The 144,179-nt window shown below is 32.5% G+C and overlaps 1 protein-coding gene and 1 long non-coding RNA gene across 2 annotated transcripts; one reads left to right on the top strand and one right to left on the bottom strand.

Annotated features, from left to right (window-relative positions):
• The first annotated feature begins 22,587 nt into the window (after positions 1-22,587).
• On the top strand, positions 22,588-124,326 carry LOC105837382 (ATP-binding cassette sub-family D member). Its single transcript, XM_012682127.3, has 9 exons — positions 22,588-24,061; positions 37,392-37,630; positions 65,118-65,495; positions 66,417-66,511; positions 66,646-66,835; positions 82,930-83,027; positions 111,251-111,477; positions 113,891-114,341; positions 123,954-124,326. The coding sequence occupies exons 1-9, from the start codon at positions 23,493-23,495 to the stop codon at positions 123,999-124,001; spliced, it is 2,295 nt and encodes a 764-aa protein (XP_012537581.1). The 5' UTR covers positions 22,588-23,492; the 3' UTR covers positions 124,002-124,326.
• Positions 124,327-124,658: 332 nt separating this feature from the next.
• LOC118645071 lies at positions 124,659-129,317 on the bottom strand. Its single transcript, XR_004962829.1, has 4 exons — positions 128,356-129,317; positions 127,865-128,062; positions 127,316-127,455; positions 124,659-126,604 (listed from the first exon to the last, which is right to left on the bottom strand). It is a non-coding gene; the product is annotated as an uncharacterized LOC118645071 (long non-coding RNA).
• Between the last annotated feature and the right edge of the window lie 14,862 nt (positions 129,318-144,179).

The raw sequence follows: 144,179 nt of genomic DNA, 5'->3' as shown, positions 1-144,179 counted from the left end.
CCACCTTACTCACTCGCTCTTTCACACGCCACACACACACCTGTCACTCTCTATGACACCGGAAACGGAAGTCAATCACACAAATGTAATTACATTACAATAGTGTAATTTAATTACTTTGGACATCCATTACAAATGCTCAAAATAATGAGTAATTAAATGGAACTTAATTACAAATACTGAAAATAATGGATAATTAAATGGATTTCAATTACAAATTATAAAAGTAATATGTAATTGAATGTGTAATTTGGAGACAAAAGTATTTGCTGCCACCCATCTCTGATGTTATCTAACCGTTACACAACAGTTACAAAGAAAAATAAAATAAAATAAAAATTTCATTTTTTTTTAAATTATTTTTATCAACAGCACATACTAAATTTAGAATAAATTTTTATTAATTAATTAAATTTAAATTATGTTATTTTTTATTTTATTCTTACTTGCCGCTACTAGGTTTAAACCCGCCCAGTGAACACATTTTATAGCGGCAATATAACATGGAAGTTACTTGTAATTTAACATTGTTATTCTTGTGATATGTAGGTGCTATATGACATGGAAATAACCTGTAATATTTGTTATAGGCAAGTGATCTAGCTGTTATACATCGTTTTGGCGTTACAGTTATGTTAAAACTTCATGTCTGCGATGAGCTCCGGTAAACGCATGCGGTGAACAATCAGCAACCAGGCATAGGTCGGGTTCCGGCAAGTCACAGCAAGCGCTTGAATTCTGATTGGTCACCGCATGCGTTTGCCGGAGCTCACCGCATACATGAAGTTTTAGCATTATTCAACAAAAATTGTATAATCGTAACATAACACGTTCGTATCAATGTTATTACGGAACGATGCGTCGTAGTTGACTCAGAAATCAAACATTATAACATCCTGAATGACAGATCTATTTGACAATAAAAAAAATTATTATAAAGATAATGTTTTCAAAAATAACGGTTTGTCTACAATTACTGCGCACAAAAAATGCACAAAATCTAAATTCATCATGTGCTGAACAAAAACAGAATAATAAATGTATACTATTCAATTTTTCTTAGAATTATGATCTATATAGTTAACCATTTAATTAATCATTTGAACGCTTCAAAGATTAGTGCTAAATAGATCGCAATTTCCATCAAATTATTAAGGTTATGGAAAAAGATAAATTTAACAATGAAATTAATAAGTAAATAAATTAATGCTATTTATTTTTAATATGTTTTGCAAAATTTAATTACTTTTATAAAAAATAATATAGTCGCGTCAGTTTACATATAGGTATATGTAGACAATAACAAGTACCCATATCGATGAGTCAAATTGGCGTAGCAGGTAGAGTACAAGGTTCGTCATCCTAAGGTCCCGGGTTCAAACATAGCAGCGGCAAGTAAGAATAAAATAAAAAATAACATAATTTAAATTTAATTAATTAATAAAAATTTATCCTAAATTTAGTATGTGCTGTTGATAAAAATAATTTAAAAAAAATGAAATTTTTATTTTATTTTATTTTTCTTTGTAACTGTTGTGTGACGGTTAGATAACATGTAATTATAACATGTTATATTGCTGAGTCGGAAATTGTAACTTACATGTAAGTTACGTGTAATTTCAGAGTAACGTAACCTGTTATATTCGGTTACATTGCTGTTACACTGCTACTATATTACTGTGTTTACTGGGCGGGACCTTAGAATGACGAACCTTGTACTCTACCTGCTACGCCAATTTGACTCATCGATATGGGTACTTGTTATTGTCTACATATACCTATATGTTATAAACTAACGCAACTATATTATTTTTTATAAAAGCAATTAAATTTTGCAAAACATTAAAAATAAATAGCATTAATTTATTTATTTATTAATTTCATTGTTAAATTTATCTTTTTCCATAACCTTAATAATTTGATGGAAATTGCGATCTATTTAGCACTAATCTTTGAAGCGTTCAAATGATTAATTAGATGGTTAACTATATAGATCATAATTCTAAGAAAAATTGAATAGTATACATTTATTATTCTGTTTTTGTTCAGCACATGATGAATTTAGATTTTGTGCATTTTTTGTGTGCAGTAATTGTAGACAAACCGTTATTTTTGAAAACATTATCTTTATAATAATTTTTTTTATTATCAAATAGATCTGTCATTCAGGATGTTATAATGTTGTCTGATTTCTGAGTCAACTACGATGCATCGTTCCGTAATAACATTGATACGAATGTGTTATGTTACGATTATACAATTTTTGTTGAATAACTGTAACGCCAAAACGATGTATAATAGCTATATCACTTACGTATAACAAATATTACGTAACAGGTTATTTCCATGTCATAGCACCTACATATCACAAGAATAACAATGTTAAATTACATGTAACTTCCATGTTATATTGCCGCTATAAAATGTGTTCACTGGACAGTGTGGAAATTGCCACTTTTCTTTAAAATCTTCTGCGATAGTCAACCACTGTTTTCTTTTCAATTCCGCTGGCATACATAACGGCTGCAATTTCTTCCATAAAACAACACATGTTTCATTAATAATATTGCTTGCTGTTGTTACGCCAATTAAGTACTGGTAATGCATTGATGTTATTGAATCTCCAGAGGCCAAAAATCTGAGACAAAAACATGTAACTGACACATTAACTTAATACAAAAAATTAATTTGTATAGCAATTTAATATCATTCATTTACATTTAAACAACATTTGACATATACTAATGTACATACCTCAAAGTTAAAGCTAATCTTTGTGCAGGTGGTATAGGTTTTCTAATGCAGTTCTGTTTCGCTAAATTTTCTCTAACTAAAGTTAGCAATTTTCCATTTTTGTTGGTCATCCTAAAGTAATTATAAAATCCTAGATGTTCTAATTGAAGTGATGGTAGTATTGCCTCAAAAAAGCCATATTGTTCTCGTTGAGAGCATATTGGTAACACCCAAAAGCGTTTCTTTGAGTAATTTCTTTTCTTTTTTTTTAAATGTATTCTGGTACGTGAGCTAATTTTTGTTTGTGTGCATTGTTATATTGTTGCGCAATTATTTGAGCACATTCAAACTGATAATTTAAGTAATATGTGTACCATTGAAAGTGTTTGCTCCAAGCAACATACTCATCTGACATGTTTCTTTTAAACAATTGTGCGCTAACACAAAATGCAATTGATTTTACACATTCACAATTAAAAAACAAAACGGAGCAATTAACAGATGTCGACGGTTTATTTCACGGTATTCACATATACCAACATACGCTGAACAAGCTGTCATTCGTCATTCGTAACTGCTCGCTACTGTCGCTTGTCACTGGTCGCTTGTCGCTCGTCGCTTGTCGCTACTATGAAAAGGTACCTTAAGAGGATGCTAAACTGCCCATCGAACTTGATTGAGGTCGATAATGCAGAGTCATTATTTATTCTTGTTCATGAAAAAATTTGCTTTAAAATACAAGTTATGTAGCTTATACTTACAAATAAATGGTGTCTCGCAGTGTTGAATAGAAGGAATAAGACTATATTTGTCAAATTACATTTACAAGCCGTAAAAAAACATATTTATGTGATCAAAAATTTTATTCATTTAAGCGCTTCTATTTTTAAAATATCTTTTTTGTACGGCTTGTAATCGTAATTTGACAATTATAATCTTATTCCTCAATCTATTCCGAACCCGGGAACACCATTTATTTGTACGTATAAGCTACATAACTTGTATTTTGAAGCAAATATTTTTATGAACAAATAAACTTTAAAAAATTTTTTGCATTTTTGGTCTTTATCTAATCGTCCCCGGGTTCATTTGTGTACGTACTTTAAAAGTGTAAAAGGATTATCAATTCTGTAAATTCAATTCGAAATTAAGTGATAAATACAGAATGTCGGTAAAACACACGGCTTTAGCATCCTCTTAAGAGCGAGGAAATGATAACGCGACAATTTTTATATGAGAACGAGCGAGAAAGTAATGAAAGCGAGCGAGATGATTACAAAAGCCAGGAGATCGAGCGAAACAGTAATAGGAAGGAGCGAGATGAGAATAACAGTATGGAAAGAAGACTTCGAGGCTCGGGCGGCCCGAGCTCGAGCCAGCTCGAGCCTTTTTCCCCCCTCTTTGTATTGTTATTCTCATCTAGCTTATTCCTATTATTGTCTCGCTCGCTCTCATTACCTTCTCACTCACTCTCATATAGCCATCGCTTCGTATACATAGCACGGAACGCAACCAGAATTGTGCACATATGAGTTACCCGCTCGCCCAAATGTGGACACGTAGTTCATGTCCATTATATTTAAAGGGCCCAGATGGCACTACGCGTTCGCGGATCACCTAAAAAGCGGCCGTGTCATCTCTGGTCGATATATTGCAATTTTGCTGCGATATTACTGTAATATTTCGTGTTATGTGGGAAAGCAGTCCGTGCAGTAAAAACATAATTTTAAATTTAAATAAATGAATTTTGTTATTCTAGAAAGTTTTCTTTATTTCTTAATTTTCTTTTCTTTATTGAAACCTTGAAAGTAAAGTAATAAAATTTTTACATCAAAATTAGTCTTTGTCATTTAAGATTAGACATTGCTCGTTATTGTTGCTATTCTGGTAATTATATGTTATTATTCTATACTGTCATTTTAGCATTTATTGACTCATATATTTTTTTATACGTCGAGACGTGATGATATTATTGCATTATTTGCGAACTGATTTTATGATATCGTCATATACTATAAATAGTATCAAAGAGTTTTTGTTCTAAGCAATAGTAAATAGATAGAAAGAAATAATATAATAATTATTAATAAATAACATATATAGGAATGTTTAATGATTGATTATACATCGAGAAGGATAACATAAAATTTATTTGTTTTATAATAATAAAATATTTTATTCTGAAATTTTACAGAGATTTATTAATCAGCGATGAAATATGTCTACGTTATATATTAGTAATAAATGTATATATTACGATATAATATATTATATTAAATATATTATTAATTTAATAGGATATACATTATTAAGAAATTCGTAAAGTTGTTTGTGATAATAAAGTAATAAACGTTTGAAATACAACTAAATTACGTAACGCATCAAATATTCTTTCAGAGATTAATCTAAAAATCACTTACAGTAGGTATTTTTAATCCTTTTTCCAAAAAATCTGTGTTCCAAAAATAAATTTTACTTTAAGATTTTGGAGATTTTATTATTTTTACGATCTCTAAGAAAAAATGTTTCTACTAAACATGTAAATAAAAAGAAAAGATTGAATTTCAATTAATTACGCAACTGTTTTAGATTAGTTTTATTATTCCTGCAGACTGATGGTTTGAAGAAGAAACAAAGCCGAATTTTTGTTATTCTTCACAATAAAATTTATTTCACATAGCTATTTGAAAAGAAATAATAGAATGACAAAAATGAATGATGCATCTTATTTTCAAAATTGTACACATTATAATTAAATACTTTGCTAACGTTTTGTGTATTTATTTATTATTTATAAATATAAAATGTTTGAAATCTCTGATATCTTATCTACAGTGATCGTTTAAATTAAACTCAGAAAGGAAAGAGATTGTAATAAGAGATGCTGTGGCAGATCTCGAGATCAGAAAAAAACATCGGGGAAAGCGGAAGCGAGAAAGTTAGAGCCGTAGGCTGATTTCTTTGACCATCACTTTCGTTCTCCGTTGGCAACCAGTGTTTGGAATCGAAGCCTGTTCAAGTCTGTTTATTACATTTTTTGAATTAAAGGAAAAGAACAAGCTGCTTACTTCATCGAAGATGAATAGCATGTTTATCACTACCGATGGCCTTTGAGCAATCTTGAAGTAGATAATCAACTTTTTGCTCGCTTTGAGTCGCGGATAACATCGTCTGAGTCGTTGATAAACATTTAAATATACATAAATTATCCCAATCTCTTGAAATAAATGCATTAAGTTAATTTAATTAGAAATATGAACGTGTACTTCACAGAAAAAAATACTTTCAAAATAACTATCAATATTATTAAAAATATTTGTCAGATATTTCTAAACACATTAGAACAATATTTAAACATATTTAATAAATATGTTGAAAGATACCGATATTATGCTTTGATATTTTTGTACAGAAAAAAATTAATTTAAAAAATCTATCAAAACAATTATATTATATTAAATATATTAAACCTATTATATGTTATAAGAATATATATAACAATAATAATGATACATTAAAAATATTTCCAATATCCTAAAATTTTCGATGTGTTCATAAAATTGTTAAAATTTTGAAGAAATTGAAAATTTTACATTCCAACTTTTACATTTCTTTATGACTAATATGCACATCAAAGAAATTGTATTTAATATTAAATAAATTCGTATATAATGCGAATGTATTAAAAAATAACTATAAATATATTATAAAATAATTTAATATATTATAATTAAATATTTTATTACATTAAAACTAAAAGAAATAGCTGTTTATGCATTGTTAGATGTGTAAAATATATCAATATAAGATTTTTTCACATTTTCAACATATATTTATTAAATATTTATATTAAAATAAAATGATAATATCTTTTTTTGTGTGCAAAATTCATGAAATCTTGTCTGTGATATTCTATGAACGACTTTTGAGCAAAGAACTGTTTGATTTTTTATATGACATTTGCTAAGTATTGTACAAATTTAATTAATTTATATTTAGTTTTTAATTAATCAACGGTATTAAATTACAATTAACATGTATAATTTATTAATAAAAGATATAATATAATAAAAGAATAATCATAAATGTTAATATATTAAATATTAACAGAAATAATAGAAATTTAATAAATAGAAATTAACTCTATAAAAGAGTATTATTGAAGAGAATTACGTACACAATTATACATGATAATGTAAAATAACATTTCATATTTTGAGATTTGTATTCTTTTAATTAATTCTCTGAATATTGTATGAATAACGACTAACAAAATATAAACTTAAATACAGTTTCTTTATTACTACTATTTATATTATTGTTTTAGAACATTTTCTTCTTTAATTTCTTCTCTTTAATATTTATGTTATACATTTTTTCCTGTTGCATACTATTTTTATGAAAATTGTTTTGTAATGCAAATTACCTTACATAAACATAGTTCTTTGTTTTCTTTTTTCGCGAGGAAATGGTAGGGAAATTTGAAAAAAGTTGTTTTCTTTCTTTTGCTTAAAAGTGCAAGTAATGTTTGCGACAATAATCGTACAATGTGCAATAATGTATATAAAAATATAACTATTTAAGGAATGCCACGTGATACTCTTACCTGCTTTTTTACATTATGTTTTTATCTAAAGTGCAGTTCATCAATAAATATAATTCTTGTCAATTTAGGAGAATAACATATATTATATACAAATAGGTATGTATTTTATATTATATATGAATATATTATATATATCATTTCATATAAAATAAGATCATATTTTAACAATGGAACAAAAATTCTATCATATGTATTATTATTAAATTTATTGGTATATATATTAATATATATAATACATTAATATATTTATCAATAGAAAAATTATTAAGAAATTTACATTTTAATAATTACTCTGTTGCCTTTTTCATTGGAGCGTAGAATAAGATGGAAAAAGAGAATAAGATAAATCTCTTATTTAATTGTTATTTGTTATTATTTGTATCACTTTTTGAAAGAAATTACGATTTAATTTATAAGATTACATGTTTAACATATTGAAATATTTGAATTGGTGCTATGATTAATAAAGCAGAAACTTTTATTTGTTGCATTATAACATTGTTCGTGTTATAAAACAATAAATAAAAGTTTCTGCTTTATTGATTATATAGCAATTCTATAATTTTGTAAAATTTAAAGTGATCTAATCAGTATAATATTATATATTTATGGCTATTATTCAGTAGTTAAAAGACAAGAGAATAATCTTGAAATATACATGTGAGGCAAAATGTTTTTTGCCTCACATGTATATGCAAAAGGGTTTTTGATAAAAAGGCAAGATAGAATAATAGTCGTTATGACATTATTTTTTTAATATTAAAAAATGTATTTTTAAATGACACTTAGCTAGGCTTAAAAATTTTATTAGTATTTTTTAAAAGTGTACTAGTAAATTTAGATAAAAAATATTTATTAAAAAATTTAATTTTGATTTATATGTATTTTTTATAAATTTTTATAAATTTTGTACTGTTTTAAAATAGAAAGTTTTAATGTATTTAATATTTTTGTTATAATATGTAATCAGTGCACTCAAGAAAATATTTATTCTACTGCCTAGAAAAGTTATTTACTTTTTTATTTGTAATAAGTAACAGTTATTGTCAATAAAAAATATTTTCTTGATAACAGTCTTAAAATATACAATACTTATTACAAATTATAGAAAAACTCATTATCATATATTTGAAAAAAGAATTTATACTTTCTTGAAGAATTATAAAATTATAAATTGAAAAAAAGTCAAAGTAATAAGTGAATCAAATTTTTATTTTAACTTAATATTCTTAATTAAAGTATCAAATTACTAGGATTCAAGATATATTTTGAATAATTTTGTGAAACTTATGATGAGCTTATCATGGATTTGCGGATATATAAGCTTATTATTTAAATATGATATTTATTTAATTTAAGAGGGTCATAAACAGCCAAAAAAAGCATTTTTTAAGGAATTTTTTAAAATAAAAAAATATTACACCAAATGTTTTGAAACTATACAGTATTATTATTCGAAATTTATAATGTATAAAAGATGTTTTTTGTTGAAAAATAATTAATGTGTACATATATATGTGTGTGTGTGTGTGTGTGTGTGTGTGTGTGTGTGTGTGTGTGTGTGTGTGTGTGTGTGTGTGTGTGTGTGTGTGTGTGTGTGTGTGTGTGTGTGTGTGTGTGTGTGTGCGTGTGTGTGTGTGTGTGTACATACACTAATACATATTATAGAATCTCTTTTTTATTGGTTCAAAACGGTGTGCAGCTTAACGTCCCTCAAAGTGATCTGAACAAATAAACAAAAATTTTTTTTTATCTACATGACCATAGTTTCTGGATAAATCTAAAAAAATATAAAGAATAAATATTAACAAAATGGCGACTAAAAGTTTTTTCTATTTTGGTTAAAAATTTTTGCTGTATTTGCTTAAAAAAAGATGAAAATTGATTTTTTTTAACTTTTACATTCATCTAGAAAAGAATATTATAAAGTAAATTTATGCGAAAGATCAGGCTGATTAATTAGTTCTTGAGCCACGCACAGTTATAAAAATGCTGTTTTGAGAAAAACGCATTTAAATTTAAAAATAATAGAAAATTGTAGTTTTTTTTATTTACTACTGACAAAAACTAATCTATTATTCCAGTACCATATAACAAGCCTTCTGCTTTTTCATAGCACTTATTTTGTTGCATTTGCATCAATTACAGGGAATGACCCCCTTAAGTATACATTTTTCTATGTGTACACAGAAGTATATTTTAAGTAAATCTTACTTCAAATAAATAATGAATGTATTTTAAAACTCTTCATCAAGGAGATATTGTTTGTAAAGATAACTGTTATTTAAAAAAAGAAAACTAAAAAATAAGAAACGGGTTTTGTTTGTATAAGAATAAATTTTTCTGTGTGTGGTCGATACAATTTGCAACTTTCGGTCAGATTCCCAAGTCAGAGCCCATTGCCCCACTCTTTGCCCCACTCCTTGTTCACATAGTAGTAACGGTTTTCTCATCGCGTGTAACTACGCATTGGATTCAGATTGCAAATCATTGAATGTGGACTCTTCGCTCACACTATGAATTCGCAGTATACAATCTATAAATTCTTCTATATTTACTGTTTGTTGTATATAACCGTGTCCATAGCAAATTATTATTATGAACAATTAATTTTAATATTTAGATTTATAAATAATTAACGACATAATAAAATTAATAATTTTTATATAATTTTAAAATATAATTTCTGTAAAAAACTTTTCATGTTAGAACATATATAAATATACATAATTATATACGAAATATATCTATATATGCACTGAGAAAATTATCCATTGATATCTAATCAAATAAGCTAATGTTAAAGTAACAAACAGATATATCCGATGAAAGTTATATGTCCAATGAGAAATCAGATCGGACATGTTCGTCTTTCATTGGATGATATATTTACTAATTAAGTTCTATCGGTAATAAAATTAACAATCGGATACACTTTAATCTGTAAATCCGTTGGAAATTTGTTTTACAACCAATGTGTTTAGTTCCTTTCTTTGTAAAATTTCTGTTCGATATAAAAAACAATAGTCATGTTTAAAAAACAAAAACTTAATTAAAATATATTATAATTTTTGCATTGTTTTTTTTTACACAAAATTAAGAATGAAAAAATTTCTCTTGCCTAATAATATCTTGGTCTGTATTCAGAACGCACTTCTAAAGATGTTAGCGTCATTCTATCCTTGTTTTATGTGTAATAAATAATAAAAAATGATAAAAAGACGCGCAATATCTTTATAAGCACGTTCTGGACATGAACCTTTCATAAACATATATTGTTTGAATTATAAATATATATAATTAAACTTGAGCAATTTTTTTCTTATTTCTTCATACTTAATTCCTTGTAAAAGAAATAATATGAAAATTATCCTTCTAATCAATTTTTATTTTTTTACGTATTATTTTTATATGATTGTTATTTTTTATATCAAACAGAAATTTTATGAAGAAACTAATATAAACATATAAGGACATATTTCGTATATAATACAGCTCAACAAAAATATTTTTGTGGTGCTGAAATAGTAAGAACTGATTTTGAATATTTTTCATGTTCTGATCCCAAACATACCTCGTTCTTTTTATAACAGCTCTAGTTTTTGTGACACACCATGAAAAATTATTTATTTAATTAATTTGTTCTTCACCAATGGTCTCCAGGGTCTACATCAGGGTTCCACATTTCAGATTAGTACTAAGTGTTCATAGGTGCATTTTTGCTATTTTTTTTCTTTTTCGTAAATTGTCAGTATAAGTCAGTATAATCAAATAAAAAGCACGGTCGGGCTTGCGCTGCGCGTTTACTTGGCGCGAGCCACTACCGTGTCTCTTGATAATAAAATGTTAAATGAAAACTATAACTTCCAGTACTTTAATAAAGTATATATACCGTATCTTAAAAAGATCTAATGGATCAATTCTGGTATGGTAATGGTAATGGAAGGTATTTTTGGATTCTGCACCTCCAATTACCTACGAACATTTAAGAAATCAGAGGCAACAAAATGTCTGTTGACTAGTGTATTATATATATATTTATATTCGTTCTTATGTTATAAATTTTTACCGGATTAAATTTATTAACTAGTTATTTGTATAAATTTTTACCGGATTAAATTTATTAACTAGTTATTTGTAACATATGTTTATGTTGACAACTTTTCTCAAGGTTAAATAACTTAATTACATCTTAAATCTCAAAAAATTATTTAATAAAATGTATCCAAATATAAATATGAAGTTTGTGTTTAACAAACTTTTACTTTTTTAAATTAAAAAAAACATGTTTGGTTTTCATCCTATATAAAAGGGTTACACTTAACAAATTAAACCTTCACCTAGGGATTTTTAAAATAGAATCTTTGCCTTTTAATTAAAAAAAATAGTTTATGTAATTTGGATGATTTTTCGCAAAGATACATTACTTTGAGAATTGTCTAAAAATTCGGTCAAAATTTGTATCCCATTTTTTTGCGCCAGTGTATATTCAAGCCCTTCTAATTATATTAATGTTAAAAACCCGACATATTTCTCAAAATGAGATAAATAATAGACATCTAGAACTTTCAATTACTTGCAATACTGAAATGCAGCTTTTATGGTGACGAAACAAACACTAATAATCAGTGGCTATGTTATAACGTTTAAACAGTATGTAAAGAAGTAATTCGGACAGTTTAGCCCCAGAACTCAAGTACATGGGATATCATAAATTCCACAACCTAACATCTAGTCTATAACCGCTTTCTCTTATCTAATGATATTCAATACACTTTTACACCTATTTGAAGTACAGATAATTACAATTATATATCAAATATGTTTTTTTTATAATTATGCAAATTATATATAATTACATATATTGTAAAAGAAATTTAAAATTTACGTTGCTTTTTCAAACAGTCTATGTTCACAATATATTGCTTAATTTCTGCGATTACTTTGCAAGCACCAAAATCATACACTTATATCTAGCATTACTTAACTTTTGCGATCAGAAAAATCATACACTTACATCTAACATTACTTATGCGTTCACCCATCTAATCGTTAGCCGTCATCGATGTTGCTTAATTTCGAAAATCATACAGGAATTAACATCGGCTTAGAGCATGAACTGTACCATCGAAAACCCATGTGGAATTGTGGATCTTGTCATCGACTGTAAGCACCGAGGAGTGTAGAGTGGATGTCGCTTCACGTGGAAAATTTATGAAATATACCCTAGTGAAAATGTAAAATCGGAGCGTAAGTCGAATGTAAAGGGAGAGTAATAGAAGCGTTAACAAACCTTCTACGAAGCGTAAATTGAAACAATGTTTCAATTTACGCTTTGTAGAAGATTTGTTAACGCTTCTATTACTCTCCCTTTACATTCGACTTACGCTCTAATTTTACATTTTCACCAGGGTATCGAAAAAAAGGCAAAAATGTTTTTACTATTAAAGCAGAGTATAAATAAAAGCGCAACTCTCTGTCGACATCTTTAATGTAAATGAAAACCAAAAATAGAATACACATGCGCGAAGTCAGCGAGTATTCACTATCGCCATTTGAAATTTTTTCTTACTCGTTCTCATTAGCTTCATTTTTTCTTTTTTTATTTAACCGAAGATCCGATTACACCATTATTTTAACTTTAAACAAAACTTAAATGTACATGTCTGTTATTAGTTATTAAAAATTTTATTATTATTATTTTAAAAATTACTAAAAAAAGGATAAAGATAGACATAGATATATAAATCTCGTTTAAAATTAAAATAATGTTGGTAAACTGGGGTCTACAATCAAATAATTAAATGTATTATTCTCTATAAATAACGCCTTTCACTTTTTTTCTTATCACTACTGCATTTTACTTTCACTGTATATCACTGTATTTTCTATTACACTTTACTTTCACGTATGCTTTATGTATTACTTGTTTTAACTAATTTTACTACAGAATTGTAACAGTTTTGCCGAAAAAAATGCGAATGTTTAAATATTGAGAGGGAGAAGTACCGAGGGGGGGGGAGTGATAGAGAGAAAGAGAGAAGAGAGAGAGAGAGAAAAAGAAAGACGAGAATAGAGAGAGAGAGAGAGAGAGGAAGAGAGAGAGAGGAGAGAGAGAGAGAGAAGAGAGAGAGAGAGAGAGAGAGAGAGAGAGAGAGGAGAGAGAGAGAGAGATAACACATACATGAATGTATATATTCTGCATATAAGCATACACACATACGTAGGCATTGTTATACAATGTTATTACCTAATTTGTTGTTATCTAATATTTGTTATTACTTAATATTTCTCTTTCTTCTTTTTTCCTTCTTTTACTTTTCATTCTATTCTTCTTACTTTTCATTCTATTCTTCTTCCCTCTTTCTCTCTCCCTTCTCCCCCCCCCCCTCTCTCTTTCTCTCTCTTTCTTCTTATATGTATTTGTGCGCGTGTGTATGAACGTACAAATATCAGAATCACAGATTCATTATTCTATCGTATTCTGTAGTGATAGTGATTGTTGACAAAAGTTTTGTTGCACAGTTTATAAGCTAGAAATATTAAATCAAAGAACTTTTATTCGAGTTGAAGATTAAGATCCGCTGCAGACCGAATTATAGGCAATCTTATTTTTATCTTTACATTTAAAACATTTATCTGTCAAATAATTAATTTAATATTGAATATTTAACTTATTATTTATTATTATTTATTATTGTATATTTTTTACTTAAAATTAGACCAATACCTATAGGCTTCCTAAAATGGCATTTCTTTAATTTTTGGAAATCAAACAGTGCATTGTATTAATATACAGAAAAAGGTAATTGATCCAATATAATGCGTAGTTGCGGGCTGCTAAGAAAAGATATACTTAATATAATAATATTTGCTATTAATGCAAGTACAATGCAACGGTCTCAATTGAATTATGATATGTTGATATATTGCAATAGCAAATTTTATAGTATTGAGTATATCTTTTGTTGACAGCCCTTAACTACACATTTTATGAAATCAATTACTTTTTTCTGTGTTCTCATGATTTATTTAAATAATTAAAAAAATAAAAACCTTATATTTTAACCCATGACTTCGATATAATTCCATAAAAGCTATTGAAAACAAATTAAATTTAATCTAACCTTTATATATAACCGCGTTACATGTTACGTCTTAAGGAACAGCATAATTCGTATTCGTCTAATTAACAAAAAAAAATTTTATATAAAAGTAAAAGGTTTTTTTAGAAATTTTTATATGTATTAACTTGGAAATCTTTTGTACAAATGATGAAAAAAGCAATAGAACAATGGAGACTACTACGCTAATTTTAGGGCCCAATTTTTTAAGCGTTTATTTTTTGTTTATGTTAAAAAACATTAATTATTATAAAAAATAAGACAGCATTATAAAAATTGCTATATCATCTGATAGAAAACATTTTCTACGTTTCAAAGTTATACTTTTGAGCTATTGTTTAACGAATATTATCCAAATGCAAAGTGTGTGTCGTTCTAGACAGTATTGTTAATCTATTTATTATTACTGTTTAGTGCATTTTTAATAATGGCAAATTAATTTTTTAATCGATAAATGTTTTAAACATATTGAACATATTGTATCGCTTCCCACGACGCGCACTCTCACTCGCTAGCACTACACATGCTTGCACACTCCCGAGCATTCGGCCGCGCGCAAAATAAGACAGCACGTTTCTTACAAAGAATAGAATTTATATTAATCAAAAGCACACGAATACACGTTCTTTTGGCTTGACAGCTCGAGAATTAACATTAACAACAAACAACGCTTTGCCCGAAGCAACGGGGCAATCGAAAATACCGATCCGCTGGACCAACTGACTCGCGCGGTTGAGCATCATAACGGGCGACGCGTCAATACACGTGCAACAATATCAATAATGTTTAGCTGCCTATACGGTCTGCAGCAAATCTTAATGCTGAATATAATTTTTTATACATATTAATTTAATAATTTATATGCATCGATATTTAGCTTTGTAACTGTGTTTCAAGACGGACAAAATTGTCGACGCGCAATTTATATGAACTAAGAATATTAAATTAGTATAAAAAATTAGTGTGCTTGTTTATTTTTTTATATCAAATCACGTTTTTGTTAACAAGGTTTATTGGTACATCATATATTAACCTAATAAACAAAAAATATTTGACCAACATTTTTAAAAGATTAATGTTATATAATATTATAATGTTATATGATAACTTTTTAAACATTTTTTTATAATTTAATGTTTTATAAACATTTTTAGAATATTACTTAATAATATTACCTTATAACATTACTTTAAGAACATTTTAAAAATATTTTAAAAACATTTATTAAAACGTTTCTTAAATATTATATATATCAAACGTTATGACATAATAGTAAATAAACATTTTTTAAATATTACTTAACATTGCTTGTCAAACATTTTTAAGGTATTTTGAAAACATCAGTAAAATGTTTTTTTTAATTTTGTTGAACATTATATAATGTATTATTTTATAAAAATTTTTAAATTATTATTTAATAACATTATTATCCAAATGATTTTACAAAATTTTTTACATACTGATTTTTTACACATAAATAAAAATATCTTATCATATTATTAACCCTTTAACGTCAAACCAGCACTGTTTCGTATCGTTCATTTCAATCATTTAGCAGGTTTTTTGGTTTTAATTCGAAATTTTGATCATGATACACTTTTGATATTTGGTCGGAATCTTTTTAAATCGTGCAATTTTTGTTTGAACTTAAAAATTATGTACTTAGTTAAATAAATTTTACTATGATACAATATGGCGGTCGAAACGTCGGAAAGTACCAAAATTTTGCTTTTCTTATATTTATAGTTAATAATTGATCTCAAATATGCATAAAACCGTTCTAATTGATGTAATATAATCACAAAATAATACTAACAACAAACAAATATGACAATCCAAAATGGCTCTTCGAAATATTGAATATATCGTAAAAATTAAGGATTTTCACGAATTTTTTTGCACTTTTTTCGAAAAAATCGTATAAAATTTCAAAATTTACATCCGTCGGATATTGGAAAATTCCAAAATATAAATAATATTATGTTTATTCAACTGTATATAATAATATGTGCACAATCAAGTACATACTAACATAACTTTTGTTTGAATGCTAGAGTTGTGGCCAATTATTATTACATGCATAAATATGCAAATATGTATATACGCATGTAAAGTAAGAACTAATAAATGTTGTAAAAATTGTAATTTATACTTATGCAAGATATGCTTCTTAAAATCACATATGTGAATAATAAACATAGAAAAAAGACTATATATAATATAAAAAATATAAAAATAATATATAAAATATAAATTATTAAATCTAAAAATAATTAAAAACATCGAAAATGACAAAAAAATTTTTTAAATAAAAAATTAAAAAAACAAAGATTCTCCATAAGATTCTACCTTCTCTCGGTGAGAATCGGGCAATATTGATTACATCAGTGGCAAAAGATGTTGAGAAAAAGCGTACGCGTGCACACAGACGCGCTCATGCGTAGATAAATGCGTATATACATATTTGCATATATATTATGCATGTAATAATAATTGGCCACAACTCCAGCATTCAAACAAAAGTTATGTTAGTATGTACTTGATTGTGTGCACATATTATTATATACAGTTAAATAAACATAATATTATTTATATTTTGGAATTTTCCAATACCCGACGGATGTAAATTTTGAAATTTTATACGATTTTTTCGAAAAAAGTGCAAAAAAATTCGTGAAAATCCTTAATTTTTACGATATATTCAATATTTCGAGGCGTCATTTTCGATTCTGCCATATTTGTTTGTTGTTAGTATTATTTTGTGATTATATTACATCAATCGGAATGGTTTTATGCATATTTGAGATCAATTATTAATGATAAATATGAGAAAAAAGCGAAATTTTGATATTTTCCGACGTTTTGACCGCCATATTGCATCCGCCATGGTGAAATTCATTTAACTAAGTACATAATTTGTAAGTTCAAACAAAAATTGCACGGTTTAAAAAGGTTTTGACCAAATATTAAATGTATATCATGATCAAAATTTCGAATTAAAACCTGTAAAAAATAGATTCTTTTTTTTTAATTTTAAAAATCATCAAGAATTTGGAATTTTTTCGAATTTTGAAGATCAGAATCGGAAAGAGCATACTCGAAAATACTCGGATATACATTTCTTATGGATATTTTCGTCATTTTCACTGAGTGCTAAATGATTGAAGTGAACGATACGAAACAGTGCTGGTTTGAATTTAAAAGGTTAATATGTTTATTAAAAAATAAAAACAATGTCAAGCAATATTTATTCTTAACTAAAAATTTACACACTTGCAATTTTCTTGCATCTTATAAATAATTTAAATATCTCAGAAAAAAATGGTAAAGAAGTTTTCAAACGTGCACTATGAAAAACAAAAATGTAACTTAAATTACCTTTATTTTGTTCCTAAATTACATAAAATTAAAAATTGGTATATGTTCCAACATACTTATTTTACTAAGCTCAGTAGCCATAAATAAAACATTATTGAATCTATAAATAAAACATTATTGGACAAGATTTAATATAAAAGTAACAATTTTAAGATTAATTTTTTTAATTTTAAAATATTTTTTAAAAATAATTGATACAATTTTTCGTAATAACATTAAATATTTTGTATAAAAGCTCTTTATTTTAAAATGTTTTTATCTTTTGCCTGATAATGGAAATCAATTTTCAATATTTAAACTGCTATAACTCTTCTGATTTTATGGCCTGATAATCATTGAAACTTTGATTAGTGAGTCAAAACTTAAATTATATAAAAATTTCAACTAATTTAATCGAGACCCTATTTTTATGATAACTATTCTTTATTTAAAAATTTTTAAAGATTTTTTAAATTTAATTTTTTATATAATACAAAAATTTGCAAACGTTTTCAAACTTTTAGTTGGGCATGTATAATACATAATTTCTTTGTGTGTATTCATAATTCATTAATAATTATAATTCGTGTACATAAAAACATATGTCAATTATATGCCTAATCTTAAATAATTAGAAACATATATAATATTTTTTTGTTTCAAAAATGCTAACAATTTTTTAAATTTTTTAACAGTATATTATATGTAATAATAAATAAAATAATAATTAACATACATTATTATAATGTTCATACAATTATATTACATTAACTTTGTTTTATTATTAATTTAATGTTGATTTAGAAAAATTATTATAATCAGGGTTGGGTAGTAACTAATTAAACAATTGAAAGTTTATTATAAAATTATAAAGTTAAAATCTTTTAACTTTTAATGTAGTTAATTTTCAATAATTTAATTTTTAATTTTAACTAGTTATTTTTGGAACTAATAAACTTTAACTTATTAACTTTTTTCCTAAGTTAAAACTTTTATCAAAAAAGTAGTTAAAAAAATATGTACCTGCATAAAAAACAATATTTTGTTATGTAATGTAAATTTAATTTACAAATAAAACATTAAATATATTTGATGATCAATATTATAATTGTGTTAGTAGTTTAATTTAAATAAATAATATAGCTTTTTAATTTAATATAAATAATGCTTCTCAAAAATAACTTTTACTATCTTGAGTTAATTTTAATGTAACTTTAACTGAGTTAATTTTTTGTTGATGTAATTTTTAACCTAACTAAATTATTTTATAATCCATTAAATTAAATTAAATTTAATTAAACAATACAATAACTTACCCTACCCTAAGTTATAATGTTAAAAAGTGTAAATGCAATATTATTTACAACAACATTGCATATGTTATTTTAAGATTATCGAAACCTCTAGATCTATGCCAAAATATATTCATAATGTGGCATAGATTTATACATACATATATATATATATATATATATATATATATATTTATTCATATATATATATATAATACTATATATAGGTATATAATACTATTAATATTACATACACATTAAAAACTGCATGCTTGAAAATGTTACTGTTAATGAATGTCATTATCATAACGTTGCAGCAATAATTTTTCGCTTACTGGGAATAGTGTAAAACAGTAATGTGTTAATGGATCTTGATGACAGATTATTTTATTCCCGATATGAAGGTCAAAGTCCGTCAGATAATGTAGATTATTCAGTAATTGCTCAATCATCGCAGAAATTATCAGCAAATATTTCCGTTAATAATATCTATAAAAGATATTTCATATGTTTTGCCCACAATATTAAAAAGATATAGGCATTCATATAAAAAAACACATTTGTAAATAGGATAATAATGTAGTAAATATTTCTATAATATTTTGTAGTTCATTTCATATTTTTTTCACCATAAATACATAAAATTTCTTTCACTTTATAATGAATTAAAAATTAAAAAATTAATAAATCCTACACAAACACACACACACATACACACTTTTATGATATGTGGGTATACTAATTTCAAATTTTTTAATTGAAAAAAATGTCAGACTTTTTATTATATTTTCTTTGCAGCATTCTGTTACACAGAATTAATTGTGTTACTATAATCAATTTAATATAGCATAATAATGACTTTAAACTAGTATAATATTTTTAAAAAGAGAAGATGTGCGAAACATTGACTTTATGTAGCATGTTGCGAGTGATCATTATTCTAGACAAAATATCAATTGCTTTCAAATGCAAAAAATAATTAAATCTCCTTGAATTGCAACATTCTCCGAAAAATCCGCATTTCTATTTATTTTTCATTCGTTTTATCTCAAAAATAGAAAAACAAAAGGCGATTAAAAAGTAGATTAAATAGAATAAAATAAATTTCGTCTATTTTTTTATACTGATTTTTTATTAAAATTTTATACATTCAGATAATGTTACAAATTAAAAAATAAGAAATAAAAACAATTTATTGATAATGATATTAAAAATAAATAACAGAATGTATGTGTTATTTTTATCTTATATTTTTATTTTACACGGAAAGAAAAATTTTACTGTGTAACATCTAAACATTTAATACAATACATAAATACAAATCAGATAATTTATTAATGTTATGTATTGTTAAAATAATTATGTAAAACGCTCAGACATAATAATACAGCAAAAAGTTTTAATATTTTAGCAGTCAACTTAAGAGAACTAGTAAGGTTTAAGATATCGAAAATTAGCTTGCGTTTAATTATTAAAACAAAACCGCGGATGAATATAGAACTTTTTTATTTAACTTTACAGTATTAACTGCAACATTATCGAGTAAAAAATCTATTCAGAATTATTTCAGCGTGAATAATTTTGATGTTTCCATGTAAAATATAAAATATGTTGTATTTGCGGTTTTATCATGATTTTGGTTGAATGGATAAAGATTTTAAGAAATCGCAAAAATATTTCCTCTTTTTTGGTTTCTAAAAGTTACATCAGAAAAATTAAAGATAAAAATAAAATTAACAAAATGGCATAATGTATAGCGTAAATGTATTTTTTTGTTTTTTAGACATCATTTTGCTGATTTTATTTTTATCTTTAATTTTTCAAGTGTAACCTCTAAAGGAAAGCCAAAAAGAAAGAAACGTTTATAAGATTTCTTAAAATCTTTTTCCATTTTATCGGAATCGTAATAAAACCGCAAATACAAAAGTTGATATTGGAATATCGAATTTATTATATTGGAATATCGAAATTATTAAATCTGGAATGATTCTGAGTGGATTTTTTTACTTTATAATGTTGTAGTTAATACTGTAAAAAATAAAAAAGTTCTATTCATCCACGGTTTTGTTATTAACAATTAAACGCAAGCTAATTTTTAACATTTTAAATTTCACGAATTCCTTTAAACATTCAATACAATTTTATAAGTGGTTCAATATTATTAGTTTTGTATTTTAATACAATTGTTTTTCCATGTGAAGTGTATTCCAGAATTTTTGATGCCAAACGAAGCAACTTTTGTCTCTATCCAAATTTAAACTAAATTAATTTAAATTTAATTTAATTTATCTATAATAATTAGTGCACAAGTTCGGCCGCGAGCTAGAAGCGGTACGCTGCGTGCGCGCCTCGATATGAAATATTACGTATATCAAATAGTTAATTTTTTTTATCTCACTAAAGATTTTATTACGTAACAATAAGTTAAATTAGAATAAATCATTATCTTAAATAAAACTGTTATGTTATGAAAGACATTTTTTTCAATGTCATTGAAAGAAAGGTACGGTACACCGCGCCGTTTTTTTTAGTAGTATAAAAAATGGTCCATTCAAGATAAAAATTAAAAAAAATGTCTTACGAAATATACAATTCTTATTAATGTATTAAAATTATACCGTGACATAATAAAAATTCGAAACTATTTTTATGTTTAGACATTATTTTGATTCAGCAAATTATTATTATTGGTAAACTAAAATTATGTCTGGATGTATAAATAGTTTCGAATTTTTATTATGTCACGATATAATTGTAATGGATTAATAAGAATCATATTTTGTAAGATAATTTTTCAAATTTTTATATTAAAAGCGGATCATTTTTTACACTATTAAAAAGTAAAACGGCGTACAATACCTTTCTTTCAATGACATCGATAAAATGTCTTTCGTAACATAATAGTTACTTTTCTAAATATATTAATAATCTTTTTATTAGGTATATCTCGGAAATTATAATTACAAATTGTATTAATCTGATTGCAAATACTAGATAAAAACGTACTAAAGTACATTAAAAACATTTATATGTGTATTTTATTTATTTTTTACGTAATTTTTAACTGAGTTGCATTTATACAATTTTTAATATAACTAAATTAATTTTAGAAGTTATAAACTTTAATGTAATTTAACAAGTATATTAACTTTTTAATATTCCAATCTTTTAAATATAACAATTATAATTATCATTTTTTAATTCCCTAAATTTATTAAAAAATAAAATTAAAGTGCTTCAAAAATAATGTTTAAATTTTCAGAGAATTACGATTAGCAATATTTCAGTCACTTCAATAATTTTTTAGTAATATTTTTAAAAGGTTGCAGTTTTTTTTTTTCAATAATCTTTCAGTAACTTTTTTATAAGGTTTCACGTATAAGAATCATGGCCATTATTCCAGAATTGTTTTAAAAATGTTGCAGATATATTGTGTAACATTGATAAAATATTTTACTTTTTAGTTGAAATATTTCTGAGATAACTCTAATGCTAGCGCTACACTATGCGCGTATTCGCGATTCGTACGATTCGTAATTCGTAATTCGCGATTTATCTGACATTCATGAATAGTGTGGTGAGAAAATTCGTTGATTCATCGTGCGCGATTCGTCATTCGCATTGATTCGCTGGTCGAGTGGTCAGATAAATCGCGGATTATGAATTACGAATCGCGAATACGCGCATAGTGTGGCGCTAGCATTAAGAATTTCTGTGCTGTATAACACTAACATTTCAGAATTACTAGAATTTAAATATAACTTTAATTCATCTGGATAATATTATTCTTTAAAATTTTAAAAACTGTTTCTGGATATTCCATAAATGTCTTGAAAATTTGAACAAATCTATTAGTGAATTTATATAAAACTTAATAATCTTCTAATCATTGGCTTGTTTGTCAGTGTTAATTCACTTGTTATTATTCAAATTTGAATAATTTATTTCGTGTCATTGAGCGAATAGAAGAGTTCAGCTCACTTACTAACACATAAAACGTTAATACTGAAATAAGAACTGGAGGCAGTCGTGTCGTGGCCACGCGCGAGAACGAAGCTAGCCGCGGGGATATGACGTGGGTTCTCCATTGCGACGTATCACGCGAGAGTAAGCGAAGCAGCAGTTGCCAGCTGATGGCCGGTCCGTGTGGTCACGCGTGCGCGCGTTCGTGTAACCGCATGTGCAGAATCGAACAGGCGCTCTCGCTTGTATCTAAAGTAGTATCGTGACTCGCAACGAAGCGCAGCGAAGCAGAGTTAAGTCGAAGTAGATGCGTCGTTATTGCCATCGTTATCCTGATTTTCGTAGTAGCGTAGGATGTGCATTATTAAAATTTGTTAACTCGCCAATTCTCGTCCGAGGAGGACACGAAGGCGAAGAATGTCGTCTGTGTTCTCGAAGCTGATCGACAGCGCGTCCGCGCGCTACGGCGTGCAACAGGAGACACTGACGTGCGGCGTCGCCGGCGCGGCTACAGCATTCTATCTCCTTAAACTCATTTACCCACACATCGTCACTCGCCTTAAAGAACCTATCCAGGAGAAGAGCCGTCAATCTTACACCAAGCACAATAGACACAATACCGTTATTGTCCGAGATAATTCTTCAGATAACAATTCTACCGGAAATGGCGGAAGAAAACAAAGATTATCATTCGGATTGGATCGCGATTTTTTCCGACAGTTGATAAAGTTATTGAAGATTATGGTGCCGGGATGGCGTAGCCGAGAAATGGGTTTATTGGCATGCGCAACATTGACGTTATTGGCGAGAACCTTTCTGTCGGTATACGTAGCCGAACTGGAAGGCCAAATCGTAAAGAGGATAGTTTTACGTGATATACACGGCTTCAGTTTAATGCTTGCACGATGGTTCGTCATCGCCTTGCCCGCCACCTTTGTCAACTCCGCGATCAGATATCTTGAGGGTCGGCTGGCGCTTAGCTTTAGGTACGCTCCTGTTACTCTCAATGATTTTTTTATATGGATGAGTGAACATTGTGATGAACATAAGTTCTCTCCTTTTTTTAAAATAATGATTTCCTCTTTCCATGCTACGGATTCGAGATTCTAATTTGTGCTGTACACTTAGCTGCTTCTTTTCAGTTCCTCAATTATTTGTTTTTAAATAGTGAAATGTATTCATACTGTACTTAATGCACCAAAATTTTTTTAGAGGTATATCTTAAAAATATTTTCTCTGAAAAATAAAACATTTCATAAAAAGCTAAAAAATATGTTTGTACCATTTTTAATACAATACATTATGGAGTAAAATATTCACGATTCCTGCACTTAATATCTTATAAAAAAGTTGAAAGGTGAGACTGAAACATTCTGAAACTAAAAAAATTTGCAACCACTCTGAAATATAATAAAGTGGGGTAATAACTAATTGAAAAATTAAAAATTAAATAATAAATAATAATTAAAAATTAATAACTTTAACTTATCTTAGTTAATATTAAATAAGTTAATTTTTTACTTTAACTAGTTATTTTTGCAACACATAAATTATAACATACCCACTTTTTTCTAAAAATTTATGTGTGCAAGAAATTATATTCTAAAATTCTAATTTAATATAAATAATACTTTTCAAAATTAACTTTTAAATTAACTTAATCTTAACGTAATTTTTAACTAAATTACACTTAGACAATTTTTAAAGTAACTTAGTTTAAATTTAAAGTAAATTAATTTTATAAGTTGTAAACTTTAACGTAATTTAATTTAAAAAGTATATTAACTTACACAATCATAATTACCTCAAAAATTTACTAAAATGACTAAAATCTTTTTGAAATAATACTGACCGTAATTTGTATTATAAATTTGAATGAAATTTAAAATGTAGATATTTATTTATATATATTTATATTTATTTAGAGAATTGCAGATAAGTACTAGCAAGTTACAATAAAAATTATATATAAAACATTTAATAATTAATATTTAATATTTTAAATGTATGTTTTTATTTAATATTTACAACTTGATTTAACACAAAAAGTATAATTTTTAAAATATGTTTAAAAAAAGAAATGCATTTATATATAAAAGATCTTTACTGATATAATACTGGCATAATACTGTATTGAAAAATATTTCTCAAACAAAAACTAAAAGTGAAACCTTCGAAACAAATGTAAACTAAAAAGTGTTTTCTATCAGAAGCGTATTTTATATTAGTTTGTATAATATCTGTTATATATAATATTTGTTATGTATATTGTTTCACATTTTACAATATTTGATATTTGCATAATATAACCAAAAAATGAATATTTAAAAAATTTAGCCTTAAAACCGGCATAGTAAGCTATTTTCCTTTTCTTTAACATAAATAACTTGTACAAAATACTTATTAAAGTTAATATATATGAAAATTATTAGAAATCTTTTACTTTGACGTAAAACACTTTCATACATAAATTTTATGTTGTTCCGAAAGATGCAATGTGTAGCGTAACTTATATTATGTATAAAAGGATTAGATTAGGTTAGATTAGATTAGGTTCGTTTTTAATAGATTTTATATAAAAAAGCTATAAATGTATGAAGTATAAGGATTTTTATTTTTTTAATTGTCTAAGCAAATCATGTTTTTGTTAGTATTAATACAGTGCAATGTTTGGTTTCCGAAATAAGTACGGCAGTATATATAAGGAACTCTATGCCACTATTCACAATCTATATGTGTGTAATACTAAAGATATACACATTAGTGATTAAAGTTATAATTAATATTACACAAATATAATATATAATATCAATAATATACAGTATATTTTAGTAAAATTATTGCAATTTCCTATTTACAGTTGTAATATTTTTTTTTGCTATGGGTTACCAAGTTGCCAACTTTTTTTATATACCCATACACGAATAGAACAGAACAGAGTGATACAATACAGATGAAATTTGTTCGTGTCACAACATATTCCTATTCGCGCACATATAACATTTTAAGATAAAACATTATACATACTTATACTTTGTATTGTCTTTTCATCCATACAACACAACATCTTTCAAAAAGCTTTCTGAAAGATGTGTGCTGTGTGGGTTAATTAAAAAGTATAAGATTAAGTAATATTGAATTTGTATAAAGGAGTGCATTGGGACGAAAATAGAAGACTCCAAATAATCAAGCGATGATGTAGCATTCTATACAAACTAATATATTATCTGTGTTATATATTTGCTACACATTTGTTGACATCAAAATAAAATATTATAAATTTATTAACTACTTATACATGTAATTAGTTAAGAACATTTATAAAAAAAACGGTCAACAATATTGGTACATCATATTGTTATATCGAAATAACAGCAACGAATGATTGATAACAAATTGATGTCGACGTTGCTATCCATTTGCCGTTGTTAAAAAATAGAATTTATATCAGTCAACAGCCCAATAAGCACACTATATCTTTTTAATGATTTTTAAATATTTATTTTTAATTATTTTTACATTATTAGCGTTTATTGTACAAATAATATTTATTTAATATATATTAAACATTTGTTTTATATTAATTGTTTATTTCAGATAATGAAATAGAAAAATAATTTATTAAACGTTTATTAAACGTTTACTATTTATTAATCATTCATTTTTCGTAAAAAATAATGATTTAAGAAAATTATTTAAGTAATATTTATTTAATATTTATGTAATATTTATTTTACATTTAAAAAATCGTTAAAAATAATACTTTAAAAATCTTGATTTAATATTGATTTAATATTTACCCCAGTAAACATTGATATTTTGTCTATAGAAATCGAAAAGACATCTTATTCAAGATGTCTTCAAGACATTTGTAAAAGATATCTAAAAGATATCTAAAAAGATTTTGTCGAAGATATCTTCATAGAATTTCTAAAAAATATATAAAAGACATCTAAAAGACATCTTAAAAGATGTCTTCAAAATTTTCGAATTAGACAGGCCAAAGATATCTAAATGAAAGATCTATACAAGATATCTTAACTTCTTCCTGGCCAGAAGCCTAATATTATACGGGATGTTTGCCTACGTTCCCGATTGCCTACTGCTTCGTTTGCACACAAATTTTGCAAAAATTTACAAATGCCGATATTCCCGATTGCCCACATCCCGATTGCCTACTGTTTCGTTTGCACACACAAAAATAATCAAGGTACAAAATACACATTGCACACGTAATGCTATTGCACACGTGCACATTGCACACGTTATATTATTACATTCATACACATTGCACACGTGACGCTATTGCACACGTGCACATTGCACATGTGATATAATTACGCAAATACACATTGCACACGTGAAATTATTGCGCACGTACACATAGCACACATGACAATTACCACATGGGTTTGCGACTTTCCATGCATCCCTACTGACGGGGTGGGTGCGGGAGGGGGGAGAGCGAAGCCCCTTCTTGCAATCCCCCCGCGCGCGCGCGCGCGCGCGCGCGTCCACGCTTCGTACTGTTCCACATGGGTTGTGCAATAGCGTCACGTGTGCAATGTGTTTGCGCGTAATTATACAGTGGAACCCCGCGTTAGCGGACTGTTCGGGGCTTTGGTCCGCTAACGCGGGGTTATCTCCTATTGCTTGGTTTCACTCCCACTCCGTGAAATTCAGGGACGTAACGGTATTGCCATGTAACCAGTTAATGTTTACGCTTAAGACTAAATGTATTCGATCATAAAATTGCAAGCAGAGCGTCTCAGATTAAGTCAATCGTATCTATAGCCGTCCGAAAAACTCACATCTCGTACCTCTAAATTATATTCCCGAATATTTTATATTCCCTACACTTCTAATTTATTATTATTTTCTAACATATAATTTATAAATAAAATATTATCAAATTAGAAATCCAGCTTTGATTGCAATCGGTGTTCCTTTTTTTATGTGATTATATTTAAACAATTTATTTTAAATTAGTGTTGGCTATTTTATTTACATGTGCGTGAATTTTTTAAATAAAAATTTATATAAAAATATATTTTTATTTATATTACACGAATAATATTTTGAAACAATTTTTTGAGACAATTTTTAATGACTATGTAGACAAAATAATAAATTCTTAAATTTAAAAAAATATTAGCCATTTCTTAGTTTTAAATGAATTAATTACACATTAAAATCTTGCACAAATCTTTAAGAATACGTCGTAACTGCTTACATACTACGTGACTGCATTGCTATCCCCACACACGCTACTCATGTGGGCCGAGTGCATATGGAGGGGATAGTTTCCGCTAACGCGGAGTACGCTAACGCGGGGTTCCACTGTATCACGTGTGCAATAGTGTCACGTGTGCAATGTGTATAAGCGTAATAATATAACGTGTGCAATGTGCACGTGTGCAATAGCGTCACGTGTGCAATGTGTATGAGCGTAATAATATAACGTGTGCAATGTGCACGTGTGCAATAGCGTCACGTGTGCAATGTGTATGAGCGTAATAATATAACGTGTGCAATGTGCACGTGTGCAATAGCGTCACGTGTGCAATGTGTATGAGCGTAAAAAATAACGTGTGCAATATGCACGTGTGCAATAGCGTCACGTGTGCAATGTGTATTTTGTACCTTGAATATTTTCGTGTGTGCAAACGAAGCAGTAGACAATCGGGACGTGGGCAATCGGGAATGTCGGCAATCGGAAATTTCCGCATTATTTATGTGCAAACGAAGCAGTAGACAATCGGGAACGTAGGTAAACGGAACCTTCTCATATTAGACTTATTATTAACTTTACCGAAAACACCATATATTTATTGAGCTAAAATTACTTTTTTTAACATAATATATGCATTTATTTCGAAATAATTTGATATGTTATTTTAATGATGCTTTATATACTGTCTCATACTTCATAAAGTGCAACATAATAACATTTTTATACATATTTTTCAACATTTTTATTGCAAATAACACTAAACAATCATTTTAACAATAAATAATAATATATAGTTCAAATACAACAAAAAAAATAATCACTTTTTCGAATTAAAAGCGTAATAATATTAGGCGTTAGAGTGATGTTATCTTCTTTCTAGTTCATTTCACTGACAAAAACAAAAATGTTTTAGTATTTAAAAAATCGGCCAAAAAAGGATTGATTTAAAGATGTCTTTTATACATATACTTTGAAGACCAATTCTAGAATTGCTTTAATATATCTATAAACGTCTTTATATATTTATTACTCAAAATTTAAAAAAAGACATTTTAAATCATAATTTAGTAGTTTATGTGGCGGTGAAGCATCCGCCACAATACAATGTGCACACGCGTGCAGCATCCGCAGTCGCGATGTAGTTCGCGGAATCGCCGTTATAGGCGACGACGCGATGCTGCCTTTCTTGTGAAGTAATTAACATTCTGAGAGCTATATAAGATACGGTGACGGATATCTACGGTGACGGATTAACCTACAATAGGAATCGTAGTAAGCTCTCAATCCTCTTCAGACCTACGTAATAGATTTTTTGTATCCTGATGGAGAGAATTCCACGAGTCTTCGCACCTCTTCTCGGAGAAAGTTCTCTGAGGCTCCGCATAAATGTATAAACCTTTGTAAATGTCTAGAAAAGGTCTTCAAGACGTATAAAAGACATCTTTTAGATGTCTCATGTAGATTTTTTGGATTTCTAAAAGACATCTTTTAGATATTTTCTAGATTTTCAAGATGTTTTTTAGACATCGCCACATATCTAAAAGATATCTCAAACTGTTGCATAAGACATCTTTTAGATTGCGAAAAGATATCTTTTCGTAAAAAAATGCGTGATATTGCAAGAAATCGCAAGATGTCTTTTAGAAATCTAAAAGACATTTTTTTGTCTGTATGGGATGTTACAATAACACAGGCACACACAAAAAAAATGGTTAGGTCGGTCGGACCAGACTAGTCAATCTTTATGTACTTTGACCCGCTAAATCCGAATCTAAGGTCAGAATTGCAAAGTTAGCTCATATTTCCTAACCTTAAAAAAAAATTTTATTTAATGTTGGTCCGGCGGAATAGACTAATTTAACCTTATGTATTTTGACTCGCTGAATCTAAATATAAGGTCAGAATTGTTGAATTGGCTCATTTTTTCCTAACCTCAAAAAATTCTTTTTAAATGTGGTCCGGCGAACCAGACTAATCTATTTTTATGTATTTCAACCCACTGAATCCGAATTCAAGGTCAGAATTGCTGAATTGGCTCATTTTTTAACCTCAAAAAAACACCTTGTAAAAGCAGTTTGGGTCACAAATGTATAATCCAGATCGTGCAGGCTTGCGTAACCACATTACGCGGGAAAATTCAATACGTATGACAAGTCGAAGCTTCTGTGAATGAATAGCGTAAAAAATTTACTTTTTTTTTCTATTGTATCTAACTCTTCTATTTTCAAAAGTTCTGTGCAATGGCTTTTCCTGCTCAAAAAATCCGATAGGATCAGATAAGAAAAAGTTCTATCTAATTGAATTGTGTTTTTGGTTCGTAAATATTAGATCGGTTATCTGAAATGTACAATAGGCTTTCTATATTTTTGTATCGTATTTTTCGTATAGATTACCTATCGTTTTTAATCAACTTCTATCTAGTCATGTTTTATATAAATTAATCGTATTCTATCATGTTTTTGGTTCGTAAATATTAGATTGCTCATCTGAAACTTATGATAGACTTTCTATCTTTCTGTATCGTATTTTTCGTATAGATTACCTATCGTAAATCTAATTCAAAAAATGTAAACGTTTTACTTTTCTTGTACAGAATCGTTTACTCAATTAAAATGAGTAAATTATAAAAATAATATGTGCCAGTCATCTTCCACATCGTCTTCTCGTAGCGAAAGAAACTGATTATTGTTTGTCTTAATCGTGTTGCGGTTGTTTTTTATATAGCAGGTCGGCTGCATCTGACTCCCGAGAGAGCTTAATCGCCTATCAGCCTATCGGCGGCGCCGCGTACTAACTAAAAAATTGGATAGAAAATGATAGAAACATATAGAAATTTGATAGAAAAGTTATAAAATTTTATTGTTTTTTATCGTATCTCAATTAAACGATTAAAACTTTATCTGAATATGGATACTTTCCTATATGATCTTATCTAATTATCTTACTGAATAGGAAAATTACGATTTAAAGAGTATACAAATTAATCTCAAATTGTCCCTATATGTTTCTATCAAATACATGTTATGGAACAATAATTGTTTTTTATCGTTGTCTTTATAATAGGAAATATTTCAAGGAGGAACAATTATCACAAGAACACAAAAAAAAGTGGTTGATCCGGCGGACCAGATTAGTCAATCCTTATGTATTTTGACCCGCTGAATCCGAATCCAAGGTCAGAATTGCAAAGTTAGCTCGCATTTTCTAACCTCAAAAAAAAAAATTTTTTTTTATGTTAGTCCGGCGGACCAGACTAGTCTATCCTTATGTATTTTGACCCGCTGAATCCAACTTCAAGGTCAGAATTGCTGAATTAGCTCATTTTTTCCTAACCTCAAAAAAACACCTTGTGAAATCAGTTTGGATCTTAAATGTATAATTCGGAGCGTGCATGCTTGCGTAACCACATTATCCGGGGAAAATTCAATACAAATGACAAGTCTGAGCTTCTGTGAATGAATAGCGTGGAAAATTCGCTCTTTTTCTATTATATTTAACTCTTTTATTCTGACCTTGGATTTGAATTCAGCGGGTCAAAATACATAAGGGTTGACTGACTAGTCTGGTCCGCGAAACATAAAAAAAAAAATTTTTTTTGAGGTTAGGAAATGCGAGCTAACTTTGCAATTTTTACCTTGGATTCGGATTCAGCGGGTCAAAATACATAAGGATTGATTAGTTTAGTCCGCCGGATCAACCACTTTTTTTGTGTGTCTGTGTTATTTTATAATTTCGTTGGACAGAACATTCTGTTCTTTATGGTATCCTAACGAGCGCCCGTCTTTTCCGCGATCTTATTAACGTAACGACAATTTGTGATTTAGTGTAAACAGAGTGGTACGCTTAACGTACCTGGCGCCCAACCGAATATTTGTGTAGAAAACTTTGCTAGAAAAGGTCGTCTCGAGCGGCTAAGGGCCGCGACCAGGGACGGAGGCGAAGTTGGCCGTCGCTAGCAAGCACGGTTACAAATTTGGAATATTCGAATTAAACGATTAAAACTTTATCTGAACATGGGTACTTTCCTATATTATCTTATCTAATTATCTTACTGAATAAAAAAAATTACGATTTAAAGTCTATATAAATTTTTCAAATAATTCTACATTCAGATAAAGTTTTAATCGTTTGATTCAGACAATTATATAAACAATGATAGAAAACTATTATAGTATATAACATATTTTTAATAAAAACGTATAGGGACAATTTCAAATTAATTTATATAGACTTTACATCATAATTTTTATATTTAGTAAGATAGCCAGATAAAATCGTATAGGAAAGTACTCATATTCAGATAGAGATTTAATCGTTTAATTTAGATATGATAAAGAATGATAGAACTTTATGTCTGCCGAAATGGTAATATATTTGATAGAAACGTGTAGGAACAATTTCAGATTAATTCATATAGAGCCTTATAGACCTTGAATCCTCATTTCCGCCACTCTTTGTCTGTAATCTTGACTTTTGTGGTTTCCTAGAAAATTTTCTGTGACACCTTTGAAACTCAACCATGCTGATCTTTCGTTTTCCTTCATTTTGGTGACAAAATTGTCGTCTTTCAACATTTTACGTATTTGAAGTCCATCGAAAATTCCTTCCCGCAATTTTGCATCAGAGACGTTGGAAAATTTTTCTTGTAAATACTGATAGCATTCACCTTTTTTATTTAGAGCTTTCATTATTTTATGAGTTCTAATTTGATATGAAGAGGTGGAAGAAGAACATTTGAAGGCTCAACTAACGGTTTATTTATGGTATTTTTAGACCCAGGTTGCAAAGACGTCTTTGTTGGCTATCCTTTTCTTATGTAATAGTTCGTTTGATCTCTACTATTCCATTCACATAGAAAGCACGTCATCTGATTGTTGACCCAATAATATAGTGAGAATTTTCAAATCCCCATAAATTTATTATCTATGTTCTGTGTATTTAATTTTTTCAAGAACTGTTTTCAGATTTGTGTACTCTTCTTTTATCACTACCGAGTGCGCTACAGAAATGAAGGTATATACATTAGTATTGTGCAGCAACACTGCTTTCAAGCTTCTCTTAGAAGAATCGATGAATAGTCCCCACTCATCAGACTTGTAACATCCAGGTTTCAGTTTGTTCATTAGTCCAAACCTTCAAGAATAAGAGTTATATATAATAGAAAAAGAGAGTGAATTTTCTACGCTATTCATTCACAGAAGCTCAGACTTGTGTCATACATATTGAATTTTCCCCGGGTAATGTGGTTACGCAAGCTTGCACGCTATGAATTATGCATTTGTGACCCAAACTGCTTTTACAAGGTGTTTTTTTTTTAGGTTAGAAAAAATGAACCAATTCAGCAATTCTGACCTTGAATTTCGATTCAGCGGGTCAAAATACATGAAAATAGACTAGTCTGGTCCTCCGGACCAACATTAAAAAAAAACTTTTTTTGAGGTAAGGAAAAATAACCCAATTCAGCAATTCTGATTGACTTTGGTTTAAATTCAGCAAGTCAAAATACATAAGGATTGTCTAGTCTGATCCGCTGGACCAACATTTAAAAAAAAATTTTTTTTGAGGTTAGGTTAGGTTAGGAAATATGAGTTAACTTTGCAATTCTGACCTCGGATTTGGATTCAACCGGTCAAAATACATAAGGATTGACTAGTCTGGTCCGCCGAACCCACTTCCTTTTTTTTGTGTGCCTGTGTAATTATTTATTTAGACTAATGATATATTTTTATATAATATTTAATTAATGTTTTTATAATATTAACTTAACATTTTAATAAATTGTTTAAAATAATATTTACGTAACATTTACCCTAAAAAATCTATTCTTGTACAAAATAATTTTAATTTGGCACTACAAATGTATGAAATTTTAATAAAATAATCTTTTCCCCAAAAAGAACAAAGAATATATTTTCTCTACAAAAGTAATGATATAAAAAAAATGGTATTTTTCCCGTTGTACCGGCCGGAATAGTTAGGAAAACAATATCTGTTGCAGAATCTGGTTTAGTGTTTGTTGTGAATCTGGTATAGTTTTTGAAATTATGTTAAGACAATGTGTGTTCACTCCACGAATCTAACAACAATACTGATTCCGACATTCGGAAAAAGTACTTCCTTTAGCCAAGTTTTTACACAATTTGTTAGATTTTGAAGCCCTAACAAAGATCTTAGGCGCGTTGAATAATGTTTCTTGTATTCTTGGACCAAATGTTCCTGTAATTTCTTTTAATACTATAAAAAGAGGTGATAATAATTTGCCATCAGACGAAATAGTCGACTGAATTGTATAGCTATGCGTGATTGCTAATATAGACTATACTACAAATTCGATGTTTTTAATACCTTTTTGAGCTAAAGTACGACCAGAATGAGGCTTTGGCCCCCCTCCCGCACCCACCCCGTTCAAGTCGCAAACCCATGTACAGTAGTGACGTGGCCAATAATGACGCATGGCCAATATAGACGCGTGGCCAATAATGACGCGTGGGCAATAATGACACGTGGCCAATAATGACGCGTGGCCAATATTGATGCGTGGGTCAATATTGACATTGCCAATATTAACACGTGGCCAATAATGACGTGGTTAATAATGACGCGCATGGTCAATATTGACGTGGCCATTACTGACGTGTCCAATATTGACGCGTGGTCAATATTGACGTGGCCAATCCACCCCGTAGTCAATCGGAATCGTGGCCAATATTGACGTGGCCAATCGGGACTGTAGCCAATATTGACGTGGGCAAACGGGACGCTCCCGCTCTCGCGGTCTTCTTCTTCCTCAAAATTGAGATTATCCATATTTTCGAAGATTTCATCGACGATGTCTATGGCATTTTCATCATTCATTTGGAGAATATCTGCGTTTCTTTAATGACAATTGTTGTAATCAACCATGTGTCCATTATTTACAATATTGTTATTTACATTTTTATTATTTATATTATTTACATTATTTACAACATCTATAATGTCTATTATTTCTATTTCTCCATCATCGTCGTCCGCGATGTCGATAATTTCGATATCATTTTCCACTTGTTCAAAATTTCCATTTTATGAAAAAATTGATTTATTCACTTAAATCGCACTTGAAAAAATTTACTACACACACAAACTGACTCAAAAACTGACTTGAAAACGTCTAAGGGATGCTCTAAGAGTCTCACCTATATATACTTATACAATTTGTAAAGTCACGTGATTTTTAAAAAGAATTTTAGAAAGGAAAAAGTCCTACTGAGCTTTAACATTTTGTGACACGTTCAATTGTATTAAAGAAATTTTTTAGGTATAATATTAAACGTAGACTACAGTATCCGAATGTTATACTCTTTCATTAAAAAAAAAAATATTTTTAAAGTTTATAAAATCTAGCAGCCTGACATCGGCGCTCGCTGGCAGCCGAGATAACGACGCTGCTTATACGATTAGTGTAGTGGGAGAGAGAGAAAGAGAGAGAGAGAGAGAGAGAGAGAAAGAGAGAGAGAGAGAGAGAGAGAGAGAGAGAGAGAGAGAGAGAGAGAGAGAGAGAGAGAGAGAGAGAGAGAGCAAACTATAACTGAGGTGGAATACACATAGTATAATTTTTATTAATTATTTACGATTTAAATTAGAGTACATATAAATATATAATCTAACTTAAATTATAAATAATCAAGTAAAAATTACATTATATTTATGAAATAATAATAAAGTTTCTATATTTATGTACCTGAGGAGAAAGAACTTTCGAAAACATGTTGAGACAAATTTCTCAATTGTTATAAAAAACAATAAACAAAGGAATTTTGAAATTTATGACAGGATTATTTGTTATAAAACAAATGCCAAAAGAATTTTGAAATTTATAACAGGTCATTTGTTACAGAGAAACAATAAACAAAGGAATTTTGAAATTTATGACAGGGTCGTTTGTTACAAAAAAACAATAAACAAAAAAATTTTGAAATTTATGACAGGATCATTTGTTAAAAAGAAACAATAAACAAAGGAATTTTGAAATTTATAACTGGTCATTTATTATAAAAAACAAATAAGAAAAGAATTTTGAAATTTATGACAGGGTCAATTGTTATAAAGAACAATAAACAAAAGAAAATTTTGAAATTTATGTGACAGGTAATTACCCCCACTCCTCCCCATGACGTCATCACCCTCCTTTCCCTTCTCCCTTTCCCCATTCTATTTGAGTTAGAATTCCCATAATATAATGGAATGGAACTACTGGAAGCTAATTTTTGCTTGCTTTAACCATGCCGCGGGTGGTTTTTATGTACGTCGATTGCATTTTGCTCCCCAGAGAGTTAAGTCGCCTAACGGCGGCGCCGCGCACTAACTGGCGGGCAAGTTTGCACGTGGCGTGTTGTTTTCGTCGACTGGACGTGCGAAAAGATATCTTTTTGTCCACTTTTTGTTTTGCCGAAAAGATAACTATAAAATGTCGACGAAAAGATATCTCTTTTAAGTTGTCTTTTCGACAATACTATGAAAGATATCTTATAGTCATCTTTAGTCTTACCGAAAAGACAACTTAAAAAAAAACGTCTTTTCGTCGTCTTTTAATATTTTGCACTATCTAGGAATACACTTCTACAAAACTTGCGGCTATCTGTAATACTAAAATTCAATTTTCATGACAACACCATAAACATTTATGACCAATAACTATATTAGACACAAAGTATACGAAATATCGTGAATTCTATAATCCCATATCTAATACATAACCGCTTTCTCTTCTTTATTATCGTTCTTTTTTTATTTGAAAATAATATGTGAGATATTTCAAGGAGAATTCCAATCTCTAATTTGAAAAATAAGCAATAAAAATGTTTTTGAAGCAATGACAAATTCATTGCTTTGGTGTTTTAAAATATCTTATTTGTAACTTAATAACACTGTATAGTTAATATTAAAAAATGTATTATTAATTTTTAGTTTTTTTACATAATAAAGTAATATCTTCTTTATATATTTTCATACTATAATAAAAAATTTAAAAATAATAGAAATATTCTGGTTTAAATAAATTAAAAGATTCTGAAAAGAATTTATTCTTTTAATTATTTGTGCAGAGAACGCTTGGTAAAACATGCCTACAAGATGTACCTGAGTCAACAGACTTATTATAGAGTATCGGCTTTAGACACTAGGCTTGGTGGGGCCGAACAAAGACTGACAGATGACTTATCAGAGCTAGCCAGTTCTGTAGCACATCTATATTCTAGTTTAACAAAACCGCTACTAGATTGCGCTTTAGTTGGTATAGCGCTTATGTCGTTTTCACACAAAATGGGAGCAAAAACAATACCAGGTAAGATTGTATGATTTACAATTTTTTCTGACTTACAATTAAACAAAATTCTAATTAGTACTAATTAGATAGTATTTAATCGGCGATTAATTTATTAAACAAAATTAATCTGTCTTGTTATCTTGTTATTACACTAATCAACAAAATTGGCGTAATAAAAATTTATATCAAAATTTCACTTACTTTCAAATTCACTCGTAGTGCGCAACGGGTAACGTTAAGGGGATGCTGGAGTTGTGTTTTACCGACAAAAAGACAGTAATTTTTGTTTCACAATACCTTTTTATTTTTTTATATAATTGGAAATCTTTCTCCAGAATGGAAATATACGGATTACTACCAGTTTATGGAATAGGGTTTCTACTAAAAAACGAAGAAAAATTATTAATTTTTGTCACATCGTAACAATGTTTGCTTAAAATAAAAGATCTACGTACAGTTCATACTTACGAAATTCGTATTCATGGCACATAATAGAGTATTAGTAGACGACAAGAACAAACAATGTCAAGTTTTAAAGATTAGATTTTGATACCTAATTGAGACAAAATTGCGAAACAAAAATTTAGGTTGTATAGGCGTAAAAAGGTCAATAAGTAAAACAATAAAAAAAAATTTTTTTCTTCTCGATATAAAGTCCAATTCACAGATTGATATTAATATGTGTACTTTAATTCTAGAAAAAAATTTCCGAATTTATAAAAGAAATACATACGAAATCTCACTAATGATGTGCACAAATGACTACATTATCGACCCCTGTCATGTTTGATTGGCAGTGCAGCATTTTTAATGTTCACTCGTGTCCGGGCCTGACTTGATTTATATGTACAAAGTGCACAACTTTTATATCAAGCACATTTTATTACAAGTCCACGTCAGACGGCGACAATTAAAAAATTTTTTTGGTTTTTTGTATAAAATCGTTACGTTTGTACATTGTTATCGTCTATACTTTGATTGTGGAGAAGGATTTTTAATTCTGTAAATGCAATAAAAAGATAGGCATTGGTAAAAATTGTCGGTAAAACAGACGACTTTAGGATCCCTTTAAGGGGATCTAAAGTCGTTTATTTTACCAACATTCTTTTAAGAAAAAAATCTTTTAATTGGCTTTAAAAAATGGAAAAACTCTTATACAGAATTAAAGTACGCACCAAAATTTAAAGGAAAAAGATCGAGTTTATATTATAAAAAATAAAACAATTATTTTTGTAAAAAAAATTATATTTGGTACGTAGAGTCACTTAAGGGGATGCTAAAACTGTCCTGTTTTATCGATCATTTTGATTATTTTTAATTCACTAATCTTTTAATTGTGTTTACAGAATTAAAAATCTTTTTCCACAATTAAAGTACAGACGGTAACATAATACGCACGTAAGAATTTTATATAAAAAATGAAAAATTTAATTTATAAATTATACCAAACCATAAAAAAAAAGATTAGTTACTTTAACTTTTTATAATTGCAAATCCAGATACTGGTTAATAAAAAGAACAGTCTAAAAATAATTTTTTTCATTCTTGGTATAAAATCCAATTCATAAGTTGATATTAATAGGTGTCCTTTAATTCTAGAAAAGGATTTCCAAATCTATAAAAGAAATATGAAATGTTGTTAACGATATGCATGAATAACTCTACATTATCAACCTCGATTAACGCGGGCATTTTAGCATCCTCCATCGGTAACAGGCATAAAGACTAAAATGCTTAGTTTTATTATTATATAATAATTTTAATATGTCATAACTATGACCCAAAAAATCGTACAGACCTCACTTTTTTTAATTTGCAAGAAAAAGTTTGTATTTTACGATAATTTTTATAAAGTTTGCGGAAAAAAATTATGCGCACGTCGTGGAGCACGTCAAACAATGAAAATTTTTAAAGACAAAAGGCGTCTTTACTTTTAAAAAGATGGCGAAAGAGGAAAAAAAGTCAAAATGTAATAAATTCTCTTTAAAGTAGAAGCTTTAAGTTTTAAAATAAAAAAGTTTTTTGATCCTGTTTGGATCAAAATGCCATATTTTCTTTTCAACTTTTAACGATTTATCTTTTAATGTAATCAATCTTATTATTAAAACAAATTCTTTTAATACCATTATTAAATGCAAAAAGCCTTTTCTTTCAGATGACATTGTCAAAATTGACCTACAAAGTTTTTGAAAAAAGTTACAGCCCATTTCTTCGAAAAACATCCGATGTTTTCGTAAATTTTTTTCAAAAATCCTATTTTTGAGTTTGAAAAGAAGTGGCCAGAACATCTCTACCATGATAGAAAGTGTCATCTATATTTGCTCTAAAAGACCTCATCGTGATTTTTTCTAAAATTCAATATGGCTCAAAGTTCAGCAAATTCCAAAAAATCTATATTTTTTAGATTTTTTCTTGATCTCACTAAATATAATCTAAAACCGACTAGAATTCATCACATATAAAATACTTGAAAATGATAAATATTACAATATTGTCAAATCATTGTCAGTTTAAGAATCTATGATCTTTGATGTAGAGAAATTACCGCCGGCATTAGAGTTAACCAAGATACATCGGCGTGGAGGTTGCTCGGATTTGTATCTCTTTTGTGTGTGTGCGTCTGTGTGTGTGCTGTGCTGTACTCTGTGTGTATGTGTGTGCGTGCGTGTGTCTGTTCGTCCATCCGTCTATCCGTCGAAAACACACACACACACACACACACACATCCGCACACATGCAAAAGAGATACAAATCCGACTGAGCAACCTCCTCGCCGCGCCGCCGGTGTATCTTGAATGACGCTAATGCCGGCGGTACTGTTTGCAGCAAAGGTCATAGATTCTTAGGACTGGCAACGATTTGACAATAACATCGGAATATTTATCATTTTCAAGCATTTTATATGTGCTGAATTCTAGTCGGTTTTAGATTATATTTATTGAGATCACCATGAAATGATTTTTTTTGGAATTTGCTGAACTTTAAGCCGTCATATTAAAGTTGACATATTAAATTTCCGAAAAAATCGCGATGAGGTCTTTTAGAGCAAATACAAATGATACTATTTACCATGGTAGAGATGTTCTGGCCACTTGTTTTTAAACTCAAAAAATGGAATTTTTGAAAAAAATTTATAAAAAAATCAGCTTTTTTTGGAAAAAATAAGTTGTAACTTTTTTCAAAGACTTCGTAGGTCAATTTTGACGATGTCATCTGAAAGAGGAGGCTTTTTGCGTTCGATAATGGTATTCAAAAAATTTTTACTAGATTGATTACATCAAAAGATAGAGCGTTGAAAGTTAAAAAGAAAATGTGGTATTTTGGTCCGAAAAGGATTAAGTAAAATAAATTTTTACGAAGTTATGATTATTTAAAATTGAGTGAAATTTTGGTATAAATTTTTATTGCGCTAATCTTGTTACTTAATGTATAAATGTACCAATTAATTTTTTTTTGTTTAAAAGGTTATAAGAGTATTAATAATAATTCTTTATTCACTTCAGCATTACAATGCCAAAAAGGGGACTTGGTTTACAATTTTTCTATCACACACATACCTCTATCCATCCATTTAACTATCTATCCTAACTGATACGTCACATGGCTTTATTGATATCATATAAATATATTCAATCTTATTGCTCCGTTATAATACATTATTTATCGCAAGAATTCTACCCATAATAATAAACTTTATTCTCTTTAGCATCTCATGGCCAAGAAGAGAGAGAGAATTCTACATAAAATACAATATAATCCTATCTAGACATTTTTCTCGCACTATCTTCCATCTCCTTTTACAGACTTCTTTCTTTCAACCTACAACTGTACATTTTTTATAACAATTCTCCCTTACTTTATTTACTAATCTTTCTACAAAAACCTTTCCCATTTTTTCCTTCCTTCTCTTTCTGTAAACATTTCTTTCGCCTTCTTCTACTAAAGATTATTTTTATAAATCCGTTAGTCCTAGGTTCCGTACCTTGTTAGTTGCGCTTTTTCTTTCTTTTCCTACCATGCTTATCATAATATAACATATCCTATTGTACATTCTAATCGTACAAAACCTATTATACCTATATTACAATCTAATCAAATCTCTTTCTCTGTTTACCATCTTCTTACTACTTACTATATTCGTCTAACCTATCTATTTAAGCCTTTCTCTCTACGTTTTATTACCTCTACACCTCCTCTTGTGACCTTATCCTCCCTTAACCTAATTATATACATCTTCTGTTCTTCTATTCTGCATGTACCTATCTAATTTCTCTATCTATAAGCTGAAAACTAAAGGACCCATCTCACACCCTCGTCTTGCTCCCTTCATTGTACTGCAAACTTTTGCCAATTCTTCTATCCTTACTGTTGCTTTTGTGTCCTTGTACCTTCTTTTAATCTTCCATTCGTCTGGCTTCACTTTTCATAATTCCTCTATACAACTTAAAATTATTTTTTTCTTCTTACATTATCGTGAGCTGCTTTCCAATTCATCCATAAAAAGGATGAAAAACCTTTTACTTCTCTCTCCCTCTCTAGACAGTATGGATCAAAATAAATAATAACCCTTGTTTCTTTACCTTGATATTTCTCTTCTCTCCCCTAGCTACAACTCTGTTCCATCCAATAGTTTCATCAAGCAGATTTTCCTTTTTCCTTATTAATGCTGTTTCTTATTCGCTCTTTTTCTCCTCTTTCCTTAGTTATGTATTTCACAATTCCATTGCCTTTTCAGACTTCAAAATCTATTTCCTCTCCTTCCTTCATTTCCTTTATCTTGCTTCTAGTCCAAAAAGCCCTTTAGTTTACTCTTCTTCTCTAATTGATCCTCTTTCGTAACTCTTTCTTTCGCCTCTTTAAAATCCTTTACATTTTTGTCTTCTTTCTTATACAGCCTCTATTTTAACAGATCTTGTAATCTGTTCCTTTTCTTTCCTGTGTGGCTATCTTTATTATTGCTTTCTGGATTGTCTCCTATAATTTTTTCCAGAATTCTGTTGTCTCGTTACCCAGGGTTTTCACTCATTTGCTTTTTCCGCTTTTCCTCGTGTATACACTCTGCTTCGTCGTCCTCTCCTATTCTTGATCTTCTTTCTGCAATCCTTTCCTCCTCCTCTTCTTTCTGCTTTCCAATTTTATCGCCTAGGGGCTACGATCTGAGTCCACTCTATTCTCTAGTCTAAAATCCTTAATCTTATACAAACAATTTTATTTACTATTTCATGTTACATATCTTACATATTCTATATTACATTACTTCTTTTTTTTATCTACGTATATTCTCTTTCTCGCCTAATTATCTCCCTAAATTCTATGAACATAACCTACTTCTTGCTCACTTCTATATCCTTTAGCCTTATCCTCTTTTTATTTCTCTTCCGCTTTTTCTTTAACTCAACTTTCTACCTTACTTAATACTCTCTTATCCGCATTCTCTAGCCCTTTTCTATCCCTCTTTACCTTTATTTTTCTCTCTCATTTTTATGGGACTGTTCTGATTGCGCACATAAGCGAATGGACACAGTATTTCCCGATCGGACACAGTCCCGATTGGACACAGTCCCGATTGGACACAGTCCCGATTGGACACGGACTCGATTGGACACAGACCCGATTGGACACGAACCCGATTGGACACAGTCTCGATTGCACACCGTCCCGATTGGACACAGACCTAATTAGACACGGAACCGATTGCACACGGATCCGATTGCACACCGACCCGTTGCACACGGACTCGATTGCGCATCGATCCGTTTGCACACGGACCCAATTGCGCACCGACCCGTTCGCACACGGACCCGATTGTACACGGACCCGATTGCTCACCGATCCGTTTACACACGGACTCGATTGCATATGATTCCGCATTGCAGATAGTACATAGGTTAGCGACTTGGACGGAATGGGTACGGAAGGGGGGGGAGGCGAAGCCCCCCCCCCGTGTGTGTGTGTGTGTGTGTATGTGTGTGTGTGTGCAGAAAGCATTTTCTGCACCACATGGGTTTGCAACTATAAAATGTATAAGAAAGAAAAATACTTATAATAAATATTTTGTACGTATTTTTATGTCTGAGTTTGCCAGGTATAAAAAAATTATGATAAATATTTATGAAAATATTAAAAATAAATATTTATGTTACTATAATCCAAAAATATAAGAAATATTTCGAGTTTATATATCATAAAAATATTCTTCAGTACATTTTAGAAATATATTTTATATATTGTTAATAATAATTTTTGTATTATTTCTAAATGGTTTATGAAAAATAATTATATAACTTTTAAAAAATATTTTTTTTAAATAAATTCGTAAAATCTTTATGAAAATTTATGTTGAAATTTCTGTGCTATCTAGATTGCTTTTGCATGATTCTGCGATGCGAAATCGTATCGTGTGCAATCGGGTCCATATGCAAATGGATCGGTGCTCAATTGGGTCGGTGTGTGCAATCTGATCCGTGTGCAATCGGGTTTGTGTGCAAACGGGTCGATGCGCAATCAGGTCCGTGTGCAATCGGGTCCGTGTGCAAACATGTCGTGTGCAATCGGATCGGTGCGCAATCGGGTCCGTGTGCAAACGGGTCGATGCGTAATCGGATCCGTGTGCAATCGGATCGGTGTGCAATCGGGTCCGTGTGCAATTGAGTCTGTGTCCAATTGGGTCTGTGTCCAATCGAGTCCGTATCCAATCGGAACCGTGTCCGATTGGGACGGTGTGCAATCGGGACTGCGCCAATCAGGAAATACTACTGTGTCCAATCGTTTATGTGCGCAATCGGGCCTCACTCCATCTCTATACATTTTCCCGTTCTCGCCTATGCATCTTAACCTCCCTAGCCGCGATTTTTCTGCCCGTCTTCCATTCTTTTTTCCTACTTCTAACACGTTCTCTTCAATTCCCCAGCAACTTTACTCTCCTCTCTTCCCATTTACTTCTATTTTTTTATCCTAAATACCTACTTAATTTTATCCCATCCACGCACTATCACTGCCACACGACCATTTGCTCTTACACCTCCTAACCAAGTCCTCGTTATAAGAGTATTATAAATCGGATAAAATATTGATAAAATAATTAAAAAGAATAAAATAATTTTGGACATTATATAATATTGTTATTTAACCCTGTACTGTCACACTGGGTTACCATGACCGGATTAATAACTTATTAGTAAGGATATCTTTCGGCGCTCTTGGAAATAAAAATTTGTGATGCCATTTAAAATCAATTTCAGCCCTGGCGCATAGTGGGCGAAAATGATGATTTTGGCGACAAAAATCTATAATTCCTACAAATTGCAACATATATGTATGAAACTTTGTATACAATGGTTTTCAAGATCGCTGAATCCGAAAAAGTGCTTAATTCTACGAATTAAAATAGAATCTAATATGGCCGTCGCAAAATCTCATTTGCCCTGAAAGCATACGTATTTCATACAGGATTCACGATAAACCATATTGTAGCACTTTAAACTAAGCAATCTCAAAGAACTGAAAATAAACCTAACTCCATAAACCCTTAACTAATTGACCCTTAACTTATTAAACCTAAGCAATTAGTCACAAATCAAATTTTAAACTATGTCAATGTCTAAAACAAAAAACCTTAAAACTCTAAAACGCCTAGCTTAAGGTTTAAAATTACTAACTGTGGAACCCTTAACAAATATTTATAGCCAAAATATTTTATTATTAATATTATATTAACATTTTTATTATACACAAAAATACGATAAACAGGTCAATATATCAAGCCAAGACATATTATTCTAATACAATATAATTTATTAATAAATAAAAAATTTATAATTATTAATACGACTAAAAATCAACTGTGTTAAAAAATGTTAAACAAATTTTGAAACGTTTCTACTATACATAGTTCTCTTCAGTCGTAACAAATTACCAATATTTATAAACTTAAACATGAGTAAAAAAACGCAAACGAAAATGTAATTAAGGTGTCAACTAAGGTGTGAACATAAGGAATCAACTAATGTGTTCTTACCTGTTAGATAAATTTATTTATCCTTACGTTTTAAATAGCATCATAATACATCATACTAATTCCTTTGATAGGTTAAAATTAAGAATAAATAACTTACACCAAAAAAAATTGAATGGCTAGTTCAGAGAAATGAATGTTAAGAAAGTAATATTAAGAAAATAAAACCAATTAGATATATCAGTCCATAAAATTATTGAAGAATGATTCTATCGAGATTTTCTTACCCGAATGAGTTCAAGGACAAAATGAGGATCCCCATATCAGAGACAAACAAGAAGTGGTTTTTGAATCCATCTAAGAGTCACATCCCTGAAACAATCTCGAATCTGTTACAATTGGTTAGTAATTTTTGCCTTCCTCCTCGATTCAATAAAAAAAGTACCGTCCACAAGGTCATAAAAAATGTCAAAAATTTTAACAAATATATGGACCTAGAAACAATAACTAAAATGAGAAATGCGATCATTCCAACAACTACATAAGTTTTCAATAAAGGACTTTATAGTTAACAACATTGATAAAGAATTTGTGAAATTACTTAAAATAACCTTTGAATTTTGCAAAATGAATCCTAATGTTATCTTTACTAGAGCGGACAAAGGTAACGTCACAGTTGCTCTGGATAAACAGGAATATATTATAAGGAAAGAAATTTTGCAAAATAAAAACACTTATACGGTGGTTAAAAAAAAATTTGAGTTGCATGGTGGAAAGAAATTTAAATATGTTAAAGGAGTGGCTACGCAAAGGGTTTATTCAGAGAGAAACCTATTGGGCCTTTCATTTAAGTGACTCCAATTTACCTAGGGCTTATGGCCTTCCTAAAATCCACAAACCAAACACACCTTTAAAAATTATTGTTTCTTCGATAAACACTGCCCTATATTCATTTGCGAGTTACATAAAATCATTAAAGAAAGCCTACCGATTTACAATAGACATGCCATGGACAGTTTCAGATTGTATGACGCTCTCTCGGGTAAAACTATATCGTCAACACATATCTTAATATGGTTGGATGCAACTTTATTATTTACAAATATACCTCGAGATCTTGTACAGAGCATTGTTAATAGGTGGACATTTATTGAAGATAATACCTCCATTTCGTTAGACAATTTTATACATGCCATTAATTTCATTCTTTCGTCAACTTTTTTCATATTTAACAATAAAATATATAAGCAAACATTTGGAACTCCGATGGGCTCACCTCTGCCACCTATTATGGCTGATTTAGTGTTACAAGACCTCGAGGACGAAGCGTTAAAAGCATTAAAATTCGAAATTCCGATTTATTATCGATATGTAGATGATATTCTATTATCTGTACCACTGACAAAAACCACCAAAACTGTCAACATGTTTAACGGTTTCCATTTGAGACTTCAGTTTACTTTAAAACTTAAAAAAGAACGTTGTCTCAGTTTTTTAGATCTTTTGTTGAGAGTGGAGAACAACAAAATTATAATTGATTGGTTCCATAAGATACGTTTTCGGGAAGATATTTGTCGTTTTTCTCGCATCATTCTCGTTGTCACAAAATAGGAACAATCTATAGTTTAATAGATAGAGCAGTTATGTTGTCAGATCCACCTTTTTGGCAAAAAAACCTCGATTTTTTCATCAATATATTACTAGAAAACGGTTATCCATTGGATCTTATTTTTCATGAAATTAATAACAGACTTAAGAAACATTTCAACAATCAAGTAAAACTCATAGATTCTCAAACTAATCAGGATACAACTAAAAGTCAACACATAAAGAAAAAATATTTTGTATTACCTTATATCAGGCACATATCTGAAACCGCCTTATCTTTTGTTAATAAAGATTTGTTCATGGTTGGCTTTTGTTGCCTCAACAAATTAAACATGTTTATTAGGGTGCAGGAGGACATAACCGACGTAAACCTAATGAATAATATTGTCTACAAAATATGCTGTAAAAATTCTAACGCGTCATATGTAGGACAGTCAAAAAGACATTTAAATACCAGAATTAAGGAACATACAAGTAATTTTAAATTAGAATCGTCAAGACACTCAGTAGTAACAGAACACATGCTAAAAAATAATCACGTGTTTGATTGGGATAACGTTAAGATATTAGATTTTGAATCAAGATACCAAAAAAGGTTAATTTCAGAAATGATCCATATTAAGAAGCAAGTTAATGGCATCAATCTACGGAAGGACACAAAGTGTCTCGATAATTCATATTATTGTTTGTTTGACATTTTGTCGAAAATGACTAACGTGACAATAAGTTCGTTCATTCTGTCTTTGACTACCGAATGTTACACTTGTTTTAATGCTTTGTCGAATACTCTGCGTGTTTGTTGCTTGTTTTAATATTGTACTAACGTATCAAATTTTATCGATTTTTTACAATAGGCATATCAGTTTATGTTATTTATAAATTACACGTATTCCATCGGTTTTGATCTTTTAGATTTCTCGACAAGACTTTTTGACTATCTATTCTGTCCTTTTAATATGAAAACCGACTTGCGGAAAGATTTTATTATTCATTTGATTGTATTATTTATTCATTCACGTTTTTATTTGTTCTGACACATTTTTATAGACGATATGCATTATTTTTGAGACTATAAGGAACATTTTAAGCAAAGAAAAAAGATCAATTTTGTTAAAGTGTCAAGGTGGCCTTACCGCTTAAAGGTTAAGCTAGGTGTTTTAGAGTTTTAAGGTTTTTTATTTTGGATATTGACATAGTTTAAAATTTGATTTGTGACTAATTGTTTAGGTTTAATAGGTTAAGGGTCAATTAGTTAAGGGTTGATGGATTTATGTTTATTTTCGGTTTTTGATTCGAGATTGCTTAGTTTAAAGTGCTACAATATAATTTATGTAAATCATGTGTAAAATATTAATGCTTTCAGGCCAAATAAGGTTTTGCGACGGCCATATTAGATCCGCCATTTTGATTCGTACAATTTAGGCATTTTTTTTGAATTCAGCCATCTCCTCGTATATAAAGTTTCATACATATCCGTTGCGATTTGTAGGAATTATAGATTTTTGTTGCCAAAATCATCATTTTCGTCTACTGTGTGGACCAATTTGATTAATTATAGACAGAAATTAGACTTATATTGGACTTGTTTTAGATGCGTTTTGGACGTCAAAACACGTTCACTAGTCTCATTTTTAGATTTTTTTTAGTCCAATATCTGTCTACATATTACTTATATATTGTCTACACTGACGAAAAACGCTGTTTATTCATTCTGAGACTTGTCTAATTTATTCCAAGATAGCAAATCTAGTAAATAAAGAATTGAAAAAATTTGTAATATTTTTATATGTAATGCCGCTTAATTTTTGCGGTAATTTTGTATGCTCGGTTACCCGAGCCAGAGTTACATTTATTATACATCTATTATGTGCCATTGTTTAACTTCTGCAATCGGAAAAACGGTCACCTATAACTTTGTCAGCCACCGTCAATGTTGTTTAACTTCGAAGATCATATGTGAATTGATGTTTTGTTGTGATCCATAAATACTTGATCCTTATAAATATATTTATTATAGATCAATTCAATAGATATTGTCAGGAAAATAAATAACATATGTAGTTCAACTATATTTAATAAATACAAATTTGCAGTTTTTTACTGATTTTTATATACATGAAATAATAAGTGAAACTTACCCATATAGCAAATTGTGGAGAAATGGCAATTCCACGTTCACTCCATGACGTGGAAAACAACATAATTGATTAATTTTTAATTAAATATGACCTTAAGAAAAGTAAAATACCATACTAATTCTTAATTATTGATCAATAAATGGGATTTAAAGTATGAATTACACAGCCACACAAAAAAAGTTCGATGTCCGAGAAACTACACCTACCTACTCTCCTGGTTTTCGATGCGCTGAATCCGAATCCGAGGTCCATTTCACTCCATCAGGTCCCAGCTTTTCATAACCTCAAAAAATGTAAAAATTTGGGGTAAGCTTGACGTTGTATGGAGAAATCGTTCAATTCTCGGCTGGAATTTAATGGAAACGTGGTTAAAAGTAAATTCCGACATCACAAAACTAACTGTGTGTTAGATTTGGATTCAGCATATTGATATATATCGCCAGTTAACGTTTTCATTAAATTCCAGCCGAGAATTAAACGATTTCTTCATACAAAGTCAAGCTCACCCCGAATTTTCATATTTTTTGAGGTTATGGAAAACTGGGACCTGGGATGGAGTGAAATGGACCTCGGATTCGGATTCAGCGCATCGAAAACAGGGTAGGTGTAGTTTCTCAGACATCGAACTTTTTTTGTGTGGCTGTGTTATCAATGATCAATTATGGACTCTATAAGCGGACACATCTCGAACAATTATTGCTTTAAAACATAAATAATAAAGTCACTTTTTTCTCAAATATACACCAATTGTTCTACACGTTAAATTGTCATTTCTAGATCAATTATAAACCTTTTTATTCAAAACCTGTTTCTCCATATTTACTAAATATTTGCTCAATTATATAGAATTGTGACCATGCAACTGCACATGACAATCATGACGTAACATACATATCAAGTTACATCAATCAAGTGAACGACACCATGCATAGTGAGGCTGGTTCGTGCCGACGAATTAACATGTAGGAGGACGTTTCTTCCTGATTTCATTTTGCTTATTCGTATCTTAATATAGTGAAACGTATATATCCAAATTGTATATACTACTGTATAAGTTGTGTACTGCTTGCACGTGGAAATATTGATAATATCCGATCTATGCTCGTGTTGTAAACGGGTGCTTTTTATTTAGTGACACAAGTCAATGCAAGATAACTTTTAGTATCATTTTTGCTTCTCTTTGATTTGTATCGCAATGTATCGGTGACATAAGTTAATTTCAACTGACTTTGCTTTCAATAAAAGTTGCTCTCAATAAAAGATAATCTCCATTTACTGCATCAAAGTTATCGACTTGAGTCGACAGAAGTGTAAATGGAATAAAACAAAAAAACGCGTAGCATCGCAGTTGCATTAAAGAATACAAACAAAGGCTGAGTTCCGATATTAGTACTGAAAATCCATAGTTTCCATTACATATATTAATACAGATTTTCAGTACTAGCAGTAATATCGGAACGCAGCCAAAGTTATGATAATCGCGGTTCGGCGATGTAGACCAATTTTGGACAGAATGTAGATATTTGTTTTTTTGATCAATTTTATATATACATAAAAATCTAAACAAATTGCTACCTTAAAATGTTAAATATTGAAGTTTAACTAATTTTTAAAAATTGTTTAATAAAGTAAACATCAATTTTCTGGATAAACCTTGGACTAAATCTAAATGGATTTGATCTAAAATCTTATATATAAGTACCGGATGTCTGTATGTCTGTATGTCCACGAACTACTCCGTCATTTCTAAGCTTATTCACTTCCAATAGGACAACATATTTGAAAAAATTTACAAATCTGGATAAAAAATACTTGCGCCAAAATACAAGGTGTTTCAGAAATGATAGCCGTAACTTTGGGAAAAAATATATTCTTTTTTGGAACAATCTGTATATCAAAAATCCGAACCCATGGCAGCCATCCCTGAAAAATTTGAAAAATTTTGAGATCAATTGCAAGAGGATCGGACCATAAATGATTTTATTTAAATATACTAAATAATCTAGATTAGTCTTGATTATAATCTCGACGCAGTATTTTTGCGACAACTCCTGACAAAATTTAGACGGAGTACCAAATATTTTATATTAATTCCGGATTGTATCTTGATGTTTAGATGTACAAAATCTATCTAGTTATGTCTACAGGTCTGTAAATATGAAACTGGAATTTGCCCGTAGATGACGCTAGCTGTCAATATAGTTACTGTCAAACCGCGTCATTGGCGCTATTTTCTTGTTTTGACATCTGATAAAGATCTTCAACTCACAACAATACAAGTTTCATACAACAACATAGTTTTTAATAGCGTTGAACAGGTCGAATTTTGTGCCTGGAAACTACGATTTGCGGACAGCATTGATTTTCTGTTACTATTTGAAGAAAATTGCTGCAGAATCGCATCAAATGCTTGTCGAAGTTTACTGTGAGTATGCTCTTGGTAAATCACAGTGCTTTGAGTGGTTTAAAAAATTCAAAAGTGGCGATTTTGACGTGAGAAACGAAGAACGTGAAAGACCACCGAAAAAGTTTGAAGACAGCGAATTGCAAGCATTATTGGATAAGGATGACACTCAAACGCAACAACAACTCGCGGATCAATTAAATGTGACACGAAAAGCCGTCTCCATACGTTTGAAAGCCATGGGAAAGATCCAGAAAATGGGAAAATGTGTTCCACATGAACTGAATGAAAGACAGCAGGAAACCAAAAAACCACTTGCGAAATGCTGCTCGCCAGGTACAAAAGAAAGTCATTTCTTCATCAAATTGTGACTGGCGAAGTAAAAAGTGGATATATTTTAAGAATCCTAAGCGTAAAAGATCATAGGTAACTCCAGGCAAACCATCAACATCGACTGCAAGGCCAAATCGCTACGGAAGACAATGCTCTGTGTTTGGTGGGATCAGAAGGGTGTGATCTATCATGAGCTGCTAAAACCTGGCGAAACCGTTAATACTAAACTGATAACAAACAATCGATTTGAATCAAGCTTTGCGTGAAAAACAACCAGAATATCAAAAAAGGCAACAAAGTGATTTTGCTTCATGATAATATACCATCACACACAGTAAAATCGGTCAAAGAAACGATTGAGGCGTTTGGTTGGGAAATACTTTTGCAGGCTTACTCACCAGACTTGGCTCCATCCGATTATTACTTATTTGCATCGATGTGACACGCACTTACTGAGCAGCGCTTCACATCTTACGAAAATGTACGAAAATGACTCGATGACTGGTTTGTTTCAAAAGAGGAGTTTTTTTGGCGTAGCATCCACAAATTGTCAGAGAGATGGGAAAAATGTATAGCTACCCACATAGAAACGAAACCTCCAATAGACGTCCATTGGACGTCTGTCATGGAAGTTTGAAACTTCCAGTGGACGTCCATTGGACATCCAATACAGAGCCATTGGAAATCCATAGTTCTGTATTGCGTACGTCCATTGGACCTCTATTGGACGTCGTCAAGGATGTCTATTGGATGTTGTATGGATCGTTGATAGAAGTTTCATGGAGCTTCGATGGACGTCTGACAGATGTTTCGTGGATCATTACGTATAAAAAAATTTATTCTTAACAAAATGCAAAAGTACCTATATTCAAGAATATTTTATATTTAAAATATGCTATTTTATACTTAAAATAGCGTTGACTATAAATATTTTTTAATTAAATGTATTATTATGTTTCTTACAAATATTTTTTAACGTATCATTTTTCTTAAATAAAAGTTTTTGTTTTGTCCTTCTCATTTTTATCAATCTTTTTTACAGACTGATATAGTTCATCAGTCTTGTACTATATGTCGATGGCGAAATCTTACTTCTTTCTGCACTCTTGATGAGCCCCTTTTATTTACCTAAAAAGTGCATTTTATTCACAAGAAACACACGCCATGTAGCGGTGTTTCTTGGGTAGTAAAGGTTTTACCGAACCTTGGTAGATGATTGACTGACGTTTGTGAATCATTAGTAGAAGAGCCTCGATTCCACGAAACGTCCGTCTGTCGAAATGTCCATTAGTCGTCATCAAGGCTCCGTGAACTCTTTACCAATGATCCATGAAACATCCATAAGTCGTCCATCGAGACTCCGTCAAACCTTTATTAATTATTTGCGTAACGTACATATCTTTTAAAATGTTTGACAGAAATTTATTATAGAGGTAAGATGAATCATCTATCTGACTGTCACCATGGAAGTAAATATCCCATAGGGCTATGGAAGTTTAGTGGATCTCTAATGGACGTCTATCTAACTTCCATCATAGAAGTAAACATCCAATGGAGTCTTGGAAGTTTACTGGATCTCTAATAAAAGTCCATCTGACTTTCATCATTGAAGTAAATATTCAATGAAGCTATGAAAGTTTACCGGATCTCTGACGGACGTCCATCTGATTTCCACCATGAAAGTAAACATTCAATGAAGCCATAGAAGTTTACTGTATCTCCAATGGACGTCCATCTGACTTCCACCATGTACATGGACGTCCTATGGATCTATGAAAGTTTAATGGACGTCCATTGGATGCCAATTTCTATGTGGATAGCGATGGGCAATATTTCGAATAAAATATTTTTTATCATTTTCATACAATAAACATGTACTTTCTATACAAAAATTCCGGTTTCATATTTACATACCTGGTATTTGATCAAAAATTTGTCTGAAATATACATCTAACATTTGTCCGTATTGTCCATTTTTTGCCAAGTTGGCCCGTCGTTGTTGGTTGAACAAATCTTAAATATAATTCAGAAAAATTCCTGCCTTGAATTACACTAAGCGACAAAATTAACGCAACAAAAATTTTTACCAAAATTTCACTCAAATTTAAATAATCGTAACTTCGCGAAAACTTATCCTATTCGAAAATTCTTTTTTTCATTTTAAAGCTTGACGTCTCTACTTTAAAGATCATTTGTTAGATTTTGATCCTCTCCTTTTCTCTTTTCGGCATCTCTTCAAAAGTAAGAACGTGTTTTGTCTTCAAAAATTTTTATACTTTGACGCGCTCCATGGAGTGTAGTGAATTTTTCTTGTAAATTTTATAAAAATTATCGTAAAATATGAACTTTTCCCTACAAATTGAAAAAAAAATTGAAGTCTGTACGATTTTTTTGGGCGAAGTTATTAAAATTTTAAGAAAAAATGGTCATTTTGACTTTTATCGCTTGTTACTCGTGAACAGATCAACATACAGCGTTCAGAAAGAAAGCATTGAAAAGCTGAAAGTTTGCACTTTCAAATATTAATTGATAAGTTGGGAAAAGCGCTTAGGCAAATTTGGCACAAAATTCCGCAGGAAATTATTGAGAGGTGCATAAACATATAAGAACGTTTACAAGAAGTAATCAAAGAACGTTAGTGTTTATTATTGGGGTAATCATACCATAAAACTTTGCTTTAGCGACGTGATTGGATCTTTCTTTACGACAATACATTGAAATAAATGAAAACCGTAAAATATGCGATTTTTTACGTAATCTGTAAAAATGCGATTTGTTGTTAGAAAAATTAAATCTATGAAAAAATTAATAAATTGTCGAAAATTGTCGTGAAGAAAGATCCAATCACGTCGCTAAAGCAATGTTTTATAGTACGATTACCCCAATAATAAACACTAACGTTCTTTGATCAATTACTTCTTGTAAACGTTCTTATATGTTTATGCACCTCTCAATAATTTCCTGCGGAATTTTGTTCCAAATTTGCCTAAGCGCTTTTCCCAACTTATCAATTAATATTTAAAAGTGCAAATTTTCAATTTTCCATTGTTTTTTTGCGGAGCGCTATACGTTGATCTATTCACGAGTAATAAGCGATGAAAATCAAAATGACCATTTTTACTTAAAATCTTAATAACTCCGCCAAAAAAAATCGTACAGACTTTAATTTTTTTTCCATTTGTAGAGAAAAGTTCATATTTTACGATAATTTTTATAAAATTTACGAGAAAAATTCACTGCACCCCATGGAGCGCGTTAAAGTATAAAAATTTTTTAAGACAAAACACGTTCTTACTTTTGAAAAGATGCCAAAAAAGGAAAAGGTAAGGATCATAATCTGACAAATGCTCTTTAAACTAGAGACTTCAAGCTTTAAAATAAAAAAAAAGAACTTTCCAATACGATAAGTTTTCGCGAAGTTACGATTATTTGAAGTTGAGTAAAATTTTGGTAAAAATTTTTGTTGCGTTAATTTTGTTGCTCAGTGTATTAAATATTTTAACTAGTTAAAAAAAATATTTTTAATAAAGAGTAGACACCGATTTTCTGGATAAATCTTAAACTAAATCTGGATGGATTCTACTTAAATATATTAAGTAATTTGGACTATTTCCATAGTAGATTTGGCCGTAATCTCGACGCAGTATTTTTGCAACAACTTCTGACAAAATCTGTATGGATTACTAGACGTTTTGTATTAATTCCGGATTATATCTAGACGTTTACATGTACAAAATCTGTCTAGTTACGCCTATTCGTTAAAAAATTTGTCTGATATACATCTAGTACTTGTCTATACCGTCCAACTGTTGTCAAATTGGTCCATCAGGGAGATATCTATTACAGATGAAGATGTTTACTCAAAGGAGGGAAGTGTCACTGATCGGCATTCATAGTCGAGTCTTATTTTAAGATTGTCTTACGTATTGTCTTAAGAGGTTAATACGGCTCTGTGATTGGTCGATGACATTTTAAGACAGTACTTAAGACGATCTTAAATATAATGCTCAATTATAAATATCGATCAGTATCTATTTGGCAACCGTTGAAGAAATACGTTGGGTCACTGTGACTCAGGTGTGACAAGGGCGTCGATCAATATTTAATACAAAATTAATTTTTTTCTACCGAAATCTATTAATTTTTTAAGTAACAAATGCTCTCCTGCAATGTGTAAAATAAATACCTTTTGAAACCTTCATTTATGAATTAATTTTTTTTATTAAAGTAACATGTCTCGAGAATATAATCTTACATTTTAGCTTAAAATATTAAAAAGAAGTTATAAAGAAGTTATAATTTTTCAAGTAAAATATAATTTTAAAAAATTGTTATTAATACTTTTTCAAACAAAGATAATAAAAATATTAATTTTTTATAATTAGAATATATTTTTCTATGTTTGAACTTTATTCAGAACTTTTTCAGAAATTTTGGATATTTAGTTTTTAAATTACAGCTCATCGAATATTGCATTCAGTTATGGTGACCTCAGTGTGACAACCTCGTTCGAAAAAAGGTGTGACGGCCTAGAATTAAAGAAATATGCAAATCAATGTTAAAAACTCATTTTTAATAATAAGATTAAAATACAAAATTACAACAAATTAAAATTGGAATCAATAATAAAAAGTAATGGCGTTCTGCATAATTATTGCCATCCATTGTACCTAGAAAACACACACATTTCAACTTCGGTAAAATATTTCAGATAAAGAAATAACCATCTTTGTCATTTTATATTTATTTTTTTAATTCACAAAAACAATTTTTTAATTTATTTTTACAAAATTGGACATTATAAATTTAAATATAGAATTAATTAATAGAATATTAAAATTATTATGTGGGTACTTTATGTTTTAAATTTGAACAAACCTTTATTGCTAAAAAAATCAATAGAATACGATAGAAAGTGTGTAATCATTTCTAATTGTAATTATGAATCGGGAATAAACAACCTGCGCACACGTGGATACACAATAAAGTTTTAAGGGAATGCTGGAGATGGATCCGTTTTACCAATTAAACGCGATTATTGTTTTAGTAAAAAATCTTATTGTTGATTACACAGAATTAAAAATCCTTCTTCAGAATTAGAATATAGACAATACCGGAGTGATGTACACAAGTTTATATTGTTACGTCCTGTCGAAAAATTCGCCGCCCGTTACAGCGAGCGCGGCAATGGCGCGTTCGCGCCTCGCTGTGCGTGGCAATCACGAAGCGAAGAGATGGCCCGTGATCGCGTCGCGCAAGCGCGGCTATAAATTTGTTAATTTGCTAATAATTAGCAAACTAATTATCGAATCGTGGAATCACGCGAGGGAGGCAATCTTCCCTTAGAAAATAAACCTCCGAACGGCACCCCGCCCTAAACCGAGCTAAAATAAGAGCGCTAATTGACTGATTAGTTGCAAGTCAGTTGCTAATCAGCCAATTGGGAGTGCAAGCGCAAGGCTGCCGACGCATCAGCGCATGTGCGCTCGTGCCGCCCAGCCGTGCGAAAGATAAAAAGGGTGCTCTGCCTTTCCTAGTGCACAAAAACGCATTAATCAATCGAGATCACGCAGCTACGCACGTTCCGCCGTCGTGACAGCGGGAATACATATCCCGAAATCCGCGTGGAAAAAAGGCAATTAGGAATGCGTGCAATTAGGAGCTTTCAGCGGTAGACTCGCCGCACGCGAGTCAAAATTTCGAATAAACTGTTAAAAACCTACCTAGCGAGCGCAATACCGGGGTCAGAAAAATTATAATTAACAAATTAGGTGACAGCTGTCTGAAGATTTATGACCCGCGGTTCATAGCCCTTCACCTCCGATCAACCTCACTTTTACATATGTATAAAAGGCGGGATTTTCGGGCAAAATCCGGGCGGATTTCGCTTCCTCGATTCCTTGAGAGTACGTCGCGAGTCACTGAGATAATTTTGAATTTTGAACTTAGATTATTTCTGAGTAAACGTGATTTCACGATTCGGACTTAGTTTTTGAGTGGAAATAAATTCACATTTTGAACTTAGATTATTTCTGAGTGAAGTTGAATTCGCGTTTTCGGACTTAGTTCTTTTTGAATCTAAAATAGATTATTTTGTGTGAATCGAGGTGGCAATTCCCGCAACTAATCACTTTATATTTTTTGTTGTTGTTTGTATTAGATTTAGTCGCGAGCGAGCGTGATACTTTTGTAAGGGTGCTAGTTCTGGACTAATCCTTTTTTTATGTAAAAAGTGAGTATCTCGTACTCATCTCCGAGCGGAATATCTCATTCTTTTTTTTCCTCTCATCCTTCAGAGATTCGGAGGAGAGTAGAACTTTCTTGTGCATCGGAGAACCGGCGACGCCCGCGTTGCCTCCCCGACAGCGCAGTCACGCTGGTCACCACTGCGCGAGCGCTTCCTAGCGCTCCCTCAGAGGGACTGGACGTGGTCTGTATCTCTCTCTCACACTCTCGTTAATAATTATCAAGCGACTACAGCGGCTGCATTACTCTCATTCAATAAAAGCAACCTTCCAAACCATTTTCCCTGAATCGTATCGAGCCACGCGTCTACGCGACAGCAAATATAGAAATGGCGTTCTGTTGTTCAGGATGAGCAGGTCAAGGCGAGCCGGCCATCGTATACAACTAAAGCGGCTCCAAGCCGAATTTGAATCTGCGGGGGTATTTGACCCCCGCGTATTTCTGCCTCCGCCCCCTCCAGCCTTAGTAAGGCCACCGCCATCTCCGCTCCCGACGCCTCAGGAGCTCTTTGCCGCTAACCCGCCAGCCTTGCCGCCCCAGGGATACCAGAAAGCGGCCTTTCGGTCACATTGGTTACAAGTGGAGGGGATGGATTGTCTCTTTCCCTCTCTAGTGACAACTCTAATCAGAAAGAGACAGCAGATTCCCTCCACTTGTGAGCAATGCGACCGAAAGGCCGCTTTCTGGTATCCCTGTGCCGCCCCCGCCTCCTCAGGAGATCGTCATCTCGGACTCACCGGCTCGAGAGAGTGTTTCAACAACTGCGACCCCCGCTCACATCCTACTCCGAGGAGAGATTACCGGGGGCCCATAATCATTGCGGTGAAGACCGTGCGCCCGGATACGCGTATCCCCGCGACGATGAAGCTGATATTACCAGAAATATATAATTAAAAATAATTTTTTTTCTAATTTCTTTTCTTTCTCGCTATCCCTCTCTTAACCCCGCCGGACGTAACAATATGAAAAACGAACAAAAATTAAAAAATTACAGTTTTGCGACTTCTGCGTTCGACTCGTGAAAACATTTGCTGCGTATAAAAGTTTTAAACTTCGTACATACAAAACAAGCATGCCTCGCACATTGCATTACAAGAAAGAACAATTCTGTGCTTTTAGAAATGAGCCTAGACGTTTCAGTATAATGATTTATTTCGATGAAAATCTTGTATGTGTGTGAGTGCGGATTCGGAAGAAATCGATAACTAGAGTAATATGAAAAAAATTTGTTTCGTTCTCGATATAAATCCAATTCATATTCAGATTAATATTAATAAGTGTACTTTGATTCTGGAAAAAAATTTCCAAATCTATAAAAGAAATATATACGAAATCTCATTAATGATGTGCATGAATGACTCTACAATATCGACGATCAAGTTTGAAGAGCAGTCTAAGGGGATGCTCACACATACGAGATTTTCATCGAAAAAAATCATTATACTGAAGCGTCTAAGCTCATTTCTACAAGCACAGAATTGTTCTTTTTTGTAATGCAATATGCGAGGCATGCTTGTTTTGTACACAGAAAAACAATGTAATATAGCCAATAACATATGTGATTGCGGGCTGCTAACTACATAAAATACTCAATACAATAATATTTGCTATTAATGCAAGTACAATGTTGACACTGCAATAACATATATTACTGTATTGAGTATATCTGTAATTGGCAGCCTACAATAACATATCTTATTAAATATATTACTTTTTTTTCAGTGTATGTACAAAGTTTAAAACTTTTATACGCAGCAAATGTTTTCACGAGTCGATCGCAGGAGTCGATCACAAAACTGTAATTTTTCAATTTTTGTTTGTTTTTCATATAAACTTGTGTACAGTCGGCGCCACAGAGGTTGACACAAGTTGCAGCACCTCTTTTTTTAATGACTTTATAAACGCGCTAATACGTTCAGAATGCGAATAAACTGTCAGGCCCTCATTCATAACGAATGATTATGATGTTGTCAAATTTGCGTATACATTTTGAACGTATTAGCGCGTTCATAAACTCATTGAAAAAAAAAGTGCTGCAACCTATGTCAACCTATGTGGCGCCGACTGTACAGCGCACTCCGTTATTGTCTATATTTTAATTCTGAAGAAGGATTTTTAATTCTGTGTAATCAACAATAAGACTTTTTACTAAAACAATAATCGCGTTTAATTGGTAAAACGGACTCATCTCAAACATCCCCTTAATATCATAATAAATATAATAAATTTTATTAACCAAAAGAATAAGTAAATATAAGGAAAGATTTCTATCTTATTCATCATTAATTAAATTTTGTCAGATAATGGAACTCAATAGCAAATAATAACACTTTTTTAGAGTATAAAAAATAAAATAATAGGTGCAACGGGGAAACAACAATTTTTTTGGCAGATTGTACTGATTCCTACCGGTTCTTATCGAATCTTTTTTATAGAGGCTTGAGTTAACATGGCTATCGTATTCAAAAAAAGTTTTAAAAAAAACATACTTGTGTAAAATCTTGAAACATAAATTCTATAAGTTTTAATAATTATTTTTGATTTTTTAAACTTTTCAAAAATAAAATTTAGTATATCGGCTTTTAATTTTAAACTAATACAGAATTTTAAAAAACTTGGATTTTTTGCAAATTTTAAAGTTTTCTAATATTTTCATGTATGTATAGAAAGAAAGATAAGATTGCAGAAGAAACGAAATAAATCATAGAAATTGCCAAGATTATTTAACTGATCCAACATTATTTTCATATCGACAGCCAAGAGTAGACAAGCTTGTTTCAGTACTGATTAATAGTTGGATTATGTGACAGACATATATAATATGCAGGATGTATAATATATAAGTCTGAGCTAGTATATAGACTATGAGATAGGTCAAATTCTGATTACGATACAGTACTAAACTGTACATACATATTACCAATAGTACGATATAAATAATAATTAAATCACAAAATAATACCTTTTTACATAAGAAATTTATATTGAATGTTAAGAGGGCATATCAATAAATGTTAAAATGTACAATTTTTCGTACTTTAAGTTTTACAAAAGAAGTAAAGTTATAATTAGACAGTAATTACATAGCAATAATAAGTACTATACTTTTGCTACGTCATAACGTAGCGAAAGTATAGCACTTATCATTTTGAGATCTCTGATTCAAAACCTAGCAATGATAAAATAATGAAAAAAATAATTTATTTTATTTAATACTGATCTACTTATATATCCAGTGTTGTTGTAGGGGAAGGTGGGGCACATTGAGACACGGGGTACTATGTGACAGCGATTTTTTCTCAAAACGAGCGCAGCCAAACATTGACACATACAAAAGAAAGGCGTCATAAAAAAAGTTACTTTGACGGAGTTTCAGAAGTCTCTGAAAAAAATCAGAGCGGCTAGAGTAATATAACGAAATCCAACCAGACCGGCAATTTGATTTTCAATTTATAGTTTTGTTCTCAAAGTAATGCATTTCTTTTGATGGCACAAGTATACATGATCTGTTTTAAGATTATGTTTAACGTTTTAAGATTATAATCATGTTAATGCAAGCCTCGTATCACTGTCCACCTGAAGTTAAATGGTATGCTTGGGGCAGTATGTAACAGTAGTCCTTGAGACACATTGTGACATGCTTATTTTTGTTTATCAATTACTTATTCGCTCTTTTATCATTGTGTGTGTGTGTTTTCTCTTTTATCATTAATTATTAAACTAAGGTTACTAGACGTCCCTTAAAAAAAACCGATCATTCAAGATTTGTGATTTAGATATGTGTTCAGGCTTTTATAACTTGTATCCCTCTTGTCCGAGATACGAAAAAAAGGCTAGGCTAGACTAGGCTAGACTAGGCTAGGTTAAGTTAGGTTTTTGGGTTTGTCCCAATTTGTCATGCCAATTTTGTTTTAATTTAATGTTTTAATATTTTATTTTAATATATTTTATTTAGATTAAGAAAAACTCATAAAAAATTTGCAATTTAAAGAAATATTAATACGAGTTTGTTATAAAATTTATTTTTTTTAACTTAGATTGTTAAAGTTATAGCCTAAGTTAGCATTATTTTTTGTTTTATATTGTATCAATGTTAAAGATTAGGTTAGGTTATGTTAGGTTAGGTTATGTATCGAATATTATATTTTGAAATGTATTAGAAAGATTTTTTTCCGGCCTTAAAACACCCAACTTTGGCCTGTCACATACTGCCCCATGCCTGTCACACAGTACCCCATATATGGGGCAGTGATATATGTAACAAATGGGGTACTATGTGACAGTAACTATTTCTCAATTGTTTGCAAAAATTAAAATTTGGAAAAATTACTAATTGTTTCTTGTTAAAAGGGAGAAAACTTAATAAATTGATAAGAATTTGCAGAATATTCTTTTACACCAAAAAGAAGGAGCGAAAAAACAAAATCTGTCACAATGTGCCTCACCTTCCCCTATATCCAATTGATCCATCCAGAGTGTCAGTATTGAATAGAGTAATAAATTGTAATAGTAGTAAATTGCAAAGTAATAAAATAATTAAATCAGTTAAATCAAGTAACGTTATGTTAGAAACTGATAAAAAAATAGCAATTTCTGCAGTAAATATGTTATTATATTCTATTTATAAATATACAGACAAGATTTCCCGGGAAAAAAAGTTTATATCTAATTATGGAGAAATTAGATCCTATTATATATAATTACATATAATAAGATCAATTTATACATTAATTTATATATAATTATATCAAAATATTTAACTTTATATCAAATTATGCAACATTATATTTTTGAGTGGATAATTATATATAATTGTATCAAAACATTTATAACCCCATATTGAATTATACAACATTTTATTAAAATTACTTTTCGAGTAAATAAATATATATGATTATATCAAGATATTTATAAACCCATATTAAATTATACAGCATTATATTAGAATTCTTTTTTGATTAAATAATTATCAAATTAGATACAATTATATATATACTTTTATGTTTGATTAAAATATATATAATAATGTGTTTGCATTAAATTTGCATAAAAATACTTTTTTTATGTTATAGAATAAGTAATTTTATTTTCATATATGTATGCGCGCGTTCACAGAGTTTATCATTCACATAATTGAAGCACAAAGATAGCACAGAGATTCAAAAAGAACTCAATAATATGTCATCAATTATGAATTCTTTTTGAGATGCAAAAAGAATTATTTTTATAAAAAAGATCTCAAAAAGAATTCATAATTGGTGACATAATTGGTGACATATAATTGAATTCTTTTTGAACTCTGTGTGCTATCTGGGAAGATTAATTTCTATTGCATATTATAAATTTTATAATTTATAATATTTTATAATTTCAGACAAATTCTAATTGAAACATTTTTTTATTAGTAATGATGATTTATTTTATTGCAAAATTTGAGCAATATTTTTTTATATATAAAATATTTTATATAAGTATAAAATATTTTATATAAGTATAAAATATTTTATATATATAATATTTTATATAAGAATGTTTATGTAAATGAATACAAGTATAAATAAATAATCTTCTATTCATAAAAATATATTTTAATTTACCATATTTACCACAAAAATGTGATCCATTAAATGGGAACCATTAAAAATTTGATCTAATTGTATTTAAAAACATATAATTATATCTAATTATGTGTGCATATACACTGAGAGAAAAGTGTCTAGTATTTTACTATAAATATAATAATTTAAAATAATTATATAGTAGAATATCAAATAGAAATAGTCAATCGAATTAATCATTTTTATATAAGTAATAAATGCAATCACAATTATGATAAATGTAATTAAATTCCTAACATTCTATATTATATAAATTTAAAAAGTATGTAATTCGCGGATTGCCGCTAGGCGACGCACGCGGCACCTTTCTCTTAATGCAATTTACACTCCAAAGGCTGCATAAGCAGACTACCCACGGTGATAGAAACCGGATCAACTTATGCTATCGTAGTGAACTTTCGAGACATATGTATTTTTTTATTACGTCTTAAAGACGCATCTTAGCTGTCTAAATTTTAACTTCGGTAACGAATCCTTTTTAAGAGAATTTATTAAATCCGAAAAAACTTTTCTCTCCGCCCGGGAAAAAATGTATATATCTAATTATATATAATTTTGTATAACTTTGTAGATCTAATTAGATCAGATCAAAATCCATACATAATTAGATATATACATTTTGTAGCAAACATTTTACAAAATTTTATTATTTGTACATTATAAAATTATTATTATATATTATACAGGGTTAATAAACAGTGTTAATAAACCTCCGCATAATATTCGTACCATTATGTAGTCTACAAAAATTAAAGACAAAATCTAACATTTTTCGATTCCACGCGTACAGCTTTTATAATTATTGTCGAAAAATAGTGAAATACGACCAATGAGCGCACGGGTATAATGGAAACGCAAACGCGATGGAGAACAAGGAGATCGTTGCTGCGCGGAGAAGATATCGCCTCGTTATACCTGTGCGTTCATTGGCCGTATTTCATCATTTTCTGATAATAATTATAAGAGCTGTGCGCATAAAATCGAAAAATGTCAGAGAGCTTTTCGTCTTTGATTTTCGTGGGCTACATGATAGTATAAATATTATCCGGAAGTTTATTAACTTCCAGTAATTGTAAATAAATTATTACGTTAAAAATAAAATATATTATAAATAAATTGTTTATTATAAATATTAATAAATTAAAATTTTCTTTTTTTAAAACCTTTATTATTATTATTACTACTATTATTTTTTATCATTTAGGACCACTCTTAGCTGCAGCGGTTATTGCTTTAACCGGACAAGTTCTTCGATTTGCTTCACCAAAGTTTGGCCAACTAGTTGCTGAAGAAGCAACGCGACGTGGAAAATTAAGAGAAGCACATGCTCGTATCAGTGCACATGCAGAAGAAATTGCATTTTACGGAGGTCACGATACAGAACATCGTTATTTAAATTCTGCTTATAAGTCTTTGGTAATGCATTTGCATCGTATTCTCGCTGTCAAACTGTGGTACGTGATGCTAGAACAGTTCCTCATGAAGTACGTATGGTCTGGCACAGGACTCCTCGTTATTGCGATGCCATTGTTGTATAACACAGCTACATCGGGAAGCAGAATAATTAATACAGACGGCGATGGTACGTAACTCAAACATTGATATTTTTAAAGAAAACTTTCTTAATGCAAAAAAGTAGCAATAATAATATCTTTATATAATGTGCTTGATAAAAAATATTTTAATTAAAATTTTTAAAATTTTACATTATATTAATATTATACAACACTATGTATAAATTTCTCTCGGTATATTATACAAAATTATATTTTCTATTATACTGTATGCACTATTACTCAAGAGAGAGATTTGTTTAAGTTTTATTTAAGATTCTTTTCATATTTCATGAATTAGTTAAAAAACAATTGTTTAAAAAATTTTGAAAATTTATTTGAATTAAACACGTTATAATAAACGTTTTTTCTTCTTTTATCGTTTTACGTAAATTTTTTTAGCTTCAAAGTTAAAAAATATTTTTTAAAAAGTGTCTACAAAAAAATTTGATATAATTGCGAGAGAGAGAGAGAGAGAGAGAGAGAGAGAGAGAACATCGCAGCATTTAAAAAAAAAAGTATTGTAAAGATTAAAAAGTTTACTTTAAAATAATATTTTGTTAATTTTTGTCTGTTTTATCAGGTTTTTAAAATGAATAAAATAATATAATTCAAAAAAACATAGAAAAACACGAATGTAATGTAATTAAAAAAAAAATTGTAAAAAAAATTTAAAAATTACAGATTCAAAGCTCTATCATTCCTGTTTAAAGGACATTTCTGAAATTTTTTAATTACATTTTTAACTTTTTATGAGATATGAAAAAATTTATACTGAAATTTTTGAACGGTACTTTATATACACATAAACAGTATATGATGCACATGCGCGCGCGCGCACGCACGCACACACACATCATAAAATACAATTAATAGTAACATATAATTATAATATGAATGTTAACAATACTGACAAATATAATATTTTACACTTACGTTTTACTAAATAGGAGGTGTAGGTGAGCGAACAAGATATTTGACTACTTCAAAAAATCTTTTGAGCTCTGGCGCAGATGCTGTCGAACGACTTATGTCATCTTATAAAGTATGTACTTTATTCTTATTAATTTCTTTAATCTTGCATATTGTTAAATAAAAAAATGAAACGAAGTATTAAAGTTAAAGATTTAATAAGATCAATTTGAAATATTTATTAATTTAACTTTTGTTAAAAAATAGGAATTAGTCGCATTAGCAGGATACGCAGCACGTGTGAGCGAAATGTTAGATGTATTTAAAGATGCTGCGCTCTGCAAGTACAAAAGGAACGTTGTTACCAGTAGTCCATCGAGATCCCTTCCAAATGGTAACGCTGAACATCTTGCAGAAAAAGTAATCAAATTTAATAACGGCACTCCAATAATAAAAGGTAGATCAAATAATTTGAATAGACCTATATCAAGAGAAATTTTCAGCAAGATATGCATGCATTGACGCAGAAATTATTATTTATCTCTAAATATCTGACAAGACAAAATGACCTTTTAGTATATATATGTGTCTCTTAATGAAAAAAATGTATATTTCATAATCTTTATAATTATTAATTAATTAATTCTTTTAATTATTTTTTATTTATGATTTTTAATGTAATTAGATTATTAAATTATTAAAATTAAACATTATTTTAGTTTTTATAACCTAATGTAAGAGTAAATAATATAATTATCACAAAATATAATAAAAATTCAAAATGTACTGAGCAATAAAATTAGCGTAACTAAAATTTATACCAAAATTTCACTTAACTTCAAATAACCGTAATTTGGCGAAAACTTATCGTATTGAAAATGGTTTTTTTATTTCTACTTTAAAGAGTCAGATTTTGATTCTCTCTTTTTTCCTTTTCGGCACTTATATCTATATAAGAAAGTGGGTTTCAAACTGTTGTTTGACGCTGGAAACAGTTATTTGCGTCAACTGTGAGTCCTTAGCGAAACATAATCAAGCATTGAGCTTGATTAATATATTTGCACTTGAAAAAAGCCTAAAGTTAAGGCAGAAACGTGCTAATTTAACAAATCAATTTAGAGGAGAAGATGATAATATGGCCACCCATTCATATTTTATCTAATAACTTTGTTAATAATCAATATTTTAAATTGATACTTAACAATTATATTTATCAAATTGTCGTTTATTAGATTTTAGATTTAAAGTTATGAAATATTTATTCTATTACATATTATTTATAAAAGTGTAGCGACACTTGATAATGGGTTGAAAAGAAACAGAAGTGGTAATATGGCTACTACAAAAATAAATGTAAAAAATAGATTCTTTTCTTTTCTAAAAAGTGCATGTTATGTCGATAATTACAAATCTCGAAATGATTGTTGCCTCTTTTCCGCGATATTGATTGGTTCTCTCGCTATGCTTACTTCGTATTGCAAGAGTAGCTGTCATTGCGATTGAATTTTGATCACTGTCAAATTTTTATGAATGGTTATCGATACAATTATTGTTGTAATTTATTTTTAAAAAGTAAAAAACAAATAGCGCGCGTCTGTGGTGCCTAGTATTTTAAAAAGTCACAGTATTTGTTAGAAAGTTATATATAATCAATTGTTAGGTGAAAACGGGTGATTGTTATTTATTGTTAACTGCACTTAAATACAAAAAACTTAATTAAGATAACGCTCGCAACGACCGCGGAATCATTTCATCTCTGTTGTTTATCAAATATGAAACAATAGATATACTAGGCGGGTTCTGATGCATACAATGAATTGGAGGGAAGGGGGAGATGACATCACCAAGAAAAGGTGGGGTGTAATTATCTGTCACATAAATTTTAAAATTTTTTTATTTATTTGTTCTTTGTAACAATTGTACTCGTCATAAATTTTAAGTAAAAAAAGTTCCTTTGTTTATTGTTTTTTTGTAATAATTAAATCTGTCATAAATTTTAAGTCAAATAAATTTCTTTGTTTATTCTTTCTTTGTAACAATTGAACTTATCTTAGCATGTTTCGAAAATCCTTTGTGCTCAGAGTTCGCCGCTGCTTAGGTACATAAATAAAGAAACTTTATTATTAATTATTAATTATATATATTTTAATTCAAATTACAAATAAATAAAAAATTACATTATGTATCTCCCACCCCAGTTACAGTTCTCTCTCTCTCTCTCTCTCTCTCTCTTTTTTTTAAATAACAATTAGCATAGGTATATATAGAGTAACCCTTACAGCATCCCTTAAACCTAAAGAGCAAGGATTCAAGATTGTCGGTTTGTCAAAACACGTGTGTTAAACGAATTATTTAAATGCGATTTAGTAAACAAAATAAGTATTTTCAAAATAGCCAATGTAAATAGTGAAATAAAAGTTATCGACATTACAAGAGACAATATAGAAGTTATAAATATTGCAGACGATATAGAAATTATAAGTACTGTAAATAATGATAATGAAATAATGAAAATATGAATATTGTAAAGAACGATAATGCAAATAATGAAAACGTGCATGATAACAACGAGGAACATGTAAATGATCGAAGAAACGCTGTAAATATTGTCATCCAAATTAATGATGAAGATGCCATGGACGTTATGGACGAATTTTTCGAAAATATAGCTCATGATGATTTTGAGGATGAAGAGAGAGGATCATGAGAACGTGCTGTCTGATGGTAGTCAATACATGAGGGACTGTAATAATGATTTCAACGAAACTGTTAATAAAGTCGTCACAGTTTCGCAACTGCGAACACTAAATAGTGAAACAAAACATTGTGCAATTTATTTCTATTACAAGACGAAAGAATCATATGCAGAAGAGGGCCTATACCTAGCATGTGCTGAATGCATGATTCAACGCAGACATCAATAGAATGTTTGCCATCCGCAAACATCTAACTGATAAGATTGAACTAATTAACGAAAAATACTGCTCTAATTGCAGAAAGCCAATATTTGTTTTAATTCCGTGCAATTTGTGTTCAGTTTGCACACAATAAAAACTATCCACAATAAAAACTATCCTATCAAGTTACAGTCAGAGTACCTATCAGTCAGTCAAAAAACTTTGATACGTTGTACACAGCAGTCATCTTGTTAGAAAAGTAAGCATGGATAAACGTTACTATTCATCAATAGTGCATATGGTTCGCGGTCGAGAACTCGGACTTCAAAGTGTGTTTATTAACAAGCAAACAAAGTGTTTATGTAATCCACTACAACGGCATATACGTTGCAATAATAATTGCACAGATATGGTGGGAATCTGTTTACGTCTCGTTCCTTCAGACATATGAAGTTTTTATTTGCGACATCAACAATGAAATCTACAACTAATTTTCGCAAAGAAATTGAAGACCGGCACCTCCATATTTTTTCCAATTAATAAGAGAGGGTCCAGTACACTTGACCAACAATCACTTGACCGACAGTTAACTTGACCGACACCACTTGGTCGACAGTATACTTGACCGACAGTATTACTTAATACTGTGTCCGTTTGGTCTGTGTCTGTTTATTACTGTGTCCGTTTCACTCAGCCTGCTGTGTCCATTTGTTATTGTGCGCATCTGGGACTCACTCAGGGCAAGTGTGTCGGCCAAGTAGTGTCGGTTAAGTGAACTGTCGGTCAAATGATCGTGTCGGTTAAGTGTACTGTCGGCCAAATCGGTGTCGGTCAAATGAACTGTCGGTCAAATAATCGTGTCGGTTAAGTGTATTTGTCGGTCATGTATTTGTCGATTAAGTGATACTGTCAGTCAAGTGTACTGTCGACCAAGTGGTATCGGTCAAGTGAACAGTCAGTCAAATGAATGCGACTCAATAAGAGATTCTGATGAGGATGATGATTTGGGAGACCTATGGGATCGTGCCCACTACTATTATTAAGACATATGGAGGAGCATATTGTATAAGAAGAAGAGCTCCAACATCATAATTACATCAGTCGCTTATTACAAGACGGACAGCAAAGCTCCAATAACGTTTAACACATCAGTCGATCGTTGAGAAACGAAAAGCAAAGCTATCGAAAATGAACCATTACGTTACAATCTACAAAAACGAAGCGTGTGAAAAACCGTAAGTATTTTTTTCAATTAAATCAAATTTTGTTACATATTTATTTCGATTTTATTTCTAAATCGCTGTATTCTTTTTATAATTTATCATCGCATCGTATCTCAGGAAGGAAATTTCCTCTAACGGTTACATTCTACAAATATTTGGACATAGGAGTCAGCGTGAAGCCTTTTGTGGAGATGATTCATAACAAGGGCAATGAGATACTTTCACGTCAAACACATGGACAATGATAATTGAGAAATGTACAGATATCGAGCGATTCTTGCAGTCAACTACCACTACATCGCTGTGAATTCATAATCTTCTTATAGAACTCGTCAAAATATGAAAAGAAAGTGCCACAAAATTTACATTAAAGAACAAAATTATGTACATAAAACCATCAACCTGAAATTTTTACTCGAACTTGAAGATTGTCAATAATGTGTACTTTAAATTGTGGCAGAATATGCACGTTGTAAAAGAAAAATATAAACAATTTGTAATTTGCTTGCAACAAAATAATATTCATAATAAATGCGATGCTGTAAAGCTATTAAATGGAATGTGTGAAAAATCTTGGCTCGTAGATTGCGAACTGATAGCTTATGCATCAGACAATATTATATATGATGCTTTGTATAATAAATAAATAAATATTTATTTGTATAAAAGTTTAAAAAATAATTTTAAAATTACTTTCTTCTATCAACCATTCTACCTTAATAATTACTATTTTATTTAATAAAATGGAGAAAAAAGAATATGAGGAAATAAAATAAAAAATAAAGTAAAAAATTGTATATGTATTTATTTTTTATTGTTAAATCACCAGTTGAATAATTCAAATACATTTTGTAAAGCGCAATTGTTTATGTTTCTGACAACATAAGGTATGCGTAACATTCATTTTGTTTAGAGATTCAATGTTTTCATAATGCGCCTCGATGTTTTCGACATAGACTTCTTGTCTCGCCTCATCCAGGAACAAATTCCACAGCCATTCTCGTTTCTCACGTCCCTTGACATACACATTCATTTTATCTTCGGTTGCACTCATCACCGTCGTTGTAATAGGATTCCTAACCATGTTGTATGGAATCATTCCATCCTCCCATTGTATTCCGTGATGATTATCGATTAATCACCTCGCCTGATGTTTCTCTAAGTCTATGTTTGGTAAGATTATTCCATGGTTCAAAGAATCCAAAAATATGAGAGTTCGACATCATTTTTGAGAGAGACAAATTCCTTCACGACGAACCTTCTCCAAACAAGGAAGCCTTGCAGGTCCACGAACGTTCATATAGACATAGCTGTTATCGTTGAGGAGATTGTGGTCGACACCGATGCGTCATATATTCTTATATCGTCTCAAATGTGTTTTTAGGAGAAAAGAACGGCGTCGTCATTTTAGGTAATTTTGCGCACAACGTTGGTCAACGGATTGTACTGAACTACGTGTATGATGAGACAGTATGCGGTGGTAGTCGCGGGCACGTTCTCCTCACGGTTGCGCTCTTGATCGATTCATTTTGTCGAGATAATCAATAATTACAAATGAACCATTATGTCGAAACGTCATGAGAGATTAATTTGGCTCAAAATAATCGTATTCATAATAAGTTTTACAGAAACGTGCATACGTTTCGTAGAGAATTGACTATTTGTTTTTTTCAAAATTCAAATTCATATCATACGGATAACATTCCGAGTTCAGATAGAGTTTCACATTTGTCAGTTTGCAATGGTCAAATCGACTTGTATCCTAAAGCATGTCGTTCTTCCGACCAACACTTAGAGCGAAGACATAACGCGGCTTCTTGATTTGAGTAGCGGTCTTGATAACTCACAAATGTTTGGTTGTGCGTTGCAATAACGGAAACTCATACAGATCCTACGAGCGAAAAGCCATGCTGAAATATCGCCCGCTTTCCAGAGCACGCAGCATTGACAGTTTATTTTTCTCATTCAACAACACATGCGGCATTTGCTACTGTATTTTGAATAATTCAATTTCCGGCTCCTGCGTCAAATCACCAATAATACTATTATAGTCGTTGCGCGCGCGTATCAAGATCAACTCGTGACAAACGCGTGGTGATTAACGTTTGTCACGAGTTGATCTTGATACGCGCGCGCAACGACTATAATAGTATTATTGGTGATTTGACGCAGGAGCCGGAAATTGAATTATTCAAAATACAGTAGCAAATGCCGCATGTGTTGTTGAATGAGAAAAATAAACTGTCAATGCTGCGTGCTCTGGAAAGCGGGCGATATTTCAGCATGGCTTTTCGCTCGTAGGATCTGTATGAGTTTCCGTTATTGAAACGCACAACCAAACATTTGTGAGTTATCAAGACCGCTACTCAAATCAAGAAGCCGCGTTAACATGCTGTTAAGTGGTACACATTGCATTTTCAAGTAAGTGGTGATTAAAAATAAAAAAATGTTAATTTTTCTTTAAAAAATAATAAATAAATATTTAATAATTAATTAGCATTTCAATTTGATAAATGTTAAGATATAGGATTAAAAAAAAACTCCATTGACTTATTAAAAAAAAAAGTTAGGGCCAGAGCGAGAATCGAACCAGCGACTCCGCGCTTACGAAACTAAAGCTTTGTGCGCTCGGCTACGAGCGGCTCCGACGATAGGTCAAAATTTTCTGTATTTTCAGTACTATTTTCTGTACTTACAGATATTGGAAATTTTCAAAGTCGATTTTCTCGAATATTTTTGAGAAGCACATCGTACTGCTTTAGGAAATTGATGTCCGGGTACTGATCTTCAAATCCTATAAATATAAAAAAAAATCGATGACCCATAACCCGTAAAGTTCCTTTCTTAGTTCCATATACATATAGTCAAAAATGTTTTACAGCCCAAACTATCGCGAGTGGTACTGTATTCTGTACTGTAATTCTTTCTCGGTGGTACTGTAATTTTGCTCTGCGCGATTTAATATTCTGCTCGCGTAAGCAATGGGACGGTCGTTGCCTATCTGTGACAATACCGTTCCGATTGCATAATCGGAAGCGTCAGTGGTCATAATAAATTCTTTCGTAAACTTTGGATATTGGAATACGGGTGCCGTCCATTAATTTTTCTTTTAGTGTGTTAAATGCTATTTGTTGCTTGGCGGTTTACGTAAATTTTTCCGTTTTCTTTGTTAGTTACTTAACGGTTTTGCGATTTTGGAAAATTCGTTAATGAATTTTCTAATATCCGACAAAACCTATAAATAATTGAACATCCTTGATCTTTTGAGGTTCTGGAGAATCTTTTATTGGTTGCACTTTGGCTGGGTCAGGTGATATTCCTGCTTCCAAAATCACGTGCCCTAGATAATTTACATCTTTGCGTAAAAATTCGCATTTGTCCGGCTGCAGCTTTAAATTCGCTTCCCACAAGCGTTGCAATACTTCTGTTAAACGGTTATTGTGTTCTTCTAGACTCGATCCGTATATCACTATGTCATCGAGATATATTAAGCATCTAGTATTCCCATGAGTACTGAATTCATCACTCTTTGGAATGTGGCTGACGCATTTTTTAATCCGAAGGGCATTCGATTATATTTGTAATGTCCGTACGGCGTTGAGAATGCTGTCTTAAGTTTATCGTGCTCAGCCATCGGTATCTGATGATACCCTGACGCTAAATCTAGCGTCGAAAAGTATTTAGTGTTCCCCAATTGATCTAGTATTTCTTCAATGTTAGGTAGGGGAAATAAATCGCCAATAGTTAAGTTGTTGAGCTTTCTGAAATCAATTACGATTCGAAGCTTTGGTTTCCCACATGAGTCGGCTTTTTGGGTAGCACTAATAATGGCGCGTTCCATTGACTCGTGCTAGCTCTGATAATGCCATCGTGTAGCATTTGTTTCATCTGCGTATTCACCTCTTTCTTATGCTTCGCGGAGAGGCGATACGGTCCTACGTTGACCGGCGATGCGTCGGCTTGTGTACGTATCTCATGTTTCACTGCTATAGTGCATGTCAATGATTCTCCTTAGATGGAATATGTCCTGTATTCTTCGCATATCCGTGAGAGTCTGTCATTCTTTCAAGTTGAGATGCCGCGTGCGTAATGTTTGTCAGATCAGTTTGCTCCGCAAACGTTTATTTGTACATTCTGCATCTTTAATAACTGCATATATTTGATGATCATTTTCGTTATGGACTTCAATGATCACGTGCGGTGTGCGTATTTTTATCGGCTTACCAGTAGTGTTTACTATGCTGATTGCGCATGTTAAATTTTTTGATTCGATCATGCATCGATCGATGTGTATTCCGGGCTCTGTTTCTATTGCTTCTATTACTTCGCGTTGGTTTCAATTGATGGTCGCTCGGACAATGGTCTCACTGTGCGGTTTTAGGGTTATTCTCCCGTATAGCTTTAGTTTGAAAATGACATCTGCAATTTGCAGTTTCTCTTTATCGTAATCGCGGGCTACTCTATGTTTCTTTATGTAGTCGAGGTCTAGTATCCCGTCGTATTTCATTGGGAAGTTATCTTTCACCATATACATGGTGTGCTTTATTTCTCGCTCGCCTAATTTAATATGCGTCTGCATACTTCCAATCGTATGCAATTGGTGGCCAGTCACTCCCACTAATGTAATTCTTTCGGGGGAAATTCTGGTTTTTTTTTAGCTTATTTAATCTTATCAGCGTTGCACCAGAATCAAAGAGTTTATATCTCCCAATCGCGTTTCCTGTATCGGAAGTGTAACTTGGTCGAGGTCGCAGGTCCGCTGGACAACTCGGGTTACCGGCGCGACTTGATATGGCTGCGCGCTCTTATCGTTCTTGTTCTTTGTCTCTCTCTCTCTTCGTCACTGCTATGCTCAAATTCGGAGTTCTTTTTTCTTCGCGGCTCGATCGCTTTTCGCGGATTATTATTTTTCGTATTATTACTTCGTGATCTCTGAGGGCTACTTGACGTTTTTTCCGTTTAGGTGCCAGCACTCGTTCCAGGTGTAGCCACGTTTCTTACAGTGTTTACAAAATTTTTCGACCGCATTGACGTGTGATTTCTTAAGTTGCGATAGCGCAAAACAATTAGCATACTGGCTGCTTCGGCAATCTTTACCATGGTGCCCTATTTTTCCGCATTTCCGGCACTGCAGTTTGCTTTTGTAATTCTCTCCGACGGGCGTATTATATGGCTTAGGTCGGTTTGCGGCCGTTCTCTTTATTCGCTCTTCCGCGCTTGCGGCAGCTTTTTGAAGCGTAGCATATCCACGCGATCTGACTATGGCCTTCGTGTCATCGCTAAGCCCTATCTGATAATTTTCGATCACCTGCTGCTGTAAAATGTCTAATATTGCACGTTAATTTTCGGTCGTATAGTGCTATCGACTTTCTATCATAGACTTGTACAGGTTCATCATTAATTTGTCGGATCGGAGTCCATATGTTCGCGTATTTTCTGCGGCTTTTTGTTTAAGCGTGTTGAATTCGATTTGTAAATGCGTGGTACTTTTCTCACTGACGTAGCACGCTTCAAGCACTTACTTCAGTTGGTCGAAATAGCAGATTTTTCACGTCTGAAAGTCTAACATACCACGGCCTTTTAATTTCGTACACAATATGGTTCCTAATAGAGTTTGTCGGATCAATCTTTTCCACCGCGTACGTCATTGCGCTTAAGAATTCTTGTAGTTTGCTCACATTTCCGTCAAATTCCGGGATCATGCAACGCGCTTCTTTTAGTGGTAAAAACCCGCGGCCTCTCCGATGTCGGACGTCATCGTCAAAGTCTATGAAGTTTGTTTCTCTTCGGTCGGATCGCAATGGTCGGTAGTCATGAATGCGCTGGGTATGTAATTGCGTTTTTTCGCACCGCGTCTATATCCGTTTGTAACCGGCGTATTTCTTGAATTACCGCGCGCAGAGTATCTCGGATTTTGTCGTCTCTTTCACGCTACGTTGGGCTGTACTGCTCGTGAGGCCGGATTTTCGTTTATTTCCCGTAGTATTTGTTGAATTTCTCGCTCAGCATCGGTTATGAATTGTGCTTCCGATAATTGTGCTTGCTTGTTGGCACTTATTCCGTATCTTTCGAGAATTTCTTCGGGGTTAAATATCTCAGAATCGTACGAGGTTAATGAAAACTCACCTCGTGAGGATACGCGGCTCGGAGTTCAGCTAATGTACGGTTTCGTCCGTCTGATCTCGCAGTCTTGTCGTGTCGCGTTGTCAATGGACTAGAGTCGAGACTTACGAAGAGAAATTCTCGCTCACATACGACGTGCTCGCTATCGCCTTCGGGGGAATATTCTATAGCCCCTACGAACGTTATCTCGTTCCTCGCGAAGGGCTTGGTTCGCTTGCCATGCAAGATTCAACTCATAGTAATGTATAGACCGCGCCGCCGGTTCGCTAATAAATAGCCACGATTTGTTCCGTATCAACGAGTTTCTATCGACACTCGCTATTATTAATATATTTTCCGATAACTAAGTTACCGGGGCCTGCATAGTTCGGGTTTTCAGACGTGCTTATTATAGTGTATTCCGCTTTACAAAGTTGATTTTCGGAATTACGTATTGCAGTATATCACCGCATGTTATCCGTCGCTCAGTAGCTTGGGTTGGTGCGTTACGATGCGGTAGGTCGGTGTCTTCTCCGATTGTTTATTTGGCCACCGGGTACATTGCCCGGTGCGACATCCGATATGAAGGCCGGGCGGTGTTGCACGCGCGAGATGTCACTTGACACCTTTATCGCTTGCGACATTCTTGGTGTGCATCACACTCGCAACACCTGGTTATCCGTCTAGAATTATTATATCATTCATTGAGAGTCCCCTCTATTCGCTTGGAACCTTTTTACATACAATAATTTCCGAAAATGTTCCTAAATTTGCAAGTAATGTCAAGTAATATCAAGTCAACAACAGTTTTGAGCTTGTTCCGAAACTGAGGGGCATCAAATTTGAACTCAATTATGTTTTAATTTCCCTTGACGTTATTTCTTTATTTACCAATATTTATCAATATTCCACTTGGTTCTTGAAAGTGTCATGGGGAGATGGGGTCACTTAAGTTGTCCTTGTGATATTCCTGAAACGGAGTTTCTACAGGCTATAAAATTAGTGTTGAATTTGACTTGTTTTAAATTTGACTGCATTTATAGACAAAAATTTGGTGCCTCTATCGAATTTTTCCTCTCTCTGATTATTGCTGACCTAGTGATGCAAGATTTGGAAGCGGGGGCTTTAAAGACATTGGATTTTCATGTACCGCTTTATTTTAGATACGTTGACGACATAGTAATGGCTATTCCTTCTGACATGATTGAGCTTGCTTTAAATACATTCAATTTGTTTCACCCAAGAATGCAATTCACTTTGAAGGTGACAAGATTAATTTTTTAGACATCACTATCATAAACAACAATAATTTTTTGGAATTTGACTGGTATCATAAACCAACTTATTCCGAGATACCTTAACTTTTTCCCATCCGATTTCTCAAAAAAGAGGTACCGTCATGGGAATGATCGACAGAGTTTTTTTGCTATCTCATCCTAAATTCCACAAGAAAAACATTGAGCTGGTTATCGGAACTCTTATGAGTAATGATTATCTTATAGATTTTATTTTTGAGACTGTGAATGCTCGCTTAAGGTCTTTGGTGAACAAAAATATTGGGAAACAAAAAATGCAGAAGTTAATTGTAGTGATAATAAAAAGTTAGCGCTATGGTTTTCGATTCCATACATTCTAGTAATTTCAGGTAAAAGACCCAGCACAATTTATAAGAAAAAAAGCTCGGTCTTCAATTTCCTTGAATTTTTTATACATTGTAGTACTTATAGTCCTAATGAAAAAAATTATAATTTGTGCGACCTTTCTATGTCTAGTTTCGGAGATGAAAATTTTTGAAAATTGCTATTTTAAGGCTTACTGCGTGCGTTTACACTTGTCAACTTGCTCGCATATGTACACTCAGCAGCAAGAAAAGCGGTACACTTAAAATTTTGGAAAATTTTACGAAATTTCAAATGATCATAACTTAGTAAATAATAAAGATAAAAATTTTTCTCCAAAAGAAAAATAAAGCTTGAAGTGTCCACTTTAAGAATATTTTAATAGCAATTATGGGTGGCTATTTTTTTTTAAATGGCGGATGACAAAGTTAGAGGATGCAAAATTGATAAATAAAGATCTGAGTTTCCGGCGGTGCATGGCGTGAATCAGGTGTCACAGCCCAATGGAACGAAATGCAAATGAAAATATAGAGCATTAGCTTTAAAATGCTTTTTTACAGAGTTCGATGCAATCATTTTTCGCTGAGTAATTAAAATTTTAATTAAAAAACAGCTTTTCTCTTTAAACTTGCATAACTCAGCGAAAAATTATCGTATCAAGGTCCGTAAAAAAGCATTTTAAAGATAATACTCTATTCTTTTAGAGAATTTTTGTCCCAGTGGGCTATGACACCTATTTTACGTCACGCGTTGTCGCAATCTCGAATACTTATTTATCAACTTTGCTTGCACTTTCCTTGTCATCCACCATTAAAAAAAATTTTTGCCTACAATGTCGATACAAATTTCGAAAAGTATGGTTTCAAATCTTTCAAACCGTTTTTGAAATTTTGTGCTAGGGCAATTAGGTGCCGAGATGTTCAATTTTGAATTTGTAACAAGGTCAATTCATTAATGCTTAAGGGGCTCGGAGGCGTTGCGATTCATTTAGTTCTTTCATAACTTTAACAGCCAGATTTATTGTTCTCTACATTAATAATTTGCATTATTTTGGGAATTGGAAATTTATTATTTTCAAAATGTATCAATTTAAAGGCCAGGAAAGTAAACACAAAATTTAATTCAAGCTCTTCATTCTTCGCAATCAGTATTACGAAATAAAGATACGATTTACGTTTTAATATACCGAAATCATTAGCTCAAATTATTGTTGCAATTTTTCCGAATATGATCCGCATAGATTTTGACGGGAGTGGTTCACTGGACACAGTACAATTGGACACAGTGCAAATGGACACAAAATAATGTACACGTTTCAAATGGACACGGTTCATTTCGACACAGGAATTTTGGACACGATAAAAATGTACACTGTGCAATTGGACACGTAAAATTTGTACACCGCCAAGTTATACATTGTAAAGTTGTACACCGTAAAATTGTACACCGTTTATTTAGACATGTAAAAGTTGTACACCGTAAAGTTGTACACCACAAAGTTGGTGGCGTGGAAAGTCGCAAACCCATGTGGTGCAGAGAATAATTTGCGCGCACACACACACACACACACGCGCGCGCGCGCGCGCGCGTGGGGGGTGCAAGGGGGACCTTCGGAAGCCGAAGTCGCTAACCAATGTTGTACATTGCAAACAAAGTAAAGTTTATATGTGTTGGCAGATTTCCAATACAATATACACGGTGTACAACTTTGTGGTGTACAAGTTTGTGCAGTGTACAACTTTGCGGTGTACAATTTTACGGTGTACAACTTTATAGTGTATAACTTGGTGGTGTACAACTTTGCGGTGTACAAATTTTACGTGTCCAATTGCACGGTGTACATTTTTATCGTGTCCAAATTGTAATTTGTCTAGAATTTATTTTTCATATATACAACATTACTGTGTCCAAAATTCCTGTGTCGAAATGAACCGTGTCCATTTGAAACGGGTACATTATTTTGTGTCCATTTGCACTGTGTCCATTTGCACTGTGTCCAATTGTACTGTGTCCAAGTGAACCACTCCCGTCAAAATCTATGCGGATCATATTCGGAAAAATTGCAACAATAATTTGAGCTAATGATTTCGGTATATTAAAACGTAAATCGTATCTTTATTTCGTAATACTGATTGCGAAGAATGAAGAGCTTGAATTAAATTTTGTGTTTACTTTCCTGGCCTTTAAATTGATACATTTTGAAAATAATAAATTTCCAATTCCCAAAATAATGCAAATTATTAATGTAGAGAACAATAAATCTGGCTGTTAAAGTTATGAAAGAACTAAATGAATCGCAACGCCTCCGAGCCCCTTAGCATTAATGAATCGACCTTGTTACAAATTCAAAATTGAACATCTCGGCACCTAATTGCCCTAGCACAAAATTTCAAAAACGGTTTGAAAGATTTGAAACCATATTTTTCAAAATTTGTATCGACATTGTAGGCAAAAATTTTTTTTAATGGTGGATGACAAGGAAAGTGCAAGCAAAGTTGATAAATAAGTATTCGAGATTGCGACAACGCGTGACGTAAAATAGGTGTCATAGCCCACTGGGACGAAAATTCTCTAAAAGTATAGAGTATTATCTTTAATATGCTTTTTTACGGACCTGGATACGATAATTTTTCGCTGAGTTATGCAAGTTTAAAGAGAAAAGCTGTTTTTTAATTAAAATTTTAATTACTCAGCGAAAAATGATTGCATCGAACTCTGTAAAAAAGCATTTTAAAGTTAATGCTCTATATTTTCATTTGCATTTCGTTCCATTGGGCTGTGACACCTGATTCACGCCATGCACCGCCGGAAACTCAGATCTTTATTTATCAATTTTGCATCCTCTAACTTTGTCATCCGCCATTTAAAAAAAAATAGCCACGCATAATTGCTATTAAAATATTCTTAAAGTGAACACTTCAAGCTTTATTTTCCTTTTTAAGAAAAATTTTTATTTTTCTTATTTACCAAGTTATGATCATTTAAAATTTCGTAAAATTTTCCGAAATTTTAAGTGTACCCCATTTTTTGCTGCTGAGTGTATATATCCACATATATTTACATGTATAAATATTCGTGACACTCTGTGTGTGTGTGTGTGTGTGTGTGTGTGTGTGTGTGTGTGTGTGTGTGTGTGTGTGTGTGTGTGTGTGTGTGTGTGTGTGTGTGTGTGTGTGTGTGTGTGTGTGTGTGTGTGTGTGTGTGTGTGTGTGTGTGTGTGTGTGTACGTATGCGTACGTGCGTCGTGTACGTACGGTGCCTGCGTACGCGTGTGTGTGTGTGTATACATATACGACTAGCCTTGGTAATAAAAGTCAGAAATCAGATAAATAACAAGCACTAAATTGTTAATATCGACATCGAATATTATATTATTAGATTGAAATAGTATTAACAAGTAACACTACCTAAGTGTCACTCATCGATTTTGATATGCTTACAATATGTTGTAGTTTAGGTCAAAATAAGAGACACGTATTTTTTTATACGTGCCCATACGGCCGTTGAAGTGGTAAAAACCCTCTTGAAAAAATCAGTTTTTATCTTTCTAAGCAAATATCGTCGAAACAGTAGGAGATATAAAAAAATTTTCAAACAAAGTTTTAATGGTTTCTAATGTACTTTAAAACTGTGCAATCAAATTTTTCGAAAATTTTGTTTTTCAAAATTCTTCTCTCCCCTCTCAATTTTTGAAAATTAAAAAATTTTGTTTATAGCAAAAGTTATAGTATATTTAACCACAAATTTAACCATATATGATAAAGTAGTTTTAAAGTACATTAGAAACCATAAAAAATTTGTTTGAAATTTTTTTTATATCTCCTACTGTTTCGACGATAATTGCTTAGAAAGATAAAAACCGATTTTTCTTTAAAAGGGTTTTGCAACTTCAACGGCCGTATAGGCACGTATAAAAAAATACATGTCTCTTATTTTGACTTAGACTATAACATATTCTAAGCATATCAAAATTAGTGAATGACACTTAGGTAGTGTTACTTGTTAATATTACTATTTCAATCTAATAATATAATATTCGATGTTAATATTAATAATTTAGTGCTTGTTACTTATCTGATTTCTGACTTTTATTACCAAGGCTAGTCTTATATGTACACACACACACGCGCGCGCGCGCACGCACGCACGCACGCACGCACACACGCACACACACACACACACACACACACACACACACACACACACACACAAAGGATGTCTGGAAATTTTCGACACAATGCATAGAGGTAGAACAGACTAAATCGAGTAGAAGTCTTCTACCATTTTGTGATTTTTACAATAATCAACGTGTTATTAATTCAAAAAAGTTGCCGATTTGCACCAAATATTCACGAGACCCGCGTCCATAATCGCTAGGCACGCAGGGAGTTGTTGTTTATAAACGCCAATGGCTACGAGCTTGTAAACAATAACTCCCTGTGTGTCTAGAGACAACGGACTGGGCGGTTTTATCTCACTGCGCGCTTGCCGGTATTTAGCGGTAGGATGGGCGAATCGGTTATTTTTAATTAATAACTTGTTAACTGTACAATAATTTGTATTATAAAATTGTAAAATCGTAAAAAACTTTTCTATACAATTTAGTTCGTGCTACTTCTATGCAAGCTCTCTCGATAATTTTTAGACACTCTGTGTATACATACATATATGCATATGTATATACATATATAAAACTGTATCATTTTTTAGGAATTGTTCGTGAAAGCACGGATGGCAGTATAAGTCTAATCAATGTGCCGATAGTCACACCAAATTGCGAAGTAATTGTACCTAATTTAACAGTCCACGTAAGTAATTTGTTATCAAACGCGCGCGCGCGCACGCACGCACACACGCACACACACACACATATATATATATCCATGATTAAATTAAAATTTTAAGGTGTTTTGCAAAAAAGTAATTATACGCTTTTTATTAAAATTAATAAGACGTTATTTAAATTTTTTCACACGACAAATATTAATGTAATTTTATATGTACTATTCTCATTACGTAAACATACACTTTTTCATGCTAGTATTTCTTGTCCGTGAAAACACTTGAACTGAATGCGTTTCAAGGGATGTTTTCCATTTACATGACTTATGTCGACACTTTTGTCGACTCAAATCGATAATTTTAATGTGGTAAATGGAGAGTATCAGCAACCCCGCTCAACTCTTATCAAAAGTAAAGTCAGTCGAAATTAAATTATGTCATCGATACATTGCGATACAAATCAAAGAGAAGCAAAAATGATATTAAAAGTTATCTTGCATTGACTTGTGTCATTAAATAAAAAGCACCCGTTTACAACACGAGCATAGATCGGATATTATCAACGAATATTTTCACATACAAGCAGTACACAACTTGTACACTAGTATATACAAGGTAGGGTAAATATACCGATCAGGGGAACCCGCCCCGACCTTGGCCTTGACATATGTTGTCATTCTCTTGAGTGACCTTTAAAAGATTTTAGCCGTCGCTCGTGATTTGTTAAAAAGTTATTAACAAAAAACGTTTCATAAATACGACACATAATTATTCAGTGTAGGAGTATATCAGATGAGTTTGCAACTTTCCATGTGTAGCGAGGTCCACCCCCCTGCTTATAGAGCGAAACGACGTCCACGGTTGTATATTACCACAAGAGTTTGCGACATTAGATTTGAAATTGTGGCCAAATAGCGAATTTAAAATGTTTGGGTTAGGTTAGGAAAAAATATGGGGAGGGGAGCTCCGCCCCTCTCCCGCCCACGCGTTTCTAGGAATTATTCTTTTGAAAAAAGAATTGACGCATTTTTTGAAATAATGAGCAAAATTTATCTCATTAATAATGTTATTGAATAAAGTATTTATGTACTGTACCATATGGGTTTTTGACTTTCTACGCGAAGCGAGGTCCACCAACATCTCCCCCCTACTTACAACGCGTGAAAGTCGCTGCTGTACCAAAATACAATTAACATACATCTCTACAAAAGATCCACGTTGTTCGTTTCTAATGTTTTTGCATTATCCAAATAGCGACATAAAATTGGTTGTGTTATTCTTAGAAAACGCGTGGGCGGCGGAGAGGCTTCGCCCCTCCCTTTGCATCCCCTCCCGTATTTTTTCATAACCTAACCTAACCCAAACATTTTAAATTCGCTATTTGGCCACAATTTCAAATCTAATGTCGCAAACCCTTGTGGTAAAATACAAGCGTGGACGTCGTTTCGTTCTGTAAGTAGGGCGCTCTGTAAGCTACACTTGGAAAGTTGCAAACTCATCTGATATACTCCTATACTAAATAACTATGTGTCGTATTTATGAAATTTTTTTTGTTAATAGCTTTTTAACAAATCACGAGCGACGGCTAAAGTCTTTTGAAGATCCCTCAGGAGAGTGACCTTGACAACGTATGTCAAGGCCAAGGTCATCGGGCCGGTCTCCCCTGATCGGTATATTTACCCAATGTAGATATATACGTTTCACTATATTAAGATACGAATGAGCAAAATGGAATCAGGAAGAAACGTCCTCCGACATATTAACTCCTCGGCACGAACTAGCCTCACTACGCATGGTATCGGTCATTTGATTGGTGTAATTTGATACACGTGTATATTACATCACGATTGTTACGCGCAGTTGCATGGTCACAATTCTATACAATTGTTGTGCCCCTTATTAAGAGACACGGTATTAGGGATCGCTGCCGGAACTCCTTGGGATCAGGTTCCGTGAGAGATAAAGTCGATAGTGATTTTAACACGATATACTTCTTCACACTGATTGTGAGTTAAAAATGTAATGTCGAACGACACAGGTTCTTCGCTGTATGATACATAAATAAGCTCGCTCGTTATCTTTATAGCGGTGTTTATATACACCGATTTTTGGCGTATAACCGGGGAGGGTACTTCCGCGATCACTGGCCTTCGGTCAGTGCACTTGCTTAGCAATTGCTGACTACGCAGATTCCACCGAAAATCAGGAGATTTTTGGTGTTGTTTATTTTGCAACCAGGTGCATTGCCCGGTGCGACACCCAATATATATGTTGGGCAGTGTTGCATGCGCGAGGTGTCACTTGACACCTTTATCGCTTGCGACATTCTTAGTGTGAGTGCATCACACTCACAACACAGTTGAGCAATTATTGAGTAAATATAAAGAAACAGCTTTTGAATAAAAAAGTTTACAATTGATCTAGAAGTGACAATTTAACGCGTACAACAATTGGTGTATATTGGAGAAAAAAGTGACTTTATGTTTTAAAGCAATAATTGTTCGAGATATGTCCGCTTATAGAGTCAATAATTAATCATTGGTAATTCAGATTTTAAATCCCATTTATTGATCAATAACTAAGAATTAGTATGGTGTTTTACTTTTCTTAAGGTCATATTTAATTAAAAATTGATCTATTATGTTGTTCTCCACGTCATGGAGTGAACGTAGAATTGCCGTTTCTCCACGATTTGCTATTTGGAATCATAGACATATTATATTAATATTAACAATGTTCAATCTCAGGAAAATCATATATACAATATTTAATGCTTTTATCACAGATTAATAGACATATAGCAATTTAGGCGATTAATAGACAGATAACAGATTAATAGACAAAGGTCCCGATTTAGGCGAAACCGGCACTTTTCACTGGTTTCGCTATATCATGGTAGCGACCAACACAGTAACTATTTCTAAGATAAAACAGGTCAAAAATGATCGGTATCAGTAAAAGCGCATCACCGAGAGATTTTATTACCCTGCAGTTAGAAATATATGGTTGACGTGATGTCGAACTAACGAAAACCAATATTAAAATAAAGTGGAAATTTTAGTCAAACCGACATTGAAATGGTATACAAATTTTTGAGGAATCTTCGACTTCGTTCCAACATAATTTCAACGTTCAATCAAGTATTTAATTATGTCCAATTGAATGTACTTTTTAGAAATTTTTTAAATTAGTTCAAATAATTTTGATTTGAGTATTCAATACGTACGTATTAGTTTACAATAAAATTAAAGCTAACTCTATACTAAAATAAGCATTTAAAGAATAATCATATGAGACTACATATGACTTTTTTATTTTTACATATATTATATATTATTATATATAGATATGTTACATGTAGGCGCTGATCATATTCTACACAAAATAATTGTGCACGATTAGAACATTGTACACAAATAAATTGTACACAAAAAAATTGTACGTGGAAAAACTGCACAAGAATTATCCTAAAAATGTCTTGAATTAAAAATTGCACACGGATATATTGTGCGTACAAAAACTGTTAACTAATTATTTTGTAAAATATATTATACTTAAATATTGTAACCAACCACGTTCCTAGCGGCTAATAGCGACCGCGCGGCCTGGCCGAACACCGGGCAAGCGTGCCTGCCATAAGAGCTTCACACATGACGCGCATCTCGGAGGCATACCTCCTCCCTCCTCTCGAGCCAGCATCCTGATCCGAGGGGATACGTCATCGAGAGGAGGCCGAGGACCGCCGAAGATCCACGAGCAGCTGCCGGGGACCATATATAAGGCCGCCCGGCAGCCACAATCTTCACTTTTCGCATCCCGTACAAACCCGTTCCGATGAGAAGCCAAACCTAGAGCTGCGACCCACGGTGGAGTGTTCTCCGTCATCGCCGAGAGTTCTTGGCCTAGCTCAACTCCTTTCCTCCTTTTAGCTAGCAAGCTGCGGGGTACAATGTGCTCTGTCTCCGCCGAGAGCTCTCGGCCGCTAGCCACCATCTTCGTCTTACAATCCTAGCGACCCGGTAACCGGCACGGAGTGTTCTCCGTCTCCCCCCGAGCGTTCTTGGGGCCGACGCCGTTCCTCGAAATTCATCAACGTTCCGCGGAATTACCAAGGCGATTCGGAGAAAACTCAGGAACGCAAGACACCCGCTTCCGCGCCGCGCGCCCGCCGATCACCAAACTCCGAGCGTCGAATTCGAGGCGCGTACCGCACGTTCCGCGGACATCCCGTCGAACCGAACAGCTGATCGATCGACCAGCGCGAACGCCGTCACCAATTCTTGTAAATACCGTTGTATGTATCGCGAAGCCAGATCATTGTGTATTCGTCGCACCGTTGTAAATAATCAGGAAAATCAATGTAATATAAAATAATAAAATCTTGTATCGTTGACCCAATGTCACGTTTGCTATCTCTGACCTTTTTACCCTAGACCCTTCCCGACGAGCTAAGTTCCGCGCGAAAAACGGTTGTTACAAAATTAAACACTTAAATACTTTGGACGTTTATTTTCGACACAACTAACAGTTTAAAATACTAAAAAGCCTTTATTCAAAGTCAGTTCATTCTTTGCATTCAAATTTAGTCCCCATACCAGAGTATTTATGTGTTCAATTTTTAAGTATAATGTATGTTGGAGAATACGTAGAAAATAGTCGTATACATTTTTTAAATTCGTGAACAGTTTTTCCACTTTTTAATTTTTTTACGTACAACTTGTGTATAATATTATTATTGTTTAATTTATTTATGGAAAATATTTTCAGTCTCGTGCAGAATATTATAGTATAAGGTTTTTTCTTTATAAATATTATTTTAAAGAAACTGTATAAAAAATTTTAGTGTGTAATATTTTGTGCAGAATATTTGTTTAATTTTTTTAATATTTTGAAATGTTAGTCGTGTCGAAAATGCACGTTCAAAGTATTTGAGTATTTTATTTTTAAGTATAATATATTTTACAAAATAATTAGTGGACAGTTTTTGTACGAACAATATATCCGCTGTGCAATTTTTAATTCAAAACATTTTAATGATAATTCTTGAACATAGTTTTTTCACGTATAATTTTTTTGCGTAGAATTTATGTACAATATTCTGATCGAGCACAATTATTTTGTGTAAAATATGATCAGTGCCTTTACTCTTGATACCTTTTGTCGCGCTACCGGCGTTTAAATTGAAGCGGTGGCTAAACCAAACGAGCATCTAATTCGCCGTTTACATAGCTCGAAATAATACTAAATAAAAAACATTTTGATACCAATAACAATGAAATACCTAATTTTTTAATAGCACTTTACTTTTGTTAGCTCGTTGCGCTACCGGCGTTCAAATTGTAGCGGTAGCTAAAACACCGAACGAGCATCTAGTTTAACATTTTTGTCTTAAAATAGTATTGTATTATTTCTTATTTAATATTATTGAGATATGTAAGCGACAAATTAGTTCTCTTCTTTCATTTGTTAATATTTTGTACTGGAATATTAATCGCGTCTACTACTTCAAAGTGGCATTAAATACAAAGTTGGTGTAATAATTTAAATCTCAAAAGTACATTTTAAAATAATATTTTATTATGTTTTATTATATACCCGTTTCCTTATGTATGTGTGTATAAGATACTCTGTGACCTTTTCCTCAGTCACGACCTCTTCCTCGACCGTGTCCTCGTCCACATTCTCTTCCACGGCCTTTCCCTTGTTCTCTATGTTTATCTATATGGAATCTGTCCAATCTGCGGTCAATATTTTCTATTTGAGGATCATGTTCGTCAGCATACAAATTTTGCAAGTGTTGCAATTCCTAGAATATTTCTTGGATATTTGGTAATAGTTGCTAATAACAGAGATAAAATTTTTAAAAGTATAGAGATTTATGTAATCGATAACTGGATAGACAAAATTGATATTGTTTTATGTAAAATGTAAATATTAAATTTTTTGAGACTAGTTAATTGCATATCGTAAGTTTTAACCCTTAACATTCGCATTTTATCAGGGTCTCATAACTTGATATCAAGTTTTATGAATAAAACCAATTGCATCTTAAAAAGGATGTTTAAAGATTATCCAGTAATTTTTTCAAGTTAAAACAATCAATACCTTCATTACAGTAACCATTTAAGTGATTGAGGTCTAAATAACCACTTGTGAACGTTAAGGATTAATATTGAAGAAATTATGTAATTTTTTTTTAATATTAGAAAAAGTACTAGCTAAATAAAAATCAGGCTATTTGAATAAAATAAAAAATAATAGAATAAAAAATATAAATTTCCATTATTAAAATATCAGATTACACTTTATATAACCTACATATCTTTATCTAAGGATAAACTAATTTGTCTTTCTTTCCTTTTTTGAAATAAACAATTTTTATTTCAAACACGCGCGCATTGATGTATACGTCAAGTGTGCGTGTATGTACGCATGCATACATACGTACATATACATATATGCATACATCTGAATATGCTCACATATAGAATTGTTATGTGCATATTTTGTGTCACTTTGTCTTTTTTAAATATATTATTTATTTATTAAATAAAATATATATTTGATTATAAATATGTATATGACATCGTGTATAGAACATCATGTTTGTTACATATTCTCACTCAATAGTGTATGTGTGTGAATGTATGTATGTGTATGATTTTTAATTATAAATTTTTTATATGTTACCTCTATATTTTGCTGTGCTTTCATTTGAACTATGGCTGATTCTGCTGCCTGCTCAATATTATGTACTCTGCTTGCAAGTCTGCTTTCTTTTAAAATTAATCTAGATTTTTTTACATTTACGTTCTTTTTTGCCTGATTCTCCTGATTATCCTGATCCTTGTGCTGATCTGTATTTGCAAGAAAATTTAATTGTTTTTCTCGCCGTCTTTTTTTTGTGTTTTTTGACGTGATCGCCATAATTGACTTCTTTTTTTATTTGCTATAAAAGTTTTGGTAATTATTTATAATTGGTACTTTTCCGAATTTTGATATTTTTTCATAACTTTTTTGGTAAACAGCTTTGTTGTGACTTCGACAACGATAATCAATCGGGGGAGCCCGAAAAATATGTAACCTACTAATTTTTTTGGCCATTTTTTCGAAATAATTTGGTAATTATTTACATTAGCAATTCCTCACCGATTTTGATGATCTTCAAATATGTTGTCAAGGCCATCATTCTGAACAACTTTTCCCTATACACATGTTACCGCCGCTCGGTCTTAGTTTTGGAGTTATATACAAAAAATTATTAACACAAAAGTTTAATAAATATATATGACCATAACATATATAAACCATATATATGTCATGGTCAAATCCCGTGGCGCGGGCGTTCCTAGGATTGACTGGTCATCTCGTTTAGCGTGGAAAGTCGCAAACCCGTGTGGTGCAGTGAATGCTTTGCGCGCGTACACACACACACACACACACACACACACACACACACACACACACACACACACACACACACACACACACACACACACACACACACACACACACACACACACACACGGGGTGCAAGGGGGGCCTTCGGGCCCCCTACCACACCTACCTTAAGTCGATAACTCATGTGCATTGTATTAGAAATCAAGTAAAACATATGTGGCCATTTCAAACGTGGCATTTCGAACGTGGCTATTCCGAACGTGGCCGTTTCGAACGTGGCTATTCCGAACGTGGCCACTTTGAACGTGGGTAAATTGAACAACGCGTAATATTTCCCATGGCCATTCCAAACGTGGCCATTTCAAACGTGGCCATTCCGAACGTAGCCATTTCGGACGTGGCCGTTTCGGACCTGGTCGTTTCGAACGTGGGCAAACTGAACTCCGTGCAATATTTCCCGTGGTCTTTCCGAACGTGGCCGTGTCGAACGTGGTCATTTCGGACGTGGCCGTTTCGGACGTGACCGTTTCGAACATGGGCAAATTTACGCGTGGCCATTTTGAACGTGGGCAAATTATATCCACTCGAACCGGTTAACGTAGCGAAAGCTTTGTTCTTTGCCGCAAAGAGATTTCGAGTCGTCGCGTCGCCGTGCCGCTATGACGCGCCGCCGCGACACTTTTGTAATGCCGCCTTCTGACATTTTTTTTCTTAACGTACATAGAAAGCACTCATATACAATCATACACGTGAATTTATACATATATATTGTTGCGTTAGATCGGTCAGTTGTCCTGGCCGATCAATATATTGATTTTTGAGAAGAGCGTTGTTAGCTGTTATGAACTTGACAGCGCAAATAAACAAGGAGTTTAATCTCGCGTTAAGTCGGATGTTTCTATAAAACGCTAATGTTTATAATTAATAAAATCTATTTAATTACTTAAAGTACTTTAAGATATAAATAAGAAACACTACACGTGTAGTGACCGCGCTTAACAATATGAACTTACAAAAGATAGATAAATATAAAAAAATAGACAGAGGTAGAAATGAGGAAGGAGAAAGGAGGAAGAAAGGAAAGAAAATTTAAATATTTATCAATTAGAAATATTTAATTTATATACAATATTACTAATTTTGTTAGTTACATGATTTACAATTATAGATTTTATATTATTCAGCGTAGATAAAGTTAATTTATTAAGTTAACTTTCCTAAAATAAATTAAATTTTTTAAAAATCAAATATTTTTTAAAACGTTTTACTATATTTTATTTAAATATCTTTATATGACTACATTAGAGTTGAAATAAAAAAGTTTATTATTAATTATACTTATTGTTAATTATTAAAATAGGAATTCTGATGATAGGAATTGTATAAATTGTATAATATGTGGTATATAAATAGAACAAAATATGTTTTTTTAGTTTTTAATATTTTTTAATGTAATCGTTTGTTTTTAATACATATTTTTGAAGTAATTTGATAGTTACAATTAATTAAATGTAAAATTAATGCAAAATTGTTACATGTTATAAAAAATAATTTGCCTATAATTTTATATCTTATAAATGTTACATAAAAAATTATAGATGTTTAATTGATTTTTGTTCCATCATTCTAGTAATGTATAGAATGTTTTAAAAATAGAAATATTAAATCTTAATTAATATATTAATAAAAACATTCTATACGTATATTTCTCCACGTGCGTATTAAGTTACATTATAAATAGTGCAGTTCACGTCATTATTACGCGACTAACATTGAAGGATATATTTTATTAAGATATATAATTGAGATGTCTAATATTAATTATTACTTATATTTAGGACTTGGTTAGGTGGTGTAAAAGTGAATAGTCGTGTGGCGATAGCGGTGTGAGAATAGGGATAGGAATAATCGGAATAATGAGATTTAGGTTGTGAAAATTGTAAGAAGGAAGAAGGGAAAGTAAAGTTGTAAGATAATTGAAGGGAACGCGGTAGAAATAGGAGATAAGGTCAGAATTTGGATAAACGATTATAGGAATGGAGGTTTGAATACGTAGTTGTGCGCGGGAAAAGGCATAGAGAGGAGAGTGGAAAAAGAATGTTAGAAGAGAGCTAGAGAAATCGAATAGGTAAGATATAAGGTAGATACGTGTGTCATAATGAAATGATAGAGGATTGTAAGGAAAGAATGAGTATAGAAATGAGCAAGAAAAAGTTAGGGTTAAGTTAACGTTCAAAGGTTCTAGAGAGATGAGCAAACGAAAATAAAAAGTAAAGTGTATATGTTAATGAAAGCGAAGGTAATATAATATAGAATATGTAGTAGGATAGGTATGTAAAATAGATAATAATACTGTCTCGGTAAGAATAAGAAATTTAGAACAGAGGAAGAGGTGAACTCAGAACACATGCCCTGGATGATGAAAATGACAAGGATAAAAAAGAGGAAGAGAAAAAGGAATGCAAAAAAGACAAGAATAAGAGAGGACAATTCACCTACAGAATGATTACGCTAGGAAAGAGTGGGAAAGGTAAATTGATGGAGACTCTGGTAAGTTAACGGCTGTACACTAGAAAAGAGAAAAGCAAGGTTCTATGAAGAGGCAAACAAAATGTAGAAGAGATGAATAAATTGAAAAAAGAAAATTAAAGAGTTTTCTGGTCCAAAAACAAGAAAAGAATGTATCAGAGATGCAGTAGAGAGAAGAGATAATGGGGTCTAGGATAATGGCAGTATACATTAGAGAAGAGGAAAGATAAGAGCTATGTAGAGGTGAAAGAAAGGAGGGAGGAGTAAAATGAGAAGAGTAATTTATAGGACTTTCTGGACCGAAAACAAGAAAAGATTAGATCAGAGATGCAAGAGAGAAATATGACAAGAGGAAATATTAAGGTAAAGATTAAAAGGAAAAGAGCGAAGGATATAGTTTTATTGGTGATCCATATAGTACAAACTGTGTGAAAAAAGTAAAAAAAAAAGGGTTGCGGTCTCCTTTGGGTTATGGATCCGGACTTGAAAGCAGTTCACAATAGTACAAGAAGAGAAAATCCAGGAGGTACACGAGAAAAATGTAAAATTATTTTTACTGCAAAGATAATTAAATAAAAAATTACATAATTACTACGTATTATTCTTTGCACTTTTAAATTTGTTTTAAAAGTTTATTATTATTAAACTTTATTAACACAAAAGTTATAAGTAGCATAAAAGTTTATGAGTAGCGTAAAAATTTATCCTTAAATTAAAATGTTTATTAAAATGCTGTAATGTTTATGTTTGATACTATTCCACAAATATAATTTTAGATATCCTTCATTTGTTATCAATGCATAATATGGAACTTTATTTCATAATCTTTTATTAATTATTTGCATAACACATACAGTAGTTCACGCAATAGCGCAACTTATATTTGAAGCGTACCCCGATTGTCGTTTTAAAATACATAAATAATACGATTTATATTTTAATTTACAAAACAATTAAATAGTAACATACAAATCTTCAGATATAATTAATGCTTATTATGCAAGTATATTTTATAATAATTTAAATTACATAGTATAAATAGCAGTTCACGACTTTACGCGCGACTAATCTCTGAAAGATAAAAATTGTTACATAATATAGTTTAAAAATTTTTTAATTATTTAAGAAATTATAATATTAAAAATTATAATAAAAATTTTAACAATACTTTCAAACATTATCAATGGTTACTATGTAGTTTTCTTCACAATATTTATGAATTTATTTTTATATTTGCTTTAGAATGTTTCTAATTACTTATTTGTTTCGATTTTCCTTTTGTAATTGTAATATGTGGCTTTTCTTTATAATTGATTGCACTCTTCACTATTTCTGTTTAAATTTTACATGTGTTTTATATTTTTAAGTTTTTGACTTTTTGTCTTTATTTTTGTATTTGTTCCTTCTCTTTGTTTATTGTTATTTTCTTTTGTAATTGCATATATTTTGACTTTTAACATAAAACCCAATATTTTGATTCTATGTGAATAACATTCGTTGTTCTGATCGAACTAATCTTTACTAATACGTTGGACATGTTCTACACAATGTTCAAGAAGCTTTTTCTTTATATTTTTTAAATGCCAATACTTTTTGTAATATAAATTTAATGCTTCAAGTTGAAGAGCAATAATATTAAAAAATGTCTCCGTTGGCCTTGATAGCCATTCAACTTCAGGTTGTTCTTTGTCTTCGTGTTTATATTCACGTAACTGAATATAGATTTCACTATTGTTTAATCTTTCCATCGGTGTTTTTAAATTTGTCTCACGGCAATTCTCGCATTTAGTATTTTTGTAGCGAGCAACATATCCTGCAAAATACGCAATAACGTTTTCTTCATACGTTTTTGAATTATTCTTGTCGATCATATTTATTATGTTGTCGGAATAGTTTTGTTTTGGATATTTAGTAAAGTCTTCAAAAGCTGTCACAATGAGATTATTGTCATAACATCACACAATGAGACGACATCATCCTCATCCATTTCAATTGGAAAAGCAAGTTTATCTTATAATAAAATATTATTAGCTTCCATTTCACTATTAATTACCGATGTACCTTCTGTTAAAGAAAATGTTTCTGGACAAATTGTGTTGCCTCTATCGCTTCCGTATATACGCTCACTTGCTAAAATATGGCGTAACGTTAATCGTACCATCCTCGCGGTAGAATTGCGATTGAATTCTCTGCGTCCTCTAATTTTTCCGAATGTATGTTCCACGGAATCCTGATTACACAATGCAGTGGCGAGCTTGAATTCTGGATAAAATTGTTTGATGGAACGATGGATTAATAAAACTGCTCGCACAGTCATAATCATTCCATCAAAGCACGGAGGTCTTGACATCTTGTTGGGAGAAGTACTCCATTTTGAACACTATTCAATGAAAGATGTTAATAATTCTTCAACCATTATGTTATTTTCTGATAGTGGTCCCTTTTTTCCTTTCCAATCACTAAAACGATATACGTTCATAACATCTATTATTTTATTCATTTTATTAACAAACTCTACAGATGCTTTCCATAAAGTACTTTTTAATACGTTACTTTGGCCTGCTGTCAATATTGATACAGCGAATCTTGCACTTAACATTTGAAAAGCCTTTTTTACATTCATGACTTCAAAAGTGTTAGAATAAAAGTGCGCGAGGTACTGTGGCCCAATAAATTAGAAGTACTTAATTTTCTGTCAAATTCTCACGTTGCAAATAAGTTGTAAAAAGACATAATTATTTCTCCGTTTATATAAATATACTTATGCAATCTTAATTGGCAAATTAATCGCTTGATAAGATGTGGCCAATCGAAAGAAGCAATATAAGTTTCATTGTTTAATGAGAAAAATGGCTCATGTGGTGAAATATTCCAATTACTAAAAGCTTTCCTGTTTGGTCTACCTTGATCGCATGTAATCAATTTTACATTTGCCCCTACATATTTTAATTTTTCCAAATATATTTTGGTGAGTCGCACAATCTCGTTATGTTTTTTCCTGTTAAAAAGTATGCCACTATTTGGCGCTAAAGATTTTCTGCATTAATACTATCAAGGCAAAATAGTAAAATATTTTCCGCTGATTCGTCCTAGAGGTCCGAGATCTATTAATCCTTCAATAAAATCATATTTTTGACTATATTCTTCAAATTTTTTAATCGACATCTCATCAAATTTTAAACAACAAACTGTCTGAGAAAGTGGAGAAGTTTAGACAAATTTTGTTGAATTTTGGAAAATATTTCGCAGAATCCTGGTCGAATTTCTGTTTCAGAAATCCAATTTCTTACAGAAGATACTGATGGGCGATTTAATCCAGCCTTTCTCATCCGTGAATATCCACTTGCTGAATAATAAAACATTTATTTCGAAAAGATTTTTTTCTTTTGTGTATTCTGACCTTTCTTTGTGTAGTTGAAGTTTTATCATTGTTCTTGCAAGTGGCTTTGCACACTTCTTTCCATCCAAAAATTTATTAATACTATGTTTGCAAACATTTTTTCTTTTTTGAATTTTAGAATTACGACGTTGCAACATAGCAGTGATAACTTTTTGATTTTTTCTTTTTTGTTTAAGAAGCTTTTTTAATTTCAAATTTTCTTTCTTTAATTTTTTTTTCTTTAATTCTTTAATTTCATCGATTTTATCTTTTTTATATATTTGTTGATGGGTTAACTTCTTTTGTATTTTTTCTTTTTGTTTTTTTGCACCTTGTTTTTATTTCTAGATGTGCCGGATAGTGAAATTGCCGGATACCGGATATCGGATATCCGACAATAACGTGGAACCGGATACCGGATATTCGACCGGATGTCCGGCAGCCTAATTATCCGGCTGGATGCCAGATAGTTGCGGGATATCCGGCACATTTCTAATAAAAATTAGAAAAAAAAATTACATCTTGTCAGTTTATTTCCTTAATTTATTATTATATCATAATTTTATTATTAAATATATATATATAAAGTTATTAAAGTACATTAATAATAAAGTTATTAAAATATTAATACTAAAAATTAAAATACAATTTTTGAATAATGTTGAAACGGTAATATAAATAAAACTTATTTATACGACAATTTCAACATTATTCAAAAATTGTAATACTAATAAATTTTTCATAATGAACAATAACATTTCAGCATTCTGCGGTAACAATCTATTTCGATTGTCAGAATACACTAATTTTCCTGCACTGAGAAGTCTTTCTGAATGAACAGAAGAAGGAGTTTTGTAGAAGATAATTTAGGCGTTTTTCCTCTCATAATTTTTTTTGCGGTGTACATTTGCAAAGTGAACATTCCGCTTTCTTTTTGTCATCGCTACATATTTTATAGAATTTTCACACGTTAGATTTTCCTTGTGCCATTGTATTTTAATTCAAGAATAAAGTTAACGATATATTCTTCAAGTCATCTACACTACGTAGTGGTTGAAACTTACCGATAACTTTCTCTAATTACTTAATTTGATATTATTATCTTCTCGGTAGAATAACAATTACGGCACTACCCAGTGAGAAACGATAATGAATTCGACATCAATTTGACGTCGAATCGACATCGAAATGATGATTTCGACGTCGAATCGATGTCGATTCGATGTACTATTTCTCACTGGGTAATTCACTTCACCATTATTGAAGATTAACCTTAAAAAAGATCGTATAAAAGAGAGCCGACCTAATAAAAAATGATCACCCTATTTGTTCCTAGAAGACTCTGGGTCTCAAATCCTGCATTAGTTAATGGCGTCAATTTTAAATGTCAAATTTGGATATCCGGCCAAATAATAAGAAAGAGCCGGATAAGGCCGGATACCGGATAGTGTCGGATATCCGGCACATCCCTATTTATTTCCACTTCTTCTTGAGAGTAATTGTCAACAAATAATGGACATTGATTTTCTTTATTGAGCCATTTCTCGTCGTCCGATAAATTAGTTCCAAAATTGCAAAAAAGTTCTTTTCCAGAAGGATAACATTTTTTATTTGTCATTGTTATTGCGACTTCATTGCTTCTGGTAGTTTCTGCAATGTCTACTTGAAAGACGATGTGATCGACTTCCATCGGAGTGCAATCTCGATTATCTGATTGTGAATAGTCAACAACATTGTCTTGTATATTTTCTTCAAAAATTCTAGCTTCTTCTGCAATACTGTTATTACTATCTTCAATGTAAATGACAGATAAATTTTCATTATTTGTTGAGATCCATGGTATGGGATTTTTTCTAAAATGTAACCTCGTAGAGTTAATAAAATCTTCTTTATTAAAATGATTCGCGCATAATCCTGCTTTCTGAATTGATGCCGAGGACTATTTCAGCAACTTTTCATTACCTGTTTTAATATAAATTTAAACATTACTGAATGTACAACTCAGTGTACACTGGAAAAAACATTTCGCATTTACAATCACATTATGTAAATAACTTTAAGGAGACATAGACAATTGTAAATTATTAAAAAAAACCTTTTATAAATAAACAATTTATAAATGAAAAAAAGGAAGATGTGTCCTTTTAATTAATTTATTTTATAATATTGTTACGTGCGAGAGCGTGTGTGAACGCGAGCTTTATTGAGAAAAATTAATGTATCGATTTTTCTGAATAAAGCTCGCGTTCACACACGCGAGCTCGCACGTAACAATATCATAAAAATAAATAGAAATAATATGGACACGTATATACATACATGGATGTAATACATTCATCAATTTTTTACTATATTTTTTTAGTTTTGCCCTGAGTATTGATCATGTTTCGTGAAAAAATTTATTGTGCTGATTGGTTAATTTCTAAAAATTTTCTTTCAGGATACAGAAATTGTCTAACATCTTTCTGTATCTTATTGAATAAACAACTTCAAAATTAATGAGATTTTTGTGATTAAAGTGAGATTAAACATAACACATTGTTTGAATAATTTGTTCAATTAAATAAATTTTTTTACTTATTTCACAATCAGTCAAAATTATCCAATTTATATTATGTTTGATGTCATATTAATCGCAAAAATCTGATTAATCCATAAAAATTATTTTTAAATCAATAAAATGCGAAGTAAAAGTTTTAGTTGTTTTTTATATTGAATTCAATTTTTATATTTCATAAATAACGAAGCTCTTTAAAAATCTTTGATGCTAAACGTAAGGAGCAAGCGAGATAACCAACATTAAAGAATTCCTAAGTCTCGCTCGACAAGCTTACTTTGTCTCCAATCTTTTGTTATGAGTGACACACTCATAACGATAAATAAGGTGTCAGTAGCACGATGACGTAAGTCGGTCAGCTGCAGCAGTCAGCATCGAGCGCATCGCGCGAGGTTTCGTGCAATCCGCTCGACAATTAGCGCAATGCTCCTTGGACAGCACTTGCTGTCTAAGCAATAATTTGGAATACTGACCGATTTACGCCATCACGCAATCCTCCCCTTCTTTCGATCCGACTACCGAATTATCGGATATATAAACCGGTGAAAGAAGGTGAGGAGCGGGTCAATCCGAAGTAGACAAACTAAGACAACACACGACACTGCTTTGCAGGGTCGTGTATCGCCGATATAACTCATTGTAAATACACAACCACGACACTCTGCTTTGCGGGGTCGTGGATAACGAGCTCATAGACGCAACACTCTGCCTTGCGGGATCGCAATCTATTCACTGTAACTGAATACAAGAATAAAAGTGTTCAATACAACTAACGGTGTGAGTGACCAAATACCTTCCTCGCGAGATCTCTGGCAACGATCCCAAATCGTACTCACAACGAGGGGTACTACACTTTCGTATCGTATTTTATCTTACCACAGAATATGCAACTTTAATATTTAACATTTTATCGGTCCAAAAATAAGTCTAATGAATTAATGAGATTTTTGCAATTAAAATGGTATAAATCGGATAATTTTTAATTGACATTAATTGAAAAATAATTAATATATTTTAATTATTAATCTAATCAAAAATTATCCAATTCATATTGTGTTTGATGTTATTTTAATCATAAAAATCTTATTAAATCTAAAGTTGTTTATTCAATAAGATACAGAAAGATATTTAAAAATTTCTAGTCTGTGTTTATATTTAATTTTAAAAAATTAAGTTGTTTAATATTTAAAAAAAAGTTATTTCTAAGAGCTGTAGCATATTAAATGGTCTTTACGTGACGTTTTGTAGAAAAATGTTCTATACATTTATATTATATAACTTGATATGACTGTCATTGTGTCATAAAAATATGTAAAATTTACATACATATATAAATAAAGATTAAAAATATAAAAAATAAAAATTATAGAAATTGTACAGCTATTTTATTTTGCAAGCTTTTGTCTTATTTAATATAATTTCTATAATTTATATCTTTATATTGAATTGTAATATAAACTTTTATATATTTAAACTTTTTGGATTTACATAGAAATATGTAAAATGTAATATGTAGATATGTATATCATATCATATACTTAAAAATTATGAAACTTAAATATACAACATATGAAGAATATTTTTTGCAAATTTCAAGATGGAGAAGCAAACAATTTTTTGTTGTTAACCAATCAATTGCGCGCTAAACAGCTGGCCGTGCGTTTAACATGACGTCTTAAAAAAATTTTTATTGGAGAACTATACATTTCTTTGTTTGAAAATTTGCAAAAGATATTCTTTAGTTAATATTCTGAGTTGTATTTTAGTTTAATATTTTTTATTTTGATTTCAAGGATGTCATATTTTCAGAAAAATAACAATAAAGTTTAATTTAATTTATTTTTACTTAAAAAGTAAAATTGATTAAACTAACAGCACCATTAGAAAGCAGGAAGAAATCTATCGATTTATATATGCAACATATTTTTTAGCTTTACATATTTAAGTAATCTCGTCATTGCTCAAATACTAATTTTACATGTTATATTTACTGAATCATCCATAAAATTTACGGATAATAAGATAAATATTGTAGATTAAAATGTAGAACAAGGCGTAAAAAATGTTTGACTAAAGACAAAATTAACATTTGAAAACTAACTCTTCTTCAAATTTATATCCGTAAAATAAATTACTAATTTGTAAGTGTTGTATTGGAACAATCATATATTGGATTTTTTAAAGGGCAATGTTGCTTTCAAAACTAAATGTATGTGCAAATTTTTTAAGACCTTAACATTTTTTTCCGGTGCTCTAAATTTTGGTCACAAAGGTGTTAATCCAGTTAACGTGGAATGACTCATATATACATATATTATATATGATCAATAAATAAACAATTTCTTTATAATTTTTTTTTTTATTTACAATTTTGTTATTGCTGCTATACAACATATTAAGTTAATAAAAATATTAATAAAAATATTTCGGTTTTATATATACTTTTTATCGTTAGGAAATTTTATTTTCATAAAAAAAAGTAAGGAACTATCATAACTCGAAGGGAGAATCCAGCATTACGCGTCGCTCGTGCGTAGCCATTATCGCTTGTTGTAACAACTCCCCCCACGCGCTTAGCAGTGAGACTCAAGCGTTGGAGGGGGGGGGGCGGCCGGGAGCTCGACGCGCTTGCATTTGCCGATAGGCCGGGCTAATATAGCAAATTTTACAAGTCAATAACTCGTTAACTATTGCGAAAATGGAAAAAACCCTAAAGGACTTTTCTGTTCAGTTTAATGCGCTCTACCTCTGTTTATAAAGATTGCATAAATCTTTACCAAACACCCTGTATATATAAAATATAAAAATGTAAATTATATAAAAATAACAATAAATATTTTTTATTTGTAACTTCGATCGAGAACCAGAAAAAATGAAAATATTTGTTAACAGCTGGCTATTAAAGGCCAGGGACAAAGTCTGTTGAGGAGTTTAGCACGGATTCGAACTAGAGACAAACTCAGTTTAGTCCGAACTGGAACCAGGGGCAAAGTCTTTTTTTTTTGTTTGCGAGGAAGTGGAAAAATCTTTATGCGGGCCATCCTGGCGGAATAACCTTATGGTTGTAGCCGTCTGGAGGCCGAAGACACCCGGGTAGTGTGGAATTCTATGTGGGACACATCGCTACGACTGCTCACATAGCCTACCCACTAAAAAATCACTCCCTACGATTTTGCCATAACCCAATCCCCTATTTCATCAGGGGACGGCCCCGCGTCCCTTGAGGGTTTGTCGTCCCTACTTAATTTAAGCCGCGTCCACACCACAGGTCCCAGGCCCCGTCACAGCCGAGGCCACCACCCGGAACCAACCAGTCACAGCAAAGCCTCGCCCGCCGCGGCCGGCCGGCCCCCAATAGCAACCCTAGCCCCAGACCGAACCCGCAACCCACAGCGCAGTCGCAGGTCTATACGAGATTTACCTACTTTGCTATATACAAGTTTTCCTATTCGGCTCGAGAGCAGAGGGCCAAGCCCCGGATATACTATGGTATCCCTCTGCGCTGTATTATGATATTGTGTAATAACCTATAGGTATTATGCCGTACTGCTCTTAATTACTTAGTAACTATTAAAGGCTTAAATTAGTCTGTCCGCATACGTATATTAAGTTATGAGAGTGTCGCCATCTTACACCCTCTTACTAATACTTATTTGACGGTTTGGATTATAATTTCAGAATTTATGGTAGTTGTTGCGTCGCTACGCATTTATGTATGTCCTTATATGTTTAGTTTTAAGAGTGTATTATCACTGCAATACATCCTTGTACAAATGCTTATTTACATGTTTATAGGCTCCATACTTTCTATACTATTTACTGAGTCACTGTTAAAATGGCCGTTGCAGATAGCGACCAATCACCGAGAAACTATCTTATTCCCCCCTCCCCTCTTTGTCTGTCCCTCTCTGCCTCTTCCTTTATTTTCATAACCAATTTTGAGAATTCTAATAGGGTGTTCCATTTTATGCCATCTGCTATTACTGTTGCAAATAATTCTGTTCATTTTAAATTTTGGCCAACTACCTGTCTTAACTTAATTCTCTGTTCTTTCCATATTTCGCAGAACTCAGAATGTGTGCTGTGCGTCATTATTTATGAACCCACAGTGTGCACACACCGGAGTATCCGCTTTTTTAATTTTGTGTAAAAACTCGTTAAAGCAACCGTGATTGGTCGCTATCTGCGACAGTCTATAGGTCGTTCCTAATTTGCAATTATACCAGTCGTCAAAAACCGGCAATATTGCTTCGCGCGTTCTTTTGCCTGATATACTGGGCGCACAATTCTCTATTCTCAACTTCCATGCCTCTAACGCGTTTTCCCATTCTTGCGCTCGAATCATTTTTCTAGCTCTATTAGTTAGATACACGCCGCCTTCAGATGCCTCTTTTATTCGGAAGAAAACGGTTGGTGCTTTTTGGCGATTAGATCGATAGGGACCATTTTTGCCAAGAGCATCGAGGCCTCAAAGGAGACAGTTCTGTATGCTTTTATTACTCTAAGCGCTAATCGTCTTTGAAATCTACGAAGACTTATTCTTATATCCCTATACTTATCTACTTTATCCGCCACAGAGGTGCTCCATAGGTTAGGACTGAGTGAGCGACACATAAACGTCTACATCTCTCTCCTGGTCCCCTCAGGTTGGGCATTAGCCTACATAAGAATAACGCTGTATTCTCCGCCTTTGGTACAACCGTTCGAATATATTGATTAAATGTCCATTTGTTGTTAATAAAATCAATCCTAAATATTTTATCGATCTCTTGATGGTTAGTGGTATTCCTTCTATATTAATATTTCTTCCGGGTAGATGATTTGTACTTTTACCAAATATCATTATGTCTGTTTTTTCCGTGGCTATGGTCAGCCCTAACTTCCTTATTGTGGAGAATAGTATACCCAGAGCTAGTTCCACTTTGGTTACTGCTTGTTCCACGTTATTTCCTGTAGCAACCAATAGGGTGTCGTCTGCAAAGCCTACAACATCCATATCTAACGGCATTGCGGTGTTTAATACCGTATCGTAGGCTAAATTCCAGAGGGTGGGTCCCAGGGCAGATCCTTGAGGTACCCCGCATGTAACTCTTCTGAAAATGTATTCCCCTCTATAATCGACATAAACCAGATGTCTATCCTTCAAGTAGCTATATAGAATAATTCTTAAGTAGTCAGGAAGACCCTTTTCCTCAGCCAGAGGCAAAGTCTGTTGAGGAGTTTAGTCTAACTAGGATTCGAACTAGTGGCAAACTCAGTCTAGCCCGGACTCAAACCAGGAGCAAAGCTGTCGGTAAGGGACAAACTCTAAAGCACTAAAATGGTGGCGCGCCTAAACCGGAATTTTTGGCTATTTGTCTATTAATCTGTGCTTTTATTCATTTATATTGATTACATATATTTCAAATTTAATTATATATTTTTATATAATTTTTATTCTTTTTTTATGCACTCTTTTTAATTATTGTTACATTCATTTTTATTTACTTGTATTTTATGTACGCAAATTATATAATTAATATAATATGCAATATATAGAATAGTAAAAATCATTAACAAGCAATAGTTAAAGTGTAATATTAGAATACTTTATTATAATTGTAACATTTCAACATGACGTTTCGATTTATTTTATTATTTGGTATTATTGTTTTGTATATATAAGTTGGACTTTGTTATTAATTTAACTTTTTTATTATTTTTATTATCATTTTTCTAGTAATAATATGTATTTAATTTACGTCTTACTAAAGGTTTTTGGAATTTTCGCTGATTATAATTTGTAATCAAAAATCCAAAATTTAAAATGACGAATTCAATATGGCGGATTAAAATGCTAAATTTTGTTGGATCTATATGAAACTTATTTTTAAAGAGTTTTAAGTCATTGATTACGGTAAAGTTAAAATTTTCAAATTCAAATTAATAAATCTAATAGAGTTAAAAAATAAATAAATAAGTTTGACTTTTTATTTATTGGTATGTTAAATTATAATCTTGACGACTGAAACTATTATAGATAAAAAGTATTTTTATATCTTTGGGTTGCTGAACTTGATTCTTGCATTAGATTTACCCCATGAAGTTCGACGTTCAACAGAAATCAGCCATCATCCAGATAGCTCAATGAGGGCAGTGTGTTGTCATTTTGCTGTCACTTATTCGGCATTTAATTTTACCAAACTAAAGTTAAGGTGTTTCCACAAACTGACATCATGTTTTCATAATGCTAGCGCTACACTATGCGCGTATTCGCGATTCGTACGATTCGTAATTCGTAATTCGCGATTTATCTGACGTTCATGAATAGTGTGGAGTGAAAATTCGTTGATTCCTCATGCGCGATTCGTCATTCGCACTGATTTGCTGGTCGAATGGTCAGATAAATAGCGAATTATGAATTACGAATCGCGAATACGCGCAGAGTGTGGCACTAGCATTAGAATTCAACAAACTGATGGCAAGTCGTCGTCATGCATGACATCTGCACGTGAGGTTATATTGACGGCAACTTGTCTACTTCGCAATTAGCATTTTGTTATCATTCATGTTATTTGTGATAACATATTCCCCAATAAAATAGTACGCTATATCTTCGTTAATGCTACGTGGATCGGCAATTGTGAAATCTACGTGAATATTTGAGTGAACATCCGCTCAAAAATGATACTAGAATCTATGTGGATGCGATCATAGATTCAACGTAGAAACCACGTAAAAATTTTACAAACTTTAGAAACATTTTCGTAACATACATGTGTACTCTCTAAATTTCTTGGAGTGTAATGCCACTCTAAAAAAAATTCTAAGCGATAGTGAAAACACGGTCACTCAAAATAGAGTGATATCTCACTTTTTATAAGAATGAACTTTTCGCTTGATAAGCGAACTCTTCATTCAACTGGAGTGAACATATCATTTTTTTTATAACGAATCGTTTACTCAATTAAAATGAGTAAATCGTAAAAGTATTATGTGACGGTCCTCTTCCACATCGTCCTCTCATAGCGAAGAAAGCTAATTATTGCTTGCCTCAATCGTGCTGCGGGAGATTTTTATGTAGCACGTCGGTTGCATTTTATTCCCGAGAGAGTTAAGGGGTTACACCAACCTAGACGGTCAAAAAACAGGCCTAACTTTGATATTTTATTTCTCCTAAACGGGTAGTGGGAATTAAATGAAATTTTGGGTGATTATTGACTTATGTTTCGACAATATAAAAAAATTTTTTTTATTAAACAATGGCGACGGAAAGCAGAAATATGGCCGCCGACACACATTGAGGTTTGGAAAAACGCATTTTGCGGTGACCACTGTCCCGTCTAAACGATCCATCTGAAACAAAAAAACAAAATGGTGTTTTTAAGTTAACAGTAGTGGTTTGTCGGTGACGATCGCCGATTGTCGATTTTATCGTTTGTTACAAAATGGCGATGAGTTGAAGTTAAAATTTAAAAAAAAACGAAAAATTTTTGTCCTTTTCATTTTTTTATTTTTTAATGAAGACCGATTTAAAAAAAATAGATCGTCACCGACAAAAGAATGTTTCTGAGAGTATTGTGTAAAAATTTGAAAACGATTCATCCATTAGTTTTTGAGATCTGGTGGTCACCGACTTTGAAAACCATGTTTTGAGAAAAACGCGTTTAAAGTTTCAAGTTTAGTTCTACTATTGTTAATAGCCGAATTTTGCACTTTACCTCTAGTCGACAATTCTGGGGCCATATGAGATTCCTTCCACATCAATAACAGCAGTGCTTTGTGAAGACTTTTGTTGACAGCGAGCAATCTTTTCTTCGCGCGTCGCCTTCTGCGCTCGTACTTCGGCCACATTGATGCGCGCTCGGTCTTGATTTTCGCAATATGCAGCACAATTCTTTTATTATCATTAATAAATATGCGGCAGCATCTTCATTAAATGTGTATGCAGCAATATTGGCAGCAATTTGCACAACGTGTGCAGCGCTGTGCTGCACTTTTGGCGCTATGCGCCAAATCAGATTGTTCAAACTTTTGTTAACGTTTTGCGTAAATCCACCGACGCATTTCTCCAGTAAATTATCACTAGAAAGTTGTTTTCAAATATTGGACGAATGGCTTTAATCACATCATCGTCCAGTGGCGATTTATGTTGATATTGCTCCAATTCGAGCACTCGAACGCTCGATCCCGTTTTACTCAACTCTCTGTAATTCCGGCATTTTTTCAGATATCAACATAAAACTTTCAGGATATATTCTCGAAACTTAAAGCTTCAAGAAAATGTAATAAAAAAAAAATCGAATTTTTTTTTCCGCTAAGTTGGTGTAACCCCTTAAGTCACCTACTAGCCTATCGGCGGCACCACGCACTAATACCTAGGCAGTAAAACCTTATATATTTTAGCAAGAGAAATGATCCATGCTTGCCGACAAATTGTCGCCCATGAAGAATAATTTTATAATGTCGACAAATTGTCGACATCAAAATGTAGTTTGGAAGCTTCATCAATATTCTATAGATATTATGCTTCTTGTATACAATGTTTGATATTATAAGTGTCGTTATTTTGCCGTCACGTTGCCGTCGTAATGCTGTACATGAAATGCAAGCTTATGGCGTGTTGTCAATATGCTGTCAATGTTTATTAAATAATAAACTGCTGACGAGTTTATTATTTCTCAATACATGCTCTTACAATTTCATAAACTCATGAAGTCTACTTGCTCTCCTGATGCTAACTTAGTTCCACGTTAGATTCCGATGACAGCAAATTGTCGGCAAGTTCACAACAATTTGTGCATTGCATCAGTTTGGCCGATATGCTAAATCTTGCTTAGCTATCTGGGCATGTTTACCAAAATGTAAATCAAAACAGTAAACTCCCAAACGTACGTTATCACAGAAAAAAATATATCTGACTTCCTAATCTTTTTATGATATCTTGATTTAGAGCTTGAGTACATCTCTTATCCCCTTTCTTTCTTCTCCTAGGTTATGTGTGTTTGGGAGCCTATACTTGGTTTATATTTCGTAAACATAGATAGTTGATTTCTGTTGAATATCGAATCTTATGGGGTAAATTTAATGTAAGAATCAAATTCAGCAACCCAAAAATATAAGAATATTCTTTTTCCCTAACAGTTTCAGACATCAAGATTATAATCCTAATAATCATTTCTGCTGTGACAAATGTTGGCAACAGATTCCGGTGCCAAAAAGGTAGCGAATGAGAAACAGATCTTGTCATTGCAAACACTGTTAGCAGATATTTGGCAAATATTTAGCAAGATCTGTCATCAAAATACATGATAGTGAACTGCGAACAGATTTGTTGCAAGTATCGATGACAGGTTAATTACAAACACCAAAGTTAGTGACAGATCTGCTCTGGTATTGCGCCCAATTTGATATCAGGATCTGATGATAATTTTTGTTTGCAATTTGGGCGCATTCGAGGACACAGTAGGCCATGGCTTTGGCAGCCTGTTTCCGCAAGAATTTATTAACAGTCTGCTAACAATTTGGCAGCAAATGGTTAGCTGAGTAATGTATTTTGAAAAGTGTCATTTTAGCAGTTATTTTTTGACATTAGTATATGTTCAACAATTCAAAAATATAAGAATACTTCTTTTGTTATTAATACATAGATATGGAATTCATATTTTGCCTCTCTCACAATGTAAAAGTAGAATCTTATTTACAATGTACACCAAGTATGTAAAGAACACCATGGCGGGGCACGTTATGAGAAGTTAGTTCGCTCTGGATCGCACAAGACGGAGCGTGCTAGTACCCTGTACGCACCTGCAAGCGTTATCACAGTTATCACATTCTGTACATTCTATCTCTACCCCAATTATATATAAAACTTTTGGTCTATCACACAGTAGATGGTTATTCAGTGCACTACAATTCTTATCTCCTTAAAACTACGTAACGGTTCACCTTTCCCGATCGCCTCGGACAGGCTCGCTGGATGCCAGGATTCGGGAGAAGGGGGGAAACCAACTTGCGTATACCGATATCAAATTAACAGTCCTTTATTAGAAACCTTATTCTATGTACATACTTAACCTACAGGTAATCTTATGCTAGACGCATACCTTAGCTTACGGAGAGATATTTACAATATATACAGACTAGCCTAACGGTATCCGGACGGGAGCGCGCTGATGCGCAGCATTGTATTACGCGGTCGCGGGGTTTTGCGGACATCAGGAAGCCGAAAGCCGGCGTGCGTCAGGCGGCGAGACGGTCTAGTGACCGGCCTCGTCGGCGGGAACTAGGAGGCCGAAAGCCGGCGTGCGCCAGGCGGCGGAACGGTCGGATGACCCGCTCCGTCGGCGGAATCAAGGAAGCCGAAGGCCGGCGTGCGCCAGGCGGCGAGGCGGTCTAGTGACCGGTCTCGTCGGCGGGAACTAGGAGGCCGAAAGCCGGCGTGCGCCAGGCGGCGGAACGGTCGGATGACCCGCTCCGTCGGCGGAATCAAGGAAGCCGAAGGCCGGCGTGCGCTAGACGGCGAGGCGGTCTAGTGACCGGTCTCGTCGGCGGGAACTAGGAAGTCGAAAGCCGGCGTGCGCCAGGCGGCAGAGCGGTCTGATGACCAGCCCTGTTGACGAGGAATGGTGCTCGATCCCGGTCGAGCTCGGCTTTTATACCCGTCTGGGCGATCCCCACGCGCTCTCAGCAGCGTGGTGGGATCGGTTCCCCGACGGGGATACTAGACTCTCGGGAGGGGCGTCCGTAGACGCCGAGTCCTGTATAGTGGGGCGGATGGTCGGCCCCGAGACGTAGTGACATTCGTCACATCTGCATCCCGTTGATCGGTCCGGTTTATCCAACACTCTTTATCCGTAATAGTTTCAGTCGTCAAGATTATCGTTTAGTCCGAAAAGTGTCATTTTAGCAGTTATTTTTCTAAGTTAGTGAATATGTTAGTATATGCATTGCCGAAGCAAGTACAGATTAATGAAGAACCTTAATCTAATGAATTAAAACGATTTCGGATTCGGATTCAGCAACTCCAAAAACATAAGGATATTATGGTCTAATCTGCCAACACACAACTTTTTTGTGTGTGTCTGTGTAATTAGAACGACAAATATGCCTAGTCAGCCACTGCCAACTGATAGCGCTACTTTTTACGTTCCCCTTATCCCGCAAAGGATGTTTAAAAAAGAATTATAGTCCAGCAGTTTAAATCAAACAAAATTTAATATTTTAATATCTCCTATTTCTAAGTTAAATAGTAATTTTTTCATATACAATATACGTTGATTTTCAAAATAAGCTTAGAAAAAACTCTCTATCTTAGTTTTTGTAAAGGTTACATAATATTTTCCAATTTTCTAATTTTACTGTATTTTATGAATATTTGTTTAAGTATGCAAATCAAAAAATGGAACTCATAAGGATGTTGAATTTTTGTGAGCTCAGAAAGAAATGTTATCTTTATTTTAAATGGGTAGAATTCTTGCACACATTTAATAACATGATAGATACGCATCTAGTTTTATATTTTGCGCGGACGCGCATGTATTATGTACGATAATTATTTAGAATAATAGGCCAGCTCCTGATGTTAATGACCTTGACATATATTATCAAGATCATCATCCTGAATAATGTTATAAAGGTTTCACTTGGCGCTCGTTATGTGTTAAAAAGTTATGAACAAAAAAGGTTTAAAATGTACCATTGTTTTCTGATTAATGTGGAACGAAATTCGTCCTTTCAGGGGTACACACACACACACACACACACACATACACACACACACACACACACACACACACACACACACACGTGGAGGGGGTGCAAGAAGGGCCTTTGGCCCCCTCCTGCATCCCGTCGGTAGGGGTGTCCTGGTTAGAAGTGTGCAAAAGTACGATGTACTTTGTTGATAATAAATTACGACTTAACTGACACAGTTATTTGTCGCACTGTACCTTTACTTTTTTTTACCTCTACCGATGGGATGGGTGCGAGAAGGGGGTTAAAGGCCCCTTTGCACTCCCCCGGGCGTGCGCGTGTGTGTGGGTATCCTTAGGAGGACGAATTTTATTCCAGATTAATCAGAAAACACTGGTACATTTTTAAAGCTTTTTTGTTTATAAATTTTTTCTTGTACTTTCCCCGACTTAAAATTGTTATTTACATTACTCTCTAAGCATAAGAAGCCATTACATAAAATTGCAGCCCATTTGGAGATGGAGCCGTGGTTCGGAATAATTACCAAAAATATACATATATATCAAGATAATTACGTTCTATTTTTCAAATTTTTTTGTTTATAACTTTTTATAACGAGTTAAATAACGAGTGCCAAGTAAAACCTTTATAACATTACTAAATAATTACCTTATATACATTTATAATATAAATTCGTTTTAAATTGACAGATAAAGCCAGGCGATCATCTTCTGATTACTGGACCTAATGGTTGTGGTAAAAGTTCTCTCTTCCGTATCATTTCCGGTCTCTGGCCTGTTTATGATGGAACTCTTATTAGACCAGCCGAAAGAAATTTTTCTGAACATGGCAGACCAGCCCTATTTTATATCCCACAAAAACCATACATGACAGTGGGTTGTCTTCGAGATCAAATTATTTATCCAGCGCATTCTAGGTCTGTATATCTTACAATTATATATCATGACTAATAATTACAATTAATTAGAAGAAATAATAATTAAAAAAGTCAACTTAAAGTAAATTTTTTAATATTTAATTAAACAATTATTAAATAGTATACATTATTATTCAAAAATTTTAATGTATTTGAGATTTTGTAGTATTTGGTAAAAAATTAAGAGTCTAGAACATCTTTTAAAATTAAAAAAAAATACAAATATGCAAAGAACCCCGCACAAGACACGTGGAAAAGTAACCCTGGATAGAATTGGCTGAAACTTTAGTATGATGAAGTTTTGACTGCTGACCTGATCAAAAGTCTCAATAGCCGAAATTCAGAAAATGCCTAATTTCCGAGATTTGGTGTCAAAGTTGAAATCGATGATAACGACTCATGAAAGAAAAAACTCTATTTTCAGAGCTTTGTAACACGTTTAAAGGTTTTTTTATATGTATTAAACAGTTTTAGTATCGTCTTTGCTTTTAATCAAGAAAGTCAAAACTTTAACATACTAAAATTTTAGCCAATTCTATCCGAGGTCATTTTTCCACGTGTTTTGTGTGGGGTCCTTTGCTTTGTAAAAACATAATGTAACAGCTACTTATACTCGGTTCAGCGAGAAAGGCCACTTGGAGCGTGCAAAAACAGGATGATGTAGACATAACGCCTTACATGGTACATATCGTACATATGACATACTCGGGCCCACGGCTATTATTCTACATAGAAATTGGTATCTAGTGGATGTCCAGTGGATGTCCATTAAACCTCCATAGGTCCATGGGATGTCTATCTCCATGGTGGAAGCCAGATAAATGTCCATTTGGGATCCATTAACTTTTAAGGCTCTATTCATTGGATGTTTACTTCCATGATAGAAATTAGAGAAACATTTACTAGGGATCTATTAAACTTCCGTAGCTCTATGGCATGTTTGCTTCCATGATGACAGTCAGATAGATGATCCATCTTATCTCCATGATCTGTCAAATAGATATCTGTGAAATATCTTGAAAGATATCCATTAGACATTACGCGGATTATTCATTAATAGAGAATTAATAGAGGAGCCTCGATGAACGATTGACTGACACTTCGTGGACGATTAGTAGAGACTTCATGAAGCCTCAATAAATGACTAATCTATGTTTCATGGAATCGAGCCTCCATGAAACCTTTACAAATGATCCATCGAGGAAACGTCTGTTAATCATCCATCGAGGCTCCGTAAAACCTTTACTAAACCACCGCTAGGTGGCGTGTTTCTTGTTAATAAAATGCACTTTCTGCATTTTGGGGATGAATAAGACCCCTCTAGGTTTATTAAGAACGCAGAAGGAAGTAAGATTTTGGCATCAACGTGTAGTACTAAACTGAACTATATTAGTCTGTAAAAAATTGATAAAAGTAAGAAGAAAAAAATGAAAACTTATTTAAGAAAAATACGTTTAAATTAAATTAAATTTATCATGGGTTTAGTGACCAAATAACTCATTAAGAAAAAAAATTACAGTTAATACGATTTAGTGTTGAATTAATGTAATTTTATTCTTTAATTAAAGAAAATTTTGTTTTTAATTAGAAAAATATTAAATTTCGTTTTAAAAATAATTTAATTTTAATCAAGAAATATTTATACTTAGTGCTATTTTAAGTATAAAATATTTTTTAATCAAGGTACTTTTGCATTCTGTTAAAAATACATTTTTTGTGTGTAATAATCCACAAAACATCTATTAGTCATTCATGAAGCCTCTACTACCGATCCACACAACGTCTAATAGACCTCTTTGACGACCTCTAATGGAAGTCTAATAAACGTTTGCAACTGCCCAGATAGCCAAGCGAGATTAAGCATATCGGGCAAATTAATGCACTGCATGTATGTTGTGAATTTGCCCACAATTTGCTGTCATTGTAATTTAACGTGGAACGAAGTTAACATCAGGAGAGCAAATAACCTTCATGAGTTTATAAAATTATAATTAATTTTTTAATATATTCAATATAATTTCAGCTCATATAAACTTTCTAAGGGGGAATTCTAAGATGCTTGTGGGCATCAACATTTAGCTTATAACTGTGTTTCAAGACTGATGAATTTGTCGGCGCGCAGTTTATATGAGCTGAAATTATTAAATTAATATATTAAAAAATTATAATCAGCACCAACATCTAGCTGCAGACCGTTTAAACTTTCTTAACTTTACCGATATGTTTAAACATTTATGGGTCTAAAAATGTATTATATAATTAATTAATTTTTTAGTACTTTAAAATATTATCCGTAATTTATAATGTTTTAAATGTATGTAATTACTTTATTTCATAGAACCTTTTGTACATGTAAATCAATTTTTCATTGAAATATTTATAGGAAATATCTATTGTTTTTATATTTTTGTAGATTAGAGAACTGCTCGGACGAAAAGCTGTTACAATTGTTGGATGATGTGGATCTACGAAGTATTGTAGAACGAGAACCAGAAGGTTTTGATACCCTCGGTGATTGGGACTCTACTCTATCAGGTGGCGAGAAACAACGGCTTGCAATGACTCGACTTTTCTATCATGCTCCACAATATGCGCTTTTAGATGAATGCACAAGTGCCGTCAGTCTTGAAGCTGAAGGAATAATGTACGAAACCGCGAAAAAGAAAGGAATCACTTTGTTAACTATCACTCATCGAGTGGCGTCGCTTGCTAAATATCACAAATTATTGTTGAAATTTGATGGAGAAGGTGGTTGGACTTTTGGTCCTCTGGACATGAATGGATTACCAATATCAAATCGGGAAACTAATAAGGAAGAAGCAGAACAAGAGGAAGCAAAGACTAGCCACTATCACATGTTGCATGTATGTTAAACGTTTTATTTCACAGTAAAGAGATTCTAAAGCCGTCTGTTTTACCGACATTTTTAAAATAAACTAATTCTTTAAGAGTGGGTTTATATAATTATAAAATTTTATTTTTATTACATTATGATTGATCGTTGTCACTTTACAAAAATATTTGCTTAATGTACAAAATCAACAATATATGTGTGCGAAATGAGACTAAGCATCCTCAAGGATACACAATATTTTGCAATTAGAACTAAAGTTTAGAGGAAAAAATATTCTCAGTAATTCTTTTGAGCATTTATCTTTTGAGGTTTTATCTTCAAATGGGTTGAAATTTTTTGTAGTGGTTTTTTTATGGTTAAAAAATGTAAATATGGTTAAAAAGTAATGTAAATAACAATTTTTAGTCGGGGGAAGTCCAAAAAAAAGTTATAAACAAAAAAGTTTTAAAAATGTACCATTGTTTTCTGATTAATATGGAATGTAATTTGTAAAAAGTCGTAAAGTATTATATGGTGTAGAGAACGCGTGGGAGGGGGGGCTTTGCCCCTTCCCCTGCATCCCTCGCCGTAATTTTTTTAAATTCTAATCCAATTAATTTTATGTCGCTATTTGGTTAATGCGAAAACATTGGAAACAAACAGCATGAATCTTGTTTGACGCAAAACCATGTGGTACTGTACAAGCGTGGATGTCGTTTACTTTACATAAGGAACTGATATCATGTATCGTATATATGAAACTTTAGTCAAATAAGGTAGACCTTGCTTAACAGGTTTATGTTCGCAGGTTTATGTTTATGTTTGCAGAACAATGAGCGACGGCTAAAACCTTTTATACATTATTCAGGGTCATGATCTTGACAACATATAAACCTGCGAACATAAACATAAACACCTGTGAAACAAGGTCTATCCTATTTGACTAAAGTTTTATAAATACGATACATGATATCAGTGCTTTACGTAAAGTAAACGATGTCCACGCTTGTACAGTACCACAGTAGATTTGTGACTTTCCACGCCAAACAAAATCCATGATGTTCGTTTCCAATGTTTTCGCATTAATCAAATAGCAACATAAAATTAGTTGGGTTAGAGTTAGGAAAAATTACGAGGAGGAGATGCAGGGCTGCGACACACACCACGCGTTTTCTATACCATGTAACTTCACAACTTTTTATGTTGTGTCACTAACTTGATTTTCATAAACATGTAGTTTTGGAAAATTACATGTAATTAATAAAATTTCTTGTGTTTATAACTTTCTAATAAACAATAAGCGATGGTTAAAACCTTTTATACATTACTCAGAGTCATGATCTTGACAACATATGTTAAGGTCATGGTCATTGATTGAAGCTGGATCTCCTATTCGGCATTTTTACCATAAATTACGACTTAACTGACATGGTTATACTCAACAAAATACGCACCGTACTTTTACACACTTCCCCCCTTGACGCCCGTGTGTGTGTGTGTGTGTGCGCGCGCGCGCACCCCTGAGAGGACGAATTTTATTCCACATTAAGGGGTTACATACACCTAGAGACATAAAAAGGCCTTTTTCTCGATTTTTTTTCGAAACGTAGTGTATGTAATTAATCTTAGTTTTCTTTATTTTAAAATACATTCTTAAAACATGTTTCAGAATAAATTTGAACTGAAAATATTTAAAAATGGCGGAGATATTGTCCTCGTCGCAAGACCTTGTTGAAAAAAGGTGCTTTGCGGTGCCAATTGCAGCTCGTACAGGACTTATCTAAAACAGACCAGCCTAGAATTTTTTTAAACTAAATGATATTATCTAGTCTTTGTCGTAGCCGATTTTTAAAATATCAATTTTTGGCAAAATGGCGGCTGTTTAAAAAAAAGCGATTTTTTAGGATAAAAATCGATCGTTTTTTTAATTTAAAAAAAAAGTAAGAACTTTAAAAAAAACCGCTACGATAAAAACTGTCTTTTTTGTGTAGATTAAGCCCTCCAAATTTCAAGTAAATCGGTCCAGCCGTTTCCGATATATTTTTGGCACGCATTTTGAAAACATGGTTTCGAGAAAAACGCGTTTAAAGTTTGACATTCGGTTAAAACGTAGATAACTTTTTTTCAAACTTACATGGAGTCATCCACTCCAGGGCCATACCGTGAACCCTCCCCAGATGTAGCAACATCAAAGGTTTCGATTTTATCTTGCCGGCGTAATATTCTTGCGTAAACTACCTGCTGCGAAGGATTAGAAGGCGCCCATCGCGTCCCAGCGTCGTCGAACGCGCTTGGATCTTTCTCGCTATATCTCCGACAATTTTCAAGGAATCACTTTGAAAGTTGCAGGGAATATTCTCAAGATCTTATACTTTACGAATATGTAAAAAACGAAAAATGAATTTTTTCAAAATTTCTTGGTGTAACCCCTTAATCAAAAAACAATGGTACATTTTCAAATCGTTTTCGTTTATACCTTTTTTTGGGACTACTCCGACTAAAAATTATTATTTACATTATTTTCTAAGCATAAGAAGCTATTACAAAAAATTTTAATTCATTTGGAGGTGGAGCCGTGGTTTGAAAGAATTACCATATTTTCTTAAAAAACAAATTTATTATAAAATATGTTTGAAGTGGTCTTAAGATCCTATTAATGACGTTTTAAGAAACTTATCTTGCTTTACAAAATAAAAGAAAAACACGTGACTTTTTACTGATATATATCTTCTAACATACGAGTTTTTGATATTACTATCTTCAAAGTATTAAATGATAAAGAAAATTTTAGTAATATAAACGAAAAAACAATATTTTTTAAAAATATCTTTCATAATATTGACATAAAATTTTTTTTAAGTATTTATACTTAATAATAATAATTTTAACATAATAAGCAATATTCTCACATTTTTTATTTAAAGAACATTGTATAATTCATAAACATTTCATACTATTACATGAAAGTGATACACTAAAGAACTACATTTTTAAAAATAATTAAAAAAATATTATTAAATTGTTCCATTAAAATAGAATGTCAAAATTGTCAAAATTTTTATGTTTTGTTTGTGATTAAATTACTTAAAACTCTCACTCTCTCTCTCTCTCTCTCTCTCTCTCTCTCTCTCTCTCTCTCTCTCTCTCTCTCTCTCTCTTCCTCTTTCTCTTTTATTACAACTTTAGAAAGTTATTTTAAAAATAGAGAAACTTTATTTTGGAAATGCTTTGTATATAAATTACAAATATATTTTTAACATTTAATATATTTTTTATATTATGCAAATATACTGTATAATATACTTTCTCAAAAAATGTATAAAGTCAAAATATTTTAAATTTTAAATTTAAAAAGTCAGAAATAATACGATAAATAGGTCAATATATCGAGCCAAGACAAATTTTCTTAATACATTATAATTTATTAAATAAACATTATATAATTATAAACGCGACTAAAACCCAACTGTGTTGAAAAATGTTAAATTTCAAAACGTTTCGACTATACATAATCCACTTCAATCATAATAAATTACCAAGGGAGCGTCCCAGATGCGCACAGTAATAAATGGACACAGCAAGCTGAGTGAAACGGACACAGTAACAAACGGACACAGACCAAACGGACACAGTAATAAACGGACACAGTAACAAACGGACACAGTAACAAACGGACACAGACCAAATGCGCACAGAGCGAAACGGACACAGTGCGAAACGGACACAGACCAAATGCGCACGGACCAAATGCACACGGACCAAATGCGCATACTGCACATGCGCACACTGCACGTGCGCACGGACCAAATGCAATCCATGTACATTGCAAGCAGAAAAAAGTCCACATAGGTTAGCGACTTAGACGGGGTGGGTGCGGAAGGGGGGACGAAGGCCCCTCTTGCACCCCCCCCCCGTGTGTGTGTGTGTGTGTGTGTGTGTGTGTGCGTGCGTGCGTGCAAAGCATTCACTGCATCACATGGGTTTGCGACTTTCCGTGTATGCATTTGGTCTGTGCGCATGTGCAGTGTGCGCATTTGGTCTGTGTCCGTTTTGCACTGTGTCCGTTTCGCTCTGTGCGCATTTGGTCTGTGTCCGTTTGTTACTGTGTCCGTTTCGCACTGTGTCCGTTTGTTACTGTGTCCGTTTCGCACTGTGTCCGTTTATTACTGTGTCCGTTTGGTCTGTGTCCGTTTGTTACTGTGCACATCTAGGACTCACTCATTACCAATATGTATGAACTTAAACATGAATGAAATAACGGACACGAAAATATAATTAAACAGTTAAAAGATGATGACCATTGAACAACCATAAAATAGCGCAAATCGTATCAAAATGTGTCATAATAAGTAAAAACGTGAACCAATAAATAATACAATAGAAGAGAATATTTATTGTTTTTCCCTTGCGGAATACAAGCGGACCTCCGCTCTGCTTACATCAGTCTTAAACTTATCTCTAAACTTAAACCTAAATTTCACCGCTCATATCACATTCGCATTCATCGAGAGAGAGAAAGAGCATTTACACATTCATTCCCATTCACACCTAGACCTCCGCTTCCGCTGCTCATTCCTACCATTCCTTTTCCTTCACACTCATCCATCCACATGCACTCTTCCTCCTTCCTTTTCCCCCTCCTCTTCTATCCTCTTATCCTCCCTTAATCTATCCAATCTTTCCATCCACCACTCTTCTCCCCCTCCCCCCTAATATTTCCTCCGCCATCTCTTGCCATCCTTTTTGCACCCCCCAATCTACACATTCCTGCCAAACATGTTACCACGTCTCATCTCCCCATCCACACAGCCTACAACTCCTCCCAGCCTCCTCCTCCCAATATCTTCCCCCTCTCATTGCCCCCCCAACCTATACCTTGCCACTCTCTGCCATCTTTTCTCCTCCCAATTCTTTTTTAAATATTCCGGAATTCCCTCCCCTTTCACTCTCTAGTACCACCTATTATATTTTGATTCCCTAATTCTCTCCCATCTTTCCTTCCTTTGTTTATCTCTCTCTCTCTCTCTTCACTAAAACCTCTCCTCTTAATTCCCTTTCCTCTCTCAGCTTCTCCACCTCCTCCACTCCCCACCCCCTCTCGTCATAAAAATTCCTCCTTTTTTTCTTACTCTGTTCTTGTCTTACCCTCTTTTGCTTTCTTCTTTATCTCCTCCCAGCATCTCCTTACCAACTCTCCCCCTCCGCCTTCCTCTAACTTCTTTTCATACCCCCATGCTCTCATTCTCGCTCTTCCCTCTAAACTATTCCTTTGCAATTCTTCTCTTATCATATAACCTGGTACGCTTCTCTCCACTCCTAACATCCACCTCAAATACTTCTTCTGCAATCTCTCCATCCTTTTTCTCATCTTCCATCCCCAGATCTCAACTCCATAACTCACCATCGATTACACCAACCTATCAAACAACCATAGTCTTCTCCCTCAATCCCTTCCAAATCTCCTTTTCCCTATTCCCCATACCTGTTCTAAAATCGCCGAACCTTTTCTTACTCTTTCCTCTACATGTTCATCCTGCCTTCTGTTTGCCAACAAAGTGTACCCCAGATATTTAAATCTATTTACTTCCTCTATCTTCTTTCCTTTCCATCTCCAACTTACCTTCTTCTTTCTTCCCCCACCTCTTTTAAATCTCATTATCTTTGTTTTTTCTGTGTTTACCTCTAACTTTTTCCTATCCAAATAACTCTCCAATTTACCCATCATCCCTCTCATTCCCTCTTCATTCTTTGCTATTAATACCACATCATCTGCATATGCCAACGAGTATACTTTTTTCCCTCCTAATTCAATTCCCCCTCACCCTTCTTTTTTTTCCTTATCCAAATCCGTCAACAACAAGGTAAAAAGACACAGGCTCAGCAGGCAGCCCTGTCTTAACCCCATTTCTTTCCAAAACTTCTTTCCCTCCGTTTTCCCCACCTTCAATTTGCTTCCTGTCTCCCTTAAAACTTCCCCACATCTCTTAACTAAGAGATGTTTTCTCCTAAGATGTTCCTCCCCTCTCTTTCTCTCATTGCTGTTACCAAAACCTCTCTGTCCATCGAATCAAAAGCCGCCTTCATGTCTATAAGCAATAATATCAGTTTTCCGCCCCTCTTTTCTATTTGCCTATTAATCAGATAGTTCAGGACACATACATTATGAATTGTACCCCACCTTTTCCTAAACCCTGTTTGACTCGGAGGCAAAATACTTTTCCCTTCTAACTCTATTCTTAACCTTTCCGTCAAAACTGCCGTATATACCTTATATGCCGTCTGTGTTAACGTCAACCCTCTATATTCCTCCACTATTACCCCTTCTCCTTTTTTTACTATAGGTATCACCACTCCTTCTTCCCACCCCTTTGGCCACCCCTCTCCTTTTCACACCCTATTACATATATTCCATAAACCGATTCCTAACTCTTCCCCCCCATACTTCCACACTTCATTCGAAATTCTGTTCTCTCCCGTTGCCTTCCCATCTTTCAATCTTCTCACTATCCTTTTTACCTCTTCCCTGCTTATCTCCTCTCAGTCCTCACTTCTCTCCCCGACATTGGTTGATGTTCAGAATCTACTTTATCCTCCACCACCATTTTCACTACCCTCTCTCTTATATCCTCATTCCCGATTACATAATCAATTACCGACTCTCCTTTCCATCCCACATGCGTCCACTCTCCTCTCTCATCTCCTTTCACATCCCCGTTTATAATCGCATATCCCACTTCTCTTAAAAACCTACAAAATTTTCTCCCTCCTTCATTCACCAACACATCTCTTGATTCCCTTTTCCCTTCTCCCTCCATATATCTTCCCGCCTCTCTACCCGTCCTTACATTAAAATCTCCCCTATTATTAACCTTACCCGCTCCTCTCTTCCCTCCATCCACACTTTCAGCGACTCTATTTTAACTTTTAAATCCTTATTTACATATACTTCTATCACCCTCCACCATTCATCTCCCAAACACATTTTCCTCACTAAAATCCCCTCTATCCCCTCCACATGTTCTTTATCACCACCCTTCTCTAACTTTTCCTCTAAATACTCTATTCTTTTTTCCATTGACTCTATCCTATCCCTCATCTTTCTCCACTCCTCCTCCCACTTATTTTTTAGTTCTAATATTTTTTCAATTCATCCTTTCCTTTATCTATTTTTCTTCCTAACTTTCCAAAGTTAGGAACTCCTCTAATATTTTCTTTAAATTGTCCCCTCTAAGTTCCTTCACTCCGGCGATCCCTTTACTATCCTACTTTTCTTAAGAATCTCCTCCTCCTCCATCAAATCCATCTCCTCCTCATCCTGCTCACGTTCCTTCCTTTTTCCCCTAGTCAGCATCTCTTCTATACTATTCATGCTTCTAGTTCTCTCCCTGATCAACTTCTCTAAGTTTGTCGGTCTCTCTTTCTTCTTAACTACTTCTCCCATATTTTTCACTCCTCCCTTCTTCTCTCCCTCCTCCCTCACCTGCTCCTCTCTTCTTGATCCCTCTTTCTCTTTATTTCCGTTTTCCGCCATATCTCCGTTACCACACTCCTAACTTACTTACTTCTACCTATTCTTCTCTCCACGAACACACTCGCCCGCCTCAGTATCTCTTCGCTAGTCCGCTCGCGTCACTCGCATCTCTCTCCCACTCGCTACTCTTCCTCACTTACCTATCTATATCCCCTACTTGCCCTATGTCCTCTAACCTTCTTAATTCCCTTTTGTTCTACAAACTGTTTAATTACTAATCCCTCCGATCTTACTCTTTCTCCTTGGCTCCACCCAACGTACCTGCTCTCACCGCTACCCCTCTTGCAATTATTCTCTGCCTCTTAACCACCTTAATCACTCAATCAATCATACGCCACTCGCACGCCTATCACACACCGGAAATGGAAGTCTCAATAAATAATACAATTAAATGAATAATAAAATGAAAAATAATGAAATTTTTCCGCAAGTCGGTTTTCATATTAAAATGACAAAATAGATAGTCAATAAGTCTTGTCGATAAATCTAAAAGATCAAAAATGATGAAATACGTGTTATGAATAACATAAACTAATATGTGTATTGTAAAAAAAACTGTACTTATACATGGTGTAAGAAAATAAGGTGTTTCATTACCGAGTATCGACTAACCAGAGATTTGCCCAAAATGTAAAAAGCAATATGTCTTCCAGCCGTGCTCCCAATAGTATCAATCGAAGTGACGCTACATTTTGGGCAACACTTTTGGCTACTCAATATTTAACCGGCCATTATGCGCAATGAAACATCTTATCTTCTTACACCAAATCAACTTACAGTGGAACCCCGCGTTAGCGGACTGTTCGGGGCTCTGAGTCCGTTAACGCGGGGTTATCTCCTATTACTTGGTTTCACACCCACTCCGTGAAATTCAGGGACGTAACGGTATTGCCATCTAACCATTTAATGTTTACGCTTAAGATTAAATGTATTTGATCATAAAATTGCAAGCAGAGCGTCTCAGATCAAGTCAATCGTATCTATAGCAGTCCAAAAAACTCACATTTCGTACCTCTGTAATAAATTATATTCCCGAATATTTTATATTTCCTACACTTCTAATTTATTATTATTTTCCAAATAAATTTATATAATTTATAAATAAAATATTATCAAATTAGTAATCCAGCTTTGATTGCAATCGGTGTTCCTTTTTTTATGTGACATTTAAACAATTTACTTTAAATTAGTGTTGGCTATTTTATTTACATGTGCGTGAATTTTCAAATAAAAATTGATATAAAAATATATTTTTATTTATATTACACGAATAATATTTTGAAACAATTTTTTGAGACAATTTTTAATGACCATGTGGACAAAATAATAAATTCTTAAATTTAAAAAAATATTAGCCATTTCTTAAATGAATTAATTACAAATTAAAATCTTGCACAAATCTTTAAGAATACGTTGTAACTGCTTACATACTACGTGACTGCATTGCTATCCCCACACACGCTACTCATGTGGGCCGAGTGCATATGGAGGGGATAGTTTCCACTAACGCGGAGTACGCTAACGCGGGGTTCCACTGTATATATGTTGATCCCAGATCTTAAAACAAAATATTAAAACGAGCAACAAACACTCAGAGTGTTCGATAAAGCGTTAAGGACCAGTGTAACGTTCAGTAGTCAGAGGCAGAATTAATAAATTATAATGTATTAGGAAAATTTGTCTTGCCTCGATATATTGACCTGTGTATCGTATTATTTTTGCTTAGCATTAACGAGCTCTTTATTTGTTTGTTTTGTTGTTAAAAAGTCAGATTATATGTAATACGGAATTTTATACTTTTTTACAATTTTTTCAATTAATTAATATAACGTAAAATTTTTTGTTTAAAACATATAAAACTCTAAGTTCTAAATCAAAAAGTTTTAAATGTTTTGTCATATTTATTAATTTCTGATATTTTTAATACAAAATGTCAATTTGTATAATTTAATATAAAAAAAAGATATGCATAACTTTTTTTTTATTTAATTTGACTTTTTTTATATTATTTATGTTATATTATTATTATCATATATTTAAATACGTGCACATTATTATTTATATAGTTACATATTTTCATCACTTTATATTCATATGTAATATTTTTTTCAGGAGCTACGTGATATACATCCTGAAAATACTTACGTGGGAATCAGTTGAAAAGTACAGCTTATGGAACCATGTACCACAAACGGAAGAAAAAGAATATAGATATGAAATATATAAGGATATAAATATAGAATACGAAAAAAGTATAAAATTATCTATTTTATATTTTTTACATGGATTGTATCCTATTTCCTATATCATAAAATATTAATATAAATAGAAAATAATAGACAAATTATGGTGTGTAGATACATGTGAATATACATATATATAGGATTACGCATTGTAAAAAATATTTTTCTTATTTTTAGAATGGTAAAGGATGCAATATCACATTTATAAAATACATATTATAATTATGATTATAAAAGAAAAACTTATTCAATACTATTTTATATTTTAGTTTTATAGATAGTTCTATATCAAAATAAATGGTTATTAATTAATGAATAAAAAGGAAAAAAAAACGCAAAATATTTGAAATATGCATTAAAATACAACATATGATTATTATTCTAAAAGGAAAGAATTGTTTACTATGATTAGAAAAAAGTATTAGAAACATATTTTTGGATGTTAAACTGTTTATAAATGTTATAAAATATATTAAGTGAGTTTTTAATGCTCTAGACCACAACAATATTCACACAGAAATGACCAGAAGTGGAAATTTTTAGAATGCGATTTGTTGCAAAGAATAGTCCTTCATGCCTATATTAGGAAAGCCAAATACTAGCTTCAGGCACCTCTTACATTTTAAAATAATTAACAGAAAACATGAAGATAATAAAATTATTGGATCCATTAACCATTTGGTATGGTACTAGATTTCAGGAAAAGTAGTAAAAAAAATAGTAAAATGCTCAAAGATAGTTTGTTGTAAAAGTCAATTTTCATTTTTATTTTTATTTTTCGCTGCTTCATCGAACCATGTGACAGCGTAGTTGTGAGTACTCTACATATGAACCTTACAAATTTAAAAAAGTCGATTTTTATAACAAACTATTAATCTTTGAGCATTTTACCATTTAACTTTTTTACCACTTCCTGAAACCTATTACCATATTAAGTGATTCATAAATTCGGTAACTTTTTACGTTTTTCGCTGAAAAAAGTAAAGAGTGTTTGAAACCTTGTATTTCAGAGGATGCTAAAGCAAAGAGCAAACTTCGATGGGACTGTGGCGTCGTCATAACGGAATTAAAAATGTCGATAATTGATTCCGTCGGTAACTTCCCGAGAAAAAATAATTATATATAATCATATATGATTATATATAATTGACATTATATACAATCATATTAAAAAAATGGCATTATACACGATTGTATGTATCTATATATAGATATATATATAATCACATAACCATATATAATTATATATAATCACATATAATTATTTAACTATATATAATTTGTGACGTGGTAGCTTAGCTGCCACGGGGAGGACGGTTGGGAGGACGCTCGGATTCCGTCGGAGATTCCCCTCGACCGTGTGCGCCGCAAAGCCCTCGCGCGAGCGAGTATCGCGTCGCGAGTAGCGGGTGGACGGGACTTCCGGTTTCGCGACGGGGTAAAGCGCGGCGATTGCTGTGTGACCCTCGTGAACTACGCGATCGGGATCTATAGTTGCCGGGAGTGTCGGCACGGGCGAACGTCCGAAATTCATTGTGCGCGGAGGATTCCACCGCCCGTCCTTGTCGGCCGCGTGCCTAACGCGGGAGCTTCCCGCGTATCGTTCGCGTTTCTTTTGGTTTAATTCGTGCCGGGGCGCCACATAGTCGGAACGCCGCATGCCGCGTCCCGTGATATTATTGTTTCTGTCCAGCATTTATTTTTAATAAAGTTCGTTATTTGTTAAGCTCGGAGTCTAATTTTCTGGTGTGTCGTCCGCCCCTTCGTGTTACCGCGGTCGCCTGCTCCCTTACGATTCACCCCGCCCCTCTACCGTTAGGCAGAGCTGGTCGAGATTGTCGCGCGAGGATCGAGGACACCTTGGCGTATCGATTTTCGCGAATTGACGCGTCATCGAGCGCGTCTGGCGCCCAACACTTTCTCGCGATAGCGTGTGGCTGAGATTCGAGCACGACAAGCACGGCATCGGGGGTATCGGTTACCCAACCGGTCTTATTGTTTTTGCCCGCCGCTTTTCCGGTCAGGAAAAGTCGTGACAAATTATACAATAAAATTATGTTTTTTTTTGTTTTATTGTAAATAGAATATTTATTGAATTAGATATAATCATATATGATTATATCTTTTCTTCATATAGAGTTCTAAAAATATTTACACACGTTATTTTTCAACTCACGGTTAATTTTATTTGTTTAAATCGGTCTTATCGCAATTTACAAAAATCATTTAAAGGTCTTATTTCTTAAGTTATAAAATTACGACTTACTTTATGATGTAAATATTAATATATATACTTAATTAAATATATTTGGTTTCATTTGTACTATCAAACACTATAAAATAATATTATATAGACATACATCAATAGTTCCGAACAAACGAAAACCTGTTACACTTCTCGCCGTGCATTTTCCAAGTGTTGTCGTTTCAATTCACCAAGTCTTGTGGCCATAGAAAATTTGATAGCCCGGATTGATTGTTTAAGCCATCCTTTTTGTTTTGCGTGCAATCTGGCAAAATCTGTGTCAAAAATTATAATATCCATGGATTGAAAATGAAGTGGATGAAAAATAAAAATGTAGGGTTCAGAGTAAAAAAGTAACATATATAAGTATTTTTATTACCAATGATTGCATTCTTTCCCAATTTATCCAGACAAAAGACATTTTGGTTTTGGCATTCTTTTCCCTAAGCACGTGCACGTTGTCTAGTAAGTGTAGTGTTTAAAAGGGGAGCGTCCCAGATGCGCACAGTAATAAACGGACACAGCAGGCTGAGTGAAACGGACACAGTAATAAACGGACACAGACCAAACGGACACAGACCAAATGCGCACAGAGCGAAACGGACACAGTGCGAAACGGACACAGACCAAATGCGCACAGACGTTTATGCATGAATTTTTGCAGTTTTTACAGATTTTTGTACTTTCAGAATTTTTCTGCAGAATATTTTGCAGAATTTTATATAATTTTTTCTGAAAATAAAAAACTTCAAAAAACATTACATAAAATTCTGCAAAATATTCTACAGAATTTTGAAGGCGAAAACTGTACAAAAATCTGTAAAAACTGCAGAAATTTATGCACAAAAATATGTAACTTTTGTGCAGTAATTTTTGCATAATTTTTTTTACAAATTAATAGAAATTACCTATAAGTTAATTAGTTTATCGATTTTTAACTGTTGGAAGATGTGAATAATGAAAGATAAAGAAGAACAAAAACTCACTATTCCTATTCGATCACTCTCTAATTCTGTTTCTAGTTCTGATTGTGGTTCTGGTTCAGATGTTTTTGCTACTGGTGCAATAATACTTTTTTCCGTAAATTTCATCTCCGATTTTGACTTCATAGTAGATTTATGTTTATCTATAATTATTAATATAATGTAATATTAAGGCCTGGATTGTTTAGTTGGAATTAAGGGGTTACTTACTTTTGCCAAGCCTAAAACTAGCTCAAAATTAATAAATTTTTATTGTGGGAAAATTGTTTTATTAAAAAATAAAAATACATGTTTTGTAGAATAGTCTTTTGAGAATATTTCCCTAAAATTTCAATTTAAAAAATTCAAAAATTAAGGTCCTGGCAGTTATTTTCCCGAACAGGTTAAATTCTCAAAAGACTATTCTATACGACATATATTTTTATTTTTTAATAAAATAATTCTTAAACAATAAAAATTCATTAATTTCGACTTACATTTATATAGGCCTGCCAAAGGTAGATAACCCATTAAGTTAAATAATATTATTCTACATTTTAAAATGTATCATACCTGACTGACTGCAAGATTTTTTACACAGGAATTTCATTAAATAGATATTTAATTTCATCTACATTTTTTTTAAATTTTTTTTGACGGTAAACTGTCTCTGCTTTTTTATTTTTTCTTCATCGTCTTCCGAATTTTGCGAAAAAGCAGTCTCGGTTCGATCAAGAAGTATCAAGCGATCAGTAGCTTCTGTGTATGTCTCTGAAACAATCATTTTATTAATTCATTGTGATTAATTAATAGAAACCTATAAGTTAATTAGTTTATCGGTTTTTAATTATATAAAGTTTTTAAGTACATAAAGGCGCTTACAGATAGACGCAATCCAATTATGGATACAGAATTTAGTTTTAGTTTATGTACATCACAGTTATGTGTGACAGCTGTGATCTGCTGGATCGAGCTAGTCTGTAAGCACCTTTATTGGTTTGTATATAATATTTATCAATTTTTTGTATTAAAAAAAGGAAATATTTTTTGAATATATTACATACTTGCGTGCCCAATAATGTCAATATTGTATGATGGCCATGAGTCTAATGCTTCAGATTCTTGTTTCATCATATCATGAAGTTCATTAATACTTTTTTTTTGTATATGGAGGAGGAAGAAACGGAACTGTCAATCTTTTGGTTTTCTCGTCCCAGCTAATCCAAGCTGAAGGAACAATATCGATTTCTTTTGTGGGACCTTTTCTCCCACGTTTAATAAATCTCACAATTTTAAAGCGATAAACTATTTCTTCGTTATCGGAGCTCTCAGACATCTGTATAAATATATATAAATTAATATATCCTTGCATGACGCTGGACGCTGATGTTGATAGCCACACTTAGTGGCGACAATAAAAAATTGTTTGTTTATGTATTATATAGCAACACACACACACACACACACACACACACACACACACACACACACACACACACACACACACACACACGTGTGTATATATATATATATATATATATATATATATATATGGGTGTCCCTAAGCACCCACGCCAATGCTTGTAAAGAGGTAGAAGGGATCGAGACAAACATAAATACCCAATATTGTTTGGGTTTGGTCCACCAATAATCGAGATATTAATTTTTTTAATTGTGCGAATGAGAGCGCGCGGAAGGAAGAGCTCGAGCCGCTCGAGCCGTAGCACGGCCCACTGTCTCGAGTATTGGCGCCGGCGGCCGGAGGGAAGAGGGAGAGTCGCGCCGCTCTGTGCTTCGCTGCTCCCACGTCCCACCGCACCGCGTCCAGACTCGCATCAATGGCCGCTCTCGCGTCCCACCGCACCGCGCCAAGACTCGCGTCGTTACACACATTCATGACAAATGACATAATTATGAATATAGTAAATTAATTAAAATTTTTGGTACATTCACGATAGATTCTTTCTTTTTCTTAAATATCTTATTTACAGTATCATACAATTCTAACTTTGTTTCTTATCGAATTGTATCGTACTGTTAAATCTTTGATAATGAAAACATTGATAAAAAATTATCCTAAAATTCACGATTGATTCTCAAATTGAGTTTTTTTATACGTGTATTATAATATTTGCCACATCGAGTTCTCTCATCGTTATCTTTTTCTCTTACACGATGTCTTCATAGATATTTTTTCATACTGCAACAATGAAACATACTTAACTAACAGGAAATGAGAGAACGATAGAAAATGATATCATTTCTTGAAATTTTTTCTTTTTGATTCAGAGAAATGATGAATTGTGAAATATAAAACGATTAGATTCTCGTGTTTTTTTTTTTAAATAAATCACTGAAAATCTATCGTAATTAGTAAGTATTTCGGATAAGTATTTCGCGCATTTTAATACGACACCTCTCTCTCTCTCTCTCCTCTCTCTCTCTCTCTCTCTCTCTCTCTCTCTCTCTCTCTCTCTCTCTCTCTCTCTCTCTCTCTCTCTCTCTCTCTCTCACTCACTCACTCACTCACTCTCTCCCTCTCAAGTACTCATAAATACAATAAATATTATCACTTTTAACAACATCTTCACATTGTACTATCTACTTATATTTTGTGTAATTTAAATAAAAATTTTTATTAAACACGCTCGAAGAAAAAAATTAGCGAAAATTATCACTAGAACTGCGATAAATAATCAGCGCGATATTTTCTCTCTGACAATGAGTGTTGTATCGCGTTTAATATTAAAAGTGTTAAAGAAAAAGTAATCTCGTTAAAAAAATTTCAAGAAATGATATCATTTTCTATCGTTCTCTCATTTCCTGTTAGTTAAGTATGTTTCATTGTTGCAGTATGAAAAAATATCTATGAAGACATCGTGTAAGAGAAAAAGATAACGATGAGAGAACTCGACGTGGCAAATATTATAATACACGTATAAAAAAACTCAATTTGAGAATCAATCGTGAATTTTAGGATAATTTTTTATCAATGTTTTCGTTATCAAAGATTTAACAGTACGATACAATTCGATAAGAAACAAAGTTAGAATTGTATGATACTGTAAATAAAATATTTAAGAAAAAGAAAGAATCTATCGTGAATGTACCAAAAATTTTAATTAATTTACTATATTCATAATTATGTCATTTGTCATGAATGTGTGTAACGACGCGAGTCTTGGCGCGGTGCGGTGGGTCCAGCGGAATTAGACTGAAAAAGGGCCGTTTTGAGAAAAAATTGGTAACTCAGGTTTGACTGTGCGTAAAGCACAATTAATGTGCGTACATCAAGACAGATACGTTTGCCACTCGCAAAAAGCTGGGGATTATTGCAAAATTACGGGTTGAAGGGGGGAAAAAGTGGTTTTTTGCTTGCGCCTCGTAAACTAAAAGCGGAATCGAAAAAAGTTTCGAATAAAAGTTGTAGGCATTAAATAGATCTACAATAATAAATTTGGTTCATTAAGATTGGTCAATTAGTTTGGTTGTCAAGTAGAAAAAACCATGAAAAATGGCCATTTCTTAAATTGTTTATAACTTTCTTAAAAATTAACTCAAACATTTGAAATTGTAGAAAAATATAGCTTTTATGACGATAAAAAAGTGTACTAAATTTCATCAAAAAATATTAACAACTTTTCGAGTAATCTCAATTGTTTATCCAAAACGCGCCCCACTAAAATTTAATTTCTACATTTTTGAGACCATGCACAAACCTGAACCAAAGTTTTTTCTCTTCTTAAAAAGTTGCAGTATGATATATCGGTTGCAAAATGTGTGCAATGCAATTAAGTGCCTCAAATAAACGTGTAAAAAATAAGCCTAATTAACAATTAAATCACTTTTAAAATATTAACGCTATCAAAATGGGATAAAATGCATTTGAAAGGTACGATTTTTCTTTAAATTAAAAAAAAAAACATTGTTCTAGCTTGTTTAGAAGCTGAGATAATTTTTTTTTTTTTTTTAAATCACTGTTGCTACAGTTATGAATATTAAGAGCTAAAATTTTGACAGCGTCTTATTAAATAGTTAAAGTAACCTTTCCCAAAAGTTCGAAGCAATTCATGAAGATTGATCACTGCAAACGTGTTAACAAAAGCAGTATTACTCGAGAGCGGCGGCCAGCGGGGCCGCGCGCGCGCGCGCGCCGTCAGCTGACGCGCGGTCAGGCGCGCGCGTACAAAATAGATCTGGCGCGTTCAAATTACTTTAATCGTCGATATCTCGGGAACTAAGCGGCCTAGAAAGATGATTTTTTTTTTAAACTGGGCTATCTCGACGAGACAAGATTAATGAGCATAACCATTTTTTTTATATCTCCTTAAATAAACGTAATAAATAATTTTTTAATTCTTTAAATTATTTATTTGAAGCGTTAAATATGTTTAAATAATTTATTTACTTATGCGGCGTATGTATATGCCTTATGATAATATAATTTCATTTTTTTATTAATTTTATTGCAAGGAATGTGTACGTTTTTTATTTTTTCCCACAATTTATGCAACTAACGAACATTTATATTAAAACAAAACCTTAATATTTAAATTACATTACTATTATTTATTTGCGAGAATTATGCATGAGTCATCACGCAGGTTTGTTCCTGCACCATTTATCTGTTCTGCGAACTCGCATTCTAATGGTTCTTTGTGCTTTTTTGGTTCTTTTAAATCACTTGAAGATAATGGACCTACAGCACAATTATGGCTCCAATATTTTAGCATGGTTGAAATTGCTAAGCAGTTTATACAAGCCGAGAGAACAGGAAATTGGTCTTTACATTTAGAATGTATTCAAAAAATGTTGCCATATTTTCATGCGAGTGGACATACGCTTTATGCAAAATCAGCTCACTTCTATCTGCAAAACATGTTAGAACTTGAAGGTAAAATGGACGATAGTGAATTTCGTAATTTCAATAATTTGGGTTATTTTACGGTGAGGCGTACCGATAAATATCGTTCGGGTATCTGGACAGATATGACTATTGAACAAACGCTCATGAGACAAATGAAATGTGTCGGTGGATTGACGCATGGCCGGGGCATGAAGGACAGCGTAATATCTAAGTGGATTTTATCAGGAGTAGTTTTGCTCGAAATTTCAGAAGTAATGGAAACATTTTGTAATTTCCAATATTCATTTTCAGAACAGCATGTAGATACAACTGTCAGTAGAGTTGCTAGAGATAGTGCTGACATGCAAAAATTAATGGAATTTTTTACATTACACGATCCATTTCCAGTTACAAAGAATATTATGTCTATTGCATCAGGTATTATTAGTGATAAATCAATTAATTGTCATATGGCCTTAGAAATTGGTAATTCTTCTTAAATAGTGTTGTAGGACAAAATTTCGGTACTGCTAAGTTTGAAAGAAAAAAAAAGTTTTGTCATTGAAAGCAGTTAATTCTTCAATTAAAGTAGACAATGAAACTATTGTAATAGATCCTACATTAATTTTTCAACGCGTTTGCTTAAACATAGAAACAAAAGAAGATATGAAATACTTTTTACAATTTGAACTTGCGCCATATCCTCTTGCTCTTTTTGATGAAAGCGGCATGCGCAAAACTAAAAAGTCAGCTTTTTATGATAATTTTACAAGTATACCGCAATTACCTTCTTCAAATAATACTAAGTATGTAATAGATGGCGGATTTCTTACATAAAGTTGTTTGGCAAATTAATAACAGCGTAGATACAATTTTAAAACAATACGTTACTTACGTACAAAAATGGTACGTAAATAGTGTAATTGTTTTTGATTTTCCGATTGAAGATGTATACAATAATAATGACTGTGACGATGTACAAGATGAAGATAGCGATGACGATAGTGACAATGATAATAACGATAATAATTATTTAGACACAAACAAAACTGTAATCAAATCTAGTAAAAAAAGACGATTGATGTAAACTAATGTATTTGTGAAAATAAACAATTTTAATGTGTTTCTAATATCACAAATATATCGATTGTAAATGGTAAAAAGTATTTATATAAAATAAATGTAAGTTTTTTAATAAAAACTTGTGTTAATCTTAGTATTAAATTGACTTTAACCTATAATTACATAATAGTAATTTGTAACTTAAATATTAAGGTTTTGTTTTAATATAAATGTTCGTTAGTTGCATAAATTGTGGGAAAAAATAAAAAACGTACACATTCCTTGCAATAAAATTAATAAAAAAATGAAATTATATTATCATAAGGCATATACATACGCCGCATAAGTAAATAAATTATTTAAACATATTTAACGCTTCAAATAAATAATTTAAAGAATTAAAAAATTATTTATTACGTTTATTTAAGGAGATATAAAAAAAATGGTTATGCTCATTAATCTTGTCTCGTCGAGATAGCCCAGTTTAAAAAAAAAATCATCTTTCTAGGCCGCTTAGTTCCCGAGATATCGACGATTAAAGTAATTTGAACGCGCCAGATCTATTTTGTACGCGCGCGCCTGACCGCGCGTCAGCTGACGGCGCGCGCGCGCGCGCGGCCCCGCTGGCCGCCGCTCTCGAGTAATACTGCTTTTGTTAACACGTTTGCAGTGATCAATCTTCATGAATCGCTTCGAACTTTTGGGAAAGGTTACTTTAACTATTTAATAAGACGCTGTCAAAATTTTAGCTCTTAATATTCATAACTGTAGCAACAGTGATTTAAAAAAAAAAAAAAAATTATCTCAGCTTCTAAACAAGCTAGAACAATGTTTTTTTTTTAATTTAAAGAAAAATCGTACCTTTCAAATGCATTTTATCCCATTTTGATAGCGTTAATATTTTAAAAGTGATTTAATTGTTAATTAGGCTTATTTTTTACACGTTTATTTGAGGCACTTAATTGCATTGCACACATTTTGCAACCGATATATCATACTGCAACTTTTTAAGAAGAGAAAAAACTTTGGTTCAGGTTTGTGCATGGTCTCAAAAATGTAGAAATTAAATTTTAGTGGGGCGCGTTTTGGATAAACAATTGAGATTACTCGAAAAGTTGTTAATATTTTTTGACGAAATTTAGTACACTTTTTTATCGTCATAAAAGCTATATTTTTCTACAATTTCAAATGTTTGAGTTAATTTTTAAGAAAGTTATAAACAATTTAAGAAATGGCCATTTTTCATGGTTTTTTCTACTTGACAACCAAACTAATTGACCAATCTTAATGAACCAAATTTATTATTGTAGATCTATTTAATGCCTACAACTTTTATTCGAAACTTTTTTCGATTCCGCTTTTAGTTTACGAGGCGCAAGCAAAAAATCACTTTTTCCCCCCTTCAACCCGTAATTTTGCAATAATCCCCAGCTTTTTGCGAGTGGCAAACGTATCTGTCTTGATGTACGCACATTAATTGTGCTTTACGCACAGTCAAACCTGAGTTACCAATTTTTTCCCCAAAAAAGTCTAATTCCGTTGGACTATAAGGCGTGGCCTTATAATTCTGCATAATAACACATAAATTAGATGATAATAAAGATTTTTTTGTTTTGCATTATGCTTATGCGTTATACAGAAATTTGTTCTTGCGCTGTAATATTTAATTCAGTAATAATTAAAAAAATTTTTTTACAGGTGATGATGGATATACTTTAGAGCCTTGGCTTATGACTCCCCTCAAACGTGAAGTACCTAACACACCAAGATTCCGTTACAATGAAGATTTATGTAGTTCAAGATCATGTGTTGAGCGATTATTTGGTGTGTGGAAGGCAGTCTTCAGATGTTTATCAGCTCAAAGACGGTTTATATACGAACCGAATGTAGCTGGCAAAATAGTAAACGCGTGTGGTATATTGCACAATATGAGAATTGCACATCGTATGCCAGATATCGATATTGAAGACATTGAAATTGATCATTTTCATCGTGAAAATAGGCCGAATATTAATGTAGAAGAAGATGATAGAGGTCAGGCTTATCAAGGACGAGCACTTGCAATGCGAATACAAAATAGTTTTATTTCTCGTCAATATGGCAGAAATTAACAATTGTATAAAAAATGTGTAATTGTTTAACAAAGATACTTATCTGTTATATTTAATTATTACTATACTTATTACTTATATTTATATATATGCTTTTATACATATTATAATATAAACGAAAAAATAAAATAAAATCAAAAATTAAAAAACAAAAATAAAAACAAAAATTATTTACTTATGGTTAATATATTTTTCTAAAAACATTTCTAGATTACTTAAGACGTTGACATATCGTTCATCGATATTTAATCGTCGTTCTTCCAGTACGAGCGGTTTTTTATCTAATTCGATTCTCGCACGTTCATTTTCTGCTGCCATTATTGCAGCTTCTGCAGACAACTGTAATAAAACATGCAAATTATTATGAAATTGTTATTACATTTATCATACGACTAATTTCGGTTAAAGTAAATTGTGAAAGTAGACATTCAAGAGACGTCCAAAGCTTTTAAAAACCTTTAATGTAAATATTTTCTATTGTATCTTTTATTAGATATTCAACATTTGATCAAGTTAATCGCAGTTCAGTCAAAGTTATCTTTACAGCGTTTTTTCGGATACGTTACCTGTAGAGCTTTGGCATGATTTTCTGCAATATTTGTGAAATTGGTACGCGCTTCTGCTAATTGCTCTCCAATTCGTGGTTTCTTTCTTTCTGTTAAAACAAAATAATAAGGGTAAAGATATACTTTGTGCATTTTTACTTATTAGATATTTATAAAATAGTCATAAATATGTACTTACGATTCACAGAATTTTCAATATTTTCTTTTCCAAGTCTTCTTTTTTTGGAAGTTTAAACATCCTTGCCTTTTTGATTTATAGGCTTTTGTACGTGGTTGTTATTACTCATGTACTCTTCAATATCTATGTATGTTAAATCGCTTTCACTTTGATTAATTTCATTTGCGTCCGCATTATTTATGTTACCTACTGTATAATAAATATAAGAGCATTATGAATAAATATATATATAAACACCTTACAATATATTTACAATACATAAACATAATATAATGTGCACAAACTTTTTTAGTAAACTTTATTTTTAAGTAATAATTTTTTACTTTGTATATTTTCTCACCATTATTATCTATATTATAATCTTCTGTAACAGGTTCATTTAATATATCGCCGATTGATGTCGTTGAGGGTAGAAGATTTAGAACATCTTCATTTCCTTCTTCTAATTGCATTTGTAAATACTATAAAATTGATAAATAATATATAACATAAAAAATATTAAATGTACACAAGTGGATAGGAACGCCTAAGCATACTAACAATAGTTCAGAATGTGCTTTTTTTCCACTTGGAAACATATGAAAAGAGAAAGATACTTTGCACAGCTAGTATGTTAGGTAGCGTACGAGTTTTATTAATTGCATCTTTTAGTCTATTTTTATAAACTAAGCTGGCTGCATTAATTTGAAATTTATCTTTTTCTCTCTACATTGCAAAGAAAATGTTTAATTATTACATTTGCATACGTACCTCTTCCTCTGGTACACTATCAGGACAATCAGTGCCTTGCACGTATTCCAAGCCCATGCATCCTATAACGCGCTGTTCTAAACACTCTAAAGGTTCTGCAGTACTTGGAAAATTACCAGTCCTATTTTTTTTGTTTCTAATTTTGGACGCTTTTTTTGAAGTGTTACTTTTTAAATCACGCCAAACCTAATAATAAGATTAAGATTAATAATAACATTAACAATAACACACATACACAAGGTATTTATTTAAAAAAGTTCCACTGATTGCATTACATGCATATTTCACTTTTAGATTACATTATTGCTACAATATGTAAGAAAAACAAAAGTATTTAGTTGTTCAAAAAGTATTTAACAATTTAAAGATATTTGAAACTTTTGTACAGAATTCTACATTTTTAGAATAATTTAATGTATTTATAAATTATTACTCATAATTGAATATTTACAGTTTGCCATTGTTTCACCGTTTTCTCTGGACTATTGGCTAATCCATTTAGCATTGCTGCTAAGTTTTCCCATTGTTGATTATGATGAATTTTACCTTCTTTAGTAAGGTATTTACTGGCAGCAAATTCGGAATGGGATTCCATATATTTAACCAGTTCTTCGTACTGTGTCGTTGTAGTTCTTATAGAACGACTTTTTTTTCTTATTTGTACACTAAAAAAAGAATATCCATTAATATTTTAAATACTAAAATAATATAATTTATATATATATATTGTGACGTGGCGCATCCGACGCGCACGTCACAAGGGCATAAGACCGACCAAGGGGGTCGGTCGGGGGCGACTCCTCGCCGAGCCGAGGGGGATGCGGCTGTTATTCTATTTTATTTTTAATTTTTAGCTTCCGCGATACCGTTTTTCCGATCGTAGTGACAATTTTTTAAAGTAAAGGCGCCGAGTGAGGGCTCATCGGAAGAGTGTGGCAGGGGCGACGAAGGAGCAGTCGTCGCGGAAATTGCTGGGGAAACTCGACAGTGGAAGGAGCGCCCCTCAAGGAGTTTCCCCGCCGCGCCGTGCATCGGGCCCCGCAGAGAGTTTCCGTCCTTGGGTTAAGGACTGACCGCGCCGAATGACAGCGCAGAGACACGACGGCTCCCAGCAAGGATCACGCTGTGGGCACGCGCCACCGGGCTGCGGACCGGAAGAGCGGCCACAGCCATGTAAACCGCCAGCCACCACGATCGGATTGGTCGCGGCCTGGCCAGCCGGACCTACCGAAACGGCAAAAAAAAAGGAGCACATTGTTGGAGCACGTGTTCACCACGGGCCTTTCGAGAGACGAAGCAGCGCGGCGCTGGATCGAGGATCACGCGGAGTCACGTGGATCCAGCGATTGCTAATCGAAGAGCGTCCGCGCATGCGCGACGGCTCGGGCCGGCCGGCGCGAGACAGGGGCTCCTCACTGTTCGGTGGACGGCGAGATAAGACGTATCATAGGACGAGCCCTTGCGATCGACTTCGACGGACAAGGATCTGGAGCTTATTGTAAGGCCATCACTCGGCAGCCACGCGGAATTCCGTAAGATTCGGTAAGGCGGTCGACTTTCGTGCGGGACCGGATAAGGGATACCGTTTGTCGTGTTACCGGTGATCCCGATCCGATACCGTTTTGCTGTTACTGATTTATTAGTGTGAAGGACTCGAAGTACTAAGTAAAGTTTCGTGGCCGCACGAAAGATCGGACCGACCGGCCCGAATATTTAATTGTTAAGTAAGTCCCTTTCGGACAAAGCCGGTACCGACAGTCATCTTGTGATTAAGAATTGATTTCTTTAGTACCGCGAATACCGATTTAGACTGTATTATAATTATTGTGATTGACGAGCGAAGAGCCCCGACGGCCTCCCGCCTCGTAGAGAAAGAATAAAGTTTCCGCATTCTCTTAGTGCCGACTTCCGGCTTCCGTCGTAACCATATCTGTGAATTTAAACAATTGCATTGAGTGGACTGAGATCCACGATTGTCGTAGACAGTACCTTGTTATCTCTTACGAAATATATTTAACATTTTTGATATTTAATTAACCATTGAGTACCGCTTCTTCTCTACGACCTGCCTCGATCCGAGTTTTCCACACCCCTCGATTACTCAAAAGAACCACGTCCCTCTACCACTGCGAGAAAAGAGCCACCGGCATTAGTAATGCTTCCTATCCGGCTACCGAATTATAAGTAATTGTTGTGCGGCGCGGAAATCCGCGCCTGGCGCCCAGAAAATTAGAGCAATCTTGGAGTTACCGTTCACACACAAGTTACCGTTTTCGAAAGCTACCGATCTCGCGAGGAAGCGTTACCCGCGAACTGTTAGATCAACTATTGTTAATTATTGTTAATTGGGCGTAGCCCCTCGGACCTGGCGGTTCCCGGCGGAAAGCTACGTTGCAATATATATATATATATATATATATATATATATATATATATATATATATTGCGATTGACAAAAAATTAAATCTGAAGCAGTTTTCTACATGTGTTTAAACATGTGTTTCTACAGATTGTTATGGGTATTTTTTATCTATTTGTTTAAATTTTTGTATATGTATTATATATTTTTTAATGACTTTGTTTAGTATAGAAATTGCTCAGTAGTGTAAAACATTCAATAAATAATTTCCTTTACTGCACATAGCTCTTCTAATATATATGTGTGTATGCGCGCGCGCGCGTGTGTGTGTGTGCGTGTGTACACACACACACACACACACACACACACACACACACACACGCGCGCGCGCGCGCGCGCATACACACATATATATTAGAAGAGCTATGTGCAGTAAAGGAAATTATTTATTGAATGTTTTACACTACTGAGCAATTTCTATACTGAACAAAGTCATTAAAAAATATATAATACATATACAAAAATTTAAACAAATAGATAAAAAATACCCATTACAATCTGTAGAAACACATGTTTAAACACATGTAGAAAACTGCTTCAGATTTAATTTTTTGTCAATCACCCCACCAAAAGTATTAGCAATAATATGTATGACAACAAAAACTAAATAAAATATGTCACTTTACTAAAATATACTTTAATGGAAAATATGACTGATTCTATTTCATTTATTTGACAGTTGCTAGATTATGTTTGACTAAAATTTTATACAAACGCAGTTAACGTTGTATTACGTTAGTTGTTTTTTTATAATATGCTATTTCAGTACACAAACACTTTATTTAATTAATTATATTAATTATGAAAATTAATACGTATAAATACAGAAAGATTAATAACATTGTTATAACAATAAAATGTTCTATATATCAGATTATATTATTTTTTCTATGTAAATATATATATATTATCTTTTTTTACTTACGTTTCTTGCAAATCCATTTTTTTAAATTATAATTATATTAATGATTAATATCACAATATATTATTCATGCGTCACAATATAATACTTGCTTTATCACAGAACATACATAAGTACGCTTTCTTCTAAAGCTCTTTTATTATTGGCTTAAAAATATCCTTCTTAAACTTTTGACTATGCTTATACATTATCGATAAAGCCGTACCGATGACTGTCGCTTGCAACGACAAGTGTCGGAAAATGCAAGTTTCAGAATAGCCCCAATTCATGTTTGTCGGTCGTGCAAGCGACAAACGTCGCTAGCGTACCGAACCGACGGTCGTCGGTAGGCGATTACGGAATAGCGGTCCTGGCACTCACTTGGACACGGTTCAAATGACCACGGTGTATTTGCACACGGCGCATTTGCACACTGTGCATTTGGACACAAAAAAAATTTTATTAAAAATGTACACCAGTTATATGCACACGTAAAATTTGACCACCGGATATTTGCACACGAAAAGATAACCACCGTTCACTTGGACACCGTAAAAGTTGCACACCATTCATTTGCACACCGCTCACTTGCACATTATTCACTTGCACACCGTTCACTTGCCCACCACTCATTTGCACACCAAGAAATGTGCACCGATCATTTGCATACGGAAAGATACGCACTGATCATTTGCACACGGAAAGATGCGCACTGATCATTTACACACGGAAAGATACACATTGATCATTTGCACACAGAAAGATGCGCATTGATTATTTACACACGGAAAGATGTACGCTGATCATATGCACACCGTTCATTTGGACACGGTGCTTTTGGACACCGTTTATTTGCACACCGCTCAGTTGCACACCGTTCAATTGCACACCATTTAAGTCACAAACCCATGTAGTGTAGTGAATGCTTTACACACACACACACACACACACACACACACACACACACACACACACACACACACACACACACACACACACACGGGGGTGCAAAGGGGGTCTTCGGCCCCCCTCCCGCACCCACCTCGTCCAAGTCGTTAACCCATGTACACATTGCAAACGCAGCCATAATGTATGAATATTTAATATGCCTTTGATTGAACATTGTGCAATTGAACGATGTGCAATTGAACGGTGTGCAACTAAGCGGTGTGCAAATAAACGGTGTCCAAAAGCACCGTGTCCAAATGAACGGTGTGCAAATAATCGGTGTGCATTTTTTGGTGTGCAAATGATCAGTGCGCATCTTTCCGTGTGCAAATGATCGGTGTACATCTTTTCGTGTGCAAATGATCGATGCGCATTTTTTTGGTGTGTAAATGAATAGTGGGCAAGTGAACAGTGTGCAAGTGAATGGTGTGCAAGTGAGCGGTGTGCAAATAAATAATGTGCAACTTTTATGTGTCCAAGTAAACGGTGGGCATTTTTTCGTGTGCAAATATTCGGTAATCAAATTTTACGTGTGCATATAACTGATGTACACTTTTAATAAAATTTCTTTTGTGTCCAAATGCACCGTGGCCATTTGAACCGTGTGCAAGTGCACCGCTCCCGAAACAACGCCCTCACCACTTACTTGAGTTGCTTGGTAGAATCTATCGAATCAGTCAGTAAAATCAACTAGTTTTTTCTCAGTGTCAGAATCGACACCGTTTTATCGCTACAGTTTGAGGCCACGGAAGAAGGTTAATATAAACGAGTCCATCGAGCGATGAGGAAGAAAACGAAATAGATTGCGAAAATTCTGCACAAGAGCATACAGGAATTGCGGAAGCACTCGGAGCGTGTGATTTGCCTGAAATTGACAACGACCCTGAAGATAATTCTACATCTGCTGACGAGGAATCAATTCTCACGGATACCGAAGAAGAACCAACCGGAAGCAATTTTATCGCCACTCATGCGGTCAATAATTGCGTTAAGGATGAGTATATATCATTATTGGACCGCAGTGATAACATCGTCCTCATGGTCACAGCAGACGGAAACCCCTTTTGTAAGGGGGCTCGGGAATATTATGACGCTGGAAGACTGCCCCAGCTTAATGACCTCACGCTGGGAAGAGCAAGAGTATATCCAGCAGCTAGCTCTAATTGTCACATCATTGCGCTATCAACGAAAGAGCGATCGCACGTATTCATGGAAATGCCAATGTTAATCGAGAGTCTCTCCTTGCTACTGGACGTGATAACAAAACTTAGACTACATAGTCTTAGACTACGTACTTAGACACGTAGACTATGTAGTAACTTGAATAGTAACTATTGGTGACTATGTGCATAAATAGTAATTGAATAGTAACTACAATTGTTCCCTTACAGAAAAAACACTCTAATTTTGACAGTTTACACTCAAAATTGAGTGTTAATACTGGATTTTAGGAGTTTACTCCCAAATTTAGGTGTATACGCTCAAATCTTGAGTATTTACACTAAAGATTGAGTGTTTATACTCGAACATTGAGTGTGTACATCCAATGATTGAGTGTTCATTCTAAAGTTTGGATTTAAATACTGAATATTTAAAAGTATACTCTCAACATTTGGATATAACACAATAAATGAGTGTATACTTCAAACATAAAGTGTGAACACTGAAACGTTGGGGATGTACACTCAACATCTATCGGTTGGAGATATACACTTAATATTGAGTGTGCACTCTCAAATATTGGATTAGAAAATATTAAATAAAAATAAAAGCAAAAAAAGCAAGTTCAACCAAGATTAAAATTAATCTGCATTGATAGAAATGGACATAAAACAAATATCTAAAATAAACATTCAGCTAGAGTGTTCAGCTGGCTTTGAGTATTAATTTGAGTATTACTTTTAACTAAGATATTTGCCATCTAATTGAGTGTTAATTTCAGTGTTATTCTTAAATTTAGGATTAACATTGAAATTAACATTTAATTAGATGGCGAACATTCAAGTTGAGAGTAATAACACTCTAATTAAAAGTAAATTAAAGAGCGAACACTCAAGTTGAGTGTTTACACTGAATTGAGTGTTTACCCCTTGTCTTAAATTATATTCAACTTGAGTATTTTTTTAAGTGTTATTTTTAGTGTTTTTTCCGTAAGGTTGGTAAATAGTTCTGAATAGTAACTATTCGTGACTATGTAACCGAAGAGTAATTGAAAAGTAACTACGACTATTGGCGCATAGTTCCGAATAATAACTATTTACCTAACTAAACAGTAATTGAAAAGTACATGAATAGTAACTATTTGTGAGTAATATTACTAATGATTTGATAATAATTGTAAATCCGAACACATTATATTTTTCTATATTTGGCTTCAAAATATTTCAAACACACGACACATACCACACACACACACGCGCGCATATATATAGTCTGTAAATTATAAGATTTACTTATTCATAGTAAAATTAATAAATATTGGATTACGATTTATGTATTTTTACAAATATAAAAATTTTAATTATAAAAATTGTACATTTTGCAAAACGTATATATACACATATTACACATATCTATTATAATAAATTTGTTTGGTGTGTCTGTTTGTTCGCTGTGTAACTCAAAAGCGGCACAATAACATTTACAAATTATTTTTACATCACCATCTTCACTATGAGCTAACCTCGAGTGTATTAAATTTGAACCCATTAAGACTGTGTCATCCCTTAAGATGGCTTCGCTTTCTTGTTTATAATATTTACATATTCTAATATAATATATAAATGTATAATATATTATATATTTTATTATTATTATTATTTAATATACAATGTGTAACAAAAATACCTAACACAAAATACACGAGACTCTTTGCATAAAAGTGAGTAAAAAATGTTTTGTAAGTAAAAAATAAGCTATTAAGAGAACTACAAAATTTTAAGTAGTAAATTCGAACATTACTATTCATTACTATTGACATACGATTATAGTTACTATTCACTTTAATAATAAACTATTGACGATTTCAATAGTAATGAATAATAAATATCTACAGTTACTATTCAAACCAATAGTAAACTATTAACGATTCCATTAGTAATAAATAG

This window comes from Monomorium pharaonis, chromosome 4 (genome assembly GCF_013373865.1).
Source record: "Monomorium pharaonis isolate MP-MQ-018 chromosome 4, ASM1337386v2, whole genome shotgun sequence".
Lineage (NCBI taxonomy): Eukaryota > Metazoa > Arthropoda > Insecta > Hymenoptera > Formicidae > Monomorium > Monomorium pharaonis.
The sequence above is the reverse complement of the archived record's forward strand: the minus strand, read 5'-3'. Positions and strand labels throughout refer to the sequence as shown.

Bases quoted from the DNA above. Each gene is read 5' to 3' on its own strand.
- LOC105837382 (XM_012682127.3), top strand. From the start codon at position 23,493: ATGTCGTCTGTGTTCTCGAAGCTGATCGACAGCGCGTCCGCGCGCTAC. The intron at 65,496-66,416 runs GTACGTAACTCA...TTTACTAAATAG, and splicing joins AATTAATACAGACGGCGATG to GAGGTGTAGGTGAGCGAACA. The intron at 66,512-66,645 runs GTATGTACTTTA...GTTAAAAAATAG, and splicing joins GACTTATGTCATCTTATAAA to GAATTAGTCGCATTAGCAGG.